Here is a 143187-nt window from a genome sequence, read left to right on the forward strand (position 1 = left end):
CGCGGTGTTGCGTTTAACAAATAACACACATCCCGCTACTTCTGAGAGACCCACGACCAAACGCCGCCGATAATATTTAGATCAGCACCACAAGCCACGCATCAGTTCTGTCCTAACCACATACGTTACGAGTATTTCAATCCCAGTTCTTCTTCTAAGGGCATTCTGCCGCCTTATTTTTCCAGCCCCGTGTAATCTTCAAGAGCAACCTTCACGTCAATTCTCTTCTCTTTCGCGGAGACATTCCCCAAATTCATATACTAAAGGTTTTACACGGAATCTTTTCCGAACGGCATTCCGTCCCAATTACCGCAGTTCGGGGGGGGGGCGATTTCCGAAACGTCCCCTCGTTTTCACTCCGGATTTTGTAAAATCCTCCCCACCCAGCCCATGTTCATTTTAAAACCCCGGTCCAAAAGTCCCAGTTGGAGAAATGGTATATTTCCCTAACAAAATGACTTCTAACGACATCCATGAATCTTAAATGGAAATTTTCTTACTGTAAATTTATCCAATATAATGTGCTCTTTAATTAGCAAAAGTACTTTTCGATATTTAGAGTCCATAAAAAAGGGTCAAATTTCTTAATCTTAACTTTAATTGAATTAATCATTAAAAAAAATCACCTTAACAATGTGATTATTATCACTAGTCAATGTTTTGAGAAAATATATAGTTAAATTACAAAACCCTAAACCCTAAAAGGTTATTGAAATAAAGAATATTTTCTGTTATGATGAGTTAATATAACTGTATTGTTTAAAATCTGGCTATAATTTATAACTTTATGGATGGTAAAAATAAATGCCACCTGCCAGAATTGAACTAGCGACCTTTGCATTACAAGTGCAACGCTCTACCACTAAGCTAAGGAGGCAACTTAGTATATATTTTTCTTAAAAATATATACTTGACTATATAGGTAATATTTTAACTTCTAATTTTGCAGCCATTCCATATCATAACGTAACGCAGCACGAAGACGAAGAAGTGGAGTATTCAATAAACAAAGGATTTACGTTATTGGCGCAGACAAGAACATATTGTTGTGACTTTAACCTGGACACTCGAGGATAAAGTTACTGTCACTATTGCTGTTTTTCGTACAAGACGAATGTATCGATTTCTCTCATATATAAAAGGAACAACTCTTCAGTTCCAATGTATAAAACTATTTATGTTATATAGACTACTCTGTTACAAGAGGATGAGCGAGTTACCACTCACTGACCTCAGTGATAGGTCAACATGCCTATTTAACGTATATCTACCCTCATTAAAGCTTTAAGTTCTTACCATTCTGATACATATATAGAGAACTAAATAATTATCATAGCTACATCCATAAGTTCCCAAATTAAGAAGGGGGGGGGGGGCAGAATTATTGTAACAAATACCTTAATATATTAACCAGTATATCTACCATTAGACTAAACTAATATATTAGAATATAGTACATATATTGCGTCTTTAACTAATATAATACTAATTCACTATCTAATAATAACAGGTAAAATAAATACAAATAAATCTATTTGTAAATAAATTTTAACTAAAGAAGATATAGGTTAACAATTATTAACAAACAACAATCAACATAATATCTAAGAACAATCAAAACCAAATTGAAGAGTTAATGAAGAAGTTTGACTCTTACTCTAGAAATCATGAAGCTGAACAAAGAAGAATCAAAGAAGAAAATGAAGCGAGGTTCAAACAAATGGATGAGACATTTGATAATATGCAAAAAGTAAAAAATAATCTTCAATCAGAAACAACTACAGCTATAAATCAGATGAGAGAAGTCTTAAATAAGATTCTAGAATCGAAACAACAAGCTCAATCTGCCAGGACCCTACCAGGAAAAACAGTTGAAAACATTTCTTTGGAATTTGCTAGAGTTGAAAACGCCCAATACGATCTCGAACAAAGAGAAAAAAATCTAGAGACTGCCAGTCTGAGAGAGTAATACAGACTCTAAATAGGTCATTAGCGACATATGTGTTGTTCGAACCTGAGTGTTGGGATGATTACTTACCACAGATAGAGTACGTGTAAAACTCAACCCCAAATCGTATTCATAAGAAATCACCGTTTGAGGTTGATCTAGGATATCTACCGCCGTCAGACAAGAAGATACTAAATTAGATGAAACAACCAAAATGGAAGAGAGATCCTTACAACATAAATTTGAAGCTGAAGATATTGCGATTGAAGAGCTTAAACATACGATCAACAATCCATCAAAAGAAGCATTTAATTATTTGTATGATTGCTACATTGGACTAAGTGATCAAATGAAAAATATGCAAGATATAATAAAAAATCCAAAAAACAATTTTAACCTTGAAGAATCGAAGAAAATATTAATAAATAAAATCAAAAGAAATTTGCCAGAGATTATTCTAGAAGCTGATCACCCTGCAATCGGAACTTGCACCAAACCTTACTCTGATACTAGCATACACAGGGCTCCAGAAATGATCATCAATTCAGGTCCTAGAATCGATAAAACTGATCAAATACTTGCTATAAAAACAAATTTAATCAGTAAGAAGGTTAAATTCCAAGAGTGGCATTGCTTTTTATCCTTTTGTTGCACAGGATTAGCACTCAAGATGCTGAAAAATCGTAAAGGCGAAATCATGTCTTGGACCGATTGCATCATCAACTTTTATGACGGTATAGGATTCGAAGATATAAACCTAGCCAAAATACAAATTTTATCCAACAAGGAACCCCAGGATGGTGAAAAATTGTATGAATTTGTTGTTAAACTAACCCACGAAGCTATGGAAATAATTGGCTATAACGTATTTCCCATCATACTTAATAAAATAAGACAAATTTATCTTGTGTACCTACCAAAGAAAGCAGGCCCAAAGGCTGCAAATATAACAAATTACCCAGAATTGCTTGATTTTCTGGATAATAAATTCCCTAAAGAATTAATCACTAATAAGAGTTCATCAACTAATACTGCAACTGATCTTTCTCAAATATCAACCAATAAGAATAAAAATAACGCCTCCCATATGGATTAGCATCTGCTCCTTATTTATGGGGAGAATTCCTTCACTCGCTAATTTCCCAGATTCCTGCATCTAATCATACCAAAATAGCTTATTATTACGACGACATTATTATAGCATCTACAGATATAGAAGATCATAACCCACTTTTAAATCAATTACTACATATACTAGAAGATAATGGACTTCGCATAAGCTATGAAAAAGTTCAAACTGCTCAACCACAAATTAAATTTCTAGGGTATATTTTAACCCACAATCGTCTGTCGGTTGATCCGGAAAAGAAAACTACCATACAAAATTGGCGTTTACCAAAAGAAAAACAAGCAATTCTAAAATTCACAGGTTTTGTCAACTTCTTATGCAATTTCATTCCAAATGCATCTGAGCTATTGGAACTCTTCTATACTTCCATTAAACACGATAAAAAACATCAACCACAATCTTCCCATATTGCTCCCAAATTACAACAAAAATTTGATGCCATGAATCAATGGATCACACGTTCTCTTCCTCTAAAATTCCTCAACCCAAAGGCTCCCACTATTATTTACACAGATGCTAGCAAATTTGTAGCAGCATCCATTGTTTTGCAACTAGAGATCCAACGTGATCGAACAACTCTTTTCCCTATAGCTTTCTTTTCTATACGATTTACTAGCACTCAACAGCGATATCCTACAGTGGACCGCAAGCTCTGGGCTGTCTTACATACATTAGAAAATGTACGTCTATTGCTATCATAAAATATAACAGTTTATACAGATAATCAAGTCATCATTGGTATTGGACGATCAGAACGAAAAACCCACCAACGTCTAACAAAATACCTTGATTTCCTCAACACTTATCGTCTTACTTGGAAATATGACAAAGGTTCTAACAATATTATTACTGGCTACTTAAGCCGATATGGTCTCGATGACCAAGCTACTTTGAATATATCTAATAGCGAAAAACATGACACTACAATCACAGCCACACATACCTCCCATTAATGCACCAATTGTTGACTTAAATGCTTCAGAACCAGAAACCACGAATCTCTTAAACAGACTTACCAAAACACCGTCGATCACACCCCCACCATTTACTGCTACAACTGTATTTATTTGACCGGTAGTTCTAGAGTTGTGAATAATATTAGTTTATGTTGTAACTTTAACCTGGATACTCTAGAACAACGTTACAAAATTTGGGAACGTACTTATAAAACTATGATAACCCTTTAGTTCTTTATATATGCTCTTGCCTGCGCCAGTGTCGCAAATCCAATGATTATTATATACTCCACTTATTCGTATTATATTATATTATGAAAATCATTATAACATATATTGCGAATATATTGTTATTTGTAACAGAATGGTAAGAGCTTAAAGCTTTAATGAGGGTAGATATACGTTAAATAGGCATGTTGACCTATCACTGAGGTCAGTGAGTGGTAACTCGCTCATCCTCTTGTAACAGAGTAGTCTATATAACATAAATAGTTTTATATATCGGAACTGAAGAGTTGTTCCTTTTATATATGAGAGAAATCGATACATTCGTCTTGTACGAAAAACAGCAATAGTGACAGTAACTTTATCCTCGAGTGTCCAGGTTAAAGTCACAACAAGATTCATCATAAAGCTTAAAAAAGTACTATTCATTCATTATAAATCAAATTTTTAGATATTTGTAAATCACCGCCAATTCAAAATCACATGACTGCCTAATTGTATTGATTGGCCTCTTAATAATGCTTTTAATTATTATTTAATTGTATCTTTAATTCGTTTTACGTTAGCATGAAGGCTGTTAGGCGTTTATTCTATAGGATCTTAAGGGTTGAGATCTGTAAGCTAAAGTAAATATACTTGTTAGTAATAATGTAATTGTATATCTTTTTTTGTACAAAGTAAGATACTAGATATGTAGAGAATCATGTTGTGGTTTTTCTACCGAATCATTCATAGTAATAGATTCTTTATTTATTTCCAAGGACATTCTTAATAAGTTGATATTGATCCGGTGTATTAAAGTATATAATATACACATGGGAATATAGTACATATGATAAGTATCAATTAAGATCTCATCATTTCTTATATACAGTGTTGGAAAAGTTTTAACGTCAGAAATAACACTTTCGTGTAAAGTAACATCTCTTTATCCTATATGAATAATGTCGTAATACGTATATATCACGCGTTACCTCATAATTCTGACAAGATAATATACAATAATATACAATGATCTCTTTAAATACCAATGTTAATAGTATGGAAGCAACAACCTTGTAATGACACACATGTCTTTACATGTCTTTACTGTCAAGGTTACTTCATACGAACCTTGAAGGTGAAAAAATATGTGTCACTACAAGAATGTTGTTACATGCTATTAACATTGATATTTAAAGACATTATTGTATATTATTGTATATTATTTAGTATCTTACTTTGTACATAAAAGATATATAGAACTTTATTATTATTAACTAGTATATTTACTTTAACTTACAGATCTCAACCCTTAAGATCCTATAGAATAAACGCTTACCAGCCTTCATTCTAACGTATACCAAATTCAATATACAATTATGTAGAGAATCAGAGGGTTGTGGATTCTTTACAGAATCATTAATAGTAGTTGATTGTTTAGTTGTTTGCAAGGACATTTTTAATTAGATGATATTGATCCGGTGTATTAAAGTATAAAATATACACATGGGAATATAGTACATATGATAAGTGTCAATTAAGATCTTATCAGTCTTTATATACAATGTTTAGATATTATTCACACGTCAGAAGTAAATACTTTCGTATTAGAAACATTTCTTTATCCCTTATTAATAATGATGTTTCATATAATTCTTCACCCTTATTAATATTGAATTAATGAGTATGACTTTACGTCATCTCATAATTTCTGACAGAAAATATAAAAATAGATAAGGCTTATATTATAAATAATTAAATTAGTCACACTCTATAGAGAGTTGTCATTTGGATATAAGAAGACAAGTTCTAATCTAATATGAAGGGTGAACACGAAAGGATAGAAGGCTAGACTACAACTTTTTCCTGTAACCTTTAAAGGCCAGTTATGGTAAAAATAAGTGTCGGAATGTTTTACTATTTATATAGTATTATATCCTAGTAATTAATCAACAGAAGGTTGAATTTCTTCTTCTGAAGCTAGTTCTACCAACTGTTTATTTATTTCTTCTGATACAATAAGTAAAAGATGAGATGAAGAGAGTTGATAATGAGTAACTGCAGATTACGATTCCCTCAACCTATTTATATACTTTTAAGTTATATAACTTGTTTGATTAATTCGAATTCCATTTAGTAATCTCATTGTACCAAATCGAGATAGCGTTGCTGAGATATCTCTGATAATCTCAACTTATTTTGAAATTTAAATTATTACACTGCAGTTGGTCTGTTGTGAGAGATAATTGATAAATGTTTTTATTCCAAATGTAAAATATTGTAAACTATGCCATTTACTGTCGAGCGCATACTGCATAAAATATTATCCCCGTAAGTGAATAATATCTAATGCATAAAGGTATGATTATGTCACCGTATTGGGAGTTAGTAGATTATATTTTAATGTTGAACAACGGTTACTTCATTACTTGATTATATTTTAATTAGTCATAGGATCTAAAGTTTTTGATTCGTCTTGTGATCTGAAATATTGATACTTACATATCAAATCTTGTCTTATCTCTTACATTTGGAGAAATATTCATTTAGTGGTATGCAATGGGAAAGTTGAATATAATAATCACAAAAAAAGTTCTATTTGTTCATGAATTTTGTTCTATAAGTAACTGGCATATAATTATATTTATTTAGCTCGAATTAATCGCCTATTTCTTGACAACAACACCTTATTAATTAATAATTTTTTTTACTATTTTATCTCCTATTATCATATTCTTTTCGTGATAAACTAAAGGTTTTTACAAAATTTGTTATGAAATCAATGGTATAAATCGAATTATATAAATCTGTATTAGTTCATAATAATATCAAATTTCGAAGTTCATATCATTGTCCTTTTCTCCATAATTAAACCCGGTAGTAATAACCATATATGTATATCAACATTACTGAACCAAATTGATAATTTTCTTCTGTTCTTAATAATTTCATAGGGAAGAAGTTTACTTAATTCGATCATTTGCCCTGTCGTTAAATTCTATTAAATCTATTTATCATAGTTCAAATATACATTGTTATAGAATGAGAAAAATCATAGAACAAGTTGAAGTAAAATCTTCCTAAATAGCAGAATGAGTTTGAAGTGATAGATTAAAGATATGCAAGGAATTTTAGTTTAGACCATATATAAAGAGGAAATACATGTTCCTTCATTGACCAATTCTGTTACCATATCATGTATTTTAAATGATTCAAAAATATTCAGTAGCTTTTCCATGTTTTCAGTTGAAAATACCTTAACCATGCGAGTAAGGACTATAATTCTACCGAATACATCAGGGTTGGAAGCCCATCCTAAAGGAGAATCAGTAATTGCAAGTTCTTCAAAAATTCCAACACAGTATTCCAATAATTCATTTGTCTTACTAAATATTCCTAAATTATTGGTATCCATTGAATTAAGCATACCAATAAATAATAATTTTTGCTCAATATCATTTCTATATTGGTTATCTTTTTCAACATCAAAAAGTGTTTCAGTAGCTGAATCCTTAAGTACTATGGTTAGCTGCATTACAAAATCTACCAACTCATCTAACAATAAATCGGCGGTCACACTTGACTGGACGCTTTTTCCAAATTTTACTGCAAAATCCTTTGATGTGACATATGGACATTTATTTTCTTTATATCCTTCCAGTTTAAATAAGGAATGATTTAGATACTTAGACGCCTCAGTCCTTATATCAATATCATCATCAGACAGCATTTTAAAAATTTGAATTCCTGAAGCTGGATTTTTGGTCTTCTCAAAAAATTTTATACTACAACGTAATGCAGCCAATCTATAATTTTCAGAGTAAGTATCTCCACAGTACTTTTTAACTTTATTCCAAATATTTGTGTCAATTAATAGATGCCCGCCTATTACTTCAATAGCTGCAAGTTGGAGATCTTCACTGTTTGGAGTTTCTATCAGATTAATCAAACTTTTTATAGGTAGTTCGTCTTTAGTTCCTTGTAGTGCCAAAATAACTTTTGCAGCTAATTCTGGCATTAAATTTCCCTCATGGTACATTTCTAACAAAATACCAGAAAGAATTGAGTACTCGTTTTTTGATAAATCATAGGAGTTTAAGATGTGAGTAACTGCAACTAATTGAACTTCAAAATATGGGCTCAATAAACCAAGTTGACAGACTTCAAGTTTTACTTCTTCTTTTTCATAATTAAGTAACAACTGTAAAGCTTTCCCTAAGCATAACTGCTTACTTCCATCAATTGATATAGAAGAGTTGAATGAAACAAACATATTTCCTATACTGGAAATCAAATATTGATATTGTACATCATTAAAAATATCCGAATAGCCAAGTAAAATTTCAATTATTTCAAGATATGCTTTTATTGTAACAAAACAATTATTCTTTAAAATAATCTCAGAACAGCAAGAAACTATGCTTTCTATCAGATGTTGATTAATTTGCACCTTAAAATTAGATTTATTTATCGAGTTCAAAATGTTTCTTACTGCTAATAGGCTACCATGACATTTATTTTGATCGACAAGAGAGATACTTTCTAATAAAATAGAACATTGTTCTATTTGATTGTCAGATAACAAGCCCACCGTCCTTGCAGCTATATCACGAATTTTCCAATTGGAGTAACTTAGACATTTATAGATTTCGACCTTGAATTCATCAAGACCATTATATCCAGGAGTTGGTTTCAATCGTTGCAATAAACTTATAACTAGAAAAACAGATTCCAAGTTGTTTGAGTTTTCTACTTTTCCATCAACCGAATTTGTTGAATTCAACGAATTTCTTAATGTTGATAATAATTCTTCTCTTATATGTTCATGTCTTGTGAAAAATAATCTCGCACTTATGCTCTTTCCTGCTTTACCAAACAATCTGTTTTGAAGTGAAGTGAATAACATGATTGAACAATTTCTAATAGCCCATATATCGGAAGTAAAGTTTGACAGGGAAAGAGATAAAGCCTTCGAAATATAAGGAGAGCACGCATCAGCCAATTTTGATTCAATAAATATAGCCTTTATACAATTTAATGCATTTATTTGGGGAAGATCATATTTATCCTGATGCTCACTTATTTCCTCTGTTGCAATTCTCATAAGGTTTTGAACCGCATAATCCAAATCAACTCTAGTCTTACCTATTTCTGAACCTAAAATAGTAGTGATTAGAAATGGTAAACCTCCCGATCTTCTAGTAATATGCTGAGTCTTTGTTTCGATAGAAAGAATAATTTGTTTCAGCCAATTATTTAATTGATCTGGTATCTCTTTTCTACACTTAGAACAACACGATTCGAAAGTAGGCAATACTGCCTGGAATGCACCGCTATGACGTATATTAATTAATTGAGAAATCAAAAGATTACCTATCGATGTATACTGACCTCTGTTCAGTGTAAATTTCTTCAATAAACTATCAAGCATAGCAGAACTCTCCTTGATCGATCTAAATGCATAACTTATAATGAGTTGGTCAGATACACCTGACAATTCAAACTTTTTCGGTAGGATACCATCGGATGCATCATGAGTAACAATTTCTTTGACTGTATTCCAAATTTTTAGAACTTTCGAAATAACCAAATCTGAAATGGATTCAGTGGAACTAATCTGATTTGATTGTTCCCAGTTATTTAATATAAGTGCGATGGCAGTACAATATCCACTGATTGGAAAATTGACATTCGAGATATATTCATCATCATTATTAGGGATCTTGTTTTCTAATTCCAATAATAGTCTATTTATAAACGAAATTTTGTCGTTTGAAATGCAATATAGGAATTCATACAAAGATGCACCCATATCACTTGATTGATAACGCTTTAACATCGAATTAGCTTTATGATACAATGCTTCTATATCGATCAATTTTAGCAATTCATCAGAACGATTAGAGTCAAAGGCTATCATTAAATTTTCTCTTGCAGACTGACGAATATCATTGTAATTACTGCATAGATTATCAATTAATAATCTCAGCATTGATTTCTGGGTGAATATACTTATTGAAAAGGGATACTCTCTTTTTTCACGATTGTCTGTATATTTAGCTGGTACTGAATCATCCAAGCCTGACTCAATTATGGATTTTAGTATTTTAAAAGATGCATTCATTCTTTGATATTGCGAACCTGGACAAAGTTGAAATTGAATAAATTTGATTACCCATTCAAAAAATTCATATATTTTATTAATTTCGGTCAATTTTTGTGATTGCTCTTCAGGAAACTTATTTGCCTTTTTAAGTTTTCCAAGATCTCTGTTAAGCGCATAAGAAGAATCTCTTAACCTGATGATAAAATGTTTGAAAGCACTACAGAAATAGTTTCTGGTTTCTATTTCATTGTCTACCATAAAAGTCCCAATATTTGAAATGATTATGTCAAAAATATATGGTTTAACTGGTTTTGATTTCTTAGAGGAAAACGTTAATAATTCAAATGCACTTAATTTATAGTCATCTATCTGTAATAAATCTTGTAATACTTGTAGCTTAATCAATTTTTCATTATGAAAAGGCTCTTCTTCAATGGATAATTCTTGACCAATTTTCAAAATGGATAATAACTGATGAGGTTTTCCATCTGGGAGTAGTTTAATGAAGGCGTAAAACATTTCCTTTTGAGAATTCTTTAGTAAAGGAATTAAAATGTATAGTTCAATTGATTTAGAAAATTTTGCATCATCTAAATAATATAAAACAGGTTTTACCCAGATACTCATCCATGCGTCTAAATTAGCTAAATCTGAATTGTAATGAAATTCAAAAATATTCAATAATAATTTTGAAATACCTTTACCTATCTGTGTAGATAATGAATCTGAATACATCAGTGATAGAGAGGAAATGATTAAATCTTGATCTGAATCTAACAAGTTGTTCATGTCGACGTAAGAGGATAAAATTTCTAACATATAATATTTCACTTTTAAAGTGGAAGGGATATTCCTAACTTTATCTATCCATTCGGTTTTAATCAAAGTGTCCAAATGATTTTTATCGAATAACAGATATAATAAGGCTAACATTTTCGTGAACATATCTTTTAAAGCATTGACCAGAGCAGCGTTTCCATCTGTCCAAAAATCAATCACATATTGAAATACAATTGAACCTTTGTCTACAGTTAAAAGTGAATTCTGAACAATTGACTTGTAATCTTCCTTAACATGATGTTTACCTTTGATTACTTGTAAGGATCTTTGTATCCAAATTGCAAAGGAATCAACCAAAAGCAATCTAACTTGATCATTCATATCGGCATCATTATTGTTTATATATTGGAAAAGAGAATTGAAAACGTGTTCAAATTCATCCAATTTTTCAAGTATATCATTATTTTGCAATTTCAATGGATTAGTCTTTAACAAGAATTCTTTTGAACTTAGAATTTCATCTCGAATCAAATTTGATGCTTCCATATCTAGACGAAATTGCTAACCTTGTCGCAATGGTTTTCTTAAATGTTTTTTTTGTTGATCTAATTTAATAAACCTGATTCCACAGCAAATGTAGACCCTGTCCACTGGTTTTGGTCTTTTCAATCAATTAAAAAACCAAAATTCGATGAGCCATCTCATCTCTTCTCTTTCAATATCCTATTTCCATCTTGCAATTAATTTTTATTTAAATTTCTTTTTCTTTTTTCTATATCCACTTTGCTTTGACAAAGCCAGACGAATATGGTAATAATGGGTACATAGTAACCGTCTGGTAGCGACCGGTAACAAAAATAGTAGTAACAACAATTTCTTATTAATTAAGTATCCTAATATTAATAGTAACTCACAATGATATGGTTTATCCTAAATCAACAACTAAATTAAAAGCAATTATCAAATTCTATTAATAATAGCATTTATTGCATTCATGAGAAGACCCCAAATCTTTACTGTGCCTTTCATTACCACCAATATCCTATAACACAACATTGTCATTTTTGTTAACCTTCTCCTGTATTGTAACCTGATCTCAAATTAAGTAATAGCTTAGGCATCAACGTCATTAAAACCGTAAATTCTTTAATGTATCCATCAACATAACACCAATCAACGTACATTAGGAACAGCCCAAAACTTGGACTAACTACTAAAAACTATTATCTTGGTGTGATAGTGGTCCCTTATTTTCTCTTCTGTTCTGTTCTCTTTAAATGGCTTTAAGTTTCAATATCAATCTATATTTTAATACATAGAAAAAAAAATAAGCCAAATTTTGAAAAATTATTACCATTTTAATACAATGACTACCAGATACAGATTGGGTTCAAAGTAGTATATGTATTGGTCAATAATACTCTAATTGGTTAAGTTTGGTTTAGTTTTGTTTTAGAACTGTCAAGTTTTGATTTGAACTCGTTAATTTTGTATTTAATCGATACCTGATTGATAAATTTGTAAATTTGTATTTCAATAATAGTTGACTGGTAAAATATAAACAGGTATTTTAAAACTGGTTAATCACAATGGCTAGAACTACTGCATCTAATAGTGAGAGTGAGGCAAAGACTAGTAAGTCTACTAATACTGGTTCTTCTTATGGTGGGCAATCGAATTCAGGTGCTAGAAATACTGCTAAGCAAAGGCTAACTGCTGCACAAAGTCAATATATTAAGAATTTGGTTAAAACACATATAACGAATAATCATCCAGGTTTGAAATCCAGACCTCATCCATTGGACTTTGAAATGTATTCTGATGACATATTACGTCGTTATAAGGATCATTTTAAATTAGGCACAGAAGATAATCTAACACTTGATGGATATATGCTAGGTTCACAGTTGGGCTCAAGAACATATTCTGGTGAATTGAATAAAGTAGGGAAACCTGAAGCAAGGGTGCTCAAGAAGGATCTTGCGGATGAAGTGAAAAAACACTTTTTGTCATATGGGATTAAAGAGACCGTTTGCATTCCTCATTTCATATATAAAGTAAAGACCCAAAAGAAAAAATTCAAAATGGAATTTAATGATTAATTCATGGATTATGTTTGAAGGTTAAAGCATACTTCTTAATACGGTAGCGGTAAATAAGGTTAAACTAATATAAAATTTAAAATTTAAAAATCATGAAGTTACATAAAACTTAAACACAAATTCATACAGAAAATATTGGGCATTAATTGACACTTTCTTCATTATTTTGTATTTCTAGATAAATAAAATGTCAATTCATATTTTTTCATATTATATATATATATTATAATTATACGAGTTGTAAAGTTGAGTGCTGTGCGAAATACGTAACCAATTTCACTGGAGGAACATTCTTCCACACTATTCTAGAATTATCAAACATTATAGTATCCAATAGTTCTTCTTCTCTTAAACTAGGTGTCTTATTTTCAATATTACCCACTATAGTCAAGAAGTCAAATTCCGTGTAGGTATACCTGTTCGGACTACAGGCTTTCAGTTTGTAAAATACATGTATCTTGGGCAATTTATCAATGCTAGTTTTTGAATTATCCTTTCTGATTCTATTATATCCAATAGCTACTAATTTAAAATCAACACAGCATCTTTCGTTTGGGGAGTCATAATCTTGTGTAATAAATTTTTCATATATCTCATTCATTTTGTCTGGATTATTTAAAATGTCTTTATCTTTGTTGGTAATTATATTAATTATTGTGTCTTTAGATAAATGCATACCTCTTTGAATACAGGGAATATAAGCTGGATAATCAGGTATATTATCAACCCACATTTTTGGCTTTTTTTGAAAGAAACTAATAGTAAATGCTATCAGCCTTCTCTGTGATGCAATATTTAGAAAAAAACCTGTCTGTATTGGGCCCCATTTTAATTCTAATGGTAACGAATTGTTCAAATTGTATTCGTTGATTACTTTCGAGACTATATTTGCTTCAACTTGTGGTTTTAGATATCTAACCACAGGCGGTACTGGGATGACGAACCACTTAAATGATTCCTTTAATTTCAGTTTATTTGTTTCACTTAAATTTTCAAAAAACTCTCTAAATTTCTTTAATTGAGATATTCTGTCATCATAAATTGTCACTTCTTCTAAAGACTCGGAATAATATTTCATAAGGTCGGTAATTAAAGCAATTTTATATTCAGCAGTCGTGGAGTACTCTAATTCTGTCTTTTTCAGACAAACTGCATTGAATTTTAACGTGGGTATATCTGATGAAACAATTTTTGTAATTAATGACATGAATTGTTTTTCTTTTCTCCCAGTCAGGATAATTGAGATTGTGTCACTATCATTGCATGACAATTCAGCTAATGGTAAGATATTTTTATTCCAGTAAGTTCGTTTCACCAGTGAATTGCTTTTATATTGTCTACTTTCGATAAACATCTCTTCCAGTGACCTTTGATCGGACCACCAATTACCACTGGGTAATTTCTGATTGTTCAATAATAATGAAACTAATTCTTTGGAGTGTAACGATCTATTCAAATGAGGAGATTTATAAAGTGTATTATCAAAATCATAAATATGTATTTTTTTAATTGTAGATACAGGAACATCTGGCAATATCAATAGCTCATCACAGCTGTTCCATTTCTTTAACACATGGTGGTCGAACATTTATGGAAATGTTAAAAGGAAGGCAAATGGAAAATATATTACAAAATATACTTATAGACAATACCACAATCGTCCAATAATGTTAAGTAGTTGTACAAGACAAAAGCTATTTCTATCTTTGATACATAAACCAATAATCAATAGTGTAATTTTTTACCACTGATTAATAAAATTATTACGATATTAGAATTAGTACTGCTTATATCTTCAGTGTTATCAGTGAAACAGAGTTCTACTTAAAAAAAATTCATCAAATATACTGGTATAAAATTTCAAAATGCATGCTGTCATTGAGTAAACATTATATCATCTCATCTCACCTCATCTCATCTCATCTCATCGATCAATCTGTTCTTATCATTATCATTTCAGCAACTTCTTAGATATCTTTACTATGAAAGAATAAAATTTTGATGATGAGATGTTGACATTTGTAAAATGTCCGGTTAATCCGCGGTTTAGTCGGACACATGTCACGGGATAACAATAGGTATTGTTACCCGACCTTTAAATCGGATATTGAAAAATTTAAAGCTTTTCTCGAAATCTGCAATTGTTTATATTTTAGGCTATCAAGAGCATCTGATGAATGAAGATATAAAGATCCAATTCTCTAAAAAGGTAATACTAGAGGACCAGTGCACTCTGAATTCTGACTTTTCTGAACCCGATCTTGTGCGACTTTAAAATAAATCTCAGTTTCTGTTATCTTTATTCGTTTTGCTGAGGAAATTAGAGTTCAAAAATTAAAATAATAACAAATTGAGTTAAAGAAGAAGTTATATAAATATTGATTAACCGTTTGGTGATTCAGAAAACAATTCTCAAGATCAATTCGATTTCAAAGTGAAAATTATAGTCATTTTAGGTAATTTAGAATAAATACTTGTGGTTAGAACAGATTGGTAACAATGGTTCTTACTTTTAAGCAAATTTCTGATTATATTGAATTATTCAATGCCGATGATCATGGTGTGGATAAGACTTTCCAATTGATTGAGAAATATTTATTAGATAATAAAAATATTATAACTAATATATCCGCTCTTCATAAATTAGAAAAACTTGAGAAGGCAAAAGATGTGAAACTTTTACAATTAAGAAATGAAAGTTATACAATTACAAAAATTCATAATGAAAAAGCATTTATCATATCACAGTTAATAAAGTTGGATTATGACGAAACGTTAAGAATATTATCACAATTTAAGGATTCTGATTGCAATGATATAGTTAAATCGACCTCAGAAGTATTAAAGGAAAGAAATTCAATAATTGATACAATTTTGAAGATATTAACTGATTCAGAGCTACCAGTTTTAGGTAATAGATTCTCATTGTATTTTGCAACTAATAAGGATACTGCATGTAATGAGGTTATCAAATCATTGAAGTTCTCAATAGAAAATTTTGAATTAACTGAAGATTATTCAACACTTGCACTATCAGAAGATGAATATACAAAAATCTTACAGGAGAAATTATCTTATGATTTAATTTATATTACTAATTTATTAAGATTATTTACAATATTGTCATTAAATTCAATGCTGGAAACTTCTGTGGTTATCTCTTGGTTTGAATGGGTTATCAATTCTATTTCTTTTATTGAAAACATTTTACAAAATAAAAATAATGTACCAGCTCGTATCATTGAGCAAATAGAATCTTTAATAGTTATAAACTCAATGTTAGTATTAGGATTGGATAATACTGACTCTTCGATTAATATTAATGCTCCATACTTTAACGACCCTCAAACATTTAAAAGATTGAATCAAATATTCACCCAATATAGTTTTAATCCAGTAATAATTTATATGTGGACTTTTGTACTATACTCAAAATCATTTCTGTTGGAAGAAAATCAAGATTCAGAACAAAGCTTTGCCAATGTTGTCTTCAAGGACGTATCAATCAAGTCATTAATTGCACATTTTGCCTCAAAAGCTGAAAATAATGGTGCTCTCGAATCTATAAAGATTATATCGAGAAATTTATCTTCGGATAAATTCTTTGCTGCTATTATTTGTTCATTTTTGACACTTGCATTAAACTTCATTCCTATTACTATTGAAACTTCAGAAGTTTTTAAGTACGTTCTCTTAAGGTCACCAATAGATTACGTTGAAAAATTTTTAACAAGTGAAGCATCTGAAAATAAGATTACTATTTTGAAAGCAAAGCTACCATTGGTAGAAGAAGCCTTATTACCATTAATAAATCTAACAGCGGTTAATTCAGAATTTGCCCAATACATTTGGGATGAGTTAACAACATATACAGTAAAAACTAAGTTAGGTCAATTAGACTATGATTTAGTAGATGAAGGTGGTTATTCAGAAACAGATTTAATCGTTTTAAAGAAAGAAGCTTTAATTGCCCCTCCATTAGAATACGAAAAAAATGCTCTAATGCCAATTCCAGAAAATACTAAAGCAAAAATTTTACTTACCAACCATTCAGATGAACAAGATGTCATAGTATTCCTACTAAAATACAGTGGTTGGTCTCTATTAGGAAGATTATTACAATCAATGTATGAATTATACAGTGATAAAGGTAATGAAATAAATCTTGTCCATAAAAACGCTATTATTTCAGTTATAGAACTTATTTCAAACTTATTAAAATCTGAAATTTCCATTGATAAAAGTACGGAAATATTAAATTCACTACAGAGTAATATCGAGTCCAATGATATTGTAGCTCTGATTTGTAGAATTTTTGATTTGGCATTACAAAAGAGAAGCTATAAAATAATTTGTGCATGTTCAGGTTTTCTGAATTCCTTGTTTAAATATTATCCAGATTTGGTTTGGTCTTACTTATCTAGATCAAGTATCCTCGATAGATATGGGAAGACGGGATACGCTACTACGATTTTAGGTTCCATTGAATTAACAAGTGGTGAATATGATTTTACTATTTCTTTGGCAAAACTTGCAAATTTATTAGCTGAAGATTCAACTTCACTAGGTAATAATTATCCAATAAGGGCTCGTTTAGAAATATTAGATAAATTCACTTCCCACCTTTTAAGAGTTTTTGAAGGATACCACTTTTGGAAATATGCAGATATTTCTCAAAGATTCAAAATCGGATTGCATACAACTACATTCTTCAATGCGGTTGTATATGATGTATATTCCATTGATCCAACTTCTAAACCGTGTGACAAAATTACAAAATCAATGTTTGAGTCATCTAATCATGTCATAAATTCATTTTTATCCCCACATTCGCCAGATGTTCATGCTGCCAATGCCTTAGTGAAATTATTATTATCACCTAAAAATAAGGAGATGCAATTATTATCCAATAAAGTGTATGGCAATACTTATTCTAGGTTGATTATATCTTCATTCGAATTTGCAAAGACATTACTAAATACTAGAACAGCTTTGCAAACACAGCCAAGTACATTTGAAAAATTACTCTATGAATCATCCTCGAGTCTAGTGGAAATATACGAAAGTAACTATCGGTTGAAAAAGTACATTATAAACGTATTAGATACATTAATTGCTGCACCATGGCCTGAGGATTACCCATTTTTGTTGTCATACTTAGGTGAAGTTCATTCAAAGAATTTTTTATCATCGATTATTAGTGATTTAGAAAGTTCTTTAGTTAATTACAATATTACTTTCAACATCTGTAAATTTATTAGCAGTTTAGTGGAAAGCAATCAGGATGGGTTAACTATATTATTTTTAACTGGTGAATTCTTACCTAAGAAAAGTCCAAAAGGTACCTCAGACACTGCTTCTATATTAAATGTTTTAAAGAAAATTGCACTGGATATAGCAGTTATGCCAAAATTAGTTGCTTGTCAGCTTCTAGAGGCGATAGCCTATTCTTTGAATTCATGGAAAGGTGTACAAAACAAAGGTGGTGATAAAGAATTTATTGAAGCTTTGATGAAAATATTAAGCGAATTTAAACATCCAGTGGTAAATGCAAACATATCAAATACAGATATGCATAAGGTTTCCCATGGTTATAAGTTAATCTCAAGAATAGTAGAGATATTTGCTCTATTTATATATTCTGATAACGACAATAGTGCTAGTATAATCGAGTTTTTGAAAAAGAGAGATTTGATATCTATTGTAGTTCCATTTTTTAAAATAGATGGATATGATAACTTAATTAATACTTCCCTTCAAACTGAGTTTGAGGCTGTATGGCCAGGACTAAAATTAAAGAGTTTTCTATTATCCCCATATTTTAAGAACAATACCGTTTTAGAACACCCTGACTTTAATTTATATTTTATGGACAATTATTTCTCTTCTGATGAAAATTGGCAAATATTCAGAAACAAATTAGTACGTGCATCATTAAGCATGGAGTTTGTTACTTCAAAAGTTTCAGCTGCAAAGGCACTAGGTGCATTGATAACTTCTTTTGTTCCTAAAGCCGGTACATCTTTAAATGACACATATATTGGACTCGTCAAAGAACTATTAAAAGTTAATTTTGAAGAAACAATTAATTCACCTTTGCTTGCACAAATATCATGTGAACGATTGGAATTATGCTTTTACTTATTATTTTCCTTGGAAAAGGCGTCTGTTAGTATTGATGAAAAGACTTTATCGGATATATTAAACCAACTTATGTTGCTATTTAAGTCTAACGATGTTTCCTTTTTGGATAACATCTCTAGATCTTCTAACAGTAACGTATATAGACCAATATTACGTTCTATTCTAATTATTTTAGGAATGGTGAAAACTAAGACTCATTTCATCGAGATGATATCTGATCAGTTTTTGGAATTTTTTGAATGGTCATTTTGTAAAGGAGGCCATTTAATTTTTGCAGACATATTGTCTGATATAACTATATGTTCAGCAAAGGGAGAAAATGTATCAATTTATAGTTTCAGCGAGAAATTGCAAGATTTATGCTTATTATTATCGATTTTTTCTAAATTGAAGTCATTGGGTCCATCTGATGATTTCAACAAAATCATGGCATCTTCGTTAAATGACGTTGGTACCCTAAAAGTAATTCTAAATTTGTATTCAAGTTCACATCTCTTTAAAATTGATGATGAACCAGTATTGGGATCCATTACTTTAGCATTTATTTCTGAACTTTGTTCAATTGAAGATATTGCCCAAACATTCATTTCAAATGGTTTAATATCAGTGTTATTAGAAAGTCCGTTGTCTGTCGCAATTCAACAGGGTGATTTGAAACTCGAAAGTCATTCAAGGCTACATAGCATATGGAGTCATGGAATATTAACAATTCTGTTGATTTTATTGAGTAAGTTTGGCACGAAGATTTTAGCTGAATCCATTCTTTTTGTTTCATACTTTTCAAGACAAATTAAATCCACAATTTTAAGTTGGTCTGATAGCAAGCTATTGATTTCGACAGCTTTGATAAGGGAAACCTCGCAGTTAATATTATTACAACAAATGCTAAAGATTTTAGGATATGAAGATTTTATCTCTAACAGTAGCACAATACAAAAGTTTCAAAATGAATCAATTGAAGTTGAATTAGTACTTGGATTGGATACTGTAGACGATAGGAGACAACTAAGTTTAGCATTTAAACACCTACTCACTCATCCAAAATATTTGAATTCGAGAGTTGTACCAAGCACTGTCGAGGAACAGCGTATCTTAGAAGATGAAGAATTACGCAACGGATTTGTATCTACGATCACTAAAAGCATTCAAGACCTACAAGAGTCTTTATTTAAAGAGATTTAGGATATAAGATTTAATGAATATCTAAATACGAACTTATAGAATTATGTATAACTACATATGTATATACTATTTAAAGATATTAATTTCATATTTATATTCCCATTATATTGATGCTAAGAATAAGCACCAAGAGTTAAAGTTATATAGAATAAATGCTAAATTGTTACAATGATATGAACTGATTTCTTTCAAAATAGTTGTATAATAAACTATAATCTAGTCAAGCTAGTCTTTGAGTAGTTTTATGTTCGTGGTATTTTTACCAGTGCGTCGTTAATGCTGTAATCTTCATTATTTTCAATTTTATGTGACTTATTATTGTTGTTAACTTTAAAAAATGTCCTTTTATTGGTATCCAATTCCTTATTCTTCTTGTTTAAGTATTTCAATTTACCCTTTTCATTAGCCTTTAATCGTTTATCCCTTAGCAATTGTTCGATTTGAATAAAATCCTCCCTGGAAGTATTAAAAATTAATGAAATATCGGTTTTTGCCTCTGTTGAAGGTTTATATTTTTTCAAATTATGTTTTGATATTTTGAATTGACTTTTGCTGAAAGAATGTGGTATATCGTTAAACAAACGCAGTGATTTCATATATACTTCATCCATTTTTTCTCCCATTTCACAGCCTCTAGATATTATATCATGAAAGTTGAATGAGACATGCTTGTTTAATTTTACATCTTCTTGAGAATCTTCCTGAGACACTCTAATCTGTCCGTTTGATACATACTGGTCTATTTCTATATTCTTTTGTTTAGCCACCATGTTGTGCAACCCTTCGAATAAATGATCTAATTTTGATTCTATTTTCTCACAAACCCAAGTGGGTACCTCTAATTCATTGACATCAAGACAACTTCCAGACTTCCTTGACGACTCTATAAGATATTTTTGCCAACTCGAACTGAATTCTCTTTTCATCATATTGGAAGCATGGTTCATTGCCCTTTTTGATACTTCACCTTTCTTCAACTCTGACACCTTCTCTTCAACATCACCATCCTCATATAATACATTTGTCTGTGGATCTATAATTGTATTCGGATTTGGCCAACTACTCCAATTCTCCTTAACTTGAGTTCTATAAAATTGATCTATTTCAAACATATGCTTTTTCTCGTTAGCCTTGTACAACAGAACATGCAAAAGATACGACGAATACAAATGCAACCCTAAATCAGACCTATGGGACTGCTCTAATGAATCTAACAGTCTGTTAGCAGTATCAATTATCGATTTATCATTATCATTCTCTGACATCTTGCTTAATACCAATTTCTATAGCATCTTCTTATCCGTCCTACCTAACGTTTAATCCTCTTGTCTCTACCGAAGCAAAATCAATTTGACTAAAAAGTTAAAGACCTGCAATCACCTGAATCCAACTGTAATCACTCTTGAGCAACGCTAATGAACCTTTAGATTCAGCAGCTGAATCACAATAATACTGCATTTTGCTTCTGATATCTCTTTAAACTTGATGGTTTCTTGATTGTTGAAATTTTGATACTGAAAATTTATTTAGTGAATAATGAAAAAAATGAAAAATATAAAGAAACCAGACAGTGTAAAGAATAAATAATGAATACGTAATGACGAGGAAGTAGTAAGAATTATTGATTGAAGTGGGATATAAGTAGGTTTACATTGAATTGTGAAGTCTGTTTAGTGATAGTAATTATTTATCTGCCTGGTTTTTGTTTTGGGAAAAAAGAGAGTCAGTAGAAATTGCTTATAATATAAACGAAACTTTCAAGATGCCAAAGTTAGAAGAGATTGATGATTATAATGATATTGATAATTTGGAGATGGATTTAGCCGAGCTAGATCCTACTTTGAAGACTCCAATTGCTCCAAAGATTGTTCCAACAGTAGTGAGAAGCCAAGATGAAGAAGAAGAAAGGTTCAAGCAGCAACATCAGCAACAACAGGAACTATCCAGAGATGTTGAGAAGATTAATTTTATTAACCCTCAGACTGGTAAGATTGAAGGCACCACGACTATGAGTAGAAAAGAAATGGAAGAGATTAAAGGGTTCCAGGTTCTGTATCCCTGTTATTTTGATAAGAATAGATCACATAAAGAAGGTAGAAGAGTTCCAAAGGCTCTTGCAGTTGAAAATCCTTTGGCAAAGACTTTAGCTGATGCAGTTCGTGATTTAGGGTTACTATGTATATTTGAAGGTGAGAAGTGTCATCCTCAAGATTTTGGTAATCCTGGTAGAGTTCGTGTTCTATTAAAGGAAAATGGCGAACTAGTCTCTTCTGCTAATCAATTCAAAGGTGGTAAAAGACAATTGATGAAAAAAATATCTGAATTCTTACAAAAAAATCCTACTACTATTGAAAAATTAAGAGAAATTCCATATGGCTCAGATTTTGATAACATTGAATTCAAGAGAATTCCAAAAGTCAAAGGGTTCAAGATGAATGATATCGTACCGTTACACAGTCCATATTTAATGGGACATCCAATGTGTAAATCGATCTATGAAGCACCACCAGCGCCAGTAGCTGGTAATGATAAACCAATGAAATTACCAAAGAACAAATACAAAGTCATTAGAAGGTGATATAGATATATGTAAGCAATGAACCATTTTGAATTGAATTCCATATAACTAGATGAAAAAGGGTTTGTTCAATGTATAATAATAATAACAGTAGTAGTAAGGCATATGAATCTGTAGAGATGACGATTTATCTGTAATGAATAAAATAGAATAAAATATATATAAACAAAAAGTAATTGGATGTCTAAAACATAAAATGTTATTTCCCTTGATAAAAATAATACGTAACAATAAATTTATAAAATGATATTTAAAGATTCAGCAGCTTATTTGTATCTCATAATAGAAGCTGGAGAATCTGGACCCAAGTAGGTACCAAAGACCTTATCCCAGAAGTAGTTTGAAACACCGAAACCCAATTGATAGTTCTTGTAATGATGTTCCAAGTGATGTTTCTTAACTTTACGCATGAACTTTGGTAACTTAACATGGTGGATGAAGTAGTGAGTTAAATCGTAACAGATGTAACCTAACAAACCACCAGCAAAACCAGCATAAGCCCAGTATAATGGCAACAAACCAAAGACCAATTTGTAGATTGGTGTACAAAGGACTAAGAATAAAGCTGGTGGAACGACCAATCTATATTGATCCATTGGCAAATAATGATGAACACCGTGTAATAAGAAATGTAAAGTGTAGAAGATATTGTGTTGTGGGACCCAGTCATCTAAATGGAATAAGAATCTGTGTAGACAGTATTCAATCAAAGTCCAGACGAAGATACCCAAACAGAATAAGAAACCAGCAAAGATGTTGTTCATGTTGTTTAAAGCTACACTTAAATGGTAGACAACGACAGGGCCCCAAATGATTGGAATCAACCACCATGGAGTCAAAGAAATTGGTTCCAAGAAGTTACCAAATAGTGGAGCAGAACCTTTACCGTAATGTCTTGGTCTGTGAACTTGATCAATGTAGAAATCTCTAGTGAAGTTACCGAATAACACTTGCCATAACATTGGTTTGTTTAAATCAAGGAAATGATGGTCTTGGAAATCCTTACCTAAATCAGTAGCAACAGTAAATTTTTCTTCAGCTGGTAATTCTTTAACGAAGACAGTTGAATCATAAGTACCATCTTGTAAATTAACCTCAACCTTGTGATCCTTGTTGGTTAATAATCTAACTTCTTCTTCTTCAGTGGCCAAATAACCGACTAAGTATTCATCAGAGATGAATTTAAATTCCCTAGTCTTAGTTAATTTGGTAATATCCTTACCTGCATGTTCCAAAATTGAAGAATCGGCATCAGCATTATCCTTTAGATAACTTGAAACATCATAGATTAATCTTTCCTTTACACTAACCCAACAGTCAGCTTCAGTGTTGTGTTCTTCAAATCTGCTCTTGGCAAACAATTCTAAAGTTTTGGAATCCTTAGCAGACATTACAAAAAATATGTATAAGTTTGCTAGTTAATCGATAGACTACTATTCAATAGAACTGACCTACTAAACCCAGAATAAGAATATTACTTTGAATATTAGCCAGAAAACAAAACAAAACAAGAGAGATATTACAATACTTCAAGAACAGTAAACATACTTTGAACTCTAACAGCATTATCTTTATATATCAATGAAATGAAATAACATCTCTTGGATTAAAATGTTCCGGTACTATATGAATATACTGTAATAAATTATTAACAATAATTAATAATTAATGCCATTGCATGCATCGGTTAAAACCTGCTAATGAACAGTTATGCTACAGGACTGTTTCCAGCGACAAAGAGAGAAGTGAAGTAGGCAAGAACAAGAACAAGAACAGCATCCTAAAAAGCAATGAAATTGGCATAAGCACACAAGACATAAAAGACATTTCTTAATCTAAAACTAAAAAGATGTGGACCAAACCTCCCTTCCTTCCAGATAAGCTGAAATTACTGTAATAGTTTTTAACCTGATTGATATTTGGGTAAATAATCGTAAAAGCAAATAACTACTACTTGATTGCTATAATATGATTCGAATAAAAAGCACAAATTGTGCTCTTAAATCAATAGCAATCCAGTTTTTCAAAATATAATCTAGAATTCATTACGCACTCTCGAGCAATATCTCCTTTAGCTTTGGCGTTGGTGTTGGTGTTGTTGGTGTTGTTGTTATTGTAATTACAATTGCTAAGTTCTTAATAATAAATATCTACTTGACTTGGTATCCACAGGTTCTTGTAACTCGAAATTCTTTTGAATTGTGGTCTTTCGAAAATATCTTTTTATTTTTCTTGGTCAGACCTCGACGCAGAACGCGTCAATAAAAAGAAACGAAACGAGGCATATTGGTGTGTGTCTGTACAGAAACCACAATAAAAAGGAAAAAAAAAGCAACGTGAAAAATTTTTCACGTTGCTTTTTAGAAAGGAACAGCATCTCAAATCAACCCAAACAAGCTCAAGCTCAAACTGAAGCTCAATCCAAGCTGGTTTTCAAGTCTAAGTCAACAAGCTCTCTGTGGATTCGTGTTTCGTTTTGTTGTTGTTTAGCAAAATAACAAGATAGTCAGTTCCGTTCCTCTTCTTGTATAACGGAATACTGAGAATAAAGTGGAAGACATTCATAGAGACTCACTCCACGCTACCGGTTGGCTCTTCAGTTTGAAGTGACATTTTAGCAACTCTCAAGGTAACTTACTTCTGAATTTGGATATTACTTCATTTTGGGTAGTAGACGGGATTTCTTGCTAATTGTTTGTGGGATGAGAATCAGAGTGATTTAATAGCTTTATTGCTCTTACTGTTGTTCTTGTTCCCCTTTAAAAATATCTTACGAAATGCAACACATGTTAAACGAACAAATCTTTTTCATTTGATTAAACGACGTAGAATGTTTCTTGTCTGTAATATTATTTCTATATCTGTAATTTAACTATTTTATCCTTTCGTCGTTGCTCTCTACACAGCATCCCTACTTTCCATCGTATATTTATTTCTTCACTTGATTCTAATCAAGTATTTTTTGTCATGTCATAACTTTTAATCAACAATTGAGTTAGTGGAACTTGCTTGTTTGACTACCTGTTCCCGCATCTTTGCTCGTTTTATTTTTTTTCTTGCTGTCACTCGTTTTCTTCAAATCTCTCTCTAGGTTGAGATCCGAGATTTCTCTCATACTTTGACGTCTTCGAATGTTAATTTAATCGAACAACAAGAATGAGATCATCACTCGGGGGAGGGGGAGATAATTACTTTGTAAACTGGATTAATGAAATGGGGGGAGAGATCCACTAATTGTGTCACTACGATAAAATTATTCTAAATACTTCAGTTATCTCACAGTTCCTGTCGTTTAATATGAAACTTTCCTTTTGGGTATCCACAATTCAGTTTGTTTTAAGTGTCCGTGGTATATAGATGTCATTAATATATTTTTATATAGAATAGACTATTACATATTGACTTCAATATAGGGTCTTGGGCATATATCTGTCTCTGCTTGCCATGGCTTCACCCAATACTTAAAAATGAAATCATCGCCTCAGTTTGATTCTTAAAATAAATATTATGCCTGTACTAGTATTATATCGTTTTATAACATTTGTTATTGCTATGGTCCATTGGCTCCAACTAAAATATTTTCATTTACACTATCTGTCATCATGGCAATGTTTGTTTGATTCATAGTTGAAGTCGGTAATTGTTCATGTTGTTCCATGTATAACGTGTGGTTCACTAAATGCAAATATGCATACATAAAATTACTCAGTAACACTTGGTCTCGTAATGCTCTTTTTGGTTCACTCAATTTTAAATGACTTAACCTATATATTGCCCTCTCAACGTTGACAGGCAATCTGTGATCGAACATAATAACGGTAGATATCGTCAATAGTGGTAAGGGAAATCCAAATGCACTGTCTGTAAACTGTATTGGTCCATTGGGTATATCTGATTTATGTACATCAGCAAATACAAGTTTACGAGGTGGAAGAACAGATTGGATTATATTTCCTTGCTCAACTTTATTTGATGGCTTCTGCTCTTCTTTTCTCCTTCTATTTAATTTGTCATCTCTTGAAATTGCATTGTTATTCTTACGCTTATTATGACGACGTTGCCCTGAAGCCCTTGGTTTATTCGCATATGGATCTTTACTACGAGTTTTAGTTTGTCCCATTTCCTTATTCCCAGAAACAACCCTAAAAGATTTTCCACTGTCAGCATTATTGTTACTATTAATATCATCATTATTATTATTATTATTATTATTATTATTATTATTACATTCAGAATTATTAGCACTATCGTGTTTAGTACTCTTAATACTTACCGCCGGTTGCAAAGATAGACCTTGGTTTTCTTGTTCCGATATAGTCTCTTCAATTACATGTTCTAGCACATTTTCATCAGTTTCTTTATCATCTGGATGACTTTCATTTTCATTTATATATCGATCAAGGTTTGAATCAATTGTATTCATGTTTCTTTCGCTGTCGGCTAATAAATTAGTATTGTTAGTATCTGGTTCATCTTCATCTATTCTGAAGGTTGCCGATATTGGTGAAATACTACTTTTGCTTCTTGACTCAGAATCATTCGTCGATTTGTTGGATATTATCGACGCTTTACGTAGCTTTCTCAAACTGCTAGATGATGATTTACTTTTCAATTCATGTTTTTGCCCACCGGCTTCTCTATGTACCTTGCTTGTTGATTTCCTTGAACCTTTACGTTTAAATAAATCTCCGAATGTTTTCTCAAACTTTTGTTTTATGTTATTTGATGATTGATTAGATTCCCCTGAATCATTCTTTTCTTCACCTGTTGATTGAGATTCAAATGGTTTAAAAATTTGAATATGACGATTTTTTGAAGTACGGCGACGATTATTACTGGAATCTCTTGATCCAATCTTTTTGGCATCATCTGCCTCTTGTACATTACCATTGACAACAAAACTTTGCATACCTTCAAAAGATTGTTTTGAAGGTTCATTTTCGTGTTCTGTATGATTTTTTTCATGACTTTCACCATGCCTTTTAGAAAACCACGGCCATGCTGCTTTTCTGGAATGGTGCTTTTCCGGTTCATTTTCTTTGGCTAATAATTCACTTGGTTTTGAAGTTTCGATATGCTCTTTATTTATACTAGTACTAGATTTGTTGTTTAGGCTGTTTTCTGTCCCATCCAAGTTATCAAATTTGTCACTGTCAGGGACTTCATAAGAATCGATTTCATAGGAAAAATCATTGTTTTGATCTTCGATTTCATCACTGGGTTCTGTATCTAGCTTTTGAACAGATGATGTATACGAGTAACTATTTGTTATAGAACTGTCAGTAAAGCTTGTGTCATCATGTTTTTTAAATTCCATGTCCCAGTCTGAACTTGGTTGACGGTAATGATCATAAATATCTTGAAAATCACTTGCAGCTGGGGAAGTTTTTAAGGACTCATCGTCTTCGTTAGATTCTTCGGCTTTTAAATTAACTTCTGGTAGTTTTCCAAAAGGATTTTTAATTTCATTTTCATTTGCCTTCGAAGAAGAAACAGAAGTCTCCTGTTTATCATCAAAGTTCTGTTTCTTCGGACTTAATGAATCTGAGCTTGAAGTTCTTGATCTATATGTTGTGAATTTACTTCGTCTCAACGAAGATCTTGTCGGTATCATTAGTCCATTCCTTAAAACCATGTTTGACACAAATTCATCGTTAAGAGATTCCTCGTCTGATGGATTGTCCAGCATTATATCTCCTGCACCATCACTCTCAGTCTCATCTTGGTAAGGACCAGTAATGCTTAAGGATCTTGCTAATGAAACCGCGTCAGAATCTGAAAGACCTACACTGTTTGATATTTTGGTCAATTCAGCCGTGATATCCTTTAAGGAAATAGAATATCGTTTGTTGTCAAACGATTTTGATGTTTTTATTGAATCCATTGACGTATTGGCGCTATTCTCATTGGTATCTTTATTGTTTTTGCTTAAATTGTTTTCATCAGTATTGTCTTCTTCATCATCGGAGTTATTGAATTCCGTATAGGACTTTCTTAGTTGAGATGGTCTTCGTACCAATGATCTATTTCTTCTCTTGTATGCAACACTTAATCTCTCTCTATCCTCATATATGTTTTCCTTGTTTTCCTGAGGTAAGACTTTTGAATCTTTATCAACATCCTCATTTGACTCCAAAGATAAGTTATTCAAAGAGTTTTGTATCATTTGGATATAGTTATCTGGCATCACATTTGGATGTTTGTCAGCCGGGACCCAGAGTAGATTTTTCTTTGTAGTGGAAGCTTTTGAGTTGTATGCCATCGAATCAGGGATTGTATTCAGGGATCTTGATCCGCTTAACTTTCTCCTAGTATATTTGTCACTCCTGTTGCCTGAAGGATTTGATGATCTTATAACTGAAGATGGTAGAAATTCTGTTGATTTAATCCCTAAAGGGTCATCTGAAAAATCATCATTTGCATCCAAAGGTTGCAAATCTGATGTGATGCTGCGTCTTTTGCTGTAAGTATCTGTGCTTTGTTTGTTGATGTTAGAGACTCTATATTCTAATTCAGGGTCCATCAACATATCCATAGATCCAATAGAAAACCTCTTCAAATCCTTGATGTGTTTTAGTTCTCTATCTAGGGATTTGGCAGCAATTAGAACTGCTGATTTCCTTTTGTCATCCATTGATGTAGCATTACTTGAAAGTAAGCGATCATTAGATTGCTGTTCACGAAGATTTGTATCTTCTGTCCTAGATCTCTCAGTGGACATGGTTTAAATTTGTCAAAAATCGATAGGAGTAATTTTCTTAACGATGTGCCATTTGAATAATCAAACAGATTATTGCGATTCACGATTAAACGAGTTGGGTATGGAGCCTCCTTGTCAATAACGAGTTGATGTGTATGCTAATGAGTAACAATTTCAAACGTTTTTTACTAATCAACAACGAACGTGAAAGAGAAATATAAAGAAGTGGCTGAATGGTGAAGTTGTAGTATGCTGGAACTATGATAAAACAGATGGAATTGATTTGAATGGCTCTTGTTGCCACAAACGTACCACTTACTGCTCTTGTAGACCTCTAACCAAGTCTAGATCAATCATAAACTCTGACTATTAATAGGTTCAATTTAATATAATATAATATAATATAATATAAGTATGGGATGGGTATATTTCATAGATCGGAAAGGGAAAAGGAAGAGTCTAACGCGTTTCTACTATGTGTCTCGTATACGGTGATGGATGTTTTTTCTATTGGGATACTATGTAGCACTACAAGGAACTAAACAATATACAGACATGCATATATATACATACAGCGGGAGGGGAGGGGTACTCCCCAATTTCCACCTATTTTGTATTACAAGTTCAGATGTATGATTGTTCTCTTAACTTTCCAAACTCATTCATCCCCCCAACTGGCCCCAGCTAATATATTCTTGGCATTGAATCCACATCCAAAACCCTGTCTGTAACTTAGACACTAGGTAGTACCCCCATCACCACCACACAATCGTTTCTTTCCAAACAGCACCTGTGAAAGCATGCTAAACCAAGTGACAGACTCGCATTGTTGTTCGGGCCCACTCAACGACGACACAACCTGGTCGATCTGCTCAGAGATAGACACTTGATCGTCCGTCTTCACAGTGGACATATTACGCAACGTGTCCTTGAACAGTTGCACCTTGGCCTCATCGACAGGCATCGACGACACCAAATCTGTTATTCCAATAGCTAAGCACCAACAAATATAAAAAGTAGCAAACCTCATAACAAGAAGACCAGAAGATCTAACACACCATCCTGAACCAGACTCCACTCCCACTCCCTCCCCCCAGCCACTGACACTTCTCCATTTACTGACACCTTCTCTTTATATCCCAAAGCCAAAGCCAAAGCCAAAAGCAAATAAATCAGCTCCATTATGGCGTTCGTTTGACATCTCGGCCAGTGTACAATACAAATCCCACAATGAAACAAGCAAACGAAAAGTTGTGCAAAGAAAAAAAAATTAATTAGTTAATCAATTAATGGAAAAGTGAAAAGTGAGAGGTATATAAACTGGGATGAGGAACCGCAATCAATACTTGTAATTGTTTATTGTTTGTTGTTTAATTTCATACTAGTTCTTTCGTTGGGGTTCAGCATCAAGGGACAAAAAACAACTGTTAGGTTTCTTTTGTGTATTCGATTCGTTGTTGTTGTTTTTCGTTATGTTTAGGTTACCTATTGTTTCTAACTCTTTAAGGGTTTCTCTTAAGAATGGTAATGGAGCTATTAGATGTTTAAGTTATACGAATCGTTTGAGCAATGAAAAAATATCACAGACTAAACAAGATACAAGTTCAAGTTCAAGTTCAAGTTCAAGTTCAAGTTCAAGTTCAATTCCGAATCCAAATTTTACTCATTTTGGTTCCAAGACCGTTGCAAAAGATGATAAAGAGAAATTGGTTGCTGGTGTTTTCTCTTCTGTGGCTACCAAATACGATTTGATGAATGATTTGATGTCATTGGGTATCCATAGATTGTGGAAAGATCATTTTATTAATAAACTAGATGCTGGTAAAAGACCAAATTCTAGTGAACCTTTGAATTTTATCGATGTCGCTGGTGGTTCTGGTGATATCGCATTTGGTTTACTTGACCATGCTGAAACTAAATTCCACGATACCGAGTCTACAATGCATATCGTAGATATTAATCCAGATATGTTGAAAGAAGGTGAAAAGAGAGCAATGAACCAGAACAAGTACTTCAATGACCCAAGAGTTCAATTCTTGGTACAGAATGGTGAAACTTTGGATAAAATTGAATCAAACTCAAAAGATATCTATACCGTCTCCTTTGGTATTAGAAATTTTACTGATATTCAAGCTGGTTTAAACACTGCTTACAGAGTGTTGAAACCAGGTGGTATCTTTTACTGTTTGGAATTTTCAAAAATTCAAAACGAAGTGGTAGACCTAGGTTATCAACAATGGGCTAAATTTTTGCCTGTTTTAGGTTCAATTGTAGCTAACGATTATAATTCTTATCAATATTTAGTAGAATCTATTGAAAGATTCCCTGATCAAGAAACCTTCAAGTCAATGATAGAAAAAGCAGGTTTCCAATCCGTTGGTTATGAAAGTCTAACTTTTGGTGTATGCGCCATCCATTGGGGTATTAAGGTTTGATTTGCTTTGATTTGATTTAATCTAGTCTAATCTACTTTATTCTATTCTAACCTAACCTAAACCGGTGTTTGTGTGTGTGTGTTTTTTCTTAAAAAATCTCCCTTACATTATTCGCTATTAAAATTATGTTTGTAACTAAACTCCTAATGATATTCCCCACTCCCCCCCTTCCTCGTATGACGTCCTCGTAATTATTACTATCTATAATGCTGTTGTTTTTTTAGATTTGATACGATCTATATACAGTTTATATTATATACCTATTTGTACATAAATTCCTAGAAAATTAACTATTTCAAACTTTGTTTGTTACTTTAAATAGCTTCTCTACAAAAACCAATCTCCCAAGAAATATCTTGAATCGAAATCAAAAAATTAACTTCGTTATTTATCCACTTGCTCTCTAATTATTCATTTACTCCATAAAGTTTTTCACTGTTACAGGTATATCAATTTTTGCGACACCTACATGGTGATCAAATTTAATGCTTACTCGAACACAATAAAACCTACAGCACAAACAACTCTCAAAACTAGGCACTAACGTCTCCCTAATTTCAGGATTGTACTCTAGATTAACAGATACCTCTCTTTTATAGCTTGATGGAGTCTTTTTAATCCATCTATGAATAATCTGATCAGTAAATTTAGACGATATAGAAGTTTTGGATCCAGAATTAGAATTAGAACCACTGAAAGTAGTTGACAACCTAGTAGCACTGGAACTCCTACTAGCGTTAGCTCCTCCGTTAGTCATAGATGGAGATATAATATCGTTATTGGATCTTAAAGTCTGAATTTGCTTCTTGAACGTTTCATTCAAATGAGTTGTGTTAACTTCGATGTTTGCCAAACTTTCTACATCATTGTAAATTTGTGAAGATACAAAATCAGTGAATTTAAGTTCACGTCTGTTGCTGCTACGATTGGAATTGTATAGGTCATTCAATTCAACGATCTTTTCATTGAATTTCTTATTGTATTCTTTAATCTTAGCCAAGAAATCAGCAAACCTTCTCTTCATATTCTTGATTTTTTCATCATTCATTAATAATGACGAATCTAACTTGATTGGGATAGAATTGTCGGATTTTGCAGTAACACAGATCAACTCAGTTGTAACTGACTGAATCTCAGGAGGATCATGCGGCGCACTATTATTAGACAATAGACAAGATAACTGGATATCTAGCTTTTTCAATGAAGTTTTCTCATCCTCAGGTAGTGTACTCTTTAATTTTAGCCAATTTTCTTTATCATGCTGATTCTTCGATGCGAACCTATTAGTCTTCCTTAATAGCGATGGTGACCAATAAGTTAAACCTATTTTAGGAACCTTGCAGGTTAATACAATGATACCCAGTTTCTCAAGTTTACCATTTGGAGAGATATCAGGTCTGCTGGAGTGCATTGCTGACGAAGAAGAAGAAGGTGGTGATGGAGATGATGAAGGGGTTCCGAGAAGACCAGCGAAAAGACCAGATGTTAGGTTTGATGTGGATAATGATTTTGACTTCATTTTATAATTCAATTCTGCCTCAACGTAGTCATCCTCAAATTCCATACTCTTGGAGTCCTTAAATAGGCTCAGACGCTTATTCTGTCCATTGTCGCCATCTATATATAATTGTCGTACTTTTCTTTCCAAAATCTGCTCCGAGCTTAGACTTGAGTCATTAGAATATCTAGCTGTGGCAGAGGTTGTATGGATATCATCATCAGTAATAGGTTCATTATTTTTTAATCTATCAAAAATTAATTCTAAGGCTTTCAATCTATCCTCTACTAATAGTGTGATATCTTTCAGTTGTTGCAGTGGTTTGGTATCATTATATACTGTTGATGAGAAACCAAAAGGTATAACTCTGATATTATAAACCTGTTCTTTCATAATATTCAACTTTTGAGATTTCATGTCTTTACCGACAATCCTTGCGTCGATTGTATAATTGATGGATAAATTCTCGTCTATAAGATCATATGTTAAGATTGGTGAACCTTTAATACCTAAATGACCACAACCTAAGACACTATTAACTTTAATTCCAGAGTATCTTCCATTGTTTCTATATTTATCTAAACCCAAACTTGGAGGTAACAAACAATGAGCGAATTGTTCCTGTTTACATGTTATATCTAATAACTGACTTGGTAATTTAAAAGTAAAAAATTTTTTATATTTTTTGCCTGGCTCCAGTACTCTGTTGTTATTTAATCCAATGATAGAGTGATCATAATCGACATCACCGGCTACTAAGTTTACACCAGTAGCTAGACACATGTTAGTATAAGACCAGCTTGCACTCAAATCGACCATTCTTAAAAATCGTTTAACGGTTCTCTTTCCCTTCTGTCTATCTATAACAGAAGTATATGCCTCCAATGTGACATAAAACATTTCAAATTTCAATGGCTGAGATGATCTATTCTCTATAATACAATAACCATGAATGACATCACCAGAAGTATATTCCTTTAGAATAGATTCTTCTTCTGGCTTCTCATGAGGTTGTGGGGCATGTTTTGTTATACGTATATCGACCTCTACAGGGGTTGTAAGTTTTGGTAAAGTATATAGTTTATCGATAAAAATATTATCGGAACCATTTAAGTCATCTTCAATTGGGATATTATTATCGATTGCTGCGGCGGAAGTAGTTGATTGTAAATTTAAATGCTGAGTTGATAACGGATGTAAACTATTCTCTATCAGTGAATTATGAGCATGTAAATTTGTGGATGAAGAGGAACCTTGTATGGAATTGGTATTGCTAACAGTCAAATCTGAAGAACTATGGCTAAAAGGGTTAATGCTCATTAAATCTGGACGTTCATGGATAGGTAGAATAGAAGAATGCTGAGTTTGAACTTCCTGATAACTTGGAGGGAAGTCGTGACGATCTGGATCGACATTACCTTGTGGTATATGTCTATGCAAAGTATTGTACATTTCAAAAGAGGGTAATAAATCTACCAAAATGCTGCTACTGCTTGAATTTGAATTTTTAGTGAACTGGCCAGGAAATGGCACATTTGGAACTATATCAATATTAGTGTTATTATTCAACGCAGTTAAATTGTTAATGTTAATCTCATCTTCTTTAGCCATTTTTGGAGTCATTGATCTTTTTTTCCTAAGGAGACTTGAAGCAGAAGCACTTCTAATCCAAGAAGATTGAGAAGATCCTGGTCTTTGACGACCTCTAACCATAGATTCTGTACTAGTAGGTTTCAAAGGAGGACGGGAACTAGAGCTCGATCTCGAGGGAGAAAGAGAAGAATCAATAACCATGATACTTTTATTTTTTGTTTGTTTGTTCGTTTTTTAAACTCTACTCGGTTCAATTCAATTCAATTCAATTCAACTCAACTCAATTCAGTTCAGTTCAATTCCAACTTAACTTTAATCTTCCAAATGTCAATAGTATGAGGCTATGACTGGAGTAAAAGTGAAAAGGAACAGCAAAATAACGAATGGTATAAGATCTAAACCAATAGTGACAAAATATTTTCTTTCTTTTCAATCAAAAGACAAAGATTAGTTCGATCTGTAGTAAACGTACGGCTTTCAATTTACTGATTGATATATATATTCTTCTTTAAACTTGGTCGAGACTCTTTCAATTTTAATACTAAATAGAACAATAAAACAAAAACTGTTCCAAAGTCACTATTCCGATCCAATCCCAAACCGTATCTTCTAAACAACAGCTGTTTGGACAGATAACCCACTTGTTTTTTTAACCAATGTCTTGGCTGAATCAACTTCATCAACCTTTTATAATTCTAATATACTTTCGAATCCCAGTACTTCGAAAGTTAACCATTAAGCATTTTCGAAAGTTGTTTTAGTAATAACTATAGAGAAGAGAGAGAAAGAGGCAGAAAGAAGAAAAAATGAAAAATTTCTTATCCATTTTTCAGGTCGACCCTAACGTATTTCGGGACAACAAGGGTTTCCGTCCATACTTAACAGAGTTTTTCCGAGCAAACCCTAGCGTATGTTGAGGGCTAAATACCGGTTTAGCACACTATTTTCCTCTTTTCTCTTTTCTCTCTCTCTCTTTTACTCTCTTTTACTCATCTATCATAATAGAAATCCTAACCAGACAGAGAGATAAGCCCAATTATAGAGAAAGTGAGAGAGCTGTTTGCTACTCACCATTGGCACAAGTATATTCTTGCGACAGAGGCCCAGACTGTTGATGGTAGGGACGATAACTATGACAACGATGGTCTATTTTAAACTATCTCTATATATCTATCTATCTATCTATCTACCTTATGTATGCATCTTGTTCGAGTTCGTATATTGCTAAGGGTTCGTACATTTCATAGGTAGATGATTATGCATGGTATGAAATGAAATTGAATTGAATGGAATGGAATGATGGAGGGGGAAGGGGAGGAGGGGTTGAAAATGCTATAATAAAAGTTGGAAAAAACTAAGGTAAAAAAAAAAAATCTGATTAGATTCCCTATTTGTTATATCATGTAACTTTGTTTTGCTATTGATTGGATCTCTTGAATGCTTGTCAAATCTTCTGCAGTTAATGAATTTGGGATTTTATTCCATAAGTTTTGAAATTCTGATTCATCCAACATGTTGGTTTTGTTTATGAACCACATATGTTCCTTGGCCCGTTTGTGTCTTTCTCTGTCACTTTCCATCCGATGTAGTGTTATTTGAGTACTTGTAGTTTGTGGCAATTGAAATATTAGCTTGAGTTTATCTGGGTTTTCATAATTTTGGAAAAAGAGCTGTTGTCTACATTTTCTATCGATTAATAATTTAAAACAATTTTGAAATGATTCTTTATAATCTATATTGGAGGTATTGTTTAAATTATCCATTGGTATGTTTAACCATTTCGTCTCATCCTCGATTAATTCCGAGTTTGATAAAGGCAATTTTTCCTTATCTAATTCTTGTATTTGGTTTTCATCGATGATACCGCCACATATTTTGTTCAAAGATTTAAATATATCAATGCATTTCGGTAAATTTACTAATGACTTCCATTCATTAGGTGGTAATGCTAGTTGAAAAATCTTGTCAATTGATGGAAGTAAATTTTTGAATATTACTTTCTTGGAAATTTCATTGTTGCCTTCTTTTTGACTTATTGGCCATAACGCTATTAGAATCATTTGATAATACATAACAATGTTCAATCTATCCAATGGATCCATTTTTTCTCCCGATGTAAACATACATTGATGGAAATCTTCATAATGTTGTTCATATCCTTTCAAATAAAACTGTACTGGATCTGTTAAATTGGATTTGCTGCTTGTATTCAGCGATGGTGTCGGAGATGTCTCTCTAGTGATGTTTAAAGTCTTTTGTAAGTTTTTCAAAACTTGTATAAACTGCAACCTTGCCTCAAAGGAATCCATTATGCTAACCTTTTTCACCTAATGTATACCTGCTAACAAAAAATAAAAAAATAAAAAGAACCTATCAATAAGTACTCTTCTCGCTATAACCGAGCAATCAAACAGACAGATAACGTGGCAATACCTATGTTGCTGTGCAATGGCTGTCTTCTACTTCAGATGCCTTTTATTGCTCTTTATTTATAATGCTTGGGCTATACCATCTGTTTTAAATATTCATTATCAAAATATTTCAGCATCTTTTTTTCATTGAAAAATTTGTAGCGATAGCCTCGTAATGAAGGTTATGGAAGGAAATAGGCTGGACAGTGACTTGATCTATATAGTAAAGATCGAGAAATGAGGATTTTTTGGAGATATTATAATTGTTTATTCTAACTATAAATATTCTATTATATATTACAAAATTTAGTTTAATTTTTTTGGGAGGGTTGTTGAAATTGAGAAGTGAAATTATGTGAAGAGTTCTTTCCCAAAAGAATAAAATAGAAAAATCAAACCAACAAATAAAGTGTTGAAAAGTTTTTAATGATAAAAATACTAATAACAATGACAATAATGATTTATCTATCTAATGGAACATGGGGAGTTTAGTCTAGTTTGTTTTGTATTGTTTTGTGTTATTCTCTTCATTACATGGAAAGGATGGTACCTTGATGATTATTTTTTTTTGGATATTTAATGGCGTTTATGTGATGTTGAATTATTTGAGTTTCTATTTGTTCCATATGGTGATTGGTTGTTCATTATATTACTTGTATCATTGATGGCATTATTAATATGTGGTAAGCCTATATTATGGGGTGCCATTGTAGTGTGATCGTTAATTAAATGTGCAGTGTTAATTAGATTAGGGTTCCCTGTAAGGAAATCTGTATTTCTTTGATCTAATTTATCATTTGATAATAATCGAGAATGATGTAGAAGTGGTCTCTGGGGTGTTATCACATCTAATCTAGGTAAAGGTAATGGCATGCCATTAACGTTATTAGATAGAGTGATGTCGTTTAGTGTTGCAAAAGTAGGACTCGTAGTTAATTCTCTTAGAGCGTCCAAAGCCTCTAAATCTCGAGTCGATATACTATTATTATTGTTATTATTATTACTGTTGTTGTTGTTATTGTTGTTATTACGTCTATTATTATTCGATTGCTTTCTTTGCATGATGTTCTCATTAAAACTATCTTGCGTTATCTGCATTGTTCCTAATAGATTGACACCATTGACAATGTTGTTCATCATCGAAACAGGGATGGTGTTTGCATTAACATCATCTAGATGAACCTTTGCATTTGCCTTTGATTTTGAATTTTTACCTCTAGAATTTGTCGATGATTTTGTTCTTGTACCTGTGTTAATAGTAGAGTTGATACCAATACCAGCAGAATTATTTGATTTGTTGATATTTGATGTTAATGTAGTTGCTGTTGCTGCAGTAGCATTCTTGGGCCTTCTACCACTACCAGGTTTCCTACCTTCTCTTAAAGTTTTACCTTTACCTGGTTTTCTACCACTACCAGGTTTCCTCCCTTGAGCCAATGTTTTTGCCATAGTTATACTCACTACAAGCTCTCTTCTCTTGATTATGGATATCCCGATACAATTTTATAAATACCTGAAATCAAAGTGTTGCCTACTCTAGTATCGATTTAATCTAAGTTGAATGCTAAGATGTGTTATTTCTTTTTTTTTTTTATTTTATTTTATTTTATTTTATATTCTTCTATTCTTAAATAAAAAAAAAAAATTATTTGATCTCTCTAACAAACAGGACTAAGCACACAATGAAAAGGACCTATCTTACACTCAGAATTCAATTCCAAATGAAACAAACGAAACTTAGTGGATTTCTAGTACTTGAATATTAAATATCAATACTTTAATAACTTCCAAATAAGTATGAAACCTTTTACCATCTTTGTAGTGAAAACATACAGAACAGACAGCCATTACTTAATTTTTTTTTTTTTAAACTATTTCAACTGCAATTTTTATTTTTTTTCTTTTGGCAACTGCGACCAGACCAGCCCAAAGACCAGACCAACGATGAAAAAAACAGAAATTTTGGTATTTACGAACGTAGCCCAACAAGAGATGAGATGAGATGAGATGGTTGATCTAAGGTTGTTGTTGTTGTTAATTTCAAGATAGTTGGGTATTAGGGAGGGGAGAGATTTATATATAGTTGTGAAATGCTTTCTGTTTTTGTTGCGCTTGCAATCGTAGTTCGTGTGATCTGGGATAGTAATTGGGGGGGGTGATCTATATATAACAAGGTGTTTAATGCTAATAGATGTTTAAACCATGTTACTTGAACATATATATGTGTCAGTGTCTGTGTGTATGATTTTTAGATACGGATCAACGTAATTTCATAGTTTTCCCGTGTGGAAGTCTTAGTTATGACAGCTTAAAGGTGTGTGTCTGGGGAGGAGGGGACCCTAGAATCGATGAGATTTTATCTTGTTTCAATCAAAGGTGGGAATAGTGTGTGATGTATAGGAAATGTTATTCAAATATGTTGTCTTGGATCATAATTGGTGATTGTATGTAATTTAATTTTTCACAGGCCGACATTCATCCTTTGGGGTGACAAAAGAGTAGAGTGTATATGATTATACTCATCCACTTGCTTCACAAACCAAGAGAAACGTTTGACTGTTCTTGTTGGGAATCCCGAGGTATATCCAATTTCTGCTTCTTCAGATCACAAGTGCAAGTGCAAATGTAAATGTAAATGTAGCTGTAGCTGTAACTGTAACTGTAATAGATTGGTGTTGCAGTGTCTACAAATTATTATACTGACGGTGCCAGATCTCTAAAAATTTATTTATATATATGTGTGTGTGTGTGGGACAGGGTCAATCCGTGGCAAGTTCTGTCATATAGCATTTGGTTCATGCGACAGTGACCATTACACTGCTGTCTCAAACCTGTTACCCTCCCTAGTCACCTGCTTTTCTCCCACATCATCATATCACTTTGTACTACCTGTAACAACGCGAACCAGAACTAAAATAAGAACAAGAACAAGAACAAGAACAAGACCACACATGCACACATGCACACAACTGCAACAATAATGCAGACCCACATACACATCCACAACTCAACTCACCCACTCCCTCTTTCTGAATCCAAATACAACCTTCCCTCCCTCCCTTCTTGCTCTTATCCCAACTTCTTGCAGTTATCGATTCGAAAAGATTCCAAAAGCCAAGAAACTCAGCGTGGTGAAAACACACACACACAGGAATCCGAATCCGATGGAAAATAAAATATTTCTATATGTTCGATATATTCGATATTTTGATTTTGAGACTACAAACTACAGAACCCGACCGAGGTTAGAAATATTGAAACAAGTAGAGATGATGTGTTTATAAAAGCAAAAGTTTGATTTCATTTCATTTGATTTTTGTGTGGGTTCTTGTACTATTTAGGGTTCATGTCTTTTGGATGAGTTACGTACAGTTTTGAATCAGGTTCTCAGTTGCAATTGAGAAGTGATAGTGGTTGAAAAGGGGAGTCGGTTTTGTTACTTTCTGTTTGGGAGACGATTTTTTCTTACTGGAAATCAACTTTATTTGAACGACTGATCCAATCTGAAACTTAACAATTTGTCTGGCGTAGTGTTGTGGCATTAGTATTCTCTTTTTATTTGATTTTTTTATTTGATATTTTTTTTTAAAAAAAAAAAATATTCAAAAGTACACTTTCAATTGCAATTTCATTATGGATTTCTTACTGAATAATAAAAGGCAATTGAAAAAAAAAGACGAGCTACCCATTTCTGATTCAAGATGGGCTCCAAAATCAAAATACCGTCATAAATTTAACCCTGCAAATAGCGAAAATTTTGTTAAAATTAACGCCATCATCACTTTGATTTTATTCCTAGTTTTTATCTGTCAAAATAGCTTTTCTTCATCTTCTTCAAATGTCGTTGATTCACATACAAATGAAGCTAAAATATTAGAAGATAATGAATATTATGACTATGATTTTAAGAATTTCGATGAACCATTGGTTAAAAAATTCGATGATGGGGCAAAACATTATTTGATTAGTAAATATGGCAGTGAGGTTTTAACTCCAGAAGATAAAAGTCGTTATGAACAAGAATTACAAGAATTGCTTTCAACTACAGTTCAAAATTACGATCTAAGTAAATATAGTGGTACAGAGAACGGTATCCAAAATCGTGAACACGTTTTATTATGTGTACCGTTAAGAGACGCAGAAGACGTTCTGCCTTTGATGTTTAAAAATATTATGAATTTAACTTATCCACATGAATTGATAGATTTAGCTTTCTTAGTTAGTGACTGTACTGAAGGTGATCATACCCTAGAATCCCTAATCGCTTATTCCCGTCATTTACAAGATGGTACTTTAGCTGGTTTGTTTCAAGAAATGGATAAAGATGATAGTAAAAAAGATTCAGAAAAATTATACTTGAAATATATGAATAAAGACTATTTGAAAATGGTGGAAGACGCTTATTCCCCACCATTCCATAATGATTACGAAAAACCATTCCGTTCTGTTCAAATCTTTCAAAAAGATTTCGGCCAAGAAGTTGGACAAGGTTTCACCGAAAGACATTCCGTTAAAGTTCAAGGTATCAGAAGAAAATTAATGGGTAGAGCCAGAAATTGGTTAATGACAAACGCTTTGAAACCATATCACGCATGGGTCTACTGGAGAGATGCCGATGTAGAATTATGTCCAGGTACAGTTATAGAAGATTTGATGTCGAAAAACTTCGATGTAATGGTACCAAACGTTTGGAGACCATTGCCAGAATTTTTAAACTCAGAGCAACCATATGACTTGAACTCCTGGATGGAGTCAAATGAAGCTTTGAAATTAGCTAAAAATTTAGATGAAGATGACGTTATTGTTGAAGGTTACGCAGAATATCCAACTTGGAGGGTTCATTTGGCATATATCAGAGAAAAAAATGGTAATCCAAATCAAGTAGTAGATTTAGATGGTGTTGGAGGTGTTTCCATCCTGGTAAAGGCAAAATTATTCAGAAGTGGTATACATTTCCCAGCCTTCACTTTTGAAAATCATGCTGAAACCGAAGCATTCGGTAAGATGGCTAAAAAAATGGGGTTCAGAGTTGGTGGTCTACCGCACTACACTTTATGGCATATCTATGAACCAAGTGACGACGATTTATTAGAAATTGCAAGTAAGGAAAGAGAAAATAATAGAAGCTAAAACAATAATAGCATAATCCATTATGGTTTGACATAAAAGATTTTGGAAATCAAAATTCTGAATGTCTCGATTATACCGTGTTTTGAATTTATGAACTCATTATAAAATATCATTTAGGAACGTATCTATTAGTATATTTGTATTATCTTTTATTTCGAAGTCCCTTAATTATCAATATGAAATAGAGTGTACAAACAAAAATAGAAATCCCTTGTAGGCAAAAAAAAAAAATTAATAATAAGAAATAGAAACTTAATATATAATATATAATTATATTAAAAATTTTCAATGTATACTTAGACATTTAATGATTCCGGTAATTTTTAATGCTAAATGATAAGACATTAGATAGTCCTGGAATCTTTGAATGGTGGGGACCAGTTTAAATATATTTAAATGAATAATGAATCGTATTTTCGTAATATTGTTTATTAAAGAGTTTATTATTCCGTATCTATAAAATATTGTAATGCTTATCTATAAAATTATTTGACAATTATTGTTCACAGTTTTCACAATCTTTTTCCTTACGATCTTTATATGAATCGAATATTGTTTCGACCATATATAAACCTGCAATTAAAACAGCAACACCAGAACATGCGATACCAAAATATAGAGCTCCTCTGTATCCACGTAAAAGATCTGTTCCATTTTTATTGCAATGTTGTTCGACTGTGCCAGCAATACCTAAGAATAATGAATTTGAGTAGTTAATAACTGTATTTACCAATGAACCTGCCATACCTTGATGTTGGTTTGGTAAGTTATCACTTAGAATAATTGATGATGCAGGGAAGGACAAATCCATACCAAGTGGTAAAATGATCATTGTGCCTAATATATTTCTGAAATATGTTTGATGAACAGGTGTCACACTAAAGATAATGCAACCTAAATTGAATCCAACCATTGAAAATGTTAATAAAACAGCAGGACGTATTTTTTTCATTAGGAAACCACAAGATATGGCGGTTATTGTACCTGAGATAACGAAAATAAAATAAGAGCCACCAGCCCACAATGGAGAATAATTTCTTAAGTTTAATACAAATGAGAAATAGTAAAAGGTCCAAATACCAAAAGAACCCCAACCGAATGTCATTGCAGTTAATATCATAATCAGCTGTCTGTTACGAATAATTTCACTTGGTAATAATGGATTTTCTGCATATCTCAATTCATAAATACCAAATGCTATTAAGGCAATGACAGAAATGACTAACAGAACTATGAGGTAAGCAGAATTCCAACCGTCAGCAGGAGCTTGGTTCCAAACAAAATTGAATAAAATTAAACCTAAAACACCAGTAAATGAACCTATCCAATCCATGGATAATCTATTAACATTTGTTGGTATATTATTTGGGATGGAGTAATAAGATATGAATGTGTTAATAAATGCGGCTAAAGTATATGCGTAAAAAGCCCATGGCCAAGATCCTTCGCTTTCAGTAGCAACTAGACCTGAAAATAAACCACCTAAGGTAGCACCAATTGGTGACATTGCTCCTACTATACTTATCACCATGTTTTTTTTCAATGTGCCAGGTTTATAAATCATACCAATTAAACCTAATACGTTTGGTAGCACTAATGATATACCTAAACCTTGGAATGCTCTTGCTATTATGAAAAAAATCCCACTGTGGGAGTAACCGGACAGGCCAGTAATTAACGACCATATTACTAAAATGACGTAACCCAATATTAACATTTTTTTCAAACCGTAGATGTCACCCAATCTTCCACTTACAAGAATAAAAGAACCTGACACCAATGGAAAAGATGCCACCAGCCATACTTTAAGAGAATCTGAAGAATGTAATTGTCTTGTTAACACATTCATAATTGATAAAGTTTGCGTCGTACCTGCTAAGTTTAATAATTGACTCAGCATACAAGAGAATATAAAAGCATATTCTTGTGTAGTTGAGTTAAAATAATCAGGGTTACGTAAACTGGAATTTTTTAATTCCATCGAAGGTGATTCATCATTGGCATCTGAACAATCTGATCTTATAGTTTCTTCAGCAATATATGAAGATACTTCGATATTTTTTTTTTTCAAATCAGTATCCATTGTGAAAAGTTGGATTGTCTATGTATGATTGTTGGATTGTCTATGTATGATTGTTGTATGCGCTGATACATTTATTGAAAAATATTGGATTTAATTAATCTAAGAATCTGTTTTTTTAATTTAAGCTATCCAAGAAATTGATGATTTATATAACTTTGGTTATTTTAATAAATAAAGAGCTTAAACGATGAATAACGATGATTACAAGGACTTTAAAATAGTTAGCAACGTTAAACTTAAAAAGCAGTGTTAGTAACTATTACAAATATGAGGAATCAAACGAAAGGAAAGGAGGGATAAGAAACCACTTGACAACAATATAGTATGAGAAATAGTAACAATAAAAATAATAATAATATCAGATATTAAAGATTGATTGTTGACAAAATAAAAAAAGTTGCACCAACTTTGGAAGCCTTGTCTAGCCAAGAGAAGTTTAAGCGAAGTGATATGGGATCAAAAGAGTATTGTCTTGTTCGAGTGCCACAACTATTTTCAATTAAACAAAGAACGAACGAATATATTGATATTGGGAAGGGCAACAGTTCGATTTGTAAAAAGTAAGAAAATGACTAGCAATTACGTGTGTGTGCTAGCAACCAGTTTAAGTATCCAGGGAGAAAAGTAAGCAAGAATTAATACAGCTATGAGCTATGTGATTAGAGGTGATGATACTAAAAAAGAAAGGAAATTCGAAAGGCTGCGATGGCGATCGAGAGGGATAGTGAAGTTGAGAATAAAAGAACAATAGAAAGGAAATAAGGAAACAAGGAAGAAATAGGGTGGACATAGGTGGAAATATGGTGGAAAACAGTACGCGTAAGCACGTAAACAGAATATTTTTTCTATTTTCATTATTAAGATACGTTATTTAATTAATAATATTTACGTGTTTACGTGTTTACGTGTTTACGCGTCAGTTTTTCAAAATAATTTCTTTCTTTTTATGCGTTTAGGTGTTTTCCTTTCTTTTTCGGAAAAACTTAGTAAATTTGTCCTGATTTTTCGGAAATTGGGATAAATAGGACATTTTATTTTACTTTAATTTTCATTTTATATTCTTTTGAAAAAATAAAAAAATATTAACCGGAAAGGGAGGGTAATCAAATCAATATGTACGATATATCACGTGTATTGGTGTCACATGACACGGTATTGCAAAAACAGCAATTTATCAAAAAGAAATGGTTTAAAGTAAAGCATCTCCATCTCCGTGAACCTGTATGTGCGTTGGCAACATAGCAAACTGCGCTCACGCACTAGCGTTCTACAGCAGCAACCTGCTCTACTGCACCCGAGATTCGGTATTGCCTTCCCTGGTCTTGTTTCTAAATTTCTCATTACCCACCTCACCTACCAAGACCAAGACCAAGACCAAGACCAAAACCAAATTATCATAACAATTTTGCCATATATATTTCCATTACTTTCTAATGAGTCGCCTTCTGGCATGACCAACATACACACATACAGTTTTTCCCATGTAGAGTGAAATTACATTACGTTACCGGTTGGCTACTGTTAATCCGATCTTCGCACATCTCTGGAAACAAGACTACAATACTAGCAGAACTCTATGTAATATTCTGATGATACACAACCATGCCAAAATGCGTCGCTACCATTTGGGACAGGTTTACAAACTACCAAAATCTCAATCCTTTTAAACAAGCCCATAATGGTGTCATAATCATCCATACATACGTATGGTTAGAATTTATATAACATATACCACTAACTGGACCTCATCGATCGGACCGGACCTACCTGAATCGTACAACTGATCAGACCCAACTAGTAAACGGCTACACAGCAAAGCACATTACTGTACTCTGCTGTACTGTACTTTACGGTACTCTACATATCCTTGGGTCATGAGCAATGCGATACAGTACGATACGATACTGATGTTCCATTCCCACCTCTTGCGATGCTCGCTATAATCATCGTTTCATTCATTGGACTAAATCTATCCGTATACATCATATCATCATCATCATCGATTTATGTAGTGTGTGGTGAGCTTGAACCACTACACATTTTGATTTATTCTCTCTCTCTCTGTCTCTGTCTATTCTGGCTTATCCAATATACGCTCAATGCAATCATATACACATTACTATTGTACCATACCTTCAATTAATTAATTACCTCATTCTTACTACTTCCAAGTGCTATCCTCTCCCCTCCTCTGCCTGCCATCTCTCAGCCCATCTCAATCAATCACCTCTCTCTCTCTGCCATCCCCCCCTCCCCTGCTCTTCTCATCACCACCATCTATCTATCTACATTTTTCACCACAAGCCAAACCAACAAGCTCAACACAACAGACTACAACTATAACTACAACTACTGCAAGAGTTCCCTTTACAATGAAAAATTTAACTCTTGTCACTTGTCTAAACCCATTGATTGAGATTGGACAAACCAATTGTTTCTCATTGGATTCGATCAACCTTAGTAGATTGAGAAATTTTTTATATTTTTTTTCATTATAAAACTATATAATGTTCCTCTAACCATACCATCTAAACAAAACTATAAACTAAATCTTATCACAACATGTTTCATTCCATCATGAAACTTCACTATATATCCTCATAAAACTATAAAACTATCTTATTTATTTGCTCTGACGTTCTTTTATTTTAATTGACTACGTTCGTTATTGCCTACTTTCGTCATTAATATAAATATCCTTTACCTTTTTGCATCATTTGGAAAACTGTCACCACCTTGCTACTGATAATTTGAAAAAAAAAAAATTCGTCAAGGCTAACCCAGAAATTTAAAAATAAAAAAAACTCAAGCAAGAGAAACCACCACGCAAGGAATTGAGGAATCAACTTAGGTGAAAATTAGAGATTTTAATTTAATATTTAATATTTGATATTTCAATATTCTGTTTTTCTGTATTCAATATTATAAACAGTACGATTAATCACAATTGCTTATATTTTACTGTGTATTTAAAGTTTTTGTTTTAACTCCCTTCTCAGCCATAGCTTACAATAGATATCTGATCTTTAATTTGGTCCCCCCCCCTTTAGAATAATTAAGCATCAATGATTTCAAGACATTATAACGGTAACACTGTTTCAATTGCAAGAAATATTACCAAAAGATATTTTAATAAGTCAGTTCAAAATTTAGCAGTTGCTACTACAAACTCACCAAAAACTTCGAGTTCTGCAAATACTACTTCTGTCGACTCAAATGGTGCCGGTACTGCTTCTTTTAAAACTGTTAAAATTATAGACAATCAACATGATGATAAAAAGCAAAACATCGTGATTTTAGGTTCTGGTTGGGGTGCTATTTCTTTCTTGAAAGGTATAGATACCAAAAAATATAATGTTTCCATTATTTCCCCAAGAAACTATTTCTTGTTCACTCCTTTATTACCATCAACCCCAGTTGGTACTGTTGATGAAAAGTCGATTATTGAACCAGTTGTAAATTTCGCTTTAAAGAAAAAGGGTTCTGTTACCTATTATGAAGCTGAGGCTACTTCGATTAATCCAGATCGTAGCACTGTCACAGTAGAATCTTTATCATCTATTGCAAGAGTTGCTCAGACTGATCAAAATGTAGGTATTAAAAGAAAAGAACCTGCTGAAATTAAATACGATTATTTGATCACTGCTGTAGGTGCTGAACCAAACACTTTTGGTATCCCAGGTGTCGAAAAATATGGTAATTTCTTAAAGGAAATTCCACATTCTTACCAAATTAGACAAAGATTTGCTTCAAACATTGAAAAGGCAAACTTATTACCAAAAGGTGATCCTGAAAGAAAGAGACTTTTGTCAATTGTAGTCGTTGGTGGTGGTCCAACTGGTGTGGAAACTGCTGGTGAGTTACAAGATTACGTTTCTCAAGATTTGAAAAAATTCTTGCCTTCCGTAGCTGAAGAAGTTCAAATTCATTTAGTTGAAGCTTTACCTGTCGTATTAAATATGTTCGAGAAGAAATTATCTTCTTATGCTCAATCCGTATTGGAAAAAACTTCAATTAAATTACATTTAAAGACTGCCGTCGGTTTAGTCGAAGAAGATCACTTAATTGCAAAGACCAAGTTGGATGATGGTTCAGTAAAGGAAACTAAAATTCCATATGGTACTTTGATTTGGGCAACTGGTAACAAGGCTAGACCATTGATTACTAACTTGTTTAAGAAAATTCCAGAACAAAATTCTTCAACTAGAGCTTTAAATGTAAACCAATTCTTACAAGTCAAGGGTTCCAACAATATTTTCGCTATCGGTGATAATGCTTTTGCCGGTTTACCTCCAACAGCACAAGTAGCTCATCAAGAAGCTGAATATTTGGCTAAAGTCTTCGACAAGATGGATAATTTGCCAAACTTCCATGATAAATTAATAGCAGCTAAAGAAAAACCTGATGTTTTATTGGAAGAAAATGGTTTCAAGCCATTCAAATATGTTCATTTAGGTGCATTGGCTTACTTGGGTGCTGAAAGAGCTATTGCAAACATTACCTATGGTAAGCGTTCGTTCTATACTGGTGGTGGTTTGATTACATTTTATGTTTGGAGAATGTTATATGTTTCCATGATCTTATCAGCTAGATCAAGATTTAAGGTTATTACTGATTGGTTGAAATTGGCTTTCTTCAAGAGAGATTTCTTCAAGGGTTTGTAATGAATATGATTAATGAATTAATGAATATGATTAATGAATTAATGAACATATCAAATTTATTTTCTTTAAAAAAAAGAAGAATTGTTTTACTTTAACCGAAGTCTGTGTGTGTATTTCCTTTATTTTTATTTGTGACCTTATTAGACATTTCATTTACAATTATTACTCTTATTCATATCACTAGTAAATGGAAGTGATGATTGATTGATATTATTTTTTATTATTATTTTCTAACAGATACAAAAATGTGAACAATTGCTGGAGCATATTGTTCATTATGTTTTAAATTGAAATTTATTTATTATTTACATATTCAAAAGTCTATATGCAGTATATATATAGAGCATATTAAATTATTTATTTTTATTAAATCAATTAATAAAAGTTTCTTTGATATTCGATATAAGATGATATTATGATTATGAAAATGAAGTTTATAATGATGAAAAGTTTTGCTATGATTATGAATATTATGGTTAAGGCATTGTCGTGGTTTTAAAATTAAAAGTAATTTTTTGCCTTCCTTATATTTTCTAATACTAGTTGTTGTGGAGCATCGGAATTTTTCAAAACTATGAAACAAACCATATTTGAAGATAACTCACTAACGTATATATTATCATTTAAGACCACAGTTTTAAATCCACATTTCATTTTAGTACAACTCTGTTTAAAATTTTTCATTATATTTGATATTTTTTCAAATCTTTTTGGATCCAATAACGAAACTTCGTTTGATAACTCAGATAGACTTGAATTGTTGGCATTATTATTCGTAGTAGTAGTATAGTTATTAATCTTTCCATTTATGTTTTGATCGTTACTTGAACATATCACTAGGAAAGTCGATCGTTCAAACAAAATAATTTCAATTGCATCCATTGAAGATTTTAATTTTTTCAAGTTTGATTGATGTATTGACATATTTGGTATCAAAGAACAAACGATCTGAGACCAAGCTCTGTATAAGCTTTCATCCCAAATAGAAGTTGGAAAACCTATTAAATGTGGGAATCCGTATTCTGCAGAAGCTTGTTGTAATTTTTTCATCATAATTTCAAATAATTCATTTCTTTTATCCAGTTGGACCAAATCCATTTTATGCAACAATACGAATATTTTAGCATCAGGAGAATATTTTTTCAATTGTTTCAATGCTCTAGTAAATATATCTATATCTTTAATGACTTCTTGTGATTCCACATCAAATACATGGATCAAAACCTGAACCATTTGGAAAATATGATCTTTCTGTTTTGTAAAATAATTTTCCATGAAAACGTCCTGACCACCACAGTCCCACAAATTCAACGTCATATTGCCCAGAAATCTCAAATGAGAATGTTCGACATCAATTGTAGCACCCAGCCTCCTTGTATCAAAAGCTGAATAATTACTAAAGATAATCGATCTCATTGACGATTTCCCTGATCCTGAGCGACCCATTAATAATAACTTTTTTCTATTATTTGATGAAGACATTTTCGATGATTATCAAAACAAAATAGTGTCACCTAATTCTAATCAATCCTAAAATCAGCCCCTAAAAAATGTAATATACAGAGAATAAGAATAAGTACAATAACCGTCTATTGTTCTAACTTCTTCTCGTTTTATATTCCTGTCAAGCAAACCTAAATTAAACTTCTTCTGTCACTTTTTTAATGTCAAATATCAAAAGGTACCTCAACTCAACTCTAATTGTGATCACCAACAAACAATCAAAATAAAATCCCCCTCAATCTATTGGAAACCAGATCAGATTGCTCTTCCTTGAGTTGCTCTAATTTAAACCATCACTTTTTAACTTGTCTTGTTATATTTGTTGTTGCTTAAACGATGGGATTCGAAATTGAAATTAAAGCAAAATAATTTTTTTTTCCTTCGTTTCTTCCTTTGGCAAAAGGAGACAATTTTTTTTGGAAAAGATATTTAAATGATAAAGGAAGCATCAAAGAAGTTATAAAAGTTTGTTTTACTTTCTCAATTGTGGATTTGATGATAGGTGAATAAGCTTTAGGAGAGTGTGTGTGTGCCTTTGGTGGTGATATTAATTGCGATCATTATAATAACGATACCCCGTTTACGGTGCTGGATTTGAGTACAAATTGAGGGCATCCTGAGAGATATTTGTTGTTGATTTAAAATTTGATTTTGATTTAGGTATAACAAAAAATTAGATTATTTGGTAGAGATGGGTTCTTTGACTCAATTGTTGCAACATCCATTGGAATTGAAATCTGCTTTGGTTTTAAAGTACTATAGAGAGCCTTTGTTTCCAGGTGAAGAATCTAAAATAGCTAATTCCAAGGATTTAAAGAGATGTTACGAATTGTTGAAATTGACATCTAGATCTTTTGCTGCAGTTATTCAAGAATTGAATCCTGAATTGCGTGATGCCATTATGATTTTCTACTTGGTGTTGAGAGCATTGGATACAATTGAAGATGACATGACAATTAATCCAAGTGTAAAAGTTAAATTATTGAACGAGTTTGATGAAAAATTAGATTTGGACGATTGGTCCTTTGATGGTAATGGTCCAAATGAGAAAGATAGAGATGTTTTAGTTGATTTCCCTTATATTTTACGTGAATACCATAATTTGAAGCCAGAATATCAAAAAGTTATTAAGGAAATCACTAGAAAAATGGGTCAAGGTATGGTTAACTACGTTCTTGATGAAAGTTTTAATTTGAATGGTGTAGAGACAATTAAGGATTATGACTTGTATTGTCATTATGTCGCAGGTTTGGTTGGTGATGGTTTAACACAATTGATCGTTCTAGCTGGATTTGGTGATGAAAACTTGTATGAAGCTAGTGGTGATAGAGAATTATACGAAAGTATGGGTCTTTTCTTGCAAAAGACTAATATCATTAGAGATTATGCTGAAGACTTGGAAGACGGTAGATCATTCTGGCCAAAGGAAATTTGGTCACTGTATGTTGAAAAGTTACCAGATTTACAAAAGGACAAATCTAATGGATTAAGATGTATTAACCATTTAGTTTTGAATGCTTTGACCCATGTCAATGATGTGTTGACATATTTGGCCTCAATCAATGAACAAAGTACGTTTCAATTCTGTTCAATTCCACAAGTGATGGCGATTGCAACCTTATCCTTATTGTTTAACAATGAAAAAGTTTTGGTTGAGAACGTTAAAATTAGAAAAGGGGAGACATGTTACTTGATTTTGAAATCTAGAACATTAAAGGGGTGTGTTGAAATTTTCCAATACTATTTACGTGAGATCAAGAGCAAGTTGATGGTTGAAGATCCTAACTATTTGCCATTGAACATTCAAATTGCCAAGATTGAACAATTTATGGAAGAGATGTATCAAGATAAATTACCAGCAGGCGTTAGACCAAACGAAACTGAGATATATCTAAAGACACAAGAGAGAACAAAATCCGATGAAAAGATGGCTATTACATTTAAAATGGAGGAGAACAATTTCTTGATGGTAGTATCATACTTTGGTATAGCAGTTTTAGCAATTGCATACTATACATTATTTTTCAATAAATAATGGTAATAGTAAAAAAGGGACTTACTAGGTTAGTATAGTATAATCTGAAGAAATAGATAATGATGATGATGACGACGACGACAACGATTATGATGACACTAATACTAATACTAATACTCACGGTAACAGTAACAGTAACAGTAATAGAAGAGAAAGAAAGAGAGAGAAGAAGATGAAACAGAACACATGTGACTTCCTCTAGTGTATGTGTCGGGTTTTTTTTGACTTCTCTCATTTGTCCTTTTAAGTTATTATTATCATTACTACTGCAATTAGTATTATTACTACTACAAAATAACAATTACAATTACAATAACAATAACTAAAACAAACAAAAAACAAAAATGTACGTACTTTTTTTTATCACACATTTATATAGACATAACTAAATAACTTATTTTACCAACCAACCAACAACTCTATTTTATTATAATTTGTTTTATTTTATCTTGTTCTATTTCAAGTTGGTCTAGGTTAGCATTGGCATTAGCATTAGCACAGTCCATCTTGGCTTGGCTTGGCTTGCCTGATAGAATAAGTTACGTTCAGTCAAGCACAGCGTTCCGTTCAGCACATTGGGGTAGGAGTGGACCCAGGTGTAGAAGGAAGTATCAAGTATTTAAATATTGCGAAAAGTCAGAGGGTAGGGGGTTGAACCACGTGGAGACGATCAAGAGTCAAACGAACAAGCCAACGAGCGGTGTCTTTCTTGTGTTGCTGTAATGTAGATAGATAACTGCAACATGCATGCATGCATACGTACATACATATAGATACATAGCACGTGGACACACAACCCACCAAGCCGACATAAGAATATGAATATGAATATGAATATGATATCTTGGACACTTTAAACACGACTGCTAATGCTAATGCAACAGCCATTGCAAACGTGTGTTGTTGCATCAAGAGAAGTGTCAGTCACTGTCCTGTGTGTGCTATAAGCTTCCTCATGCAGTCTTAGAACCAGAGTTCGTCTCTTTGTCTCTTTGTCTCTCTGTCCCTTCTCCCGATGTCGATGGGATGGATGTTGTTCTTTGGCTGCATTCAACTTTTCCAACTGGCCTGGCCTGGCCTGGCCTGGTTTGGTCACCTTCGCCATCGCCAGCTAAAGATTGCATTGTTGCGTTTTCCCGTGTGGAGTGACAGATAGTACATATATATCAATATGATATGGACTCTAATCACTCACTCTCAGGGCCCTCACACTAAACCACTTAACTATCATCCACGTTTCCTTTCATCTGTCTGTCTCGAGACTTCTCGTCCCATCCCACTTCATGTAACTGGGTATTGTCTGGTCTAGCGCTCAATCTTCACATTTCAATATATTATTTGAGGTAATCTCGTTATCTATTCCTCTTTGGTTCACTACACATAACACTACCATACCATGCCATGCCATGCTATGCCATTCTATGACTATTCTATACTCCCTTCTGAATCTGAATCTAAATTTACATCTGGAACTGAAACTGAAACTGAAAGCAAAACCAAAAGCAAAAATAACTTGGTTACTCTTATCCCATCTTGTCCTTTCTTGTCAGTCCTGGCCTCTATTGTAATCCATGAACGATAGATTGTTCAGAATATGTGTAATAACTTCACTACACATACATTTGATTTGTTCAACTTATCTGCACGAACAGCAAAAAGCAATCCAAATCCCAATACCTCATTCTCATTTTAGTACTCGTGGGTCCTTTGTTAATTAAATCATATCATTTTTAATTAGAAAAATTAATTGACACTCATTAATGAGATATCCAAAAACAGTCTTCCTATTGCAATTAACCTCTAATGTAATGAGAGAAATAAAAAAAAAAGAATCTATATTTTTTCATTACATTTAATTACATCAATTGGAAATAAAATATTGATTAAAATCTATTATCGCCGTATTCCAGATACATATATAAACAATCCATTAATTAATTATATCTCTCTTGATCAAATTTCAATTACACATCTTATTTTCAAACTTTCTTATATATTTCATAATTACTCTATTTCCTCATAAATACCCAACATTGCATCACTCAATTACTGACTTCACTTCAGTAACACATACAATACATACAAAAACATCTCTGTCGCTGACTCCAGTACTGTTGTTTTGTATATTTATATATATATATTTGTTTCATCGTTTCACTTTTCAACTGCCCCCATTCACTCGCACTAATAGTATTTTCATTGACGACACTCACTTTCGGCGTCACTAATTATATTCTCAGATTGCAAAGTATTTTAATACAAATTAATAAATAAAGAGTGCTCTTAATACCATGTCTTATTCAAAGAGTATTTCGAGTTTGAACACAGAAGAACGTGAAAACTACCAACATAACCTGACGGTGGGTGGTAACACTGCTTTCCATAACTTCGTTAATGATTTCGCTCATATCGAAGATCCATTGGAAAGAAGAAGATTAGCTTTGCAAAAAATTGATGAAGCTAGCTTCGGTTGGTACCATGTAAAAGCTATTTTAGTTGCTGGTGTAGGTTTCATGACTGATGCTTATGATATCTTCGCTATCAATTTGGGTATCACTATGTTATCTTACGTCTACTGGCAAGGTAATATGCCTTCTTCTACTCAAACTTTATTAAAAGTTTCAACCTCAGTGGGTACTGTCATTGGTCAAGTAGGTTTTGGTATCATTGCTGATATCGTTGGTCGTAAAAAAATTTATGGTTTGGAATTAATTATTGTCATTACGGCTACTATTTTACAATGTACCACTGGTCATTCCCCAGCTGTTAATTTCCCAGCTATTTTGACTTTTTACCGTATCGTTATGGGTATCGGTATCGGTGGTGATTATCCTCTATCTTCAATTATCACTGCTGAATTTGCTACTACTAAATGGAGAGGTGCTATTATGGGTGCTGTTTTTGCTAACCAAGGTTGGGGTCAAGTCGCTGGTGGTATTATTTCAATCATTTTAATCGCTGCTTATAAATCTGAATTGATTGATGCCAATACTGGTGCTGAATGTGGCCCTGCTTGTATGAAAGCTTGTGATCAGATGTGGAGAATCCTAGTTGGTTTCGGTGCTGTCCCAGGTTTAATTGCTTTGTATTTCAGATTGACTATTCCAGAATCTCCACGTTATTCTTTGGATGTTAACTTACAAAAAGATATTGAAATGTACCACAATTTAGATTCAAGAAACTCTGGTAGTGATGAAACTGATGAAAAGGAGGGAGCTAGAATCACTGAACTAGAACAACAATCTACCCAATTAGAAGCAATGCCAAAGGCTTCTTTCAAAGATTTCTGTAATCATTTCTCAAAATGGAGACACTTTAAGATTCTATTGGGTACTGCAGGTACTTGGTTCATGTTAGATGTCGCTTTCTATGGTTTATCTTTAAACAATGCAGTTATTTTACAAGCTATTGGTTATGCAGGTTCTAATAACGTTTACCACAAATTATATAATTCTGCTGTTGGTAACTTGATTTTAATCTGTGCTGGTGCATTACCAGGTTATTGGGTAGCGGTTTTCACATTGGATACAGTGGGTAGAAAACCAATTCAAATCTTCGGTTTCTTTGTTTTGACTGTATTGTTCTGTGCCATTGGTTTTGCATATTACAGATTAACACCAAGTTCGTTATTGGGTTTGTACATTGTTTGTCAATTTTTCCAAAATTTTGGTCCAAATACAACCACATTCATTATTCCTGGTGAAATTTATCCAACAAGATATAGATCAACAGCTCATGGTATTTCAGCCGCTTGTGGTAAAGTCGGTGCCATTATCGCTCAAACTGTTTTAGGTACTTTGATTAATCACAACTGTGCAAGAGATGGTAGAGAACCAAACTGTTGGTTAAATCATGTTATGGAGATTTTTGCTTTGTTCATGTTACTTGGTCTAATCTTGAGTTTCTTAATTCCAGAGACTAAGAGAATGACATTAGAAGAAATTAGTGAAAAGTATCATGGAGAAAGTAATTATTCTAAGTATGAGAGTACTAAATGATTACTGTAGGGACAAGATATTACAAATATAATTAATTAGAAACAGAAGTCTTTCGTTTTGCTCATGTTTTTTTCCCTTCTCACCATTTGAACCCTTTTCATTTGATGGTCACATAATAATAATGATAATAACGACAATAATAGTTATTATTATATCCTTCTATTCTGAAGAAGGAGCCCTCCTTAATAATCCTATGTCATTTTTAAAAGTGCAATAATTATATATACCTCGATGGTAGGACAGCAAATTTAAATTTAAAGTTAAAAGATAAGATAAAGATAAATCAAGTCATTCTCAATTTAAATATTTATTAACTTATATATATATATATGTAAAAAGTATGAAGTATTGTATATTAATAAAAAACCCATTCGCTTTGAGTTAAATCAATCAGGATTGTACATTTCTCTGCTGTTCCATATATTATAATCAACTGATGTGACGTTCCATTCTGTATATTGGTTGGCTGGTTGGTTGGTGAACCATTCTTATTCTTGATCTTATTCTTATTTAAAATGACAGTTACCCTCACACACGTGAAGATATTCTCATACTTGCAGTTAGCCGTTTGCACCGTGTGCCAACGGCCCGGGAAAAAAAACAGAGAGAGATCTTTAACAATCAAATTGATATTGTTTACATCAAGACAAAGATAAAAAGTATCAAGACATCATCTATAAAAGAAATGGAAGGTTTGATTTTATAGATTCATTGATGGGGGGTAGTAGATTTTTAGTTTTAGTTATAGTTTATTTTTTCTCTTGTTATGTAACAGTTGATATTGTCAAGAACTAGATCAAGTGTTAAATCTGAGTGTAGATCTGATACCTTTAAAGTTGTGTAAAAAGTGTTTCAGGTTATTTGTGGATTTTTATTCGTGTTTTTATCTTCATTTGCAATTAAATCCTGATTAGATCGACGTGATTATGAGAGAAGTTATTAGTATTAATGTTGGTCAAGCTGGTTGTCAGATTGGTAATGCCTGTTGGGAACTATATTCTTTAGAACATGGTATTAGGCCTGATGGTTATCTCGAGGAAGGTTTGACTAAGCCAAAAGGTGGTGAAGAAGGGTTTTCTACTTTCTTCTACGAAACTGGTACTGGTAAATATGTTCCTCGTGCAGTATATGTGGATTTGGAACCAAATGTTATCGATGAAGTACGTACCGGTGCTTATAAAGATCTCTTCCATCCTGAACAATTGATTAGTGGTAAAGAAGATGCTGCAAATAACTATGCCCGTGGTCATTATACTGTGGGTAGAGAATTATTAGATGATATTTTAGATAGAATTAGAAAAATATCAGATCAATGTGATGGTTTACAAGGTTTCTTGTTCACTCACTCTTTGGGTGGTGGTACAGGTTCTGGTTTAGGATCATTATTATTAGAACAACTGTCTATCGATTACGGTAAGAAATCAAAATTAGAATTTGCCGTTTATCCAGCTCCTCAAGTCTCTACCTCGGTTGTAGAACCATACAATACCGTTTTAACTACTCATACGACTTTAGAACATGCTGATTGTACCTTTATGGTGGATAATGAAGCTATTTACGACATGTGTAAGAAAAATTTGGATATTGCAAGACCAAGTTTCTCAAACCTAAACAATCTAATAGCTCAAGTTGTCTCTTCCGTAACGGCATCTTTAAGGTTCGATGGTTCTTTGAACGTTGATTTAAACGAATTTCAAACTAATTTAGTTCCTTATCCAAGAATACATTTCCCATTAGTTTCATATGCACCAATTTTATCTAAAAATAAGAGTTCTCATGAATCAAACTCTGTTGCAGAAATAACGAATGCATGTTTTGAGCCAACTAATCAAATGGTAAAATGTGATCCAAGAACTGGTAAATATATGGCAAATTGTTTATTATATAGAGGTGATGTTGTTACAAGAGATGTTCAAACGGCGGTTGCGCAAGTTAAAAACAAGAAAACTGTGCAAATGGTTGATTGGTGTCCTACCGGTTTTAAAATTGGTATTTGTTACGAACCTCCAACTGCTACACCAAGCTCTCAATTAACTCAAGTTAATAGAGCGGTTTGTATGTTGTCGAATACCACAGCAATCGCAGATGCTTGGAAAAGAATTGATAAGAAGTTCGACCTAATGTATGCTAAACGTGCATTTGTTCATTGGTATGTTGGTGAAGGTATGGAAGAAGGTGAATTTACTGAGGCAAGGGAAGATTTGGCTGCATTAGAAAGAGATTACATTGAAGTAGGTACAGATTCTTATGGTGATGAAGAATTTTGAAAAATAAGAAGAAATACCTATATTTATATATTTGTATTTGTACTTTTGGGGGAGGGGGGATCATAAAGTTTTGTGTAATTGGCTTCTTTGTTGTATTATCTTTTGTTTGTATAGTATCGTTATATTATTAGTATTAGTTTACTGTTATTATTATCTTTCCCAATGCATATGGTGAAAGAGAAAAAAAAGAAGATATCCTTTAAGATTATATTTATTCGCTATTTAAATAGGTTTTTTCTTTACCTGTTGATACCATCGTTGCGTTGTGTCACTTTGATACTGTATTATCTCTAGATATATCGTACAATCGCGATATTAGTATATAAGTGTTTATATATCTTTTAGTACTAATTGGTATACTTTCATGTAATATTTTGGTTTTATAATATTAGGTAACAATTATCAATTATATGGAAGAATAAATTTAAAATTTAAAATTCATGCTTTATTTTAACCAACCATGTTGTTACTGTTATTTCACACTGTAGTATAAATTTCATTTTTGATCAAACTTGTCAAAATTCAACCAGTTACAATTATCACAAAAAGATCCCATTTGCTTAATTTACACTATTCATCCCGTCACTTTCAGAAAATACAGTAATTCCAATAATGAAATTACACTAAATATCAAGATATTTCAATTTCAAGTTATATTTTTTGTTTATGTTCAACAGTTTAACTTTTCACTTTTGATCCTCTGTCAGTGATTGAATGAAAGGCTCATTGAATTATTTTATTCCAAAACAAAACGTAAAATTTAAGTTATAGAATGCGAAAGTAAAAATATCGGGTTGAGGTTTTATCTAAAAAGTTATTTGTTATATAAGATCGATGAAAGGTATTTTCAATTTAAGGATTTGTCATTAGCTTAGTCAAGAGTGACTATGATCCAGACTTTTATTTATAATCATAGTTTGTTTTGCAAGGTTATGATCAGATTCTTTTATCTAACAAGATATATACTTGGAGATGGATATATATTAATCCAAACCACGTTTGATAAAATGACGCTGAGATTGATTGATTGATTGATTAGCTGGTGGTATAGATTTAGATGACGGTATTCTCCAATTTTTACAAAGTTGGGAGGCCAATCAAAGCAAGATGGAGCGGGTAGTGGCGATGATCTTTGTAATTGTAATAGTGGTTGTAATTGGAGTTTCTTTTTTATCTTGAAAATAGATGACTATCTTGAGAGAATCTCCAATTTGAAAAGATAATTCTATATTGCTATACCGTTCTAGGTAACAGAAGAGTGATGATAGCATACTTAACACCACGATAGGAATTAAATATCACATTGCCCTAGAAAAGGGTATAATTAAGTAATAGTGACTAAGCTAGACCAAAGTAGAGGCAAAAGGGTCTATGAGTTCATTCCCTTCCCCTCCCCTCCTTCAGGTTTTGCTAAGTCCAAAACAGATCGTAATAATAAAAGAATTAGCTAGATCTTTACTAATACAGAATACAATAGAGAGCACAGTACAATGGATTTGAAAAAGAGTCGATCATTTTATCGTCATTAAAACAAACCAAACGGAATCTCGCCTAGCACATCTCATCAACAACAACAGATTATTCTAAGATTATGGAAATGAAACAAACCAACAAACAAGCAGAGAAGGAATTACCGAACTGTGCGTGCAATCCAATCCAAGATCAATCAATGCTCTGATCTGATCTGATTAATATTGACCTTTTATCACTCAAGCCCAAAAGCAAAAAAAAATAGCCAATTAATTGAATATCAACCATTCACACACACCTACATTATTACACTATAGACAGCTTTGCCTCATAATAGCTATGACGAGCAGATACATACTTGCCAGAAGACCTTGATACGAAACAAACAAACAAACGAAAGAACAAACGAAGGAACAAACGAAGGAACAAACGAACACAAGAAGTAACGTAAATAATTAGAATATCACAAGAACTAAACATCAACCAGTGCTCAAGTACAAGTACAACGGCAACAACATAAAGAGAGAGAGCATTGGAATGATTTATCGCTACACATACCAAGAACATAATACCATCGCAACAATTAAGTGGTAAAACAGGTAATCTCATGAAATTTATCGCATTAAAGTATCAAATTTCTAACTGAAAAAAGACAAAAACTAGAGGTATTATTATTATTATTATTATTACTGATACTACTACTACTGCTGCTAGTATACTACTACTTCTACTAGTAACTTGCATACATTTTTCTGCCATCCTCCTGTCTAAAACAACTAACATTATTACAAGAGAAGATCTGATTTTAACTGTTTTTTGACACAGATGAACAAATTGATAGATAGATAGACACACTAGAGAGAGAGACAGACACTGATGAATAGAAAGAGGAAATTTTGAATTAAAAAAAAAAAAAAAAAAAAATTTTTCCTAAAATTTTCTTTCGTTAACGAAACCTTCCTCTATCGATTAATCCCAGAAACTCATTTCAACTTAGAATTAGAAAATTTAATTGACAATGGATTGGATTGGAAACAGAACTGTTCATTAAAATTGGTTTAAAATTCTATATATAAAAACCGTTGGAAATCTTCTATTTTTCTTGATGAATCTCCTTTTATTGACTATCTTAAAATCTTATATCTTAGATTTCAATTCTGATTCTAATTGTTCTTGTTGGACTGCTAATTAATAGAGTGAAAAAGATAGACAGCTATTTTTAAAAAAAAAGGCACTCATCGACTACCTTTGACTCAATTTTAAACGATCCTAGGAAACTAAATAATTATTATAAGAAAACAGAGATGACTGAAGCTAAGAGACAAAAGACTGCCGATCAACCAGCTAGACCACAAAACATTGGTATTAAGGGTATCGAAATTTATATTCCTGGCCAATTTGTTAACCAAGCTGAATTGGAAAAATTTGATGGTGTCTCTACTGGTAAGTACACAATTGGTTTAGGTCAAACCAATATGGCTTTCGTCAATGATAGAGAAGATATTTATTCCATGTGTTTGACTGCTTGTTCAAACTTGTTGAAGAATTATCAAATTGATCCAAATTCCATCGGTAGATTGGAAGTTGGTACCGAAACTTTGATTGATAAATCTAAATCTGTCAAGTCTGTCTTGACTCAATTGTTCCCAGGTAATGGTGATATGGAAGGTATTGATACTGTCAATGCTTGTTACGGTGGTACCAACGCTTTATTCAACTCTTTAAATTGGATTGAATCAAGTGCTTGGGATGGAAGAGATGCTATCGTCGTCTGTGGTGATATCGCTATCTATGATAAAGGTGCCGCTAGACCAACTGGTGGTGCTGGTACCGTTGCATTGTGGATTGGTCCAGATGCTCCATTGGTCTTTGACAGTGTTAGAGGTTCTTACATGGAACATGCTTATGATTTCTACAAACCAGATTTCACTTCTGAATATCCTTACGTTGACGGTCACTTCTCTTTGAAATGTTACGTTAGAGCTTTAGATCAAGTCTACAATACTTACTTAGCCAAGGGTATCAAGAGAGGTTTAATTGGTGATGAAAGCAAGCCATTGACTGAATTCTTCGACTACAACGTTTTCCACGTTCCAACTTGTAAATTAGTCACTAAATCTTACGGTAGAATGTTCTTCAACGATTGTAAGAGAAATAACTCACTATATCCATCCACTGAATCTGAAGAAGATATCAACAACTGGAAGAACATGGAATACGAAGAATCTCTAGTTGACAGAGGTGTTGAAAAGAAATTCGTCGGTTTATCTAAGTCTCTATACGATGCAAAAGTTGCTAAATCTTTAATCGTCCCAACTAATACTGGTAACTTATACACCGGTTCCGTATACTCTTCATTATCTTCATTAATTTATTACGTCGGTAGTGAAAACTTGCAAAACAAAAGAATTGGTTTATTCTCTTATGGTTCTGGTTTAGCTGCCTCATTGTTCTCATGTAAAGTCGTTGGTGATTTGAGCAAGATCGCCCAAGTACTAGATTTAGACAACAAATTGAACGTCAACAGAAAACAACAAACACCACAAGAATACGAACAAGCTATCCACTTAAGAGAACACGCTCATTTGCAAAAGAATTTCAAACCAACTGGTTCAATTGATTTGATTGCTGAAGGTTCCTATTATTTGACTGAAGTTGATGACAGATTCAGAAGATCATATGCTATTAAAGAATAAATGCCATAATCCAAAAATAATAGTAATAATAACAACAGCAATAATAAAAATATTAAATTATTTTCATTTATAAAAATTTCTCCCATTGTGCCTGCAATTTATCTCATCTCATTCATTTTAAAATTAAACATATATCCGACATATAAAAAAAACTAACTAAGATTTTAAGATATAAATTTCTCTAGATTAAATTAATTTTAAGTTTCTCCCATTTTCTCATACTATGTAAAATATAGACATATATATATACATAAATATGTATGTATGCCTTGACGTACATGTGTTAGTTTTTTTTACATCACTAATCGATATCAAAAGATACAAAAATCAACTAATGAAAAAGAATCAACCAAGTAAACTTGAAATAAAATCGCTCTTCAGTTGATCTAGAACTAGGTCATATATTTTGTAATCAATTGTCGTGAACCAAGTATTTAATTTACAATTATGATTATAGAGGTAATACTAATATCGTGGCTACTCAATCAACAAAACAGCAACAGCATCTATTAATAGTTATGGTGGATAAAGACGAATTCTTGTCATTAAAACAAATTTCCTAATAAATTAAAGTTTGGATTACCGGCCAGCTAGGAATGGAATGTTTGTATAATGAAATAAAACGTAGTCTAGTTTGGGTTTTCGGAATTGTATAGATTTAAGAGTAAGAGGTTACTGTACTGCTTAGTTAAACTTTGACACATTTGGCGGAGGGGTGGACTAGCCATTGTTAGACCTTTAAGTAGAATTTTGTATGAGTGACAGCGATAATTGAGCGGTAGTGCAGTTTGTCAAAAAGAAAAAATGAACAAACCAACCAACCAGAAAAGAGTATGTGTCACATGTCATCATTAGAAAGCTCTTTTCGATGACTTTGAATTTGTATTTGAAAGCTTTTCAGTACCCAGAATATAATTAATCAGTCCAAAAAATTGGGTTTGTATGTGTCCAGCCAATTCCTCAAATCCAGCTTATGCTAATATTTATTTTTGTTCTTTTTCCCAAGAAATGCGGTGATTTATATTACGTATACAGTGATCCTGGTAAACCATACATTTTTGATATAGTAGAGGAAGATGGTGAGGGGAGAAGGACAAAGTTGGTGTGAGTCTAGCATACACGATAATTGGTCTCTGATTACTAAGAGAATGAAACGATGACATCGGCCGAGTCAATTAAAATAGAATTTAGATCATTTTATTTATGATTTTGTATGTCTCTCCAGTAGTAAATACACACCGAAAAGAAAAGCCAACAACAACAACAACAAAATATAATGTGAATTCTATGACAAGAAATATATGCATAGTGATGCAAACTCGTATCGGTACCTCAGTATGTAATTGTTAATAACAATATGAACTAGATTAACTAACTGCCTAATTACGTGGTATAACATAACATAACAAAAATAAACATGAACATTATTTCAATGAAACTGCGTGGTGAGTTTAGATTTGCCATAGTAATCAAACCCAAAACAGATGGATGGATATATTATTCATCGTAAAGAGAAATGAAGAGAGTTAACGTAAGAGAGTTAACGTAAGAGAAAAATCCTCAAAACTTCTAACAACATATGATTGGTCAATAGGGGGTCAGTCCAATTCTTATAACTTGAATAGTTTGTATATACTAACCGTAAATGGAAATTACGTAGTAAACAGGGTATCATACACAACGAACTTGTAGTATTTAATTCCCAACTGTAAATGTTTTTTTTTTTTTTCTTTGATGTGACAACAGACGATGGCTCCTTTTCATTTGGGTTTATTTTTATCTTTTCCTAATGAAATCTTTCCCATGTTATTTCGCAGGACAAATTCTGGTTCCAGTCCAGTCATTTCCCCATCCTCCTCCACATCTACCTGAGAACCTAAAAAAAAATAATTATTAGTTTGAATTTTGTTTCTGATACAGCCAATATGGTATGGTTTTCCACCAAAGCGGAACCGAAGTGCGGATATATTTAGCTTTTCTTTCACTGTTTCTTCCGTGAGGATAAACACGCGAACAAGCTCAGTTGCAAATTTCTTGTTTGGGGGAGGGGCTCGTCGGAAGAAAGTCCAGGACGAGTAAAAAGAGCAAGATCACCCGAGCAACCTGTGAGTAGCCAAGAGAAGAAGCGTACAGAAGGTGACTGACTGGATGTATCCCAATTTGGACTATGGCTAATTAGTGATTGAAGAGTTAGAGTAAGCTCAAGAGCAAAGGCAACAACAAATATAAATAAATAGATTGCCAGCGGTTCTTGGGTCGTTTTTTTTTCTCACTGAAAACGTAAAGGCATATAGCTGCGCAAGAGAAAGAATCTTATCGTTGTGCAATTACTATTTTTTTTATTTTTTACTTTTCTTGTACATTTTTTCTGTTTCTGGGGGTGGGTTGTTTGTAGGGGCGAGTGTCGGGAAGACTGAGGTCTGTCGCATGATGAGACAAACTTGGGGTATCGACAAAATCTGGAGAGAGAAATCGTCGCGGGGAAGGATGTCTGATATGAAAAAAAAAAGTGTATAGTGTAGGTAGGAAAAGGCATAATATGAATATGGGGTGTATGGACGCATTTTTTGAAAGTAATAGTCGTAACGAGGAGATTAGCTATTCTCCGGCGGAAATATTATACAATACAATGCAATACAATACAATACAATTCAATACTAAAAAAGTGTACTTAAAATAAGAGAGTAAAAGTAAAAAAAAAACCATACCAGTTAGATTAGACCATTCATTGTATCCATTCATTCTTAAGAAAACATCATAGCGTTATTTTCTTTTTAGGTTCAAGATAGCTATCTATTCACTTTGCCCTGATAGCTTGCTTTGGTTCCTCTTTCTCTTAAGAGCAATCAAGTCGATCCGATCGATCGATGCACACAATTCATAAAACTTGTCTTTTTCATTTTATTGCTCTTGTTATTGCTCTTGGTAATCATCTGATCAATTCACAGAGTACCAATCATAACGGCTAAATTTAAATTCAAAGATAAACCAAACTGAAAGTGGATATACAATAAAGTGTATTGTGCAGAGCAGAGCAGAACAGAGCAGAGCAGAACAGAACAGAGGGAGATTCGGACTCATCCAAAAAGGAAACTTCAGGTTATCTCCGGGCGATTTGGCCAATAGCAAGTTGCTCACCAGTGGAGACACCTCAATATCTCCAACAATTGTTTGCTCCATGATGATGCTGGAGACACCAGATCAACCCATATTTATAGGTATTGGTACTCCAATTTCTTAGTCTTGCAATAAAGAAAACGTATGACCAGTATTAGAGATTCTTGGGTTATCCTGTAATGATAGAACCAGATAATAAAAGGCATTAGGAATTATTAAGTTTTTGATTGTTGACTTACCTATACCATCTGAAAATATAAATAGCATCCGAATACTACCAGAATCATCGCTGTCTTTCTTTCGGTTCTGTTGCTCTTGTGGCACTGTTGCTCAGTTCGTCTTTCTCTCTCATTCTGGTTCCGTCCATTATTAATTTACGGTTCTTGTCTTGTCTTGTCCTGGTCTGGTCTGCCCTGTCCGATGGCACTACCTGGTTCCTGGTCCTCTCTTTAGGAAAGTTTAGGTAGTAGGTAGTAGGTAGTTTTATCTTTAGCAATTTTTTTCTTCTTTCCATCTTGTTACTTTGTGGGGCGCACACTGCTCTCTGCGCACTTATCTCCGATCTATTAGACATTTCATGCACTGCACGGTACGCCGCCTGTCTACATCTCTGTAGTATGTGGGTGTTTCTCCTTTTGTGGATTTGTCTGGGTCTATTTCCTTCTCCTCCACGAATTACCTCCGGCGACATCTCTCGTCATAATCAACTGTTGTCTGTCTGTCAGGTCGACAAGACAAAGTTTACTAATTTTCTACTTCCACTTCCGTGTTTATTTTTATTTTTATTTTTTTAATTTACCTCTCTAACTGTTCCAGCAGGGTCTGGTGTCCGCTAGGGGGGGTGGCCCAGTCAGGCCGGGGAGGAACAGGAAATTAAAAATAGCGTTAGGCAGGCCCAAAAATAATAATAGATGAAAAGATGGACGGGACGGTTTTGCAGTTATTTTGGTTAATTTGGTCAAGAAAAATAAAAGTTTCATTTTTTGCTCAGGATAGGTCACTGCAGCGGTTTGACTGTTCGACTGTTTGGGTTTGGGAAGAGAGTAATCCTTTTTTCTTTTTGTTGCTCATTGCTTAAAAAAAAATTTAAATTTTTAAATTTTTCATTTCGGACAGAAACTGGTTTGGTTGTTTGTTTGTTTGTTTGTTAGTCCTTTTCTCTCTAGAAGTATATTCCTTTTGGGCTGGAGAAATAAAAGGTATGCACTGTAGTGTCTCTCTGAGTGTCTCTCTCTGTGTGCTCTTTTTTCATTTTCAGTTTTTTTTATCTTTTTTCATGTTTAAAGTATTATCAAAGAAACTACAGGGCCGGAATCATCAATTTTTTATTTTTATTTTTCATTTCAGATTTCAGAGAAGGAAGGAAAAAAAAAATTTAATATTTGAAATTGTTCATTCATACACAAGATTCACTAACATTTTTTTTTTTCACTCTGACTTATTTGATACATCTATAATTCATACCCACATTTTGGATATTTTGGATATTCTCTCAATAGATCCTTATTCCCATATACATATATATACACCTTTGGGTTAATTGGATCGATGACATTCATTCACTCATTCCACATTTCGTATGTTCATCATCGCAATCTGATTTCCTTTGAGTTTAAGTTTTCAACTTTGACATTTTTATACATACTATCTATTGATTAGTATATTCCCTAACATCCATCCAACTGTTGAATGTTTAAAATATAAAGTGTTGTTAACGCTCTATAATTAAATTATTATTATTGTTTTTTTTTTGTTTTTTTCATTTTGAAGTTTCCTTTGGGTTTTATTTCAGATTATAAATTTAAAATTCATTACATAGGAACCCAGCTAGAGTTCATTGCCTTATTTTTTGTTTTCTCGCCCACCTCTGAAAAGTAGATCAATAATAGTCATCATTCAATTCCATCGTTGGTGTAAAACAAAAATATCTGCAACTACATATTAAAATTTAGATATTTTAATTCAATACACAGACAGTGATCTCAACAGAACTTTGGTTTTTTCCTGCTCTCTCTCTATATATATCAGAAGAAAGTTCATTGAAAAGACAATAAAAAAAACAATATTTACCGTCATTCAAGCTTATCGTTACTATAACTATTCTATTATCAGGAAATTTTTGATGTTGATTTAAATACACACTCCAAAAATAACAATCATCTATTTTCTTTTAATTGCTACATTCATAACGTCGGATAGACTAATCTCGTCATTTTCATTCCCATTCCCATTCCCATTTTTTGAATTCATATTCAATTCATTACATCAAATCATTAAAAATATAACAAAAATATCATCGGATCTTCAGAAAAGATAAAATACTTTTAACGTATCCATTTTGTTACGATTAACGACCCTTTATTATTTATTCCTTGCATTACTATTATTCCCTTTTTTTACCTTTTAATTTCCCTTTACTTCTTCACTTTTTCACAAATACACTTTTTTTAAAATAATGATGTTTAAATCTATTAAAAATAATAGATTTGCCTCAATTAAAAAATTTCACAATTGTTCAATAAGATTTAACAGAAAAAACTTTATTGTAACTAATTCAAACGATTTTACCTTTTTTTTCAACGATAACGTAAAATATAAAAGAAGAAGAAACCATAGATTCGATAATGATAACGATTTTGATTACGACTTTTACAATTTAATTATTAGAAAATTCTATTTTAAAAATAATAATATCAATCCCTTTAATAATAACAATAATTTCGTACCTATTTTATTGACATCAGATAATGACCATTTTAACAACAAAAATTTGAAATTTTATTGTAATAAAAAAAATTATATCCATAGTAATCTACGTAACAACTCAAGTGGTATTGACAGATTTCATAACAATTTAATTAAAATAAAAAGAAGAAGAAAATTATTGTTATCTTCAAATTTAAAAAATAACACTATTCGTTACTATCAAAATAATAATATTCATTTAACGAAAAGTAAGTTCTTTATTAATAAAAGAAATTTTCATTCTAATTCTATCATTAAAAATAATGAGGATAAAACTATAATTAATGACCAAATTAACGACTTGACTAATAATACCAATAATAATAATGACAGTACAATTAATAATATTAATAATGATTTCCCTTGGGAAAAAGACAATGAAGAATCTCTTAATAAAGACACTTACTTAAAAGCTCATATGGACTCTATCGACAAAGCCTTTATCAAAAAGGATTATAACATTATCAATGCCTTATACCAATCTTTGAAAAGAAATGATTGCGTCCCTTCAATTGAAACCTATTACAAAATTCTATATTCAATCGCTCATCGTGATCTAGATTCAGATGATATCAATTATAAAATGTTCCAAATTTTATCTTGTTATGAAGATATTATTATTAAAAATAAATTAAAGCCAACAGATGAAATTTATAGCGTTCTTTTAGAAAATTTATTTAAAGGTTCAATCATTTCTTATGAAAATAACAACTATAAAAATGGCTTGGACTTTTTCAAAATCGCTTTAAATATTTTTTTACAAGTTTACGAAAATCATAATTTATCAAATGATAAGGTTATCAAGAATTTCCTAATTTCTATCAATTATTATCCTGGTAATATTAGCTTTCTTCAAATTAATCAAGTCTTCAATAAATTTAATTATAAAATCGAAGACAATTATAAAATATACTTCCAGACTTTGTTGAATTATTCCATCTTAATTAATGATGAGGCTTCTTTTGATCTTCTTCATAAAGAATTTACAATTTTTAGTGAAAATAACTGCATAGATAACTCTTTTGACTATTCAATATGGCAGTTAATCATATCTGGTTTAATTGAGATCAAACAGGATTTTACTTTATCAACAAGTATTTTGAACTTAAAATTAGAAGAATCAAAATCTAGGGACAGCACGAGAGTAGATCTATCTCATTTAGTTTCAAACTACTTGATATCAATCTCTAAGTCAAATCCATCTAAATCTCATACTCTATGGCTAGCCTTTAAGAAATTGAATTGGTTGCCAGAATTTGATTATAACTTTTATTTGAAGATGATTCTAAATTCAAAAAATAATTGGAATTTAACAAAAATGTATTATAATTACATTTATCCAATGAAATTGAGTTCTTCTAAAATTAAAATTGAAGGCACATCCTCAAACAATTTATTGAAATTACCTCAATCCAATGATATTCAGTCCACCGTTGATCTAAATACAATTCATGATTATTTGATACTGAAATCGATTCAATCAAACGATAGTGAAATGGTTTTCAAGCTAATTCAGGAATCATTAGTTAAAAATTTGAAGTTTAGTTATCTGAATACCTACAATGAGGCTCTAAATTTTTTGAAAGAAAGGAAATATCCTATTGATTCTACGATAAATTTTATCGAATTACACTCGACACTAATTTGCGATTCTTCAAAGAACCAACTGAATGAGCTAAACTTCAATTCATTTGTCAACGCATCATTATCAATGTTTATTGATAACCATAAGTTTTTGGTGAAGTTTGTAGAAAGTGCTACTTTCTCAAACTATTGCCAATCAGCAAATCTGTTAGACTTAACAACGATAACTCTTCTAAGTACTATTCTCAAAAGCGTCATGGGTAAATCATCTGATTCTATAGATAGTTATCCAACCTTTCTTAAATTGTATTCCATTTTTGTTATGAAGTTTGCAGAGCTTACTTTACATGATAACTCATACGAGATTAGTCAAATGGAGCTTTTGAATACTTTTAAATCCAGAATTATTGAAAACCATTGCCAACTAGTTCAACATTATTATGATTTAAACCTTAACCCAAGATACTTACCTTCTGAAGTTTTGCAATCATTATCATTATCGAATTTTTCAAAGGAGATAATCGACTTTTATAACGGTATTAATTATGATACAGAGTCCCTAAACTCGAAGGTATTGTGTTATGGTACAATAATAAGAAATTCACCAGATAAAGGAGTCATTGAGTTCAAGAAATTACTAAACAAAGGTTCTTCGTTTGATTACGATACTTATTATACTATCCTGTCAGATAAGGATTTGGTCAAAAAAGTACCAGTTAATCAAGTTATAAAGAATGCCATCCAAGCGTGCCCAACTGACAGCAAATGTATGGAAAAGTTAATTAATACCATCTTGTTTAATGCCAATGACAACGTTTTAGAATCGATCTTTTTGGATGAAACAATGATTAGAAGTCATTTTGTACCTTACGTGAACGAAATAAATTTATCCAATCTTATTCAATATTCATCGAGGGAAGGAGGTGATTTCAATAGTTTTTTGAAGATGATAAGTTTTCCTGAAAGGTTTTCCAATATTAAGAATCAAACAGTATACAAATCATCGATTTCTAAAATCTACAATATATTGTTTGAAAAGGGTCAATTCGGTCAAATTTCTGAGTATAATAATATATTACCAGTTTTGCAACTTGATTTGTTATTGAAGTCATTTATTTATAACAATGACGGTGAAAAATTTGTCTCATACTTTACCAGTTATGAGGAACAGCTTAGTTCTAAATCAAAAGTTGAATTAAAGCTCGAGCATTCATTATTTGAAGGAAGGAAGGACAAATCTATTAAATTAGTCCAAGACGCCATCAAAAGGAAACAATTGAGCGTAAGTGACATCGCTGATCTTCGAAGCTTGCTTGGCTTCGTTCAATGTATGAATGACAATATTAAGATGACAGAAGATGCTATAGAATCTGAGAAGCCAAAAAACATTCTGCAACTTTCAAATTTGTTGTGCAGTAAGTCTGATAGTTACTCAAACATGGTTTCTATTTATCAGGAATACAGCCATTTAACCGACAATGACCAGTTATTAAAGGCAATGTTGGGAAGATTTATATGGTACTCAAGGATATGCACTGCCACTCCTAATTTTGAACACAAAAATTTAGATAGAAGCATGAAAAACTTCTTGAGATTTAAATGCTATCTAAAAAAACCTTTAATTTATCAGTCTGATTTAGAAAAAATTATTCAAATATGGACCAAAGTTAATACAGCAATGGTAGATGCATTGCTTAATAACATGATAGAATCATTATATTTAAACCCAGAAACCGATATATTATATTTGAACAATAGCTTGAGTTATAAATTCAATAAGAGCTCTTTAAAGGATTTAGTACAATCACTTAAATTGCATTACGAAGAAAATTCATTACATAATGAATTAACGATAAAAATTGATAAATCTCTGCGATTTATTAATGAAAATTTACAACAAAAAAATATAGCATTTAATTTAATATAATTATATAGACTAATAGACTGTTATTTAATTTTCTGCTTAAATCATGATTATTCATCGTATATTTCCACGAAGGAGTGCTACTCTAACAAAGATATCCGTTATTCGACCAAGTCAGATCAACATTTTTTCAGGTAAATAAGAAATAGAGTATATGATAGAAGAATAACTTCCCTTTCATACCAATTATATTTATACAATTACATATACATCTATATCTATATATATGTATATATGAAAATAGATTACTATTAACATACTTACTTCGATAGAACTTGCTTTCCGAATATATCTATAAGTTTTACAGATCTGAAATCGATTTGAATTATACATTAAAATATTTCAAAATCATACTAATCCGCTCATATGAACTTTTCTTTCTTTAGTTAGAATTGGAAATTCTCATAGCATTTTAGTATTATCCATGTATTCTGAAAGAGCTGAGCTTAGCGGTGGAACATCAGATAACTTATGCAAAACTATTGGCTTTATAGTCTGGCAAAATCTAATACCAGAACCTTCTGTATCATTTGATAACAAACATAGAAATGTTGCGGATGCTTTTGAAATTTCAGATATATTGTTGGGAAACGAAATTTGTGGTAACTCACTCTGAGTAACCTCATGAATAATCTCATTTTCGTTATCAGAACCATTTTTTAGATCCAAATCATTCATTTTATCATCTTCACCACTAATTTTTTTAATTCTTTTCAAATGTTCTTCCTCTGCCTCGAATAGACTTAATGGTTTGTAACGTGGCTGTATGCCTTTAACAACGAAACGCTTTTTTCCTGTTGTTGGATCTGTTATTACCATTGCGGAAGCTATGCTGAATGCATTGGAAACATTTTTAATAAACTCAACAGCAGGCAATAGGCGTTTCCCATTTAGTTCACGTAACGGTTGAGCAAATTTTGATTCATAGCTTTTCCAAAGTGTGATTTGGGTAACTTCTGATTCTTTTACTGGTTCAAAACAACATCTTAACCACATTGTAGATCTATATGGTTCTTCTAGATGCAATAGTTCTGAAAATAGCTTTTCATCTAATTGCGGTGCTTCTTTAGGAGCAGGTGGCCTTAATCGTTTAATCAAATTAACATCGAATTGTTCAACATTACTATATTCAGGTAACTGAACATTGTCACATAACAATTTTGGCAATACTGTTGCTAATTGATTAAATCTTGAAATATCGCTTAATAATTTTGAGATTCTTTCATTTCCAGGTAAAATATATTGATACAATAAATCCAGAGATGCAGCAACTAATTCACTATCACAATCAATTAACAAAAATGATACAACTAATAATAGAGAACTTTCATCTATGTTATCTGCAGCACTTTCTTCGTCCGCCTTGGATCTTACTAGTAAACGTGAAAGGGATCTCAAAACTGAAATGACCATATATCTATCCTTTGAATAATTTAATAACTTGATTAAAGTTTTGAAGAATGGGTCATCTAATTTTGCTGGTGCCATATATGACGATATAGCTTCCATAATGTCCAAAGTATAATGAATCAATTCATTTACAATAGAAAAGTTATGTTCGAAAATTTGTTTGTTATCACCTGTACTACTATAAGTACAAAACTTTTCATATTCTTGTAAGACGAATAAAATGAAATCTTTAACTTCATTGTCTGTAACTAAAACCTGAACGGAATCAGTATCTTGAGAAAGGTTCCTCAAGATCAATAAACAAGTTAAGCCCAATTGCAATGTGTTAGAAACTTCACTGTTATCACCTTCATTTGAAAATTTAACCAATGGTTGATCAACATTTTCTATTAACGGTTTCAAATTGGTAATAAAAGGTTTAAATAGTGGTAATAAATCTGGCAAATCTTTCAAACTTATCATATATGGAGCTTTATTACTATAAGCCAGATACTTTTTCAAAGCCCATTTAATCTCTTCAGGTATATCACTTAATATAGCCATTTTCATTCTAGTTAAATCATCAGTGCCTCTTGTGGTTTCTCTTGGTAAATTTTGGAAAACATTTAAATTCGACAAAGAAAATTGTAAAGAACCTCTATTATTCATTAAAGAAGAACCAACTAATCCACTAGACTCATTTCTTGATACTTTAATAGGAGTAGCAACCATAGATGCAAACATATTTCCTGTAGTGTTAACACCATTTATAGCATTCTCGTCTTTCACATTACCAAAACTATCCATATTCATCACACCAGAACTCATCTTAAACAATGGAATAGACAATAAATAACCTAACTAATCTCAAAAATACCACTTTATCTCAAACTGAAGCCACTATTGCTCTTATTCTTATCTGTCTTCGTGATATTATGTTACTTTTAATCAAGCACCTCTTCTTGATATCTTATTTTTTTTATTTATATCAAATGAAAAATTTCAAGACTTTAAAAGGTCAATTGATGAAAAAGTGCAAGAAAGAATAGATATATCTGTAAATAATAGTGTAATAACACGATTAAAGAGTAGTAAATTATATCAAGAGATGGTAGAAAACTGATTTAACTTATTAAATTGATATATTTTAGCTTTCAAATTACGAAACTAGATTAAATTATGGCAATGCTGGTGGGACAAATATTTAAAAAATATTGACAGAAAAGTAAAAATGTACTGAAACTAATCTAATCGAAATTAAATTATTAAAATAGTTTCAAGGGTTGCATGATAGAATACGTTTAAGCAGATTTGAGGTGTGCTCTAGATGAAAGATAGTTCTTTCTTTTGTCCAACGCATTATTGCAGATTTTTTAAAGGGATTAGGGTCACATAATATGAGGTTTGTGTGGTGTGATACTCTAGGGGAACATTGTTTTAACTTGTCTATTCGAATTAAAGAATTAATTACGATTTAAGACAATTGACGACATGTTACACACATACACACATATATACATACATATATACATATATATATGGCTGTATGTGTGAGAGTGAATGTTATGTCGATTATAAACTAATTTAAGTTTGACAGTAATTTATTTGTCAATGCGTATATTGACTTTTGATTATTATATGCTACTTTTTGTATAGGGAAAAGGTATTTTATATTACAGTCAACCCAATTAATATAGTACCTATGAATTTCACGTATTTGTTTTCATTTTTGTCGGTTTTGTTCGTTGCTGTCGTTAGTCTAAATGACCAATCTTCATTTTCCGTCGAGAAATGGACACACAAGGATTTTGTAGACTATGTGAAGGACAATGCTGAAATCCTAAAGGACCTTACTACTTATACCTTTGAAGACTTGAAGGAAAGCCTTTCAAGTTCAGCATTTTTACCTCACCTAGCCAAGGAAGAACCTTTCTGGAAATTCTGGAAATCAAGTGGATCGTACTCAACATCTAAAAACCTATATGGAAAGCATGGCAAAGATGTCTCTGACTGGCTTTTTGATACATGGTCTGTAACTGACCTTCATAAATTATTGGACTCTACAGACATTGAAATCAGTCCTTATGCAACCAAGGAAGCGCTTTTGCAAAAAGTGAAGGATAACTTTGAAGAAATCTGTGATAAGTTGAAAGTTTCTGGGTATTATCCCTCTAGTGGGTTTTTTGATAACTGGTCTACAGATGATATTCGCCATTGGCTAGATCATTTTGGGATTGAATACTCTAAAAAGATAGCAGATGACAGAGAAAAGCTGTTACACACATTGAAACAGAATATATTCCACGCATCAGAATATTTGAAAGAGAAGAAAAGAGATTTTGTAGAAACTTTCTTCAGTTCAGGCGAACCCTTGTTTGATAAAAATGGAAATATTTTCCATGATATCATTAATCATCTACCAACGTATGACTTAGAAAATTGGCTTGATATTCATGGAATTGTAGTTGACAAAAAATTGGCAACAAACCATGAACATCTAGTAAAAATAGCAAGGAAACACATTGGTCAATTAAAGGCTGATATCGAATGGTACATCGAAGAGAAGAAAAAAGAATCTAGCCCAATTCTATTGAAACCAATGGAATATGTCACATCATTATTCAATCTAACTAATACCAAAGTCAGTAATGGATCAGCTCCTGGCTGGATCGAGTCAATATGTGGGAAACAACACCATGTTATTAACAAGGAGGAATTGTCACAATGGTCCAGAGATAGATTAAAGTCATTTTTAGAGGCTAGAAATATAAAATACCACAAGTTGTCGACTATGAGAGAATTACGTGAACAAGCATATAAATCAAGAAGTATTCCTGTTACGTTGACTGATGAGGACCAACACAAGTTTTTAAATATTCTATCATCGAACAAACTTTATAATTGGATCCACGAGAAGCACCCAACTGTTACAATTGCCGATAAGAACTCCAAATACAGCTGGAAAGATCAGGTTATGAATAAATGGTATCAAACTCTAGAATCTTGGTCAATTGATGAGCTTTCATCGTACTTGAAGAGTTTTGGAGTTCATACCAAACCAACATCTACTAAGGATGACTTAATCAATCTAGTTAAATTGAAAACAGAAGCATTATTTGGCCATAGGAAGGTAGATGAACCGTTTTATAAAAGATGGTACAACAAGTTGTTAACATGTTGCAGATAGACTGGCACTATCTATTCAATTAACCATATATATATATTAGTAATATTCTGAATTGTTTATGCTATTTAATGTTTTATTGAATCTAATTTAGAATGGGATCAGTTTAATTAATCTTTAAATATATACGATTATTTTACTATTATTTAATCCCGGTATGATTTAGGTTTTACTTTGAAATATCAAATTTTAAGTCACCTCAGACTCCAGTAGTTCATTATTTCTACATGTTAAAAATCTTTGTAATCCTTAATTTAGAATGATATTTAGTAATTTGCTTTATAATGATGTTTCAATACGAAGAAGTTAGTAATCTAGAAAACCAAACCTCATTCAATATAATTAGTCTATGATAATATGTTAATCAGGTTATCTTTGATTATTACCATATTTTTGGGAATCTTGCCAACTATATTTGCAGATTCAGTTCGGTCTGCATTCAATTACAACGTTGATAAGTGGAATAATGAGGACTTCTTAGAATACATTACAGACAATATAAATCTAATTAATGGAGTTGTTAATAATCTACATAGGAATTTTGAAGATAACATTAACTTGTTCGATGAAGATTACTTAAAGGATGAAAGAATTGTTGATTTATCAGACTGGCTGTTCGATACCTGGTCAAATTCAAACATACAAAATATCCTGGTTAAGAGTGGAATTATTGATAAAAGTGACAAGCTTAATGATAGTGAGAAGTTAATTAAACTAATTAAAAGTAATTTCGATCAGATTTGTAAAGCTTTGAAAGTTTCTAAATATTATCCCTCCTTAGACTATTTCCAAAATTGGACCCTAAAAGATATCAAGCTTTGGTTAAAACGGTATAATATAGAAATTGATAATTCTAAAATTAACAATAGACAGGATTTAGTAAACTTATTGAGGGAAAATATATTTGTCAAGACCTATGAAGTGAATGCTAAAAGACAAAAAATATTCCAGCAGTTACGTTCCATTAATGAAATCTTATTTGATTCAAATGGCAAATTGAAAAGAAATATCTTGAAGCAAATTCCTGAATCAGACCTACAAGAGTGGTTATGGAGTCATGGTATTCCTACTAATGACAGAAATAATTTATTTGAAAAGGTAAATGCAAATATCGAGTTGTTGAAAAAAGATTATCAAAATTATCTAGACATCAAAAGAGAAAATACAAATTTATACAATTTAATCCCACAATGGCTACAGAATGGTCTTCATAATGTAATGTCAGACCAATTATACAATATTAACAATTGGTCAAAGGAAAAATTGGGCTCATATTTAGAGAAAAATGGGATAAAGCACAGCGATTATGATACATTAAAAAAGTTACAAAATTTGGTTATGGAATCTATTAACAAGATACCATCTACTATAAATGGATGGGTACAATCTCATGGAGAAATTCTTCAGGAAAAATTATTCTTTTTACAAAGAGAGGCAAACTTGTCGAGAGAACAACTAGAGGATAAATTTGATGAGATTTTAAATTCCAAATCGACAAATGAGTTGTTAACATTCCTCAAGAAGATGGGTGTTGAAGTTAATCTAAATGCAACTAAGAGTCAATTGATTTCTGTCATAAAAGACCATATTGGAGAATACTGGAAAAACCTGAACTAATAGTTTGCCAATGTTATCAACTTATGGATAGGACTCTCAAAGATATTATTAATAGCATACTAAAAAAGGAGGAAATGAATTATATATTATCTTTCATTATTCTGCAATCCATTGGACAATATAATTTCTGGATCAGCCATCTATCTTTTTAGAGGCAAATTATTTGTGAGCGAGATATTTTGGAAATTAGTTGGAAAGAATATTTCTTTGATTCACTAGTGAATTCGATTAAATCTCTTAGGTTTTAATCAAATATTATCCAAACAAGTCAACTTAATGTATTCCACAAGTTTTTAATATCCTATTGGATCGACTGATACTTCTATTTTCAAATTGGATTAGATTTATAAAACATGTAATTTGGGAAATTAAGCCAGATGAATTTTTACTATTAATCGGGGATCAAATGCTGTTGTTCGTACAATGACGACAAGAATACGGCCCATAGTTTTTTAAAATAGTAATAATTAAGTATAAATTTGAAAATACTCTTTGCAATGAAGTATATAATTCTCATCAATAGTGAGAGATAAAATCAGTTCCAAATAGAGTACAACTGTGAGTTATATGTGTCAGAATTATGAGGTAACACGTGATATATACGTATTACGACATTATTCATATAGGATAAAGAAATGTTACTTTACACAAAAGTATTACTGACGCTGAAAACCTTTCCAACAATGTATATAAGAAATGATGAGATCTTAATCGACACTTGTCATGTTAATTATATTCCCATGTGTATATTATATACTTTAATACACCGGATCAATATCAACTTATTAAGAATGTTGAAATTGTTGATCATTTTTAATAGGTGACATATTTCTTAAATTATATTTCTCCGTGAGGATTTTATATATAATATAAAATAATAATATAAATATGTAAAGGTAATCTTGGAAATCAGATTATCCTAATCTTGAGATTAGTGTCCGTATTTATACGTTTAATCTTCGATCTCACAATCTTGTAATTACTAATCATTAATTCTAACAATTCCTTGCACTCTCACTCAAGTATTTTAGTTTATTGGTAATTTACCAATAATATTCTTTTTATTTTGTTTCTAGAATGTTCTACAATATTGCAAACAATCAATAACCTGATTGTTAGTAATTACCTGATTAGTTATTGTATACCATATTAATAGATTGATTTATGTTACATTATCATAGATATATCTATGACGTCATGAACATCTTATAAAGTAGTCACGTGTGAGTGGAAATAAGGAACATTCTGGAACCTTCTAGGTCAGAACAAAGAATGTCCTTGGAAATAAATAAAGAATCTATTACTATGAACGATTCGGTAGAAAAACCACAACATAATTCTCTACAAGAACGTATATAAAGAACTAGATAGTTATCATAGCTACATGAATAAGTTCCCAAACTAAGGGGGACAGACTTAATTATTATTACAATATACAACTTAATATATTGATCAGTATATCTACCTTTAGCTTATACTAATATATTAGAATATAGTACACATATTACTTCTTTAACTAATATAATACTTATTCACTATTATATAATAACCGGTCAAAACAATACAATCCGATTGAGAATGTCCCAGACAACATCATAGTATAGTACAAAACTTTCAACAATTAAAGATCCGCGATAGTTTAATGGTTAGAATGGGCGCTTGTCGCGTGCCAGATCGGGGTTCAATTCCCCGTCGCGGAGTTTCTTTTTTTGATTCATATTATTACAACTATATTAAAATGGAATCAATGAATCTATTTCAATATATTAACATAAATTAATAATAAGTGAAGTTTTGACAACAATATCACAGACTATGAACATGTAATACATATCAGTTCATGTATAAACCCTATCCTCTTATTTAATTTAATTTTTGAATTTAGAGTAATAGCAGGAATAGCAGCTATTTCTCCAATATTATATTTACTTAAGTCACTTTAGATATTTGAGGTAAGGGAAGGGAAATGTTGAAAAGTATTTATCAATGTGAGGAAGGAAACTATATACATTGCTATACCTGTACTTCAAAATACATATTTATTGTTGAATCAGCATTGAGTTCACCGTATGATATTTTTTTAAAATTTTCCAAGATCGATGAAGTTGCTGCCAATGTCAAAACGTTAAACTATCCAATATTATTTAACAGGAAGACATTAGCAGTAGATGATAGCACTCCTAGAGTTCAGTCAATAAAAATTGTTAATGTTCCAAAATTTGTAGAAGGGAAATTGATTATTGACAATTATTTGGTACTAACCTCTACTAATGGTATACAGATTTGTTCAGTCGATGATATTATTGATTATCAAAATTCCAATTCTAATACTAAGATTCATAAGTGGGATCACTCTAGGAGGAATGACTATATTACATCATCTTATTCTCAAGGATACAAGGAAGATTCTATATTAGTGACTTATGGTACAATATTAGGGGACCTTGTTCAATTCAAATATAATATTGTGGATGGGAAATTTAGCAAAATGATTCTTAGCAGCACACTTTTATCAGTAAAGGAAAATCTTATGGATTCCGTTACAAATATTAGTGGTATCCAACTAGGTTCTAACTTCCCAGGAGAAGAAGATGAAATACTATGGTCTTGTCAGTCTTCAAGTAAAATGATGACCATTACAAGCTTAGATGATAATATATTCATAATAAATGAAGGAAAAATGAAATCATTAAATTTAGATGAAATCGAGACTTACGGATTAGGTCCAGATGAAGTTCCTGCGTTAAATTGGGGCAGTTTCCTCGTTACTGAAGATGAAAATAAAAAGTTACAAGAATACATCTTATTAAATGTCACAAACGTCGGTAGTATACTTTACCAAAAAGACGAAACCAAAAGATGGAAGAAACTTGACGTATTTGATAGAGATTTCAGCCAGAATGAAACCTCAATATTCGATTGCATAATTTGTAAATCTGATATCAATTCTGATATAACAATTATTAGTGGCAGTGAAAATGGTATCCTGTATATTTGGGAATATGACCCAAAGAGAAGTACAGTAAACAAATACAAACAGATTAAATGTTCCAATTCATCAGTGGTGTATCAATTGTCTGTGACAAAAGAAGGTCGTTTATTTTTAGTTGATAATGATAGTACTTGCGTTAAATCCCTGAAACTGTCCCAAATTTCCTCATCTTAGGCAGCATGTATAGATTAAATGACGATTTTCAAAATGTATAATTTATATCAAATCAATAATCGAATTAGTCTTTCAACAAAGTTGAATCTATCTTATTGTTTAAATTATTCATCACTTCATGTCGTATAGTACTGTGTGTATATCAAATTCCTTCTGCACCTGCAAGGAATGTTCTTCGTGTGATAAGTTCGAACCGATCAAGGATAATGAAAAAAAAAAGGATAAAAGAAGATTAATTTATTTTTAATAGATTGATGAATATAGGATATATTTAAGAAAAGACAGTATTATTTGAATTATATAGGTACTATCAATTGGAGGTTTAAGTATAATTCGAATAGGCTTAACGTTTGTTTAGATTGAAACGATAAGCTATTCGAGAATTTATTTTTAGAACATTACAAGCAAAGAATTTTATAAGGACAATGGCACAAACAATTGAAATAATTAAGAAAAAAATTAAACATAGCAAGAAAGCTGATCCATTGGCTAAACAGAAATTATGGTGGACTATTGGACATACTGTTTCGTTTGTATTAGGTGTTCTATTTTCAATTACCTATTTTTACCATGTCCTATTTTTTTATAAGTATCGTCAATGGAAATGGTTATTTTTAAGATTGGATAGAACATACCAATTCATTCCTGGGAATACTTGGACCGCTACAATAATTAATTTTTTACCACACATCTTTTACAGGTTTTCATTAATTGGGTTTGTTCTTTCAGGTTCCATTTCCTTATATCAAAGTTGGGCAGGTGTTTCACCAAGTTGGTATGATTTATTTGGCAGTGGTAATTTCCTTGCTATATTCCTAGCTGCAGTATGGGCACTCGTTGGTAGAAAATCATTCTACAGACTATTTCCATTTATGTCATTAAGTTATATGCATTTGATGAATAGGGATTCTGAAATTGAAAATAATATTAAAGAAGAAGAAAAAGCCACTTTGAGAAATGCAAAAATATTGAGTATGATTTCTTATTCAGAATATCTTGTAGCAGTTGCTTTATTTTTTGACACCATTTTGTTGAAGGATGGTACTTCTGGATTTTTAGCAGTTATCTATTATGGGTTATTCTGGATCAGATTGAATTTTGTTATGTCAGCACAAGTTACAGCACTGCAAGTCTTGGAGAAAATTGAGAAATATACCCCAGAGAAACATAAACATAAGCTTCAGATTGTTGAAGATTTCCTTTATTCAAAAATGAAAAAGTGTCAAAATATGACTATGAATTAATGGAAGGATACGCATCAATGGGATGTCAATGGGTTTTTAATAAAATATATGCAAATAGTAGAAATATGAAATAATTCTTACGATTTGAATCAGAGACTATACATATTTTCTAAATGGGTTAAACATAGATATGAATTTTTATATTTTAAGATATATTATTATTTTATATTAAGAATACATCATATGACTAAATAACTTAATAAATGAACTTTATTTAAAAATTTCATTATGATGTAGATTCTTGCCTCTGACGTCTATTGTTTTCAACAATATACATGTGATCTTTTTTTTTATTTTAATCAAGATTACTCGTTATGTAAAGTGGTCCACCACCACGTCCCTACGAATCTGCAATTGCATAGTATAGGAACTTTTTAAAAAACCAAATGAACTTAATATATTATGTTTTTAATGATTATACACCTTTTTATATAAAATAAACTATATCCTGTAAATAGAGTTTATATTTATTCAGAGGCGACAGCTCTGGTGTAGATAGCTTGCTTGGAGTGCTTGGAAACAGCCTTGATTATACCTTGCTTTTCCAAATCTCTCAAAGCAACTCTAGCTAAAGAACCACCAATCTTTAATCTGTCAACCAAGACAGAGACAGAAACATATCTGAAAGTTGGGACTTCCTTCAAGATTCTGTCGTATTTTTCTTGGTCTAAGATAACAGCATGCTTAGCCTTATCCTTGTGAGCCTTCTTGGACCACTTCTTCTTGGATTTCTTACCACCGGCCATAGCGGCAGCAGCCTTGGCAGCCTTAGACAATTGTTGTTTTGGAGGCATTTTTAATTATGTTCTATAACAATGAGAATTAATGTGATTAATAAATGTTAGTAAAAAAAACTTTTAATAAAATTCTATAATACCTAATTTTGAATGTAACCACTATCTTGAAAAGTGCTTTTCCTTTTATTGATAAGGAACAACACCAAATCCAAAATAAGAGAATAATGATGGTTTTATATTGACCACTATTTATTGTCTACTGAGTATGAGACTTCTAGAAGAATGCAAATGCAAAACTTCATTTTGGGTTTTTAAAACTTGTTATGATACTTATATTTTGCTATAGAGTGCAAACTCCTTGGCTTGAACTAAGGTTATAAGTTTCTAATTATCTTCACTAACGTTTTGCTCCCATTCTTAGCATTTTTATTTCAATCATCTCCAAATACATTCATTTCAAATATTACACTAGATTCCACATATTAATATGTATTACATACCCTAAAACTGTTCTGGGGTTCTTAAACTTACAATATAAAGAAAGAAACTGCAAATGAACACTATATGCTATTAAAATAGTCTTTATTCTAAAATACTAATTAGCTGTACCAGTGGAATAAGATAGATAGTTCATTAGAATAATAAGAATTGATACAAAATTTGATGAAAAATTCACTACTTTACGAAAAGTAATTTGAACCTCATCCATCCATAGTTCTTTGATTGAGAGTAGAAAGAGATTGTAAGTAAAAGTGAGAATATTATTGCAAAGTGCATTAACACTGACAAACAGCATTCATTATTCAAACCAAGAAACAGAATTGATGCTTTGGCTTTGGTAGAGGTGAGCATTGCTTAGTTTAATTGTGATACTGAAGTTTTGCTGTAGGGAGCCATGAAAAGTTTTAACTGACAAATTGCAGTTTCGATCGATTGTTTGCGTCGCTTTACCATCCCAATTGCTTAGTTTTTCAAATCGAAAAAAAAAAGAGAAGCAAAAAAAGAATATTTTAAAATTTATTAAAAAATATAACAAACACGTGATATTTACAAGGATACTAGAAGTTTTTGGCAACAGTTGATTCTAAAGGTGTATGGGTGTATATTGGTTTTATGGTGTATGGTTGTTAGAGGCAAAGTAGTCACATAAAATTGTTCAAATAAATTAGATTTGTGTTTCTTTCGCCCTGATAAATGAAATTGGACCATAATGTTATAAATAATGACAGTAATTGTTACTATGTAGATATAGTTGTATTAATATGGTTTTTAATGAATTGTTGATGCTGTATATTTATATGTATAGATGAAATTATATTATCCGATCTTTATTGTTATTTACTTCTATATTAGGGTTTTTGAGATGAGTCTTGGATAAAGGAACAAGATTACCAACATAGTTAAGATCTCACCATCTAATTGAATTGTGTACAATACTAATACTTATAAAAATATTCAACTGCAAATTATGTTATTAATAAAATATTAGTCTAGCTTTTATTTTTCACTAAAGTTTATATGTATTTGTTAAGTAGAATATAGTCAAGAGATTTTACTAAGTAAAAGCACTACAATTGGAATCGTTGTTAAGCCACTAACATTTTCCTTGATAAATATAAAAATACCTGTACCAATAAATAAGAAAATCATAGATATAATATAAAGAAACTTTGATGACCACTTCTTTTTCCTAGTCTAACAAGTATATTAAAACTCCATCAAGTTTTTTAATTGAATTAGGTGTCACCAATTGAATAAAGTAAATAATCGATATAAAAATCAAATCTAACCAATAAACAATATTTTGCTAAAGTGGAGAACATCTTCAACTGAGATATTGAACCTTTCACAAACAAGAAACTTTCTACTATTGGTTTTATCTCTTATAGTTGTACATAATTCTAGGTTAAAATTGTTCTTTCTAACATGTGAATAGGAAAATGTATTTAAAATTGTCAGGTATGGCTGAGTTATCTAATACATGTTATCTATACTCTAATAAAGATTGACTAATAATATTTGATATTTAATGAACATAACATTTATATATTGCATCTCAATGAGAAGAAAATTTTCGTTATTTTAATTTAAGAAGTTGGTATGCGGTGTGGTCCAACTGAAATATCTTTTAAAATCATGATTTAGTCATATATTTCCTATTTACCCTTTAAATTTCATTTATCTCATTGATATAATCCTAGATCCTTTGTAATTGTTATAACTAATCTTTTGGGTGTTTGACCAAGTCACGCTAGATATCTTTAAAGATTTTATTCTGTTTTTATAATTTAACTTTATTCTAAGTTTCAAATATAATAGGCCCTACCATTTTATACTTTCATTTTTTCCCTAGTTTTTTTGCCTCTTTATTCTTGCCATACGTCATTAAAGATTATCGGTCATCTTTTCTTAGCTCCCTTTATACTTATAAGGTTTTCTAATTGATTGTTGGGAAATATATTAATGATAAACCTATGTGAAATGAATTTTTCTTAACCATTTCTTGGAAATGTATAGTGTATATTAAATGTTGCCCTCTTTCACTCCTATTAAACAAATAAAGATAAATATAATTTTTTATTCCTGTTAACGCTATATGTGACTTTATTTCTGTCTCTAGCCAAATTGAAGTTTTATAAAATATTGATAACCTATTATTAAATATTATTTGATAAGCAACCATTAAATCCAGTATATTCTATATTGAGATCATAATTACTACGCTTTGTGACATTAAGATATCATATATATTTGTAAAATGAAAAAGTACTGTCTGATTTGATATTGAAGTCATAATAAGTTCTTTAGAGGGTATTTTTATTTATTTATTTTGGGTTATTAGTTTAAATTTGAGATAACTAACATATTACTCAATTAAATTCAATTGGGGGTATTTAAACAATAATAGTACCTTTGATGGTTTTTGTTAGAAGACAAATTTTATTTTATACTCACTCAGCTTCAAATGGATACATTCAGTTTTTAGGCTTCTACATAGCATATTCAATATTCGTAATTATGGCGGCTCGCCAATTAGTAATGATCCAGTTGACATAAAGGTTTTATCAGAATATTTGGTATATAAATTGATGCGAAATATTTACATTTGTAATTTTAAAGAATTGTGTAATTTATTTAATATATTTTATTGTCTAAGAAGGACAAGGGTAAAATGTTTTCATATATCAATGATATGTAATTAATACTTGAAATACTAATGAAATCTCAATACAAGATGTTGAACTTGTAGTATTTTTCTTGTTGTATTTTGGATTACTTTAAATGTATATTATAAACCTCATCTTACTTCCAAATCTTTCAAACTGTTGGGTTCTTTCTTCAGAAGGGGCAATTAAGAGGATGGAAAATTGAGCATGGGAAGAAATGTGACTTTGGATTGCCCATTTTCTCAACCGATTTGTTCTTATTTCTATTATCTTTGCTATTTCATTATAATACCTGTTGATGTTTTTAAGGTACCCTCTAGTATGCTTTATTAATGTATCTCGAATGTCACACAACAACGTGTTATAGTTGGAATTTTAATTTTATTTCATGTGACCGTCTAGTGTGGTGTTGGAGCAATCTGCTTTTAAAAAGTCAAACAAATTAGAAAGCGCAAGTGGTTTAGTGGTAAAATCCAACGTTGCCATCGTTGGGCCCCCGGTTCGATTCCGGGCTTGCGCATTTTTTATTATTCTAATAAATAATCTACCATAAAGAGTGTAGTGTAGTTATTGGACCTTAAATCATAATTACGGGGGTTGAGTGATATCTTGGAACTTATTTCAAGATCTAAAATGATGTAACTGAGTGAGAGATACGACTACAATAGTTACTGTGGCAATTTAAAATTCCTTTCTATAAACGGACTGGATTTTTTAATTGAGTTATTAGATTGGTTTCTTTTCTCTTAAAATCTTTAGAGTTGCTCTAATCGGGATTAAATATTGAATCAGTAACAAAGGAATGATCGACTGGCAGTCGTCCGTGTTTATATTCGACACTAACGAATAACGTAAAATATGAAAAGGATTAAAATGTCACCTCCTCAATTAAAATATCCTATCAAAAATACTCATTTACAACAAGGTATGAAACTTAAACTTTTTGTTGCAAAATCAAAGATTTCCTAACCAAGATCAAATTGTTAATTGACTGGCAACCAGATCGAGGAAGGGACCGATCTATTGACTAGCCCGATATTAAAAATTAGTAATCGATCTGTGCACAATGCTCTTCCCAAAATGAAAAACCCACAAAAAAATGCAAGTGAAAATAAATCTATCTGACGTATTCAATAGCGCAGACAATGATTGGTTTAATCACCGATTGGTTTTAACCACTTGAAATTTATATATGAATTAACAATACAATACCTTGTCCTTTTTAATTTTGACATTATGGTGTGATGTTCGTAGTGCGACGACACAGGTTATTCGAACATGGATATACCTTTTGTATATTCCCTAAAGCACCATCCATCCACTCTGTGAAGTAGTTTATCCGACTAAGTCCGAATATCAAGTACATGAAGATAAAAACCAATATAAATTCAATCATCGAACGGAAAATCGGTTTGGTCAAATGATTGATAAATCTGCATAGTGTGTCAGTCCATTCCATTTTTCTCTTGATATGAACCAAGTCTAAGCATGTTGACTACAAAATTTATGATTTTCTTTTTTTTTTTCGAAACTAAATTTGAAATGCATAAAAAGAAACGATATGACGAACCTATTAGCGCTACTTTCTGAGGTATGGGGCGGATGGAGGGGCGGGAAGGTTTATGCATGTATATATCTATATCCTAGCCAGTTAAATCACTGCATTGGATATAGAGAACTAAGAAAGAGTAAAGGACAAAATAAGAACGCACAATTCCGACATAGCAACATACGGAGCGAAACTCTGTCGATTTAGCTTTGTTATGGTGACTTTCATTGTTTGCCCCCAATCTATGACTGTATGCACGTGAACAGGAATAGGATAGTTCAGCTCATATACATTTGAACCAAAAACTAAAAGAAAATAAAAATAGAAAAGCCATAAAACAAAAAACAAAAAAAATAATCAGTGAACATACCGTAGACCCACTTAAAAATAAATTCTAATATCAAATTTTCACCGTTGAACTTTTTCTCTCGAAATGGATGGTTTTATTTCTTTTTGTTTGATATCACCGAAGAACTCTCCCCACGGAGACAGGGAATTTTTCATGTGGGCGCGTTTCTTTTTGGTATGTACTTTTGTGCATACCACAACACATGAATTTCTTTTTATGCCTATAGTTTGTTTGTTTGTTTGTTTGTTTGTGTGTTTTTTCTTTTTTCTTTTTTCTTTTACTCAGTTTTTGTAAAGTACTAACTGCGATTCAGCACAACCATGCTCCATAACTATCCTACATGCATCCATATATCTCTTTACCTCAACTTAAGTTAAGTTAAGTTAAGTTAAGTTAAGTCAAGACAGAGCAACGAACACACAAATAGATATATATATCTATATTTCCTTAACCGCATATTTAATTGGTAGCAAGGTTGTTTCTTGCATGAAGCTACAGGAATCATCTCGTATCGTATCTTCTTCTGTATTCTCTCCACCATCCATATCCATTACTCAGCTTTGTAATACATGAGAAAGACCGAAGAGACAGAGACAGAGCAGAACAGAACAGTTTGATTAAAACAGAAATAAATAACAAAAGAACTGTTGCTAATTTGCACAAATGCTATCCTCTTTGGCATTCGTTGCCTCTGTCTCTCCTGGTTTAGTTAAAAATTAACTAAGATAGTTTATGACTACAATGACCACACAAGAGTACTTTTTTATCCCATCTTTTTGCCTTTCTGCAGTAGATTTTAGATCAGAAAATCTTAATGATATACTCTCTTCTCTAACATACTTTTCACTACGACTACTCTACTCATTAGTACTATACTGGATTTTAAAAGTAAGTTTTCATTTTGGCTTCAACATATGTGAACTTCTTCGAATATTAGACCATACAGCATTGATTGGATCAATTGTCTGAATATCATCAACAATTTTTAACTAATAAGACGTATTTGTTCGTAATTTGTAAATTTTATTCTATTTTTTCTTTTCTTTAGCTGCTGTTTGTACTCTTGTCTCTGTTTTTTTTTTTTTTTTTTTACCTTTTGGGTTAGTTTGGTTTGTCTTACTTATTCCAAAGTTATCGTTCTTCGAATTCGAAAAATATCCAAACAGCTTTAACGGTGTGGTCGGTTGGTCGTGGTGATGGTTTACAAATTATTATTATAATTTCAAATATGGCTAATGGTTATCTGCTTTATATGATCCTTTTTCTTTTTTTCTTGCTTTTTTACCTTGAAGTTAACTTTTCACTTGAAGTAACATCGAAATTTTAAAAAGAAATAATTCGAAATTTCTTTATATATCGTAAATATTTCGATAATATAACATACTACCTGTGGCTGACTATATTAATTTTAGTTAATGAATGTACTACTATTATAATTATTTATTACTATAATTTTATTCATTTCAGTAATTGAAGCATTTTATTGAAAGTAATTATTTACTGTTTACCAATCGTAACAGTTTAAATTTAAGAAAGTGTTGCTTAATAACTATATAACATTACCAGTTGTTAGGTTTTATCGATATTATATTGATAAATAAAAATAGATATATCCATATAACAATCTTTTGTTTTTAAAATCAACCATATTGTTTCAACGGATAAAAACTATTGTTATCGTTAACTTCAAATTAAAATAGATAACTATATTCTGCTATACATTCTTTATTTTTCTTTTCAAGTAATAATACCACTCGCAAGAAAATAATAATATATACATAAAATATATTTCAGTACCTAAAATTACTGTAATAGTATACTTCAAAAATATTAATAATAACTAATTCATATATATCATTTGATATTATCCATCCCCCTCCCCACAGTTATACATTCTATTAAAATAAAGTATGGTTTTAATCAACGGTGTTAAATATGCATGTGAAAGATGTATAAGAGGCCATAGAGTTACAACATGTACGCATACAGATCAACCATTAATGATGATTAAACCAAAAGGTAGACCATCTACTACATGCGATCTATGTAAAGAACTTCGAAAAAATAAAAAAGCTTTGATAAATTCACCAAATGCAATCTGTACCTGTGGTAGGCTAGAGAAGAAAAGACAACAGCAAAAGCTTAAAGAAGAAGCTAAAGCAAAGGCAAAGGCTTTAGCAAAGGAACAGAAAAGGGAAAAGAGTAGAAATGGCTTAATTTCAAGTAGTGAAAGAAAAAAGAAAATAAATTCATCAAATGCATCTTCTATTTCAAATCTATCAAACATGATAAAAGCAGAGGGAAGACTATCAGAATTATCACTTCTGAGTGGTAATGGAATGTTACCAACACAGCATAGTTTTACAAATATACATCCAAATTCAAGTGGTTATGCCTTCAGCGATGTTAGTAGTACGAATTCTCCTCCATCTTCAATTGATGGTAGAAGCAATTACGGAACAAATCCGATAGCAATGAGTAGAAACATATCGGAATCCTCAAACTTTTTACCAAATGCAAGTAGTTTCCTTGATTCAGGTCATAACATTGCATCTCCTACAAGTGGAAAAATTACAAAGGATTATCATAGAGTGGCTTCAATAGCCTCATTATCTTCTCTCCATTCCCAACAGTCCTTAGAACAAAGCTTTTCTCCACAGAGTCCAATACATAACTCATTGAATTTTGTAGGCGGTTCTTCATTGAACTCCAATACGATATCGACAAATCCATTATATGCATCCAATAACTCTGAATCACATATAAATCTTTCTGATTTAACGAGCAAACAGAATCTTCAGAGATCCAAAAATGAACTTTCTATATCACTTGATGAGTTTTTACCAGGTGATATGGATAACAGTAGTCCGAATTGGCTGAATGACACTTCATTGAACAACGCTAATATTCAGTCTTTAAACAATTCACTCAATCAGGTGAATCAAAGACAAAATCACAACAATAGTCTCATTCACAATAATTCATACAATTCCGCTAATAGTCAGTCTTTAGACTCAGGTTTATTGGATACATTCATGGATCCATCTTCTATTTCAGGTATATCAAAAGCAACATATTTGTTACAAGATAACAACAATAAAAATGGTACAGATTCTAAGAATGATATTTTAAATTACTTCAATGAAACATTGAATATTGGGAACAATAATATGTCAAAAGGTCAGGAAATATTACAAGGACGCGGAGATCTTAATGATCTAAGTCCTGATAGTAATATAGTCAAAAATGAACTTGACGACTTGAGAAGTCTGAACAGTGTCGAAGTAATTTCATTAGCACCTGGTTCATTAGATATTCCTGATCCTAGCTTTTCCTCGACTTTTTTTGATAATAGACAAGATACTCAAAACTCGCTACCGTTTAATGCAACTTCAAAAGAGTCAACTAACGTTAACAATAACCCAGTAATATCACTGAGTGAGAAACAGAGTATGCATCAGCCTACGTCACCAGATGCCTTATTCTCTAATCTCAATGAATCGATTAATTATCCATCGCAATCTAATTCTATTTCATACGGAAATTTGAAATCAAATAATAACTTCAATAATACCAATTCTCCTTATGATACAAATATTCAAACTGATCTAGATCAAATATTATTGCAAACCACAATCCCTACTGAAACAGATGATTTATTGAATATTTAATAAACTTATTCTTTTTCAAGACTATATAAATTATACAACTTTAAATATTTCTAGTATTTAGAGAATATTGATGACGAAACGTGAAGCTTCAGATTTTTTTAACCCTCTCTTGTTTAATTATATTGAACTAATGGGATATTATTTTGTATTGTTGTAAGGCTTCTTCATACGCATGGTAACGTTTGATTGAAATTGGAGATATCAAGTAAGAAGTTCTTGGATATTACACGTTTTGATGTTTTATGTCAACTACTTTTAAAATCTATTTACTTCTAATTGAATTATGTATGGACAATTGAACTATCAATATCTAATGGGATATGTATTGAAATGCAAAACTCACATCATCGTAATTGAATTCATTACGCAATAAATGGTCGTTAGTTTTTTCTAATGCTGCATGGTTAAGATGATTCCATGAGGTTGCGTCACCATATAACATAGTTTTTGAACGAATTATTTGCTTACCAAATTTGTTACAACGTTTACAATTAAATGTTTCATGAGTGTCACATTGAGTCTTTTCATTCAATAAGAATAACTTTTTTAAGTCATCTGCGGTAAATAGTCTATCAACGTCTTCTTTAGCATCAACAACACAGGAACTTAGACTCATCTTCATGGATTGCCTTTGATAAACCTTTTCCTCAATTGTACCGGTAGCAATGAATCTATAAATAAAACAATCTTTCTTCTGACCATCTCTCCATACACGTGCTAAGGCTTGTTGGTCTGCCGCCGGATTCCAGTCAGGATCTAATAAAATCAATCTATTTGCACCAATTAAATTAATACCACAACCACCAGCTTTTGAACTTAAAAGGAAAATAAATTCATGGCTATCAGGACTATTAAATCTGTCAACAAGCTTTTGTCTTTTGTTAATTGTCATCGAACCGTCAAGACGGACAGAACCATACTGCTTCCTCCTACATAATCTTTCTACCAAATCTAGAGTTTGAGTATAATTCGAAATTAGAACAATTTTATCGTCTGATTCAGTGTTAATCTTATGTAAAAATCTTTCTAAAATTGCAAACTTACCAGAAAACTGGGGCTGAACATCTTTCGACTTACCATTCTTTGATATGACGTATCCATCTGGAATCGATACTGAATCGCCCATCTCTGGAAGCTCAGATTCCAGATCTAATAAGTCAGGGTGGTTACATAACTTTTTTAGGACACCAATAGCTTTTAGTGGTTTCTCAAAACTATCGTCCTTTCTTAATTCAATGTAGGATTTGTAAAGATCTCTTTGAAATGGTTTCATATTGACAAAGATCACATGTTCATACTTACATGGCAAATACTTTGACAAGATATCGTTAGTACGTCTTATAATAAACTTAGATACAACTTCAGAAAGTTTTTGTAATTGCAAGGTACTCTTTTTCAAGGCCTCGTCAGTTGCATCAGCTTCACGACCAGCCAAAATTGGTATCTCGAAGTTTCTTCTAAATTCGGATCTTGATCCTAGTAAACCAGGGTTCGAGAAATTTAACAGCGCAAAATATTCAGAAAGATCATTTTGGATTGGTGTACCTGATAGAATAATTCTTCTTGGGCAGTTAATACTATCTAGTGCAGTAAATGTTAATGAATCCGCATTTTTTAATCTATGACCTTCATCAGCTAACATTAATCCTACATCACAGTTAACTAATTGGTCTACATTTCTACGCAAAGTTTCATATGAAATAATTAAAACGGGTTTAACGATATTTCTACCCTTTGCCTGAGCCCAACTTTTGATAGCATGTGCCACAGTTGCGTTACCACCATTGGTAATAGATGATTTTTTACCATCAATAGCTAATGGAGATAGAGTACCGGGACCTAACCACTTTATCAACTCATTTGCCCAATTATTAACTAAGGATGAGGGACAGACGATGATACATTTGTCAATTAAACTTTTACCTTGAGGTCCTTGTTTGAGTAACGTCCACATTAACGCGATACATTGTAATGTTTTACCCAAACCCATTTCATCTGCCATGATACAACCATAGGCACCTTTGTTGGTTATTTTTATTTCAATAGTTGAATCGGTTGTCGATTTGCTTTCTTTGGAATTAGATTTCTTTTTCTTGCCTTTGGTCTTAGGAATAGGATTTTCTTCTTCTTGAATTTTTTCTCCATTATTCTTCTCCTTCACTCCTTCTGCATTTTTGATATTATCGTCATCATTCTCATTATCATCATTCTTTTGTTGATCTTCTTTGATTTCTTCTACCTTAAGACCTAATTTTTTAACCGCCTCTGAATCCAAATAATCTTTCATGATTAAACCTGTAACACATCTATACAAGAAGCGGACACCTTCAACTTGATGTGGTCTTAAAATTTTTGCCAATCTAGGATCTATAACGACTGGAATGCTTTGGAATTTCTTTTCAAGGTCTTCATTACTTGTTAAATTATCTTTTAATAATTCAGTTAATGGTTTATTTCTGACACCATTTGACATCATTGTCGGATGTGTATATTTTTGTTTAAGTTTTGGCTTTTCTGCAATCTCCGCTTCTTCCTCCTCTTCGTTGCCTTTGTCTTTATTGGAATTCTTTTTGCTTTTCTTTTTTATATCTTCAACTTCCCTTTGCAATCCATTTATGTTGTTATCTGTTATGATCATGTCCCCATCAACAGTTGGATCATAAAGGACAATTGCAAATTCATCAGTTGGATCATGCAATGGTCTAGGTTCACATATAATTTTTCTCTTGGTTCCCAAAGTCAATGCTAAATTATGTCTTGCCACATAACCCTTCATGGGTACAGTAAACGACCTCTTCAGAATGGTTTCAATACCATTTAATCTTTCAGGTTCCTGAGATAATCTTGCTGAACTTAAAGCATCTGTGCGTCGTATTTTTAACTTCTTGCTACTATCACCCTGCTCCATGCCTTTATATTCCTTGTTGATGTTTGTTTTATCTCTAAGAACTCTGCCGGTGATAGTTACTCTTTTAAGTGAAGCAGGGTCGATGGTATTTGATCTATAGGGAACTTTGAACGGTCTAGTTAGTGTTTCCAGCGCTTTTTCCACATTTAACTGTCTCGGAACTAACTTAGGTGTTTCACCAAACCCAATACCATTAGGTGGTCTATCTGGGTATCTTCTCTTTGCCATTATTTAACGAGTTTGATTTTGTATCTTTCCTATTGTATTTCTCCAGAGATGATGGGTGCCCTTTTAAAGAGTTAAACCAGATTAAAAACAACAAAAAAGCACAAATAAAAATATATATTTATATTGCAAAACAGTGATTTTACTCGAGCAGATGAGATATATAATCGATTAGAACTAAAAATCTTATTCCAAACGATAATAGAATATATATTAGTAAGTGAGATATAAAGGTTTGGTTGTATCTATGTATATAAATCTGGTATGTTGACAAAAACGCGAAAAAATACCGAGTATTTTTACCGTGTCAAAAAATGTTTCACTTTCAAAACTTGACGTGACATCTGATTGTATATTTCAATTTGTCACGTGTATAGTCCGGGTAATAAAGGGTGTTTACATCTTTTAAGATCACTTTAGTCAGTAGTAATAAGTACTATCTAGCTGATTTAACAGAACTCCATCTAACTAATAATGACAGATTGTAGATAGTTCGAATATATATAAGTTACTGTTAACTCAACTATAGTTAAGCAATCCACTTGAGAAGTCTTTAAAACAATATCTGTGGGAGGTTTAGAACATTGAAAGTAAAAATAGGGGTTTCACATAGGAAGAAGGTTTATACTCTAAGACTAAAAGGATGAGTGGTCAAATATTGGACAAGAATACCATTGATATACTTTCTCGTGAGTGTATAAGAGCTCGAGAATCGTCATATAGTCCATATTCTAAGTTCCGTGTCGGCTGTAGTATATTGTTGACCAATGGTAAAATTATTCGTGGTTGTAATGTAGAGGTAGCAAGCTTTGCCGGGACGATATGTGCAGAAAGGACAGCAATTGTTAAACTAATTAGTGATGATGAAGATAATAATGGCAATTCAACTAAGTTACAACAAGTGGAATGTATAGGGATTATAGGTGATACAAAAGAAGGCGTCATTACACCATGTGGTATATGTAGACAAGTATTGAGAGAATTTTTACCTTCAAAGACTAAAATAGTTATGTTCAATAATGACGGTACTCAAAATGAAATATTGACATTAGAAGACTTATTGCCGTATAGCTTTGGATCTGATAGTTTGGGAACTTAAGTTGGATTAATATAATTTGTAGATAAGTACATTTGATTGGATTTATTCTTTAAATAAAGGTAGACTTCAAAAAGATATAAATCAATATTACACATCACCATCATAATTATAAATTTCTTTTTCTATTTTATTTTTATTGTTATTTTTATTTTGACTTGCTTCTACCATTCCAAACTGACCTTAATTTTTTACCTGGTTGAATATACTGTAGGAAATAATTGGTCCACTCTATAGATATACATCATTCCGTATACAAGAAATCTAATGTGTAGGATGCTAAGCGAAGAGGCAGAAAAATATATATTTCGAGACAATGTACATGAATTGGTGAGAATGACGTGATGGGTATATTAAAAACAAGAATCAACTTGAAAAGGATCATTGAAAATTCTAAAATATAGTTCCGGAGTTTACGACAATTGATTGGTCATACAGTAAACTACAATTAATTGGCTAGGATGAAGAGGAAACACCGTAATGAATGTTCAAACTTGTGATTAAAATATGTGATTTCGGGACTAATAACATTTTTTTCTTCAAATCTAATTTGCTTAGCAGAGTCAAATATACGTAACAGAGACAGAAACGGACATGATACCTTCAATGGAAACGAAAGAGAGGTGCATTTTCTTAGATTTTAAACTTTCATTAGGATTTGGCTCTTTGGATATCCGAACAAGAACAGACTCCTCTTAGTAAAAATAGACAATTAGTCCACTTATATGTATATGGGTACCCGTATATGAAGGCTAGGCGACAGCCAATGAAAAAACAGCCGCCAGTCAACGAGAAATACGTACTTCGTTTAATCAACCTATGAATGGGTGGGCGATGGGATGGATAACTTTCTTGCCTTCCCTGCGGGTATGGTTAGTAAAATTCTATATAAGGACGGCAAACACACCTTCACATCAAAGGAAATTCCAATAGGAAGGTGATAAACTCCGTAAATGGAAGAACACACGTAGAAAAGTTATCGCGTGGTTCTGTATTCCAGGTTTGCAAAGAAAAAAAAGGAACGACCAACTATAAGCGAAGCATTTGAACAATTGTATATCCGCAGAAACATAACATGTGCATACAGAGATGTAATAAACATATAAAGCGACGTCGTTAATTAAGTTCCGGGGATAGTTTTAAACTTGATTTGATAATCGGAAAAGAGGCTGTCTGGAGCAAATACTCTGGAAGAATAAATAATGCTACCAAATTAAATTGATATGATTTTATAAAATTTGAATGTTTATTGGACCTGTTTGCAATATTACCTGTTTAGATTTCCTTTTAAATACAGTCAAAATGGAAAAATTCATTTTTAATTTTAAGAAGGATTATTTTGTAATACAAGAATATATGACACAAACACTAACAAAATACAACGATGAAAAGAAAAGAGGAATAAAAAGAAATTGAAACTTGAGTTTTTCTATATTATTTTGGTCATTTCTAATTGTGCATTTAAAATCTGTCCTCTTTCTCTCTTGGGCATCAGATTTTGGCTAAAACATGGTAAAAAAGAGTTGTTACTAATATGATCAGAATGAGTTATCTTATAGATAGAGAGAGCAAAAGAAATGTTGAACTGACACTTCCACTTAGATAATATTTACTTACCGATTAAAAATTTCTAATAATAATAATAGTCAATATTATATGCATACATAAAACTTCTCATTTTTGCTTTATCGCATTATCGCATTATCGTTATGTGTTTACCGCCTTTCATGCCAAACTTTCTTGCCTACACCACCATCATTGCTTTTTCTTACTTTTTTCTTCGATACGTATCAACTAGATTGTTTGGAAGAAAAGGAAGGGGGTGGATTGTGGGGAAATTCGGCTAAATAGCTTCTAAACAGTAACGTCTGGATGCTCTTAACTTATATTATGTTCCATGGATAACTCACATCCCTGAAAAAAGTGTAACAAGGTTCTTGTTTCTTTTGGTGAGCGGATCAACTTATTATACGTTTTCTTAGTGCAAGTGAGAAGCGGAGGATATAAACGGATAAACAAAAAAACAAATAGATATGTATGTGTGGCTTAGAGTCGAGTTCGGTACGGATCAATTTGGTAATAACAATAATGTAAAATATATGTGTCGTACAATAATAATAAAAAGCAATACTTATGGTTATTTTGTATCATGCTTTCTCTGTAATATAATTGCCTCCGGATAATATAGGTTTTAGATAAATGTACAAGTAAAACAAAATTCCAGATACAAAAGTATTCAGTAAATGATACAATGCTTACAGTGCCTCACCAAAACTCTCCTTTGTCACCCCTCCCCAAGGTAAAGAATCAAATTAGTAAGGGATGGAGTTCAAGAAAAAAGGTAAAAAAAGGCTGAAAACTGGATCCTACTACCATTTTTCATTCTCACAGCTTTCTCAATACTTTCAGTTCAACGTATAATCTTTTATGCTATTTTATTACTAACAAGTTCGGATAGGATTGTCTGGAGAATCCCTTCTCTTCTGAGTAATATATTTACTTTCCCGGGCTACACTACCTTTAATATTCTTTCGTATTCGGATCACAAGCATTTTATGATATACAAATAAATGAAAGACTGCATGGTATAAACACAAGAATCAACCTGGAATGAATTATATTAGTAAAAATAACTAAATATATGAAAAAGAAAAAAAAAGACTTGTTTACATTAAAAACATATAAGCGTTTCTTTTTGTGTTTATTCCCAATTGCAATTTTTGCCAAATAAAGATTTGTGCATCTCGGAACAGGCAATTATAGCCGTTTGCACGTATTTCTCTTAACAATGCACTGTTGGGAATTGTGTCGGTCTTACTCCAGCAAAAAAGGATTGTGGTTGAGAGCACTGTACAAAGATATATTGAGCGGAGGGAGAAAAGGAAGCAAACTTAGCACAGCTTTCTTCGAAATATCTCCCTTTTTCTTTTTTTTTAACTCTTTTTCTTTATTTCGGAGAAAAATTTCCATGAAAGCTAGAAATTAAGAATAGTTTCTTTTTCCAACAATAAATCTGTTCCCGAGCAGTCCGCCCACTACTTTGAAAAGAAATACCAGAGATTCACATGTTGTTGTTTTTTGTACCTATATCTGTTACTAACCTTTCCCTTTCGGAAATGCTATTATTGCCCCTCCCGTCCGGGGAGTTTTCACCTCCACTACGAACCGAAACTGAAAATATCGTGAAGACAAAATGCAAAATTTTGAATAAGAAACTGCCATACGCTCGTTCTAATCTTGTTGTTGGGTTTTTCTTTAGCAATTCCCTGTAAAAATGGAAAACGAATTTTGTAGTATTGAAATGAACTTGATCTTTTCAGTGGTCTCCGAGATCTTGACCACCGAACGACCTTCCGTATCAGCATGTATTATCTACGTGGTACACACTATTGTTAAACCTATTCGCTCCCTTTCCATCTTCTTGTCTCTCTCTGTACTATTTCCCTGTTTCTTACGGTCACACTCTCCTTTGGTAGTCGTATCTCCAGGCAAAAATTTCTTTGCCCGCACCTGGAGAAATGACCGACAGGTAATATAAAAAGAAAAAAAGGGAAATAAAAGCTATATTTTTTGTAGTTTCTGCAACAGTTTCTTGTTCCTTCTCGTTCCCCAAATTTAAATTTTTAACTCTCGTTATTCCTGTCGTTGTTGTCGTTATTGATGGGTATTTCTATACAACTTTTCTCTATCAAACAAATAAAATACTAAGATGTGTACATAACGAGTTAAAATAATGCATAAAGCCTTTCGTTTTGTTTTGTGTATTCCTTTAGACATATCTTTGCCTGAGGAGCTTCTCCGTATCTAAACTGTCTCTCTATTATTTCCGATCCTCGTTAATTCTTTGAATCAATTACACATACATAACATGAAACGTAGACGTAACTTGTATTATTACAGTATACCTTAAATTTAGATATCTTTTTTTTTTTTTTTTTGGCAAAGCATCATCATTAATAATTTCAGTAATAGTGATTACTGCAATAATAGGATTGCAAGCTATGGGATTCTAACTAATGTGGGTTTCGTTTCAAATACTATCATTTAATTATCTGTATGGCCTTAAGTTTCTTCCCGCTTCAAACCATAAAATGGGCTCAGATGTATGTCCCTCTTCTTAATTTGACTGATAATTAACCATCGATTCTTTACTAGAAATATCAGAGAGAGAGAAAAAAAAAGATTGGAAATCTACCTACAACCCCTCCTCTCATTACTCAATTGAGTAAACCTCCGGAGACACCAGAGCCTTTTCCTCATTTTTGATTCAACTTTCGTTTTCAATATTTTTCTGCTGTCGCTGTTTGACTGTTTCTTGTGGTTCCCGAACTTAGCTCTCTTGATCTTGGTTGTCGTCGTAGTTGTCCATCTCTTTCATCAAGAACAGATTGCTCTTCCGTACAATAAATACCTTGTGTTTGTTTTAATTTTTGGAAAAACAGAAAAAAACAAAAAGAAAAAAGAAAAAGAAGAAATATGGTATTGTTGTCGTTATCCAGCAATCTTCTGATCACTAAGGGAGGAAAACCTCTAAGGTCACTACCATCATTCTCTTATCGTACCGTGTTCCATATTATTATTGGGATTGATGTGTGTTTGTTATTTTCGAAACAGCATCCCCTTCTTTATCATGGAAAGTATCAAGAAAAGTCGGAAGGTGGTGCTTTATTCTAATGATAATAATGAGAACAAAATTTAGAAGACTACAATGGTTTCTTTACCCGACTGGTGTATATCTAACCACCTCTCCAGCATGGATGTATGTGAATTTGTATCAGCTTGCTAAAATTAGTGGTACTATGGGATAACATATCTTACTCGGAATCACAAGTGCCAACTACTCTTTGATGAGTGGGGGGGTAGGAAGGGAGGGGGATCTTGGATAGTTACAGTCCGACAAAACGAGCTCTCATATACTCTTTGGCCTTAATTACGGAGAATTTTGGTTCAACTTATTTATCGATTTATTTCTTTTTTTCATTTTTCTTTTTATGCTTCTGTTTGGCTTTTATCTTTATACTGTCTACTGTAGTCTATTTCTTTTTATATTTCCTATTATACTAAGCAGCAAGATTAACAAGAGCATAACTAGTTAAGAAAGTGGTAATAATCGTAGTAGTAGTAGTAATTATAATTTGGCTTAAATGTTAAATAACGAGCTAACAGAATTTCTCACTATATTGGGATTGTTTCCACAATCTTATCTCAAGGTTTCTTACCGTCTGACTGTTTACCATTATCGTTTGTTTTATTCTATGTAAATGAGCAAGTATCATAATTCCTTTTAATAGAAAAAAAATATTAAAAAGAGAGATACACTTCAATACGGTAATAGTGTTTTGTGGGACTAGGGAAAAATTTTCGTAATATACATTTATCTTTTCTGAATTTAATATATATATATAAATATATATTAGTTGCTTTCCTATATAATTAATAGAAATTTCTGATCTCTTAAATGGTATTTCTGCTCTCTCGAAAACTTATGTAATTCTAATAATTTTTTAATTTTTTCTTTTTACTAATCTTTCTTCTGATTGTTACATCCACAATCATCGCACTTATACCTGCATATTTGCATAAGGTCAAAAATAACAGGCTAATATACTAAGTTGAATTTTTGATATATAAGCCCTTAACAAAGCAACAACAATAAAAATCAAGGTTTAAAACAGTATTTTGTGTATATAGCCTTTGTTTCTTAATTCATACCAGTTACTCCTTTTTTTCTACTTTAAAAGAATATTAAGAAGAGACGAAGATAGCCTACATTAACCGGTTTCCCCCATTATCGTCCTGTTTATTGTTTTATTACAGATATCATTTCACATATTTTAATCCTATAGAGCCATATATTTTAACGTCATAATCATTATAATGTTCGCCCCAAGCATCACTTTAAGAAATAAGGACCACAGCTTGCCGCCATTATTACTCCCAAATTTGCATTTAATATCTAATACCAAGAATTTGAAATCTACTGTGCCGACTACATTTAATAGTAATGATGTCACTCCAAGTGCATACGTGACTTCATCTGAAAAGTCCATTGATTCATCTAAACATTTCACATTAACTCCCATTACATCTTCACCAAATATTTCAGGTTTAGACAAATTAGCTACTATAGCAATTAATGATTTACCAGAACGTATTGCTGAAGCTCAAAAGTTAATTGATAATAAGCTTTCCGCTGAGTATATATCTTCCAGTCACATTTCAAAAAAGAGGAAAAGAAGGTCTGATTCATTGTCATTAGATAAGCCATTTACCAAACAATCTGGTGTTACAAAGATGACACCAGCTCCTTCACCACAACCATCTCAGCCTGCTTCTTTATCCAGCTCTGTTACATCTTCTCCTCAATCGATGATTGTTCAGCCTCTATCAGTTGGTACTAGTCAAGAGAAATCTCTCTCTCAGCAAACTTCAACCTCAAACGTGGAGCCAATTCGTCCACCTTCCAAAAGACAAAGGATTGGTCCAAGCTGTGATGGTTGTCGTTTGAAGAAAATCAAATGCAATGCCTCCATAGAAACATTATATCAAGATCGTTCTGTCATTCCAATGTTTAGCAATTTATTACATCACAAACTAGGAGATACAGAAATACAATACTTAGTTAATGATCCACAAATAAGATTAAGATTTCCATCCAATTATGATAAGGCATCATGCTCCATTGTTAAACACATAGATAAGATAATGTTTTTCAAGCCATGTACCTCCTGTATAAAGAGAAAGAATACTTTCCATGATTGTTTATTCTCAAAAGGTTTCACAAGAATTGACATCAATATTTTTAATAAGATCAACAATAGTTTACTAAAAAATGGTCAAAAGGAAAAGACTATATTTGAAGTTACAGTCGATGATTATCGTAATACTAATTCCTGAGGTAAAGAGTAAAGGAAGTGGAGATTCCTAAGATGCTGCATAGCCAAGCTTACATATATTTATGTTCTCTATTATTTTATTTTCGGTTAATTATAGTTAAACCAAAAATTTATTTTAAACATACAAGTTTTAATGAACTTTAATATAATTGAGAGAAATCTAAACGGCAAAATTGAATGATAAAATGAGGAAAAAAATTTTAATTTCTTTTGCCTTTGGTACAATTATGGAACTGGGAGATTATACTTCTTCTTGTCTGTGATGCGTACTAGATAAATTTAAAATCTTTAGATGCCTCTACATTTTTCCTTCCACATATATATTTATATATACAATTATAAAAAAAACTGGATTTTTTTAATTTAATGCAATAATGATTACTTACTAGACTTTTAATTGTTTATAGAATTTTATAAATGAGAGTTTTATCTCTCTAACTTGCAAAATTACAAGATTCTTAAGACGTTGGTGACTATTCATCATAATCTTAATTGCTTTGTGTATAAGCTGTGAAATATAGCTTATTATCAAAACCTATAATTTTTTGAAGTGTATCAACTTACTCAAATCCTTCCTTTTGTAATATGGAAAAAAAGAAAGAAAAAAAAGGAAAAAACAGGGAAACGAATATTTTATGCCCTCGATTTTTCCTTATCAAATAGAATAGAACTCTACAATGAACTAAAAGCCGAACACTCAAGAAAGGAAACATTAAAAGTAAAGGAAACATTAAAAACGGAGAATGTCCTAATCTCTACGTAGCATTTTTAAAAACGTCTGTCTGGACTTCTTAAGAACCTAGTTCACATTTTCCTTGTTGGAAATCCGTGGCATGGAGGGAAATAGACAAAAATGATCGGAAAAACGGAAATATTAGACACTAAAAACTCTAAACAACCTGCAGAAGCAACAGGATAATTTATAATAAATTTTTCCTCTACAACAATTCCTTTAATTAATTCCGAATTGAGAAGATTTATCAAAAAAATGTTAGATATATTTCTGAAAAAAAGGGGTCGTGAAGGAAGCGCGGGATAAACAATTATAAAAATGTATCAAAAAATAGAATAAATTGAAAAGGTTAGTGAAAGATTAGTGTTTTTATGTTAACTGCTATATTTGAACTTGATGCTAAAGTTTAGATCTATGATCAATTACTGCCATTTTTGGTTAGGTATTTTATTTGACCCAAGTTAGTTGGTGTGTTATGTGCAGTTGAGTTAGTTTTTGAATAAAAAAGGGAGTTTCGGTTTAAATCGGATTTATTAGTTATCTAAGTATTATTTCGAATTTACATGAGCACTTTTGACCTTTGACTTTTGACTTCTGACTGAGTGCAGAATCAAGTATATATTCATATGTCAGAATTATGAGGTAACACGTGATATATACGTATTACGACATTATTCATATAGGATAAAGAAATGTTACTTTACACGAAAGTGTTATTTCTGACGTTAAAACTTTTCCAACACTTTATATAAGAAATGACAAGATCTTAATCGACACTTGTCATGTTAATTATATTCCCATGTGTATATTATATACTTTAATACATTGGATCAATATCAACTTATTAAGAATGTCCTTGGAAATAAATAAAGAATCTATTACTATGAACGATTCGGTAGAAAAACCACAACATAATTCTCTACATGGCTTCCCCGCCAGGACTTCATTCAAAGAAGATTTGATACCCAAATTTACTGGAAACAGTAACGTTAAATTACTATTCAAGATACAAGAAAGTACTTGAAGAAGAATTAACAAAATATTCTTGTTACTTAAAAACGAGGAAATTATCTAGAAGTAACAAGATATTAAGGATAAAATCTCATATCTGAGAAAATACATAAAGACGAAAGTCTATTATTATTATCCGAAATAAAGTGAAAATAGTCTATCTATTGCCACTTTACAGGGAGATACTGGATATAAACTCGAAAGAGCTTATAAATTCCTGATTAATTACATTATACAAATCAAGGATCCAAAGTGGATAAAACCCCTTGGATTAATTCAAATAACCTTATTCTAAAAAATGTGATTAATAAAAACAAACAGTCCGGTAACAAAACAGTCAGAGTTGTAACAAACTCGACTAAAAGGTCAACCTGATTACCATAATAAGGAAGACAAAAAATCTAGTTCATGATGACGATATAGATATGGCATAAATCATAGATAATAGAGTAAAATGATGAATAATCTTCACAGGAGGTGAAGTATAGAGCGAAATGAGAAATTATACAACAAGTAATCGATTGCTAATAGCAAATTTCGAGTTAACGTGCCACTGACTCTAGAAAAACCGTTTAAACAGCGTATTAATATTACTAATAAGCAGGACAACAGATAGGTTTATTACAAACTGAGGCAGATGGTAAAAAGGACCCTCTCACACCCACGCGACAAATTCAGCCGTTTTTAGATTGACGAGATAAGGCAGAAGGTAAGACCTATACTCATATCTCAGGCATGATAAGCAACAAGGTTTCAAAGATGAGCAAGAGGCAGGATGTAAGACCTACACTCACACCTTAAGTATGATAAGCAACAAGGTTTCAACGATGAGCAAGAGGCAGAATGTAAGACCTACACTCACACCTTAAGCATGATAATCAACAAGGTTTCAAAGACGAGCAAGAGGCAGAATGTAAGACCTTCACTCGCATCTTAAGCATGATAATCAACAAGGTTCCAAAGATGAGCAAGAGGCAGAATGTAAGACCTACACTCACACCTTATTCATATTCGCAAACCAGGGTTTACAAGATGAGCATGCGGCATATATCCTCTCCTCATACCTGCGCCGACACCGCTATTATCAAATACGACTTAATATAATAGTAATAGACAATTCATTATTGTTGGAAATTCTTTCGAATATCTTACGTAGGCCAAGAGAGCCCAATATCGAGCCAACAATATGTCATTACACACTAATTCAGTTTAATCATGCACAAACAACTTGATATCACATTATCTTTCATCTAGACTGACGTAAAATGAGGACGAACCTCAATATGCATCAGTATCTTTGCCATATATATGAGGAAGAACTTCAATATGAATAAGTAACTCCATATGATATTCCTGAGGACGAACCTCGGAATGAAGATTCTCAAACTGACATAAAATGAAGAAGAATCTCAATATGCATCAGTATCTTTGCCAGACATATCTGAGAACGAACCTCAATATGAATCTATAAATTCACATCAAATTTCTGAGGACGAACCTCTGATTGAAGAACTATTTGTACAAGACGTATCTGAAGACGAACTTCAATATGTATCATTAACTTCAAGTGAAAGCTCTGATGAAAAAACCTCGGAATGAAGAAGTATCTGAATTCGAGACGCGTGTAGACTAACATCACACAACAACTGGATAGTGGTAAAAAACTTACATATAGATCATGCATTACTATATGCTGATCTACAGGAGGTGAATATATATACCACATCCGTATGAACCGAAGGTGGTTCAAATAAATAAAGCTTTATATGGTTAAAGCAAAGTCCGAAAGAATGGAATGATTACTTAAGAAAATATCTAAATAGTTGATCATTCTATGACTCGGAATATAAATCAAGTATCCATTTTCTAAAGATAGATTTACAGCTCGTAAACTAGAAAAACTATTAGAACAAGTTCGAAAGAACGTAACTGCTATAGAAAAAATATCTGGTTTATTTAATGTTACTGATATTTTAACAAAAAACAGTAACGCAAATTCAATTCAAGAAATTGTTTGAATGCTCGGAAAATAAGTTACACCCAGGAGACATTCTTCGTATAACTGAGCTAGGAGAATCAAAATCCAAGGACAGGAAGAAGATGTTGATGATCAGTTAAGAAGATCGTAAAATCATGTCTTTACGGAGGTGTGTCAGAATTATGAGGTAACACGTGATATATACGTATTACGACATTATTCATATAGGATAAAGAAATGTTACTTTACACGAAAGTGTTATTTCTGACGTTAAAACTTTTCCAACACTTTATATAAGAAATGACAAGATCTTAATCGACACTTGTCATGTTAATTATATTCCCATGTGTATATTATATACTTTAATACATTGGATCAATATCAACTTATTAAGAATGTCCTTGGAAATAAATAAAGAATCTATTACTATGAACGATTCGGTAGAAAAACCACAACATAATTCTCTACATCATAGTTACATAAATTTTCTATATTTCCTAAAGCCAGACGCTCTTGCATTTACATATTATCTATCACATGTTTTCGTTGTAGATAATTACCTTGACTCTAGTACTCATGCTATAGCTTCTTGGTATAAGATTAAAATAATAACAATGGATACTTCAATTGCTTTCTCATTTATAATAGTGATACCATTAAAAATTATCTGAAATATAGTCTCAAAAAAATAATCATTAGATTCTACTATTACATACAATTTGTATTGTGAGACTTGTTAAAGTGAAAAAATTGCGCAAGCCCGGAATCGAACCGGGGGCCCAACGATGGCAACGTTGGATTTTACCACTAAACCACTTGCGCCTGTTAATTTGTTATTTGATTTTTTAAGTAACATATAAGTGCTAGACTTCAGAAAAAAACATTTTTATCCATTTATCCATTTATCCCCTACCTTTGACAATAATAACTTTAATTTATACAAAATAAAAAAAAATAGTTAAATTGATAACATTTTTTTTAAGATATTTATTGTTTATGTTCTTCGCTTGGTTTTTGAGACAAAAGTGTAAAAGGAAAAAACTTCAATACTTTCTCTCAAAAAGAAAACATTATGTGAAGCATATGTTTTGATATACAGAAAAAAAATATTGACCCTTGTCAGTTTCAGAAACAAAATAATTGACATTATTCAAATGAACCTAATCCCTATTTAATAGAATTAAATAAGAACATGACAGATAGAATGTTCCTCTCCCTTTTCTGAAAAAAACTAAAAACTTTAAATGATTATGTCTATCTACAACAAAACCTACAGGAAACCTCGAAATCAAGGGAATACTACATCTTTCAGAAACACAGATTTAATATCCACCACAATAAGTGTCAATAATTCGTATAACAAAAATATGTGATTAAGAACAGAGGTTTCTCATTTTTTGTTATATTTCTACTAAAAAAACTTTTATTTAGTAAAAATAATCACTTGTACAATAATAAATGATCAATTCAAGCAGTGTGATTGTTTAATTAACAGGCATCCAATCATAATATATCCTTCTTCAACATTTAGGCCACTGTCATTACAGGTGTAATTTTATCATTTTTTTCTTCTGTCGCCGAAACTAATCGAAAAATTTTTTTGTCATCACATTGTCCGTCTTAGTAACCTTTTTTGAAATTCTAGCTCATCTCTCATTTTTGGCAATAAAAGTTATGTTAAAAGTTATGTTTAATTAAGATATCAAAGAAATAATAAGTTTCATCATATTAATCTATCCCTCTATTGAAGGGAATGATTATTCCCTACCATATTTGCAGTTGCTATCTTTACTCTCTCGATAGAATTCCTTTCAGATTCTGTATCGATCTGCTTTCACTAAGCACACACGTTCATTACCAGAGGTTTCAAAATTTATGCTCTTTAAAAGGGCTTTTTATAGATCAATGTCATTTAAAACAAAGATATTAAAGGTGGATCCATCTTCGATCATTTTCTCTGAAAATGCTCATATTGATGGGTCTTTACCAAAAATTACAGATCCAGAAACTGAAGCTGCATTGTTAGAGGCAGCTTCAATAATACGGGATACTGATAATGTTGTAGCATTTCCAACTGAAACGGTATATGGTTTAGGTGGTTCATCACTGAATGATAAGTCAGTCCTTAATATTTATAAAGCTAAGAATAGACCAAGTGATAATCCTTTAATTTCCCATGTCTCATCAATCGATCAATTAAACAGAAAAATATATAATAACGTTTCAGAAACAAATAATCCTAAATCGTTACTTTCCAATATTCCTCCAATATATCATAACCTAATTAGTAAACTTTGGCCAGGTCCATTAACCATTCTTTTACCAGTGCCTAAAGAGGGAAATGGCAATTTATCAAAATTAACAACTGTTAACCAGCCAACTTTTGCAGTACGAATTCCTTCTCATCCTGTTGCAAGAGCATTGATTGCTTTAAGTGATACTCCAATTGCTGCTCCTTCAGCTAATGCATCTACCAGGCCATCTCCTACCTTGGCATCCCATGTCTTCCATGATTTAAATACAAAAATTCCATTAATTCTTGACGGTGGTGCTTGTTCAGTTGGTGTTGAAAGTACAGTAATTGACGGTTTATGCAATCCACCAGCTTTACTACGACCTGGTGGATTTACTTATGAACAAATAGTTCATTTGGGTGGTGAATCATGGAAGAGTTGTAAGGTTGAAAACAAGAAGACTGTTTTGAAGGGTGAGAAAGTAAGAACCCCGGGCATGAAATACAGACACTATTCTCCATCTGCGAAAGTTGTATTACTAGTACCTTCATCTCCTTTTAATGAAAATACCTATCTAGAAAAGATTTCAAGAATTATTTCTGAGGAAAAAGATAAAACAAACGTTAAAAAAGTGGCTGTCTTAACTTCATTAAAGTTGGCTACTATCCATTCAAAGTTAAGCAATCTTGGTTCATATTTGAATAAGGCTGATGGTATAGAAATTAATGTTCAAAATTTGGGAAATAATGGCACGGAGATTCAGTCCAACCTTTTTGCAACATTAAGAACAGTGGATGAGGTTGACAACGTTGATTTAATACTTGTTGAAGGTATTGAAGAAGATGAGGAAGGGCTTGCAGTTATGAATAGACTAGAAAAAGCTGCTGGTGGTAATATTACATTCATATAATTTTTTGTATTAAATGATACACTTACATATGTAAAATTAATAAAACGAGCATATTTTATCTTAATTTATCTTATTAAATATATTGGTGGAAAATAAAAAACGTATAACTAATACTTATTAAATACTAATAGAATGGGGGAATGAAAATTGTGAAAATTGTGAAAATTGTTTTCAAAAATGCAATCTGTCCATGAAAACACATATGTGAAGCAGGAAGCCACCTATACATTTGAATAATAGTATGGATCCTCTAATTCTTGCTTTTTACTATAATATTTTCTAACTTCATCAGCAATGAAAACACTACTGCTTACGAAGAACAAAAATACCAGGTCAAAAAAGGCCAAACTCTCTGTCTTGAAAATGTTTTGGAAGAAGGGAACATAAATCGCACACATTTGACCTAACAATGAGAAACCAACTGCATAGTTAAACATCTTATTAGAGAACAAACCGATTTCAAAAATAGACTTTGTTGAATGTCTACAAGCCAAAGCATTGAACATGTCAAAAAATACGAAACATGTAAAAGTCATAGTAGTGTCTCTTGCAGTAACTTTCCCATCTTCTGCCATTTCTTTCATAAATACATAGACCGTACCCATAATAATAAATACAGCAGTCGTTAGCAAACGTCTCAAGACAAACGGAGTTAAAATTTTATCAGAACGTTTCCTTGGTGGCTTTTTCATAACATCATTGTCAACAGGCTCTACACCCAAAGATTGAGCAGGTGGACCATCCATTAAAATATTAATCCACAGAATTTGCATAGCATTCAATGGGTTTGGTAACTTAAAAGCAGTGGACAATGCAATCAAAGACAATGCAGCTACAGAGGTAGATAGTTGAAATGTTAAAAAGTTTTGAATATTGTTAAAAATACCCTTACCTTCTTCAATTGCCGTTAGAATAGTACTGAAATCATCGTCCGTCAAAACCATATCAGATGCTTCCTTAGCCACATCTGTACCCATTCTACCCATAGAAACACCAATATCTGCTAACTTCAATGCAGGGGCATCATTAACACCATCACCAGTCATAGCAACAATATCACCTCTTTTTCTTAAGGCACGAACAATGTTTAATTTATGTTCAGGAGTTGCACGAGCAAAAATATTTACATGATCAATGACATTAGCAAGCTGATCATCAGTCATATCATTCAATTTATCACCGGTTAGAACAGAAACGTCTTTACTTACAATAGGAATACCAATTTGCTTAGCAATATTAACAGCAGTGTTTTCAGAATCACCAGTTATCATAATGATATGAACACCACCTTGTAATAATTGTTCAATAGCTGGCTTTACCGTTGCTCTTGGAGGATCATTCATACCAATCAAACCAGTAAACACCAAACCAGAAATTTCACTTTCATTTAATTCAGCTTTTTCATTATCAACATCAACCTTTGCAAAGGCTAAAACACGCAACCCATCAGAAGCTAAATCGTTGGCACAGTCTGTGATAACTTCTTTTAGCTGATCTGTAAGCTTTTCAGGTTTACCGTTTTTGTTCAAGTAAAATACAGAGTTCTCCAGAACTTTCTCATAAGCACCTTTAACATAAATACCACATTTCTTCTCTGAATCGATTATCTTTGTAGCCATGAATTTTCTCTTTGAATTAAATGGGATTTCCTTTAATTTCTTCAAATTTTGCCTTATATCAGTCATTTCAAATTTAGATAGTTGCTCCACTAAAGCAATATCTGTAGGATTACCTAGATACTTACCATGTTCATGGGAGAAGGATGCATTGTTACAAATGTTTGAAATCATTAGAGTTTGTCTTACATCTTCGGTCAAGTAATTCTTCAGATTACCATTTTTATTTTTTTCAATTGACAAAACATTTGACTTGTTTGACATGCTGCCCAAACACCAAATTTTTGATACAGTCATATGATTGGTGGTCAAAGTACCAGTTTTATCGGAACAAATGACATTTACAGAACCTAAAGTTTCAACACTTGGCAGTCTTCTTACGATTGCCTTACGTTTAGCCATTCTCAATACACCAAGAGCTAAGGTAACAGTTACAATAATTGGCAAACCTTCAGGGATTGCCGCAACGGCTAGAGATACTGAAATTTGGAACATCTCTAACCATGATCTTCCTTGAATGATACCAATTAAACAAATAACACCAATAACAATGAAACTCATAAAAGACAAATCTTTACCTAATTTATCCATTGCCAATTGAAGAGGTGTCTTAGGTTTTTCAATACTGCTCATCATTTCGAAAACTGCACCAAAGCAAGTATTAGTACCAGTACCGATGACAATACCTTTACCATGTCCTTCTCTTACCAAAGTACCCATATAAGCGATAGAAGTTCTATTAGATAATGGTATAAAGCAATTTGGCTGATCATTGAAGCTTTCCTTATTGACACGTCTTGCAGATTTATGGACCGGTTCATTCTCACCGGTCAAGTTACTTTCATCAATCGATAAATCTACTTGTTCAATAATTCTAATGTCAGCAGGAATTCTGTCACCAATTCTAAAATGAACTAGATCACCTGGAACTAATCCTGAGGCTAAAATTCTTGATTCTTGACCACCTCTAATTAAATGACATTCTGCCGGCACTAATTTATTTAAAGCTTCCAATGATTTCTCAGATCTGTATTCTTGCACAAAACCAACTGTAACGACGATAACTATAGCCATTGTAATACTTATGGCATCATCGATGTTTCCCATTAAGAATGAGATTACTGCTGAGCCCATTAATAACAAAATCAAAGGATCCTCTAAGAAATTCATGAAGAATTTCTTAATCAATGACTCGTCATCTTCCACAGATACTTCATTTGCACCATATTCAACTTTTCTGCGACTAACTTCTTCAATTGAATTCAAACCAGTAATTGGATCTGTGCCTAATCTTTCCAAGGTTTCAGCCGTGGATAAGGTACAAAATTCTAGAGAAGGATTAGGGAGATTTAAAACTTCACTAGTGGCGGAAAGAAGATTTTCAGATTCAAGTAGTTCATTGCTACCAGCCAATGTAGATTCAAAGGGGTTTTCACTCATTCTATAAGTTGACAAAAACAGTCAGCCAAATTTTAACAAATTTTTTTTTAAAAATATTAGACAAGTTTACACTCAGAAACTGGCAATTTCAATACAGATCGTCTTATTGTCGTTCAGGTATCACACTCTTCTATTTTCTCTAAAAATTAAATACAAAAACCCAATCCCCAACACTAATTTCAATTCAAAAACCAGTATGAACAGAACTTAAACATAAACTAGTATCTACGATCAACAACAAAGCCAATAAATCCCTATCAATGGTCGACAATTTCCTGTAATCACAACAATTATCATATATATCTTTAACATAAAATCAACCAGTTGTTTTAAATGAATTGGCTATAACTTTGGTTTATTTAATTAAAATTTCTTATTTCGAAGAAAAAAATATCAATTGATAAACGTTTTTCCTTTTTTGGATATCACGTGACAAACCATCATTAATCTGACATCCAGGACATGACAGTTAGACGTAGATTTCAAAGGATAAGCCTTATCTGCAATATAAATTTAGTTTCAATTTGATCTAATTGTTCTTATAATGTATTTGAATTTATATATCTATAATTCTTAGTAAATCTATAGTACACGGGGATTGAGAGAGATTTGAAAGTTAACGATATAGAACCAGAAGAAATTGCTCTATACATTTTCTTCTGCAGCTATGCAAAACAGACAAATCTTAACATATGTATGAAGCTGTATTGGGTATAAGATGAGAAAGGTAAAAAAAATAAATTCAGAAGTGGTTAATTTCTGATCTTTTCCTTTATTTTGGTGTTACATTATAGCGCATTCTAATACCCATAGCATTCAATTCAGAATCTAAGTACTTCAAAACGAATGGAATTGCAACTGTAGTAGTTTCACCACCACCAACAAATTTATTACCTTGACCATCTTCCCAAATCTCTGAATCATCAATGTATATCTTTTCATCATCAGTTTGGTATTTAGATAAAGATTTCTTTGCTTCATCAAAATCAATTGCACAACGACGACAACGGACGGTTGATACCGAACCAATTTTCGGTACACTTTGTTGTGTAGTTAAGATAGAACCACACTCACGACAAACTGCAGTTTGGGTGTAATCAGAACAGTTTAACAAACGATCTTGTAATAAGAAAGATGTACCATGACCAATCAATGCATCTCTTTCCATTTCACCAACACGAATACCACCATGTCTTTTTCTACCTTTGACAGGTTGCATTGTTAAACTGTTGACTGGACCTGTAGAACGTACTTGGAACTTATCGTTAACCATGTGACGCAATCTTTGATAATAAACAACACCGATGTAGATATCAGCTCTCAATTCTTCACCGGTAGCACCAGAATACATTGGTTCATTACCATGATAGTTGTAACCGGCCTTCAATAATTGGTCACCGAAATAATCAGCTGGAGTATCACTTTCGTCGAAGGTCCATGGAGTAGCATCATGAGCGGTACCATGTAAAGCACCTGCTTTACCAGCCAAAGATTCAACGAACATACCGATGGTCATACGAGATGGGAAAGCGTGTGGGTTAATGATGACATCAGGTTGAATACCAGTTTCACTAAATGGCATATCAATAGTTGGCCATTTTCTTGAACAAACACCTTTTTGACCGTGTCTTGAAGAAAATTTGTCACCGATTTGTGGAGTTCTTCTAATACGGTATTTAATAGACACAGTTTGTAGTTCTTGAAACTTGTTAGACTCATCACCAATTAAATTAACTTCTTCAATATATGCTGGTTCTGATGAATGGTAGGTTTTAATCTTAGTTTTATTCAATGTATCATCAAAGTATGCACAAATTGGGTCACCTTCTTCAACATAAGTACCAATATATGGTAAACCATCTTCATCCAACTTTTCTAACCATTCCTTTGGCCATTCATCTGGACCAAATCCGAAATGTTGAGTAATTGGGTCACCACGACTTCTGTTCATTGATAAATCAACCTTTTCAACTTTATACATTGTACCATAACCGAAGCCTCTTTCATCTGCAGATTTATTAATTATCATCGCGTCATCCATATCGTAACCAGTATAGGAAATAACGGCAACAACTGCGTTGGTACCATTAGGAAAGTTATCCATACCATAATCATCATATAGGTTAGCTTTAACAATAGGAGTTTGACCAGATTGTAGTCTATATAATTTGTTATCTGAACGGTGACACAACGCAACACCAGGGGTACCCATAGTTTGTTTACCCATCTGACATTGGTACATATTTCTTGGGGATTGGTTGAAATCTGAGAAAGGTGTCAAGTTAGCCAAAATAGACAGAATGTTAGTTGGAGTGAATTCAACATGGCTGTGAATATTGTTTTCGATTTCTTGTGGAGTGACCGCAATGTTCATGTAAACCTGTTCGAATGGACCAACAATATCTTCTTTACCTAGAGGCAAGTATCGAACTGGACGCATCATTCTTGAATGACCACCAAAGATATACAAACCTGGATATTGACCACTAGAAGATGGTGGAACGTAACCAATTTCCAAATCTAACGGTAAACCTGGAGTCTTACCTTCAACCTTCCAGAATCTCAAAGTATCTGCGACGATTTTACCTTCATCATGAGAGACCCAACCGACAATTTTACCATCTAATTGAACACAACATAGGGAAGGACCTGCAGCAACTGTTTGAGAAGCTGGGGTTACACCTAATGAGTACAATAATTCTGGAATTTTAGAAACATCAGATTGAATTGTTGAAATACGACATTTATGGGCAAAATGATTCAACAGACCACACGGGGAACCATCTGGTGTATGGACAGGACACAAGAAACCCCATGATTCTGGTAACAATTTTCTGACAGTAGTAGTTTTCAATTGAGCGAAAAACGAACCTCTGTGAACCATTCTGAAATGTGAAATGAAACGATAGAAATTAATCTTTTCAGCAACAACTGTATAACCTGAAACTTGTTGTAAATCTAAACCTGACTGTGAAACTAGGTTACCAGTAGACAAAAAGTATTGTAACTTAGAACCAATATTTTCGTTAACCCTCATTAAAACTCTGCTCATGTATTTACGGTCCTTGAAATTTATAGCCATACCACGATTAATGTCAGCTCTGATTTGGGCAATAATGCTTTGTAAATATTCATCCATCTTTTCCTTCAAGATCATACCGTATAGGAAACCACCTAACAACACTTCTTGATGTTGAGTGGCATCTGGATTGTCTGGGCAACATTCACCTGCGACCAAAGAATATAATTTTCTGATCATGAACATTAACATTCTAGATTTGTCTTCGTTGTTACCAGTACCTAAGTGTACTAGAACAATACGATTCAAAACTTCTTGACCAACATCATAATCTGATTTATCTGGAGAAGCTTGGAATACAACACGAAATTTATCACCAATGTATTGAAGAACTTGAGTACGGTTTTGCAATTGTGGATATCTCTTCTTGAAACCACGTAATAACAATTCTAAACGATCAGTTAAGAAAGAATTCTTAATATCACTACCAATGATCCCGTCAAAAATTTCTCTGTCACTTGTATCACACAATGCCTTCAAAATCATAACAGCAGGAATCAAATATTCGTTTTTTCTCCAAGAGAATCTGAAAGTAACTTGACCATCATTCAAATAATGTAAAACGTTAGTTTGAGATGTTTGATCATTTCTGACTGATCTTATTTGAATACCATACTGAGTGTATGAAGCACCTCTATTAGCAAAAGAAGGTCTGATAATAGCCATAGGATGGTTTCTACGTTGAACAATCAACATTCTGATAAGTTTTTCAATACCGTTAACAATGAAGTAACCACCTAATTCATCTGATTCTTCTTTACGTTGAACCAAATCATATGGCGATAATTTATTTAAGTGACATCTATTACTTTGTAACATAATAGGCAAACCACCACCATCTCTCATGTCCGTTAATACTTCTTCACCATCGTTCACAGACCATTTTAATTTCATTAGTAATTTACCTCTATATGAAGTTAATCTTTGTCTTGCTTCACTAGGATAAAATTTTCTTTCAACAGCAGATGAGACACCATCATTTGAAGTTGGTTTAGCAATAGAAACTTGTTCGATGCTAATGGATAACTTATTTCCCAAATAACCTTCATTGATATTTTCTTCATCAGCACCATTGGATTTACCATCAAAGATAACCTTTTCACCAATATCTTTAATAGCTTCACTTAATAATCCACCATCAGAGCCTTCAGTCAATGCATTAAAAGAACCAATATGAGGTTGAACAGCTTCCTGAAGTAACGGATAAGCAGATTTATCCTTTGGAGGATTTATAAATCTGGACTCTCTTTCAAGAGTACGGAAATCTGCTGTTCTTCCTGTAGAAGGTGGTTTTATTATTTTGCCCATATTGTATATGGATATGTGTGAATCTTAAATAGAGAATCTCAATTTAAAGCTTTCAGACACCCACACAGAAAATAAAATAAAATAAATATGTATAATTTTATATAATTTTATTTTTGTTTTTCACACTAATTGACTCAATTTATGTTTATTGTTCAATGGAAAATTAGCTCTATAGCGAGACAGCCCTCTCTATGCTAAAGAATGGTCTTCTTTATGATTTTACTTAACTTGATTTGATGAGATGAGATGAGATGAGATGAGCTTGCCAAATTGAAATATTTTTTTTGATCTCTTATTTCAAAAAGATATTGGAAAACTAAGCAATATATCGTCAGCGATGATACAAAAATTTTCTTTTACCAAACTTAGACAACTACGTAGAAGAACCATTCAATATATATCTATTTGTGATGGTTATCATTAATGACGTCATAAATCAGTTAGGTATATCAAATGAACTTAAATCCAAACTAGCAATCCTCTATGTATGACTATGAGCTCAACAGTTGAGAATTGATGTCAGTTAGTGGCCAATTTTATTTCATATTTCTTTATGAATATGTTCATTTTTTTTTCACCATTTTTTCTCAGATTTGGTGTTACACATATTTCACAATAATTGACATTTCTAAAGTCATTCAGGTACAAAGGGTTGCATATAAGGACAAATAAGTCATGTTTTAGGATATTTTGATTTATAGGCATCGAGAGTCAGCAATATCTGGTTTTCTTTCCAGCCTCTAAATCTACTAATGAGTTATTAAAATCAATTCAGTCTATTCGTTTATTTTCCCAACTAAGTGGTTATTAATTATTCACGAATGTATTATTATTGCTATTACACATATCAAAGAATTATTACCAATTCAATATCAATATTTTTGCAATTGGCTAACAATAAATTATTAGTGAAGAAAAGATTTGAGTGGAAACACTAATTTCCACATTTGTATAACAAAGCGTTCATAGAAAGATCCATGAATTACACAGTTACTAATAATTTTTGATAGTAATTCTATATTAAATAGAGAATTTAAACTATTTATCCCTTAACTTTGCTAATTCATTACAAATGTCAGCTATACACTGTCGCCAATTTTTCTGTAAAATCATGTGTATGATGTGGAATAACTAAACTTTAAACATGTTTTGAAAATTTCAATAAAAAAAGCCTTGTTGGCGCAATCGGTAGCGCGTGTGACTCTTAATCACAAGGTTAGGGGTTCGAGCCCCCTACAGGGCTTTCTTTTTTAATTACACTATTTGTAATAGTGAATATTATATTAAATAAATGATAGACATTGTCATATCCAATTGAATTTCTACAAATTTGAAATGTTGTAGCATTGAGCTCCTTTTTGTATTTTGACATTTCATAATCCAGAGTTCTTAGTTTTTTTTTTGCTGACACCCATGATTCTTGAAGTACATCTGACCAAATATAGCACCAACTGTTCCTCGCAAAAGTGGTAATGAAGTTAAAACAGCAATGTGACAAATAATATAGGAACATGAGATTTATTAAAAATATAAAGTTTTAAAAAGATTATAGAATATAAAAAAAGATATAAATAAATACTTCTAAATTTAAAAAATAAAAATTTATTGAGATTACATTGGTATCTATGATGTTAAAGCGTAACAGAATGACTGCAACCGAAGTATAACAATTGCATTCAATAGATAAAAACAGGGCTAACAGATAAATAAACCTTAAGAATATTAGAAACAAAATAGAGGATTAACATTAAGAATAATAATATAAAAAAAGGAAGGTTTAGTGTGATTAAAAAGATACACGGCGAGGCGAGAATAGAAATAAAACAAATAAAATGGCTACAACATTAAGATATAGACCAAAAAAATCAAATCCATATAATGTTAAAACCACTTTTAAAAATCCATTTTCACCCTTGCCTTTTCATCTCTCTTAGATCAAACTAACTTCTTGCTTCAAATTAATTCAGTTAACTTTGCATCTATTTGTTTTGTTCATCACCCCCCTTGGTCAAAACTTCTTTCAAACCAGATTGTTCTGGGTTGGCAGTGATTCTTAAACTGTCATCATAGGCAAATTTCTTGTAAGTGAAGAAAACACCAGAACACAAAGCTACACCCATAGCAAAAAACAATGGAGTTAATTCAACTGGTACACCGGAACCAGAAGATTTCTTAGCTGCATTCAATAATAATTGGGAAGGTCTCATGCTTGGAATTAATTAGAGTTGATATGATATGATATGATATGAGATGATGTTAAATATATAGAAATGAAAATATACAATTAAAACCGGTTAAATGATAACAAGCCAAACTGAACAGTTTTTAATTCTAAACGCTCCTAAAAGGATCCTTATAGTTCAAATTTTGAAGTATTAAATAACAAATAGTAAACTGTAAAACAACAAGTTAATCCATTAGATTCAATCAATAAGAATCAACTTAAACCTGGTTCTATTCTGTTTCGAAAAAACAGTTGGTTGGTGATGGATGAAGTTTGATATCAATTAAAATTTGTACTGAGACGAGGGGTGTGTGGTTTGCTGGTAGGTTTGCTGCACTATAGAGTAAGCTTAACAGTGGGCAAAATCAAGTTTGGTTCCCAACCGATAATTTTTTCGAAAAGTTATCGTGTGACACGAGACAATTTAATTGGATAATAAGGTCATCGAATCAAGTTGAACTAGAGCCTAAACCTATATTTAAGGTTAAACTTATACTACAACAGACACAGTTTTATTTATATACATATACATATACACATACACTTGAATTAAATATCTACAAGAGGAACTTAAATAAACAGAGGAAAAAAAATGTCATTGAATATTATTAAAATTGTTTCAGTTTCCTGTCATCTTGGAATTCTAGTGTTGGGAAATTGGAGGCGACAGACGGTTTAGATAGATAGTTTGTCGAGATGGGATAATGTAATAATTGACTTAGGAATAGTCTCTTCATCTTGGACACAGTACCTTTTACTTTATTTTATTTATTTTTTGATTCTTGGTAGGGACCTTTGGAGGATGTTACCAATTTTTGATGAATTGTGTTGACATTTCGTAGACTACCCAACTCACTGCTGTAGATGGCACAACCTTAAATAAATTTACCGTTAATCCATTGTAATATCCTTTAAATCCTTCTTTCTTACCAATTGTAACCAGTGCATTCCAAATACTGGTATAATTGAATCCCAATTCATTTTTACCCATATTGATGACTTGGAATCTTCTTCTTAATAGATCAAATGGATATATGATCGTTTGAGCAACACCACCACTAATTGCACCCAATCCTAATTTGATTATATTATCCTTGAATGTCACATTGCCGTTACCATTGTTAAGGTTTGATTTTTCGTCAGGCAATGCAATCTCCTTTAAAATGTTATAAAATGTAAAATTTAATCCAGCATATGGAACAACACCAAAACAAGTTGGTATAACACCTTTATACAAGCCGATAATTTTACCTTCATTATAATAAACATCTTTAAACAGTTTCCAGAAACCCGGTGGGTGCTTAATATCTTTAGCTTTGCTGGCTTTTAAGTTTTCTAAATCTGATGTCTGTATAGATAATCTTGTTCTAATCAAATCAATTGGATAAGTAGCAATTACACTGGCAAATCCACATAAACCACCACTTAATAATCTTTTCGTATTTGTATAACCATCAAAAAAAGAATCCAATTTAATCATTGTATCTTCATAGACCAAAAATTGAATGGCATAATTTGGGAAGATACGAACACAGTTGATACCATTACCTCGAAACCAACCTTTCCAACCTTCATTCTGATAGATATAAACTATTGATGCCCAAATACCTTTATTATAGGAAGCATTTATATTATTAGCAGTTTGTAATTGTAATAAAATTTTAATCCTTTCAAAAGGTGATACAACAGTTCTCGACACAGCACCAGCTAAACCACCAGATATAAATGCATTTGTAGAATCTGATTTAATCAATTCTTTTAACTTCATTTCATTAACTAGTTTAGTCAGGTACTCATATATATTTTAGTTTTCAAAAAAGAAAGTATGTAGAGTGAGAGTAATAAAGAAAATAAGGGAATATATACATATGGTTTAATACTGTCAATTCCCGTCGAGACTACTCTAGTTATCGATGAACATACACCTATCTATACATAGGTATACATTATGCTATATAGCATGGTGTAGGTGAAATCATAGATCTAATGTTTGAATATTGAATAGTTCGCATAGTAACGAAACTTTTAGCATTTTATGAAACTGAATAATATGGGAATTAGAGAATAAAGAAAAAAAAGTTAGATAGTAAAAGTTATAATGATACCTTTTATTCGATGTTGTATATTAACAAGGACCAAGAATCTTATCAATCTTATTAATTTATTAGTTATGATTCGAATTGATACGAATTTGAAGTACAAAACATATAAACCAATTTAACAAAACAGGCATTGATGAGGTGTTACAATATCCTGGGTTAAGTTTATGAGTTGAAGTAGCTTTTTAATGTCAACATCAAATTCACTAACTTGTTCAGGTCTAGTTGTTCATTTATTAGATACACATAAACATGATATGTTTATCACTTCGAAATAATTACAGCAACAACAACCGTCAAATTACTATTGTATCAGAGTACAACATTACACTTGGATAATAGTATTATACATACCTTTTATACATTGTCTAGCTAGTTCGTTATGAATATTACCTTAAATAGAGATACAGATACAACTCATCTTAAATGTAACATGAGTTAGACATCCATGCGTTGCGACAGCAAGAAAAGAAGAATCTTATATTCAATTGAATTGAATTGGATTGGATTGATCTAATCTCGAGTGAACTAGATTCATTTAAATTTAGCTAGAATCATTGTTTTATATCTTGGATCGTGATGGTTCAGTCTGGTTGTTAAGTTTCAAATGAAGAAATTCCAGCAAGAAGAAGGAAAAAAAAAAAAATGGCTCTTGGTTTCATAAAGGGAAATTAGCTAAAACCTCATAATCTAGAATGCGGATCAAACTTCCGAAGGTGTTGTCATTTTGCAAACATTTATAATTCGATACATCGAATTGATTATGAAATAATCCGAAATTTGTAATGTACTGTATGTATTGTAAGAGAGCGTGAGAATTTTGAATTTTAATCGTAGGTTTTAGTGATAGTAAAAGTAAAAGTGAAGGTGAAAGTGAAAGTGAAAGTGGAATTGTAATTAGATTTGTAATTGTAATTAGATTTGTAATTGTAATTAGATTTGTAATTGTAATTGTAATTGGAATTGTTAGTAAGTGTATCTTTATGGAAAAAAAAAGAGCAAGAGATGGTTATAAGTATACAGGGAATTGAACAGAGTAACAATAGCCATGTGAGTTGCTGAGAAAAGATATGTTTTGAATCAATTAATTCTTGGGCTCTAAATTCAAATAAAAAGAATAACATTGTTTAATTACTAATTTGGCTTTTGAGTTTTTACGATCATGAATAAGGATAAAGAAGCGTCCAACGACGTTTATTTCCAGTACGTTTTCATTTAATTTCATACTACGTTGATGTTGTTTGAATATGAATCCATTGACTAGTTCAGAGCAGTCGCTGTGCTACTAACTACAAGCAGAGCACGAATGATGATTGCGAGAAATTTTTTAATGGCTTTTTTATCAAAATAATGATTGGGAATAAATTTTTTTTTGACTTTTTTGTTCTTGTAATTAATAAAGTTGATAACATTACAACAAAGCTACCTAACCCTTGCAAACATTAATTGGCTTACTCTGAAGTTCAATTCAAAAGTCTTCTTCTTCTTCTTTTTTTTTTTTTTTTCTTTCTCACTACCTCTTTTGTAATAATGAAGAATTATAACTACATTTGTCTAGATTCTTTCCTACGTAATTTAACATTTTAGAGATTCTAATATGCCGAGCGACCTTTTTGACCCGACCCGACCCTATTATGTAAAATTAAAAATTAAAAATCAATAATTAGTAACGAGTAAGCAGAATGTCAAAATATCTCAAAAATGTCACTAACTGCAATATTGTTCATTTTCTTATTTATTATGGATTATATATTCGAATCTTAATTATAATTGTTAGAACACTAATGAACAATTAAATATAATGATGCAGATAGAGTTATTATTACTACTATTATTATTTATATTTAGTTAAAGAATATTTACAAACTATAATACCAATAATAATGATCATTTACTACTCTTATTATTATTACTATTATTATTAGTATTATCAGTGCTATTATTATTAAAATTTGATGACGATGATGATGACGATGATGATGATGATATTGATGACGATGATATCGACGATGCCGACAATGTTGGAGATAATGAATTTGTAGAACTCAACTTCTTGTTCTTATTATCATTACTATTATTACTATTATTATTATTATTATGATGATTATGATTATTTGTTTTTTTTTCAGTTTTTTTAGCCAATTTAACTTGTTTTCTTTGATGCGATTTCAAATGTCTTAACATATTACTCTTTACATTAAATGATTTTGGACAATTTTCCCATGGACATTTAAATGGTGTATCACCAGTATGAATTAATAAATGCGTCTTTAACGTTGCTGGACGTGAACAAATTTTTTTGCAAATGTGACACTGTTTCCTTAACAATGTCATCTTTTTACTCTCTTCTGAATTAAAAGCTTTTTTACCAATCTTATTAATTGACGATGATGAAGGTGATGTCATCGCAGGCATTGGCATAGAACCTTCAGGTTCAACTTTGATGACAGAGTTATTGATCGGAATATATTTACTTTGTACACCAGTTCCAGGTACATGCAATAATGGTTGCTGTTGCTGTGGCAGTGGTGGTGAATTCATCGGCAACACAGTACTATTCATATTGCTCATAATTAAATCGCTATGCCGTAGCATCGCCAAATTTGGAGTAGGGTTGTGGGTTAAATTTCTAATATCGTTAATATGTTCTTCATTTTGTGGGAATATCGTGGGTATTAATGACGATAACGGCGGTAATGTAATCTTTTTCTCCTTATCCTTATCTTTGTCTTTATTATTATTATTATCGTTGTCTCCTGACATTTCCTTAATATTTTTCTTAAAATGCCCTTTTTTGACTTGACTCTCTTGTTTTCTTTGCTAGTTCCTTTCAACAATATATATAAAAATATATGCGAAATATATATATGTTCAAAAGCCTCTTTTCCTGTTTAAAATTTCAGAAATATTTCTTGTATCAAACTTAATTAGGTATAATTTATAAAATTTAATCGGCAAATTTAGAATTATTTAAAATCACGACCATACCTAATTTGCTATTGATAACGAATAAAATTAAAATTAAGATAATAATAATAATCAAAAGTTCCTGTTAAAATAAAAGAAATATCAAGTAATCAAAACGTTTGTACAATATTTATTATTAGTTATTAATCAATTTTCCAAAATCAAACGGTTAAATCAAAATTTCAAAAAAATAAAAAAACTTTATCGGGTCTTTCTCTACCAATAATTAATGAATATTTAAATTTGATCTAATGTTTCCTTTCCAAGTATTATTATAGATTAGAATTCTTAAATATTTAAATATCGTAGTCAATAGAGGTGTATGTTTAATTTTTTATTGTCAACGTAGTAGTAATTGTATTATTAGTAGTGTTAGTAGTATTTTACTATTTGCAATATCAATAGTATTCCTTGTTATCGTTGTAGTAGTAGTCACTATTCTGTTATAGATTTATAACTTGCTTTTAATTTTTTTTTGTTTTTAGGTTATCTATATTAATCTTGTAATAAAAATGTAATTAAATAAAACCTTTATTGTGACAAACACAACATCACAACTTTAAACTTGATTGTTTTTCAGTTATATTATAAAAGAAAAAATAAATAAATAGATAAATTATAGTAAAATAACTGGTGTTTATTTTTTACGTTACTCCAGTTAATTATACAACTATAATGGTTCTTTTATTATTTTATTCAAAAATAATAATGATAATAATTTTCCTTTTTGTATTGCTGAAGACTTAATGGTGATAAAATGTCTTTTGTTGCAAACTTAAATTTTCTATTGTCAAATTAATATTAATGGGTGACAATAAAAAGAAACTAAGAGGAACAGTTAAGGTATTGATATCGATAAGGTGGGAAGAAAAAAAGTATAGAAAAAAGAATATTAAATGAATTTATAATATAGTAATATTTAAATAATAAAATACAATAAGCTCATAAAATAAAATTAGAAGCTAGATTGAAATATTTAAATCCAAAAGAATTATTAAATTTGGAAAGGGAACCCTGTGATTTTTATATTAACCAGAAACAAATTAGAGTTGTTCCTTATATATATAATCTAATAGGGTTGACTTAACAAGATTAGGATAGAGAGGATATAGGAGAATGTACAGACAGGATATAACGAAAGTGTATACGAATTTAAGCTAAGACATATTAAAATTTTAGTTTAATATTAATTTAGCATAGTTTTCAATTTCAATTTCAGTTTCAATTTCGATTCCAATTTTTTTTCCTTTCTTTCTTTCTTTCTTTCTTTCTTGAAATTGAGTAGGATACAGAGCTTGTTAGACTTGTGTAATCAACATTTTTTTAAGGACAAGATTTCGAAATCGAAAATCGATAAATAATAATATAATACATTTAATTGTCCCTACGATATGGGAACCATTTAATGGTACAGTATACAATATAGTTCACATGTAGGTTGACGATGTGAGAATCAAAAACAGAAAAAGTCAATGTACTTGTCAAAAAAAAAAAAAAAAAAAAAAGATTACAAAACTAGGAGAAACAGTGGGAGTATAAGTGAGCAAGCTTTTTGTATAAATGATTACACATAGTATTCCGATTAATAAGAGATAAATAATGAACTGTGAAAGGGAGCTAAAATATGTATACCATAACGTAACATAACATAACATAACATATATATAATGTTGTTAGCTCCTGCATCTTCTTCTTAAGTCTCTGCCCAAGACTACGGGTCACTTAGTGTTGCTGCTGGGAATAAGATACTGTTGGTACATAGCCAGTGAATGAGCAAGTGCACACAAACTGCAAAAAAAAAAGATAATTAAATTAATTTAATTAATCCAATTGGCAATATAATGTTTTCGAACAGAAAAAAAAACCATACATACATTGGAGATGTTGAAGGAGAGAAGGACAAGAGAATATATCGAAAATGAACCAGTGAAAAATCCGAAGTTCTGGATCATTAGTTTACTTAGTACTAATCTTGAATTATTGTATTGCACTGTAAAAGCTTGGTAACAGCTAAGAAACTAGAGAGGCTATTGGATTATTTTTTTCTTGTTCTTCTATTTTTCTCTCTTCTTGCTTAGATGGGAAAAAATTAAGAAGAGAGGGATAAAATTTGACCTAGGAAATTTTAAGATGGAAAAAAAAAATTAAAATAAAATAACTAATTTATCTAATTAGCTAATTGCACAATTGACTATTTATGTTTGCAGTTACATTACATTATTCATTCATTCATTCATTCATTCATACAGTTGCGCAGTCACTCTCTCACACATATATACGTCCATAGACACACGCATACACATTCAAAAACATAGACATACACTTACACTTACACACACATATACATATACATTTACATATAGAGATACATATACTTAAACATTTACATTTACATTTACATATACATATACCTATACTCATACATATCAATATACATACACATATACAATTGCACTTAATAGTTCGAAATGCCTTTCTGATTACATACAGATCATTGCTTTTATAATTCAGTGTATGAAATATCCATGTAGGGCAAGATATGCTGGAAACCAACCCGGTGAAATCCTGGACTGCAATTGAACTGAGTCGAATTAGATCAGAACCGAAAGCAATTTGAGGGCGTATGTATTTCTTAGTAATAGATAGCAATGATAGTAATCAAGGCAAACGGTATTGAACATGTCTGCTTCCATAAATTTTCCATGCAATTATTATCCAACATAGAATATTGATTGATGCTTAAATGCGGCGTTATTCTAAATATTGATTTCACAGAATTTTAAATATTGTGCACATTTTATAAACTCACTCACTTGCAGCTAGGACACTTTGTAGTGCTATTAAATGTACATCAGCATTTAAAAATTTCTTGCAAATGAGAAAAATCTACGTAAGTTTTACTGAAATCTAAGAGTATTTTTTTACGTTAGGTAGACATTTTAACAAGATCACAATTAATTAATTAATCGATTGCCTGTCTGCTGCCTTCCTTCTTGTTTGATTGATCCAGTAAAAATGAGAGATACCTAGTGATAGTATGTTGAGTCTGAACAAGTAATGCACAAGGAAATAAGCTCAAAAATATCACCCCTGTTTGAATACCAAAATAAACAAGCATAGTGGAAAAACAGACAAATGCTAGCCTGAGCAAAACAGACAAATGCTAGCCTGAGCAAAACAGACAAATGCTAGCCTGAGCAAAACAGACAAATGCTAGCCTGAGCAAAACATTGTTATATACATTTGTATATACAAAAATCTGTATTTGATACAAAACTCCATGCCATCCATATATACAAATCGTAAAAGCAAGAGAATAGAAAGTACAACATTGATTGGTTCCTTTTCCCCCCCCTCCCACTATGGGCAATGACTGCTCCTTGTAAGAAACACTGTAAACGTTGGCTTATCTACAATTTTAAATTTTAATTTAATTTTAATTTTAAATTCAGATTCAATTTTAAAATGTATCATATATATTAATTAGCTCCAGTTGAGAATGACGATGGTAATTTAACCTTTATTTCTAAATGAATTTATTCGTTTTCACTACTTCTCTCTGTCTGTGGTTAAAATAAGTAACTAACGGAGATGTATCTATCCCAATAAGTTCATTATCAAGGAAGGAGACGGAAGCTTACCAACCTTTACTTTTACTATATGAATACATTTTTTTGTTTTTTAATATTGTCTCATCAGCAATTTATTTCTCTTTGATTCCCTTTACTATAACTAGCTAAAAGAGTCAAACAGATGTACAGATACAAGCAAAAACAGAAATATATATTGTTATCTACATTCGGCTAATAATACTAACTAATGCAATAAAAATATTTGTAGATTTTATTAAAGTAAAAAAGGTCAGTAATAGAGAGGACACAGTCATTATTATAGATGTGACAATTGCCGGGTCGACCAACCCACTGCATAAGTAACCATATCGTTCCCAATTTTAAACTATCCAAATTAGTGTAAAAATGAAAAAGTAAAACCAAGAAATCTAATTAGATTGAAACATCACTTGTAAAAGTTTGAAATTCTTATTTACTCTACATATATTCTCGTAGTCATTTGTATTTACATTTTGATTCGAATTATTTCAATATTTTTTTTCTCACACGAGGACAAGCATAACCCATTATTTGCTTGTTTTGGGTGGACAAGGCTAAATTACACATATTACTAAGAAGCACCATAGAGTGGAAACCAATTCACCAAACAAGATATCTACTTCCGAATCAATATAAGCTTACTTAGTTTAGTGTTATTCACCAAATGATTTAAATCTGTGAAGGGGTTTTGTACTTGTGGTGAATCGACAGCAACAGCAAGAGCAACAGCAACAGCAACAGCAACTTAAAAAAAATACCCGTTTTAGAAGGAGAAACTACGGAAGGGAGGTTGAGAAGGGAGGTGTGAAGGAGGGTTGGGATAAGGTCAACTATGTGTGTTTTTGTATTAAAGGGGTTAATGTTGCTAATGCTGCTGATGCTAATGTTGCTGATGATTTTGCTGCTGTTCTTTTAGTTAGTTGTATTATATGTACCTCAATACACACTAAAAAGAAAACATGAGTGTGTGCACTAATTAAATAATACACCATACCATATACACAATTCAAGCAATATATGAGTAAATTGATGTTGGTAAAGTGTGATTTTAGCTTGAAGAAAAGATTGGAAATCAAATCACAATTTACTGCACCTACCATACTAGAGATATATCAGGTTAGCCTACTCTTACAATATCGTTTCAAACTTTATATACATATACAAATTTGTATATGATATGATATGATTATTGCATACAATTATCATATCATATCAATATGAATATCATGCCATTAAGTAAACCATACAATAATTTGGCATTAACATGAGTATGGTTTGATCACAAAAGAAACTTCTTAGTGAGAAATCGATGTACCAACAAAGCACCGCATAAAAAAAATAAGCTAGTCAAGAGTATTGGCGCTTATCCTCCATTGACAAAGGTAAAAAAAAAAAAGAAATGCTAAAAAGAGACAAATAAGTAAAAAGACAGACACGCTAACTAAAATCCACGTCCTGCTTTTTCTTTTATTAGCGTAGCGAGGAAAACGGTTAAAAATTTGGACTTTATTTTATTTTTTCCTTAGGCTTTCCTTGTTTTTCTTCCTTGATGTCTTTTTCACCAACAACCCATTGAGATACAGCTGCACATCACATTTAGGTGCCGGAGCAAACAGAATGAAAAGGATCTGCACCATGAAACACAAGTAACAATTGAAAAAAAAGCACATAAAATAAAAAAAGAATATACAATCAGTACACCTCCAAAAAAACTAACCGTAACTACCTGCTAATGCGGTACTGATGTTATCTAAGCGTTCTAATTTCTTTCCGTCTACGTGCGTTTTTGGTACTAAGCTGGAAGGCAAGATTACTGTTACAACCCGCACACTGTCTTGATATGGTTACTATAACGACCAAATAAATAAGTATTTCTCTACTGATACGGAAGCCGGGCTCTCTTGCAAAAAACAGAAAAATACAGTATGACAAGTAAAATGCGCAACAGTGGCGGAAACGGTGAACTTATTTATTGTACCTTTTCCGAAACCCATCGGAGAGGAGACGAAGAGACAGCCGACGTACAAAAACAAACTTAGAGACAAAGAACAGAATAGAAAGTACAACAGAGAAATAAGAAGATATCTGCCGTATTGAATTAGTGTATGTATTTTTTTTCTTTTTTTGTTTTCAGTTGTTTTTGTAGACGGCGAGGCGATTAATGAATATTAAAGCACCGTAGTAGGTAAAGTACTCGGTTGTATATGATGACATGGCTAATAAACGTTTTTTTTTCCTATTTACTCAATAATGTTTTGGAGAACTGGAAAAGTTAACAGTAAAAGGAATATCTTGATATGGTACCATGTCTTTTTTGGTAAAAAAAGTTATAGTTATCAGCATATACTTACTTACATAAATCAATTGTCAAAGATATATTACTATGGTGTAGTTACTGTAATTGTGGTGCTGTAAGAAAAATGTCGTGTAGCGTAGTTGAAAAAGTATAATACAAGATATTATTTAAACAAGTAAGACAAAGAATGATGTTATAACTTGTTCTCTTGACGTATTAATCATACATAATAGGGATACTATACTATACTATACTATGATATATTATGTTTCTACACAAAGTAAATAAATAAATATGTATTGTTTGAAGAGACAGTCTTCTTATGCTTACATCGCCAAAGGAGAGAAAGAATTACACCACTGATTTAAGTGAATCAACTATTCTTATGTCATATTGTGTCATTGCAAATGTGCTAGATATTACAAGGAATAATAAGAAATTACAATTTTATCATCTCGTTTTGCTATGTTTTATTATAATCGAAATATATATTGCTTCTTTTAATTCAATCAAACCCAGTTGAATTCAAAAAACATTTTGTAATTATTATTAACAATCCCAAGAATGTTCTAATGTTCAAATGTTCAAATTTTCTCTTATGTCACCGATTGTAAAGGGAAAAATCCTTAGAATGATAATAAAAGTTTTTTTTTTTAGAAAAACAAAAACTGAACAGAATCAAGGTTTGAATAATTGATTTTTTTTTTATAAATCTAACTGTACTTTAGCATCAACATTTTCCATGTTTAACAAGCATAATATACACGTACAGAAAGTTTAGACAATATTTTTCATTTTCATTTTCATTTTCGTTTTCGTTTTCAATTCCTACAAAGCTGTTGACCAAATTTCGTTCCACTTACTCTTGCACCCTATGTCCATCAAACATACTTGTGTTGAGGTAATATGGACACATCATCACAATAAGCTTGGGAGACAAACGGATGAATCTGGCAATTTTTTGTACAAAACCAAACCAAATAAGAAATTAAGCAAATGTTACGAATTTTCACCCCTTAAATGAACAATGATTAATTTTTTATATAAACTATTTTTCCAATAATTATCCATTTTTATGATAATCGGAAATTCAAAATTGTATACAAAAGATAATATACAATTTTACACTAAATTGTAATTTTCATTTACTATTATTTATCCACCTATCCCGCAGACACTGCCCTCTCCCCCTTAGATGCCTCAATCCACTCGAATGAAAAGAGGAAATATGCTTACAAAAAGGGTTATACTTTCATCAATCTGAAACTTGGTATATGGCCAGTTTTGGTAGAAATGAAAAAAAAATTATACATAATCCTAATAGTCAGTAATAACAGCATTAAATTGTATTTCAAATTCCAGAATCTAGTTCAATTGGTACCTGCATAGGAAGCTATGCCTTGATCCGTAACATACTCCCCCTCTCACGACTCAATATCAATATTGCATCAAAAAATGTCAATCTGGCTAACTAAACAATACTTGAAATTGAGCATTCCAGTTAAAGTGCCACTTTACCTTTAATTTTTTTAAGTTGAATTATTGTTTAATTGCGAAGTAAATGTATTCACTTGCGCTTAACTATTTATTTCTGTTAGACGTTTTGATTAATTTAAAATGTAAGGATTTCAGAACTGATTGACTACTTGGAAATATATAAGAGAATTTCTTAGAAGTAGCATTATCAATTTTAGAAAAATTACCAAATCCACTTCATTAGAGCTGTACTCTATCTTTTTGATTATATTAATAATCATCATCGTAAACCAAAATAGTCCGATTACTTATATTTAATGACACTTCCGATATTCTAACCATTTAATTAATATCGGATCTTGTAGCTTGCCAGTCCAGATATCCCAACTCTTAAACAATAATAGGTTACCCAGCTTTTACATTAAATCACAAAATACGAAAAATCAATTTATTCAACAAAGCGGGGTAACTAAACTTGTTTCATATAGTATGCTCCATTGTTAATCACGAGCAACGAAACAAATTATCTTAATTATCACCATTACTGCTATTCTTCGCATTAATTTTTTTTATTTTTTTCCTTATTGTAATGTTAATTTTCAATCCATATTACAGCGAAGCAAAGTAATAAATATTCATATTGAAACTTTGAATTATATTACTTCTATAAGGCATTGATTGTTATTGGCGACCACTATTTTTAATACCCTAACCAAGATATCGTTATAAGTTTTCTCTTAGCTATACTCTACCATTGTCTAAAGATAGGTTAAAGAACTAAGATCTTTCTTCCCGTTATATCTTTGTTTTATTAATTAAGGTAATTCAATCCAAAAAAATTACTTTGGTTTTAAAATTTAAGAAGTTCTTTATTTAATTCTGCAATTGAGATTAAATAGATCATACAGAATTTTCGTATACTCATCTTTTTTTCCAGTTAGACGATATTTCTTTTGGCACCTGTCCATCACAGTTATAAAAATTTGAGTTAAGGTTAGCCTATTGACCTCGAAAGTTTTTAAACGAGTAAGAAAGAAAATTAAAGTATAAGATAATTAATTAGCTATTTTTAACTTTCCCATTTAAGATATTTACTTTGATAATTATAATTTGGAAAGAATCAACAACAGTAAAAAGGTTTAATAATTCTCAATTTTTAAGTAAATAAAATTTGAAAACGAATATTAAAACCTTAATTTGTAACAGTTACTTATTTATGCCAATTGCATTTTCTTTTTAGTCATTTCGAAAACGCATAATAGAACAGCAAGACTGTGATATATTTGTTTTATTTTTTCCCTCCCCCTGTTCAAATTGTTATTAACATTATATTAACTTAATTCAAATAATATTATTTTTATTGCATCATGGGTATTCCTAAATTCTTCAGATACATCTCTGAAAGATGGCCAACTATTTTACAGCTTATAGAAAATGATCAAATTCCAGAATTTGATAATCTATATTTAGATATGAATTCCATTTTCCATAATTGTACACATGGTAATGATATAGATAGTACTAAAAGAAGACTGTCAGAAGAAGAAGTGTTTCAAAATATTTTCAATTATATCGATCATTTATTCAATACAATCAAACCAAAAAAGAAATTTTACATGGCTATCGATGGTGTCGCTCCAAGAGCTAAAATGAATCAACAAAGATCTCGTAGATTTAGAAGTGCTATGGATGCAGAAAACGCTATGAAAAAAGCTATCGAAAATGGTGATGAATTGCCAAAAGGTGAACCTTTTGATACGAACTCTATTACCCCAGGTACAGAGTTTATGGCTAAATTAACAAAGAATATTAAATATTTTATCCATAATAAAATTTCAAGTGATTCAAATTGGCGAAACATTGAAATTATATTTTCAGGTCATGAAGTTCCTGGTGAAGGTGAACATAAAATTATGGACTTTATTAGAAGTATCAGATCATTAGATACTTATGATCCAAATACAAGGCACTGTATTTATGGGTTAGATGCAGATTTGATTATGTTAGGTTTGTCTACTCATGATCCTCACTTTGCTTTGTTAAGAGAAGAAGTTAGGTTTGGTAACCAAAGAAATAGTTCAAATAATAGTACTTTATCTGCCTTAGATAAGCAAAATTTTTACTTACTGCATTTGTCATTGTTAAGACAATATCTGAATTTAGAATTCAAAGAAGTAGCAGATGGAATTAATTTCAAGTACGATTTTGAAAAAGTTTTAGATGATTTCATTTTAATTATGTTCGTCATCGGTAACGATTTCTTACCCAATTTACCTGATTTACATTTAAATAAAGGTGCTTTCCCAGTTATATTACAGACATTTAAGGAGGCTTTATTGCACTTAGATGGTCACATTAATGAAAATGGTAAGATTAATCTACAGAGGTTAAGTGTATGGTTAAACTATTTGTCTCAATTCGAATTAATGAATTTCGAAAAAGATGATATTGATGTTGAATGGTTTAACAAACAATTAGAAAATATCTCTCTTGAAGGTGAAAGAAAACGTATAAGACAAGGTAAAGTTTTGCTATTAAAGCAGCAAAAAAAGATTGTTGGTTTAGTAAAACCTTGGTTATTAAAACTTAACGCTAAACCTATTTCCGATCTTTCTAAAGTAGATGAAAAGGCTTTGGTACTAGAATTGAATGATCAACCAATTGTGGAAAATTTGGATTTCTTAAAAGAATTCTCTTTTGAACTAGGATTGTTTATTATTCACTCCAAATCTAAAGATACATACTCTTTGAAATTAGATATCGATTCTATTAACCCTTCAGAGACCGAAGAAGAACACATCGAAAGAATTAAGTCAATGAAAGTAACATTCAAAAAGTTCTCTAATGCAATTTTGGTGGAGGACCAAGAGGAATTAGATACTGAACAGGAAATATATAATGAAAGATTCGAAAATTGGAAAACAGATTATTACAAGGAAAAATTCAATTTCTTTCAAAAGGAAAGAGTGTTAAAACCATTTTCTGACTCCTCTGAAACTAATGAACAAGAAGAGCATTCAATCGAATCTGAATTTATTGATAGACCAAAATTTGAATATATTATTACTGACGACGAAAACAAATTAACAGAGTTATGTAAAAATTATGTTGAAGGTTTGCAATGGGTTCTTTATTACTATTATCGTGGTTGTCCTTCTTGGAATTGGTACTATAAATACCATTATGCACCAAGAATATCTGATTTAACAAGGGGTTTAGATCAAACTACTTCATTCGATCTAAGCAACCCATTTACACCGTTCGAGCAATTAATGGCTGTCCTTCCTGAAAGATCCAAAAATTTAATTCCTCCAGTATTGAGACCTTTAATGTATGAAGAAATCTCCCCAATTCTGGATCTTTATCCTAATGAAGTAGAATTGGATAAAAATGGTAAGACAGCAGATTGGGAAGCTGTTGTTTTATTACCATTTGTTGATGAAAATAGATTGATTGATGCAATGAAACCTCATTTGGCAAAATTATCACCAGAAGAAAAAGAGAGAAATCAGTTCGGTAAAGATTTAACTTTTATGTTTTCTCCCCAAGTTGATGAAGTTTACAAAACTCCGTTGGGTGGCTTGTTTAACGATATCGAACACAATCATTGTGTGGAAATTGAATTTAAGTTAGAAAAAATCCACAATGATAAAATTCGTTATGGTTTATTACCAAATGCTAAGATTGGTAAGGACTTATTAGCAGGCTTCCCATCTTTGTTTACCATACCTTTTAAGAATAACTTAGAATATAATGAAACTACTGTTTTCCAACAACCTTCAAGACAACAATCTATGGTTTTAAAAATCCAAAATATCTATGAGGAAAATAATATGACTGCTGAAGAATTTGGCTCAGCATACTTAAACAAAATTGTTTATACCAAATGGCCTTACTTAAGGGAATCAAAAGTTTTGGAAGTCTTCAATGAACATCAAATGATGGAAGTGGACATTAACAGTGGCAAATCAAAGTCAAGACCTTTGAATGATTCTGAAAGGAAATTATATATGAACTTAAGAAGTTCAATATTCAAAAACTATAACAAATCCAAGGCTGTTAATGTAGGTAAAGTATCAACTATTGTAAAAGTTTTACCAGTAAATGGTTTAATGAGAGACACCGATGGTGCGTACATCAAGACTTACAGCAATGAATCTGAATATTATCCATTACAACTTGTTGTCGAAACAGTTTCAAATGTAGATGAGAGATATCTAGAAAAGCCACCTCAACCAATCGAAGAGGAATTTCCACAGGGCTCAAAAGTTATTTTCTTGGGTGATTATGCTTATGGTGGAACTGCAACTATCGATGGTTACAGTAGTTCAACAAGGCTAAAACTTTCTGTAGAAAAAAGATCATTGAGATCAGAACCAACTATTGGTAAATCTAGATGTAACATAGATAAGGATATGGTCAAGTATCAACCATCTTATGTTGTAGCAAGAAACTTAAAGCTTCAATCCCTATTTCTTTCAAGGTTAACATCGAAATTTTTGGTAGCTGATATTAACGGTTCCCATGTAAATGTCGGTATTCCAATAAAGTTTGAAGCAAGATCACAAAAGGTCTTAGGATTTGCTAGGAAGAACCCTAGAGGTTGGGAATTTTCTAACCTAGCTGTTGATTTGTTAGTAGCTTATAGAAAAAATTTCCCAGATTTTATTGAAAAATTATCCAGAGTTAATACTAGAGACAAATTACCATCGATCGAGGAGCTTTATCCTGAGCTAGATAAGGCTAAAGCATCCGCATTATTGGCTAATGTCAAATCCTGGATCAAATCGGTCACTGACCCATTTGTTACCGTATCTTTGCAAAGTGATTCTTTGACTAAGGCTTCTATTTTAGCAGTTGAAGATTTCATAGAACCATATTCTAAATTACCAGAAGAAAGTGAAACGAAGCATTTGGCAAAGGTACCTAGAGAAGCTGTATTGGATCCAAAGTCCTCGTTTACATTGTTACGTTCCCAAAGATTTGATTTGGGTGATCGTGTTGTCTACATTCAAGATACCGGTAAAGTACCATTATTTTCTAAAGGTACAGTTGTAGGATATACAACACTGGGCCAACGTTTATCTGTTCAAGTATTGTTTGACCATGAAATTGTTAGTGGTAATAAATTCGGTGGTAGATTAAGAACTAACCGTGGTTTAGGATTGGATGCTTCATTCCTATTGAATATTACAAACAGACAATTTATTTACCATTCGAAAGCTTCCAAAAAGGTAGGTGAGTCGACCAGAAGTGTTGCTCCTACTGCAGCATCAATTGAAGCCCGTAAACATAAAGCTGCTCAAATAAGAACTGCCCGTGCAAAGGATTTGTTGACTCATATCAATGTTGATAAGAAGGAGAAAACTGAAGTTTCTGAATTAAAGGAAAGTTTAATCACAAGTTCAATGCCTCCTGCAAGAAATGTAGCTAATCACGTTTACAGTGCCGTATTAAATCAAGTTGCTACTGATCCATCTGATCCTGCTAACAATCAACCAGCTGCACCACAAAATGTGAATGGTGTTGAAGCACCAGGCTTACCATATCACTTACCTCCTGTCTTTGTCCCACCACCAATGATTTACCCAAACATGGTGACAGGCCAAGGTCCACCAATGCCAATGAATAGCCTACCACCAATGCCACCATATCATGGTAACTTACCTCCACCTGTTACAATGTATGCTCAAAATCAATTTGTAAGTGCTCCTGCAGTTGATGAAAAAGGTAGCAAGGAATTGAAATCATTTATAAAGGGTGGAAAGAAAAAGGATAGTAAGAAGGATGATGATGGTAAGAGGCCAAAGAACAAAAATGATTCAAAGTATAAAAATAAGTCTAATAAATCTTCAAAAAACAATTCTGAAAAGACTGTCTCAAGCAAGATAGCTAAAGAAAAACAAAATTCAAAGGAACATATAAAAGATTGATATAATTTCTTTAAATAAATGTACTTATATAATATAGAAGAATAATATATCAAAAAATGGTTTTTCAAGTATGTATCAAAAGTTAAGAGTTTAATATAGATACATTCACACTTATCTGAAAAAGTAAATCGCTGATGACATTAAATAACTTCGAGTTTATATATAAGTAATGCGTATATGTTCACATATCCATGGATAGATAGTCATTAGGTAAAATGTATAAAACCAATTAAATATCCTCTTGCAAAGTATAACTCTGTATTTTCTTTTCTTCTATTTCATTTTTCTTTGCAAACCATCTTTTTTCAAATCCATTTGATCTATCGACACCATCCCATCTATAACCTGGTGTTATGCTAAACCTATTTTCTTGAAATAGTTTTGAATAAAGTTTACGTCCCATTGGGGAGGTATATTCCATATTATTTTTTGTCTCATTAAACTTGAATGCTTTAGCAGGGTCATCAAATTCATTAATTTTCTGTCGTAATGATGCATTGTTTACTACTTCATCCAAGGCTAATTGTTCATCTTCCATTTTTAATTGAATTTCACCCATATTTAATATTCTTATCCTATTTTTCCTCTCAATTTCCTTCTTGTATTCAATTTCCTCTGTATTTTTAATTGCCTTATTAATATTTTTGATTTTTCTACCCTTCTCATCTCTATACAATGTTGTGGTATTTTCTGATGCTGTATTAAATCTTTCCATTTTCTCCTTCATTTTAACTTGTTGATCCACTTGCTCTGCTGTATTCAATCCTGCATGAGCACCTGAACTCATTTGTATCACATCTTTAGGAGAAGATTTTGAAATATCGACTGTATTTTTGGATACTAATCTATTTGTATCTAAATTTTTCCATAATGACTTATTCTTTCGATGAGTTTCAGCACTATTATTATTTCGATCATCACCGGTTTCTGTAATATTCTCGAATGTTGAATATGAATTCTCTGTAATATTCATTTGACTACCTGTAGTCCCAGCAATTTCTTGACCCTTTTTCTTCTTACTCTTACGTTGAGGTATTGAACCATATTTTTCATTCAAATAATTATGCAATGACATCCCAAAACTATCTTCGAAATCTGAATAAACTGACTATCCCAAAAATAAAACTACACACACACACCTTGGATACTAGCTACCACCTATAAACTCTTCAAATATATATAGTTATCTGACCCAAATGTGTATCTTATTAATTTATAATACTTTGATTACACGTTAAAATATACATCATCACCTAATCGCTTTTTAAATTCGATCTTTATTATGTATTATTTTTGAGTATTTTTCGATGAGATGATTTAAAGATTCTTTGTCCTTAATAAAATCATAACAGAAGCAGACAATTAGAAGAGTACCACTGTGAAGGCACTGATGAAGGTATCCTATGGTCAACAGTCACATTGCTATTGAAGTATGAGGCTGAAATCTAAATTGGAGATCCTTACCGAGTTAGATTTAGATGAATTGTTGAATATTCAGCATGATGTGACTCTCTTGATAAAGAAGAAAGTTAGAAAGTTACTGATTGAAAATAACCTTGAGGATTCAATTTCTGTCAAGAAAAAGAATGAAACTGATCAAGGTGATACATGTGATGGAGAGTTAGTGGAAATTGACAATTCGGGTGTTGATATTCAAGATTTTATATTAACACAGATTGAGAACAAGAAAGTTGACGACAGAAATCTGAAATCTGAAAACGTTATTCAAGAGGTTAAGGATCCTTTATTGGAGAAGAATAGTTATCTAAAAAAGGAGGTGAGAAGCTCTATATTTCCTGATTTCAGTTCTCCATTGAAGAGTTATGATGAAGTTAAAACTTCTAAAGTTGAAGCTCAATCTCCGATTAAAAATATAAATTATAAAAGTATAAATAACGTTAAAAGAAGTTTGATCCTTGATGATTTAAATGATGAATTTTTTAATGGGAAAGCCTCTGCAAAGAGAGATAAAAAAATTTATGATTTTAATAGGAATCCAATAACTGCCAAGGCATGGATTCTTGAAGATTTTAAGCCAAATGAGGATAAATTAGCAATCGCAAGAGGAAGAAAAAGAGATGATATTATTAAGTTAAAAAAGATTTATAAAGAAATTGGAGAACCTCCTGATTTAATTAAACCCGAACATGATTCTTTTGATAATGAAGATTTATTTATTAATAAGGAAACTGATTTTGATAATCTAAAAACAAGATCAAGGTCACCTCCAGGGTACGGAAGATTGGACTTCCCAAACACTCAAGAACGTAATGACGATAAAAAGAAGTCCCAAGAGATTATATTTAAAAAGACCAAAATGCGTTTTCTTCAAGCTGTCAGAAATAAAATTCCACCACAAGAACGAGAATTCCATTTCAAAAGTGATGAGCTAAATAGAATTGTAGATGATGGAAACTTCAAGTGGGACGATAATAAATTGAATATATACAGCAGATCCTAATAGCTTGCTTTCCTTTAACCAACAGCACTATTTTGATGCTCTATAGTAAATTTAATTTGTTATCACGTGCCTTTTATGTCTTTCTTTTCCATATTTCTAACTGATTTGTCTGCTTTATTTCTAGTTAAAACTTTCTTCGATGCCCTCATTCATATAAATGATTCAACCAGGTACCGATGTGCAAGTTTTAATAAATCAGTACTATTGAGTTAAAGCATGCGCTACATTAAAAATTGGGTGAGTACCAGATTATTAAATAAAAAGGCATGAGTCGTCCACTACCTGGATTTTACTACGATGAAGAACGAAATCGTTACTTTCCTATAACTACTTCAGGCCCAGGTCCACATCCACAAGATAAAGGCAAATATAAGAAATTAAAAACAGAGAATAATAAAGACTTAAAAAAACTGGAAGATGAATATATAAGTGCTGGTGAAAAAATAATTTCACATCAATCCGATCCATTTACTAGACTTTATTCAAGTACATCTATCACTATTCCTAGAGCTCTTGCATCCCCATCATCTAAGTTCAGACAAAAATATCATAATGAGAGGGCATTTGATAACATTAAAATACAAAAATTTAGATTCAATGAATTGCATACTACTGAAAAGTTAATCCAAAATAAATCAGTTTATATTGATAATGAAATTTATTTTACCACGACTTTTGGTAGAATTGTAAAATGTTCAAAATCTGATAAACACAATATATCACTGGTTTCAGTGTTTGATAGTTATCCAGGCCAACGGAAATTTTTCGAGTGTACTAGAATTGAATACTGTGACAGAAAGATCTTCGTTCATTTTCAGAAGTTTGGATCAAATTATCATGAGTTCCTTTTACTGGCAAATTTAAATGGCATAGAATTGGAAATAATAAATAGAAGGACACTTGTATCCCCAAATGGTTCTCATATCTTTGACTCCACCCTGATCAATAACAATATCATAGTTACATCAAAAAATAAATTGAATATGTATGCTTGGGACTCAGAAAATGCGAAGAGGACAATAAGCATTGACACTTCAAAGAATCCATCCGATATTTTATCTATAGCGAAGTCATCCAATAGTAAAGGTTGTACTAAAATTTATTGCAGTACTCGTAGTGGATTAATTGTTTCAGTTGATTTAATGAACAAGGATACCATACGGAATAAGACGGATAAGTTAATCATCTATAATATTCCTGATATAAAATCTGTCATTTCTATCAAATCGGGTGATAATAATGGTATTCTATATGCATCAGTTATTGAAAAAACTCCAGGCTCGAAAATGAATACTGAAATAAGAAATAAGATCGTTGTTATAGATTTGATCAATATTAAATCTCATACCAAAGGGATATGTGAGCCTGCTACTTATGTTAAATTAGAAACAAATTTTTCCAACTTTGCAAGGGGAACCGGAAATATTTAATATCTTTAACGATAAAAATTTTCTGTTATATGGTTCTACTAGCACAAGTCTGAACGGTACTCCGTTTGAAATATTTCTGCTAGAGGATTATCAATTAACGTTAACAAGAAATAATAAATCTCAAGATCTTTTCCCACTTGCATCCTTTAATTCATACTTTCAAAAAATGTTAGATATTACTTCAAATAAAGAGATAAT

At 31.8% G+C, this 143187-nt stretch overlaps 43 protein-coding genes, 5 non-coding genes and 1 further gene across 48 annotated transcripts, besides 4 other annotated features; 28 read left to right on the top strand and 21 right to left on the bottom strand.

Annotated features, from left to right (window-relative positions):
• Positions 1 to 805: 805 nt before the first annotated feature.
• Positions 806 to 877, bottom strand: Kpol_541trna1. Its single transcript has one exon. It is a non-coding gene; the product is annotated as a tRNA-Thr (tRNA).
• Positions 878 to 1905: 1028 nt separating this feature from the next.
• Positions 1906 to 2055: a sequence feature (similar to Tkp3 protein; correction of possible frameshift sequencing error).
• On the top strand, positions 1906 to 3943 carry Kpol_541p1 (the record flags this gene model as incomplete).
• Positions 2059 to 2121: a sequence feature (similar to Tkp3 protein; correction of possible frameshift sequencing error).
• On the top strand, positions 2163 to 3044 carry Kpol_541p2 (Tkp3 protein; the record flags this gene model as incomplete). The annotated part of the gene is made up of 1 exon (XM_001645567.1): positions 2163 to 3044. One exon carries the CDS (start codon positions 2163 to 2165, stop codon positions 3042 to 3044), a length of 882 nt encoding a protein of 293 aa, XP_001645617.1.
• Positions 3029 to 3775: a sequence feature (similar to Tkp3 protein; correction of possible frameshift sequencing error).
• Positions 3779 to 3943: a sequence feature (similar to Tkp3 protein; correction of possible frameshift sequencing error).
• Positions 3944 to 7376: 3433 nt separating this feature from the next.
• Positions 7377 to 11672, bottom strand: TRM732 (tRNA methylation protein TRM732; the record flags this gene model as incomplete). Its single annotated transcript, XM_001645568.1, has 1 exon — positions 7377 to 11672. The coding sequence occupies one exon, from the start codon at positions 11670 to 11672 to the stop codon at positions 7377 to 7379; it is 4296 nt and encodes a 1431-aa protein (XP_001645618.1).
• A 1043-nt stretch (positions 11673 to 12715) lies between these two features.
• On the top strand, positions 12716 to 13228 carry SAP30 (Sap30p; the record flags this gene model as incomplete). Its single annotated transcript, XM_001645569.1, has 1 exon — positions 12716 to 13228. The coding sequence occupies one exon, from the start codon at positions 12716 to 12718 to the stop codon at positions 13226 to 13228; it is 513 nt and encodes a 170-aa protein (XP_001645619.1).
• Positions 13229 to 13457: 229 nt separating this feature from the next.
• Positions 13458 to 14816, bottom strand: Kpol_541p5 (uncharacterized protein; the record flags this gene model as incomplete). The annotated part of the gene is made up of 1 exon (XM_001645570.1): positions 13458 to 14816. One exon carries the CDS (start codon positions 14814 to 14816, stop codon positions 13458 to 13460), a length of 1359 nt encoding a protein of 452 aa, XP_001645620.1.
• Positions 14817 to 15727: 911 nt separating this feature from the next.
• NUP188 (Nup188p) lies at positions 15728 to 20554 on the top strand (the record flags this gene model as incomplete). The annotated part of the gene is made up of 1 exon (XM_001645571.1): positions 15728 to 20554. The coding sequence occupies one exon, from the start codon at positions 15728 to 15730 to the stop codon at positions 20552 to 20554; it is 4827 nt and encodes a 1608-aa protein (XP_001645621.1).
• Positions 20555 to 20796: 242 nt separating this feature from the next.
• RRN9 (Rrn9p) lies at positions 20797 to 21819 on the bottom strand (the record flags this gene model as incomplete). The annotated part of the gene is made up of 1 exon (XM_001645572.1): positions 20797 to 21819. One exon carries the CDS (start codon positions 21817 to 21819, stop codon positions 20797 to 20799), a length of 1023 nt encoding a protein of 340 aa, XP_001645622.1.
• A 497-nt stretch (positions 21820 to 22316) lies between these two features.
• SEC65 (RNA-binding signal recognition particle subunit SEC65) lies at positions 22317 to 23132 on the top strand (the record flags this gene model as incomplete). The annotated part of the gene is made up of 1 exon (XM_001645573.1): positions 22317 to 23132. The coding sequence occupies one exon, from the start codon at positions 22317 to 22319 to the stop codon at positions 23130 to 23132; it is 816 nt and encodes a 271-aa protein (XP_001645623.1).
• A 266-nt stretch (positions 23133 to 23398) lies between these two features.
• Kpol_541p9 (fatty acid 2-hydroxylase) lies at positions 23399 to 24523 on the bottom strand (the record flags this gene model as incomplete). The annotated part of the gene is made up of 1 exon (XM_001645574.1): positions 23399 to 24523. One exon carries the CDS (start codon positions 24521 to 24523, stop codon positions 23399 to 23401), a length of 1125 nt encoding a protein of 374 aa, XP_001645624.1.
• Positions 24524 to 26682: 2159 nt separating this feature from the next.
• Positions 26683 to 29853, bottom strand: ZDS2 (Zds2p; the record flags this gene model as incomplete). The annotated part of the gene is made up of 1 exon (XM_001645575.1): positions 26683 to 29853. One exon carries the CDS (start codon positions 29851 to 29853, stop codon positions 26683 to 26685), a length of 3171 nt encoding a protein of 1056 aa, XP_001645625.1.
• A 1451-nt stretch (positions 29854 to 31304) lies between these two features.
• On the top strand, positions 31305 to 32267 carry COQ5 (2-hexaprenyl-6-methoxy-1,4-benzoquinone methyltransferase; the record flags this gene model as incomplete). The annotated part of the gene is made up of 1 exon (XM_001645576.1): positions 31305 to 32267. The coding sequence occupies one exon, from the start codon at positions 31305 to 31307 to the stop codon at positions 32265 to 32267; it is 963 nt and encodes a 320-aa protein (XP_001645626.1).
• A 415-nt stretch (positions 32268 to 32682) lies between these two features.
• On the bottom strand, positions 32683 to 35559 carry BUL2 (ubiquitin-ubiquitin ligase BUL2; the record flags this gene model as incomplete). The annotated part of the gene is made up of 1 exon (XM_001645577.1): positions 32683 to 35559. The coding sequence occupies one exon, from the start codon at positions 35557 to 35559 to the stop codon at positions 32683 to 32685; it is 2877 nt and encodes a 958-aa protein (XP_001645627.1).
• A 1193-nt stretch (positions 35560 to 36752) lies between these two features.
• On the bottom strand, positions 36753 to 37667 carry CTK3 (Ctk3p; the record flags this gene model as incomplete). The annotated part of the gene is made up of 1 exon (XM_001645578.1): positions 36753 to 37667. One exon carries the CDS (start codon positions 37665 to 37667, stop codon positions 36753 to 36755), a length of 915 nt encoding a protein of 304 aa, XP_001645628.1.
• A 678-nt stretch (positions 37668 to 38345) lies between these two features.
• Positions 38346 to 39218, bottom strand: DAT1 (Dat1p; the record flags this gene model as incomplete). Its single annotated transcript, XM_001645579.1, has 1 exon — positions 38346 to 39218. The coding sequence occupies one exon, from the start codon at positions 39216 to 39218 to the stop codon at positions 38346 to 38348; it is 873 nt and encodes a 290-aa protein (XP_001645629.1).
• Positions 39219 to 41402: 2184 nt separating this feature from the next.
• Positions 41403 to 42899, top strand: VAN1 (Van1p; the record flags this gene model as incomplete). The annotated part of the gene is made up of 1 exon (XM_001645580.1): positions 41403 to 42899. One exon carries the CDS (start codon positions 41403 to 41405, stop codon positions 42897 to 42899), a length of 1497 nt encoding a protein of 498 aa, XP_001645630.1.
• A 496-nt stretch (positions 42900 to 43395) lies between these two features.
• Positions 43396 to 44982, bottom strand: ATR1 (borate transporter; the record flags this gene model as incomplete). The annotated part of the gene is made up of 1 exon (XM_001645581.1): positions 43396 to 44982. One exon carries the CDS (start codon positions 44980 to 44982, stop codon positions 43396 to 43398), a length of 1587 nt encoding a protein of 528 aa, XP_001645631.1.
• A 3065-nt stretch (positions 44983 to 48047) lies between these two features.
• NDI1 (NADH-ubiquinone reductase (H(+)-translocating) NDI1) lies at positions 48048 to 49646 on the top strand (the record flags this gene model as incomplete). The annotated part of the gene is made up of 1 exon (XM_001645582.1): positions 48048 to 49646. One exon carries the CDS (start codon positions 48048 to 48050, stop codon positions 49644 to 49646), a length of 1599 nt encoding a protein of 532 aa, XP_001645632.1.
• A 501-nt stretch (positions 49647 to 50147) lies between these two features.
• GTR1 (Rag GTPase GTR1) lies at positions 50148 to 51128 on the bottom strand (the record flags this gene model as incomplete). The annotated part of the gene is made up of 1 exon (XM_001645583.1): positions 50148 to 51128. The coding sequence occupies one exon, from the start codon at positions 51126 to 51128 to the stop codon at positions 50148 to 50150; it is 981 nt and encodes a 326-aa protein (XP_001645633.1).
• A 712-nt stretch (positions 51129 to 51840) lies between these two features.
• ERG9 (bifunctional farnesyl-diphosphate farnesyltransferase/squalene synthase) lies at positions 51841 to 53184 on the top strand (the record flags this gene model as incomplete). The annotated part of the gene is made up of 1 exon (XM_001645584.1): positions 51841 to 53184. The coding sequence occupies one exon, from the start codon at positions 51841 to 51843 to the stop codon at positions 53182 to 53184; it is 1344 nt and encodes a 447-aa protein (XP_001645634.1).
• Positions 53185 to 55475: 2291 nt separating this feature from the next.
• On the top strand, positions 55476 to 57182 carry PHO84 (phosphate transporter PHO84; the record flags this gene model as incomplete). The annotated part of the gene is made up of 1 exon (XM_001645585.1): positions 55476 to 57182. One exon carries the CDS (start codon positions 55476 to 55478, stop codon positions 57180 to 57182), a length of 1707 nt encoding a protein of 568 aa, XP_001645635.1.
• Positions 57183 to 58108: 926 nt separating this feature from the next.
• TUB3 (alpha-tubulin TUB3) lies at positions 58109 to 59449 on the top strand (the record flags this gene model as incomplete). The annotated part of the gene is made up of 1 exon (XM_001645586.1): positions 58109 to 59449. The coding sequence occupies one exon, from the start codon at positions 58109 to 58111 to the stop codon at positions 59447 to 59449; it is 1341 nt and encodes a 446-aa protein (XP_001645636.1).
• Positions 59450 to 62223: 2774 nt separating this feature from the next.
• Positions 62224 to 63615, top strand: ERG13 (hydroxymethylglutaryl-CoA synthase; the record flags this gene model as incomplete). The annotated part of the gene is made up of 1 exon (XM_001645587.1): positions 62224 to 63615. The coding sequence occupies one exon, from the start codon at positions 62224 to 62226 to the stop codon at positions 63613 to 63615; it is 1392 nt and encodes a 463-aa protein (XP_001645637.1).
• A 5572-nt stretch (positions 63616 to 69187) lies between these two features.
• Positions 69188 to 72988, top strand: RPM2 (ribonuclease P; the record flags this gene model as incomplete). Its single annotated transcript, XM_001645588.1, has 1 exon — positions 69188 to 72988. One exon carries the CDS (start codon positions 69188 to 69190, stop codon positions 72986 to 72988), a length of 3801 nt encoding a protein of 1266 aa, XP_001645638.1.
• A 399-nt stretch (positions 72989 to 73387) lies between these two features.
• RSC9 (Rsc9p) lies at positions 73388 to 75202 on the bottom strand (the record flags this gene model as incomplete). The annotated part of the gene is made up of 1 exon (XM_001645589.1): positions 73388 to 75202. One exon carries the CDS (start codon positions 75200 to 75202, stop codon positions 73388 to 73390), a length of 1815 nt encoding a protein of 604 aa, XP_001645639.1.
• An 874-nt stretch (positions 75203 to 76076) lies between these two features.
• Positions 76077 to 77561, top strand: MSC1 (double-strand break repair enhancer MSC1; the record flags this gene model as incomplete). The annotated part of the gene is made up of 1 exon (XM_001645590.1): positions 76077 to 77561. One exon carries the CDS (start codon positions 76077 to 76079, stop codon positions 77559 to 77561), a length of 1485 nt encoding a protein of 494 aa, XP_001645640.1.
• Positions 77562 to 77915: 354 nt separating this feature from the next.
• On the top strand, positions 77916 to 79175 carry Kpol_541p26 (Ish1 domain-containing protein; the record flags this gene model as incomplete). Its single annotated transcript, XM_001645591.1, has 1 exon — positions 77916 to 79175. The coding sequence occupies one exon, from the start codon at positions 77916 to 77918 to the stop codon at positions 79173 to 79175; it is 1260 nt and encodes a 419-aa protein (XP_001645641.1).
• A 1628-nt stretch (positions 79176 to 80803) lies between these two features.
• Kpol_541trna2 lies at positions 80804 to 80875 on the top strand. The gene has a single exon. It is a non-coding gene; the product is annotated as a tRNA-Asp (tRNA).
• A 266-nt stretch (positions 80876 to 81141) lies between these two features.
• On the top strand, positions 81142 to 82341 carry Kpol_541p27 (uncharacterized protein; the record flags this gene model as incomplete). The annotated part of the gene is made up of 1 exon (XM_001645592.1): positions 81142 to 82341. One exon carries the CDS (start codon positions 81142 to 81144, stop codon positions 82339 to 82341), a length of 1200 nt encoding a protein of 399 aa, XP_001645642.1.
• A 425-nt stretch (positions 82342 to 82766) lies between these two features.
• On the top strand, positions 82767 to 83585 carry Kpol_541p28 (uncharacterized protein; the record flags this gene model as incomplete). The annotated part of the gene is made up of 1 exon (XM_001645593.1): positions 82767 to 83585. One exon carries the CDS (start codon positions 82767 to 82769, stop codon positions 83583 to 83585), a length of 819 nt encoding a protein of 272 aa, XP_001645643.1.
• Positions 83586 to 84052: 467 nt separating this feature from the next.
• Kpol_541p29 (40S ribosomal protein eS25) lies at positions 84053 to 84379 on the bottom strand (the record flags this gene model as incomplete). The annotated part of the gene is made up of 1 exon (XM_001645594.1): positions 84053 to 84379. The coding sequence occupies one exon, from the start codon at positions 84377 to 84379 to the stop codon at positions 84053 to 84055; it is 327 nt and encodes a 108-aa protein (XP_001645644.1).
• Positions 84380 to 87938: 3559 nt separating this feature from the next.
• Kpol_541trna3 lies at positions 87939 to 88009 on the top strand. The gene has a single exon. It is a non-coding gene; the product is annotated as a tRNA-Gly (tRNA).
• Positions 88010 to 91297: 3288 nt separating this feature from the next.
• Positions 91298 to 93058, top strand: HAA1 (Haa1p; the record flags this gene model as incomplete). Its single annotated transcript, XM_001645595.1, has 1 exon — positions 91298 to 93058. The coding sequence occupies one exon, from the start codon at positions 91298 to 91300 to the stop codon at positions 93056 to 93058; it is 1761 nt and encodes a 586-aa protein (XP_001645645.1).
• A 310-nt stretch (positions 93059 to 93368) lies between these two features.
• Positions 93369 to 96194, bottom strand: RAD54 (DNA-dependent ATPase RAD54; the record flags this gene model as incomplete). The annotated part of the gene is made up of 1 exon (XM_001645596.1): positions 93369 to 96194. One exon carries the CDS (start codon positions 96192 to 96194, stop codon positions 93369 to 93371), a length of 2826 nt encoding a protein of 941 aa, XP_001645646.1.
• A 640-nt stretch (positions 96195 to 96834) lies between these two features.
• On the top strand, positions 96835 to 97290 carry CDD1 (cytidine deaminase; the record flags this gene model as incomplete). The annotated part of the gene is made up of 1 exon (XM_001645597.1): positions 96835 to 97290. One exon carries the CDS (start codon positions 96835 to 96837, stop codon positions 97288 to 97290), a length of 456 nt encoding a protein of 151 aa, XP_001645647.1.
• A 5874-nt stretch (positions 97291 to 103164) lies between these two features.
• Kpol_541p33 (uncharacterized protein) lies at positions 103165 to 104184 on the top strand (the record flags this gene model as incomplete). The annotated part of the gene is made up of 1 exon (XM_001645598.1): positions 103165 to 104184. The coding sequence occupies one exon, from the start codon at positions 103165 to 103167 to the stop codon at positions 104182 to 104184; it is 1020 nt and encodes a 339-aa protein (XP_001645648.1).
• Positions 104185 to 108249: 4065 nt separating this feature from the next.
• Positions 108250 to 108576, top strand: Kpol_541p34 (Tkp4 protein; the record flags this gene model as incomplete). The annotated part of the gene is made up of 1 exon (XM_001645599.1): positions 108250 to 108576. One exon carries the CDS (start codon positions 108250 to 108252, stop codon positions 108574 to 108576), a length of 327 nt encoding a protein of 108 aa, XP_001645649.1.
• An 80-nt stretch (positions 108577 to 108656) lies between these two features.
• Positions 108657 to 108727, bottom strand: Kpol_541trna4. Its single transcript has one exon. It is a non-coding gene; the product is annotated as a tRNA-Gly (tRNA).
• Positions 108728 to 109780: 1053 nt separating this feature from the next.
• On the top strand, positions 109781 to 111049 carry SUA5 (threonylcarbamoyladenylate synthase; the record flags this gene model as incomplete). Its single annotated transcript, XM_001645600.1, has 1 exon — positions 109781 to 111049. The coding sequence occupies one exon, from the start codon at positions 109781 to 109783 to the stop codon at positions 111047 to 111049; it is 1269 nt and encodes a 422-aa protein (XP_001645650.1).
• Positions 111050 to 111270: 221 nt separating this feature from the next.
• PMR1 (Ca(2+)/Mn(2+)-transporting P-type ATPase PMR1) lies at positions 111271 to 114105 on the bottom strand (the record flags this gene model as incomplete). Its single annotated transcript, XM_001645601.1, has 1 exon — positions 111271 to 114105. One exon carries the CDS (start codon positions 114103 to 114105, stop codon positions 111271 to 111273), a length of 2835 nt encoding a protein of 944 aa, XP_001645651.1.
• Positions 114106 to 114877: 772 nt separating this feature from the next.
• On the bottom strand, positions 114878 to 118492 carry RPA135 (DNA-directed RNA polymerase I core subunit RPA135; the record flags this gene model as incomplete). Its single annotated transcript, XM_001645602.1, has 1 exon — positions 114878 to 118492. The coding sequence occupies one exon, from the start codon at positions 118490 to 118492 to the stop codon at positions 114878 to 114880; it is 3615 nt and encodes a 1204-aa protein (XP_001645652.1).
• A 1170-nt stretch (positions 118493 to 119662) lies between these two features.
• Kpol_541trna5 lies at positions 119663 to 119735 on the top strand. The gene has a single exon. It is a non-coding gene; the product is annotated as a tRNA-Lys (tRNA).
• Positions 119736 to 120471: 736 nt separating this feature from the next.
• Positions 120472 to 120699, bottom strand: MRA1 (Mra1p; the record flags this gene model as incomplete). Its single annotated transcript, XM_001645603.1, has 1 exon — positions 120472 to 120699. The coding sequence occupies one exon, from the start codon at positions 120697 to 120699 to the stop codon at positions 120472 to 120474; it is 228 nt and encodes a 75-aa protein (XP_001645653.1).
• An 822-nt stretch (positions 120700 to 121521) lies between these two features.
• On the bottom strand, positions 121522 to 122484 carry MRX21 (Mrx21p; the record flags this gene model as incomplete). Its single annotated transcript, XM_001645604.1, has 1 exon — positions 121522 to 122484. The coding sequence occupies one exon, from the start codon at positions 122482 to 122484 to the stop codon at positions 121522 to 121524; it is 963 nt and encodes a 320-aa protein (XP_001645654.1).
• Positions 122485 to 124702: 2218 nt separating this feature from the next.
• Kpol_541p39 (C2H2-type zinc finger protein) lies at positions 124703 to 125578 on the bottom strand (the record flags this gene model as incomplete). The annotated part of the gene is made up of 1 exon (XM_001645605.1): positions 124703 to 125578. One exon carries the CDS (start codon positions 125576 to 125578, stop codon positions 124703 to 124705), a length of 876 nt encoding a protein of 291 aa, XP_001645655.1.
• An 8954-nt stretch (positions 125579 to 134532) lies between these two features.
• XRN1 (chromatin-binding exonuclease XRN1) lies at positions 134533 to 139098 on the top strand (the record flags this gene model as incomplete). The annotated part of the gene is made up of 1 exon (XM_001645606.1): positions 134533 to 139098. The coding sequence occupies one exon, from the start codon at positions 134533 to 134535 to the stop codon at positions 139096 to 139098; it is 4566 nt and encodes a 1521-aa protein (XP_001645656.1).
• Positions 139099 to 139327: 229 nt separating this feature from the next.
• On the bottom strand, positions 139328 to 140173 carry BUD13 (Bud13p; the record flags this gene model as incomplete). Its single annotated transcript, XM_001645607.1, has 1 exon — positions 139328 to 140173. The coding sequence occupies one exon, from the start codon at positions 140171 to 140173 to the stop codon at positions 139328 to 139330; it is 846 nt and encodes a 281-aa protein (XP_001645657.1).
• A 357-nt stretch (positions 140174 to 140530) lies between these two features.
• On the top strand, positions 140531 to 141559 carry SAE2 (ssDNA endodeoxyribonuclease SAE2; the record flags this gene model as incomplete). The annotated part of the gene is made up of 1 exon (XM_001645608.1): positions 140531 to 141559. The coding sequence occupies one exon, from the start codon at positions 140531 to 140533 to the stop codon at positions 141557 to 141559; it is 1029 nt and encodes a 342-aa protein (XP_001645658.1).
• Positions 141560 to 141825: 266 nt separating this feature from the next.
• On the top strand, positions 141826 to 142989 carry Kpol_541p43 (uncharacterized protein; the record flags this gene model as incomplete). The annotated part of the gene is made up of 1 exon (XM_001645609.1): positions 141826 to 142989. One exon carries the CDS (start codon positions 141826 to 141828, stop codon positions 142987 to 142989), a length of 1164 nt encoding a protein of 387 aa, XP_001645659.1.
• Between the last annotated feature and the right edge of the window lie 198 nt (positions 142990 to 143187).

Source organism: Vanderwaltozyma polyspora, genomic scaffold, assembly GCF_000150035.1.
Source record: "Vanderwaltozyma polyspora DSM 70294 KpolScaffold541 genomic scaffold, whole genome shotgun sequence".
Taxonomy (NCBI): domain Eukaryota; kingdom Fungi; phylum Ascomycota; class Saccharomycetes; order Saccharomycetales; family Saccharomycetaceae; genus Vanderwaltozyma; species Vanderwaltozyma polyspora.